Raw genomic sequence first — 144,179 nt, 5'->3', positions numbered from 1 at the left:
GCCCTCTACAGGAAAGGGCAGAGCAGGCTGTACCTGCTGCGGAGACTCAGGTCGTTTGGAGTGGAGGGCCCACTCCTGAAGACCTTCTATGACTCTGTGGTGGCTTCTGCTATCTTTTATGGTGTGGTCTGCTGGGGCGGCAGCATCTCTGCTGGGGACAGGAAGAGACTGAACAGGGTGATCCGAAGGGCCAGCTCTGTTCTAGGATGCCCTCTGGACCCAGTGGAGGTGGTGAGTGACAGGAGAATGGTGGCTAAGCTGTCATCCCTGTTGGACAACATCTCCCACCCCATGCAGCAGACTGTGACAGCACTGAGCAGCTCCTTCAGTGGGAGACTGCGGCACCCACGGTGTGGGACGGAGAGATTTCGCAGGTCTTTCCTCCCCACTGCTGTCAGACTCCATGATAAAGACTTTAACTGAACAAACACACACATCCACACATATGCAATAACACTAAGTGCAATAATCCTTTCTGTCATCGTTGTATTTTTACTCAGTTGTATATAGTATTTGTATTTGTATTCTATTTTTATCTTATTGTATATTTATTTTATTTTATTCTACTGTATATAGTATATTATTTTATTCTATTCTGTACAGTTGTGTACTGTATTTATTCTTATTGTATTCTAATTTTTGCCTCATAACTTTTGCACTGTCCACTTCCTGCTGTGACAAAACAAATTTCCCACGTGTGGGACTAATAAAGGTTATCTTATCTTATCTTATCTTATCTTATCTTATCTTATCTTATCTTATCTTATCACCCCGTAGTTCTTCAGCTAAAACACCTGAGTTAGAAAATTGTCATTGTCCTGTCACAACCACACCTCCCTGATTGGTTTACATACTCAGGTCTTTAGTGGGATCCTGGAAGAGCTTCTCCTGGGAAACTTTTTTTGGGTCACGCCTGGAGGAGGGACTTATTTATTTATTTATTTAGGACAGTGCATGTTAATGAACATAAATGTAAAAAAAAATTACATGAATGTAAACATGCCAGATTATAGCCAAAGGCTAATTTCCATCTGTTGTCCTTAAACATAAAAAATAGACATAATTCATAAAAATTCATCATTCATTCATAATAAAAACTCCATCACCAAACTTACACATACACACCATTCTGTTCCCAAATAAAACATTAAAACTATACAACTCATACATGATCTCACACTTGATTTGTCCATAACCAGTTTTTAACCTTTGCCTTAAACAAACTGAGTGTAGAGCATTCTCTAATGGGTTGAGGAAGACTGTTCCACAGATGGCCACCCTGGACAGAGAGGACGTTCTGCCCAAATGCTGTCCGTCTGTGGGGTATAAACAAGTCTCCTCGGATTGAAGCTCGAGTGGTCCTGTCTGAGCTTTCTTTATGCCTAATGAACTGCTTTAGTGGTGGTGGAGCAAAGGAGTGTAAGACTTTATATATTAAACACACTCTTTTAAGTTTCACTAAGTTATTGAAGTTCAGTAATTTATGTTTTTTTAACACATGACAGTGGTGGTGGGAGGTCGGTTTTTTGTCAAGTAGTTTTAAACTTCTTTTATAAATGTTTTCAATAGTTTTAAGTGTTGTTGGACAAGCAAGTGACCAGGACGTCAAACAATAGTCCATATGAGAGATGATCATTGAGTAAAAATAAGTTTTTGCAACATTCATATTTAAATTATTACGTATATGATTAAAATTTCGATTATTAAATTTAAGTACCTGGGACACTTTATTTATGTGACTCTTAAAGGATAATGTTGGGTCTAGAATGACCCCAAGATATTTAAATTCTGGAGCTAATTCAAGCTCTACTCCATCCAGGAATATGTTTGACTGCTTCAAGTTTCAGAGCGTTTTGAAAAATACATGCAGACAGTTTTTGAGGTGTTCAACATTAGGCATGAGTCCTCCAGCCAGCTATGCATTAATGCTAAAGCAGCTGTAAGATCTTTTGCCACCTGCTGGACACTATTTGCTTGCGTATATATAACTGCATCATCCGCATACATTTGAGCAAATATATTTGGACAGACTTCAGGTAAGTTATTGATAAAAAGAGAGAACAATAAGGGCCCAAGAACAGATCCTTGAGGAACCCCTGTATCACAGTCTAAATATGGAGATTTAACCCCATCCAACACCACACACTGTTTCCTGTGTGAGAGATATGAGGCAAACCCCTGAAGAGCCTGACTGGAGATATTAAACCGAGTCAATCTGGACAACAATATCTGATGGTTTACAGCAGGGGTGTCAAACTCAAATACACAGTGGGCCAAAATTCAAATCTGGAACAAAGTCGCGGGCTAACATTAATATTTATTTTAAAAAAAATCTTCCTCCAGATATGAGAATGAATCTTTTCTTATGGACTTGAACACGTTTTGCTGAAAAACTGAATATGGAACAAGCAAAGCTTAATACTAAACAATATATATATTAGCTGTATAATACCAGTAGGCCAGCTCTAATAGTCATTTGGTATGGCTTCGCGGGCCAAATGTAATTAGGCTGCGGGCCAAATTTGGCCCGCGGGCCAGAGTTTGACACCTATGGTTTACAGAGTCGAAAGCCTTCTTCAGACTGAACCTGATCTGAACCACAGAGGTGTTTTATGATTGGACTCCGACGTAGATCAGGGTCATCCAGAACACACACACTGTTCCAGCCTCACAAGTGCACTCGATACCACAGCACCACACGCCAATGAGTGACTTTGATCACGAATCGTGCCATCTGTAGCCTTACCTCCTGTACAGCTGGCTGTAAGGAGATCAGTCTCTGTTTCTGAGCAGAGCTCCTGCTCCTCCACAGGAGGCGATCAGGATCCTTCCTTTGGAGGATTGTTAACCGTGCCCAACCATGGGAGGAGACCCTACTTGTGGCCTGGGAGTGGCTCAGGACACCCCAGGAAAAACTGGAACACTACGCCACCACGACTGACTGCAGACCTGTGAAAGAGGATGGATGGACCTGTGAGTACACCCTCGAGACAATGCTGACATTAAACAAGAGCTCTGATCATAAAGGTCTCTCCAGCACTCTCATTAAAGGTCCCAGCAGCTTTTCTTCACTTTCCACAAAGAAGAGAAATGTTAGTGTTGGAAAGATGGCGTAAAAAGTCTTCATCGACAAGTTCAACCTGAAGGTGAGTCTTCATCTGATGACAGTAAGAAATGTGGATTCTCTGGAGTAATGTGAGTCCTGATAAGTCTGATCATGTGATATGAGTCTGTGAAAGTCAGCCAGCTCACCTGTGTGGATGCAGGCTGTTTAACACCACTGCAAAACCACTACAAAAACATTCATCTTGCAGAATATGCCTGTGTAATTATCAACAGATCACTTCCTGCCTACACTTAACCAGAAACACACCAAACAAACACGTGTGACCATCTGAGACGTTACCGAGTTTAGAAACACCAAAAACCCACAGTGAACCTTCCCCTGCCCCCAAAACAGATCGCACATTATTTTATATGCATGAGAGATGGTGCAGAACCTGAGCTGAGTGACTCACACTGACACAATGATCCTGTGGTACTTAAGCTTTAAAGTTCAGCATTTTAATAATGTATTAAAATGTAACAAGGACAGGCTGAAAGCCCAAAGTTGGATAGAAGCTCCAATTAAGGTGTAATTAGCATTAACGCAGTGCAACAGGAATACGAGAGATAAAATGAGGCGGGAAGGCAGCAGTGACGTTAATGCAGCCTGAGAGCGGGAGGGCAGGGACACATGAAGCTGTCTGCTGCCGGCACAGCTTCACATTCAAGGCTTTTGGCACCACAAACGATGTTATCCATCCACAGGAAACAGAAAAGCCTGTGCAGTCCCTTAACTCTGCTGAGGGCTCAACAACAGCCGTCCCTTTATGGGACATTTAGCCCAATGAGAAAAAATGACAATAATCAGTTCTGTGTGTAGTTGTACTCGGCCAGTACAGCTGTGCTGCGGGGCAAGCCGTGCACTAAGTGTGCACGTGGCCAACAACACGAGGCCATTCACTCACTGGTTTACTGCGTTAGCTGGGACACATACTTCTGCATAGCTGCACAGTGGGCTCACACGTTATTATTGCAATGAATTTTCAGAGATGCAGAGATCACAGCCTCTTACAAGGATTTAATCTACCCTGAGCGGCCACACCTATCTTACCTGACCAGAGGGCGGGGCTTTGGGGGTTCCTTTGAACACGTTTACGTTTCTTATTGTGTGGTTTCTTTTTCTGCTGTTCACATTACCAACCTGCACTGCCTCATCAGCACGTATATGTAAACTACACACGCGTCCTCCTTCCTCCTCTTACAAGATAAAAGCAAACCTGCCATCTACCCGAGGTTTCAGCTCTGGTTAGAAGATGAATCCAATTTATTTATGAAGATCAACGTCCTGTTAAGTGACACACTTCCTGTCCTGTTTGCTGGTTATTATTTTCGCCTGAAGATACATTTCATGCGACCCAGTTCTTACTGAACTCCATCAGTAAGACAAACTGACATCATCGTGTGACGAAAGCTCGACCGTGGGTAAATCTCTGAACAGATTTCTGGTATTGTGTCAGACTGAATAAAAGGTTTGTCAAACAGACACCCACTCGCGTGACATGATTGACAGCAGGAGGGTAAAGCAGACGGCACGCCGTCTCAGAGAGACAAACTTCACAAACACAAAGAGGAGCTCAGCGTGAGGGGCTCCAGCTGGCCCAGCTTTACGTGACCTGTGCGGATACAACTGCACACCGGGCGTCTGGTCGGGACTTTAAAAAAAAAAGAAGAACTGTTAGTAATAAAAACAGAAACAAGAAAAGGCATTTGTTTAAAGTCCTGTGTGTCTGAATGTGGCTGAAAGTGAAGAAAGTGTCCTCCTCGACAAACCTGAAGCATCGCCTCAGGCAACACCTGAAGACTCCTGCACTGCATCTGCAGAGACAGAAGGCTGGGTTTAAATTTCTCCATCCATCGCCTTCTTCAGAAGAGTGATCACCAATGAAAAGGACCACATCTGGCCCCTCCGCTGTGTGCTGTGACCCAGGAAGCCTTTGGCATCAAGTGTGTGTCGCACTCAGCTTCTCACATGTGGAAGCTTGATCGGGAACCCTTGGTGCCACTTTCTGTAAGAGGACGCTGTGAGCGCGTGTTTCCAAATCATCTGAAACTGGGGGAAGGTCACTTTTCCATCCTGTAGCTGGCAGACGCGAGACACCTGATTGGTGTGTCCCTACTGCAATCCAACAGACTGAAACAAACATCTGACCACAGCTTAGAGGTGAATGCTGGAAGAACTCCATCCAGTCTTCCTTTCAGCTTCAGCGTGGTTGCTGAATGCCAAACGTCTGTCCGCTGTAGTAACGTCACACAGTCAGTGTCCATGTTGCCGCCACCATCACAGGCTGGTTTCCTGACAGGACACAGGTGTGAGGCGGACAGCGTTCCTCCCGTCACACTCTCTCAGTGATGCTGGCCCGCGAGCCGCTGACCGCAGTTAGAATCGGACTAATAGTCCCAGAAAAAGCACGCGTGACTGAACCTAATGACCTTAATGACAGTTGTGCTGTGTCCAGGCCTCCTGTAAGCTGTGACCGTGTGACACCAACCAGCTGTGTAATATCTGCTGTGCACACACCCCAGCGCTGACCTGTGAGTAACAGCTCCAACCCTCGGTGCCCGAATCCACCCGAAGAAGGTTCACGCACATCGGCGCACAATATTTACACAATATTATTTCCACACTCTCAGATTTAATGTTTGCTTCTTTTTAAGGTCTCTTTTCTCTGCCTTTACTTTTGTATTATTCCTTGGTGTATGACACAGTTTGACCCTGATTTTACTGCTTTAATTTAATCTGATGAGCAGATTTTGTTTTAATTTAATTTTAATTATTATTGTTTTTTAATGTAACGTTTTTTTGTTTCGTTTTTGCTTTACTTCTTTCTCCCAAAACAAGACAAGCTCACAGATTTTTTATTTATCCCCAGCGTCTTGTCTTACAGCAGCTAACGTTTAAAGCTTAGTAACACAGCGTCAGAGGTTTCAGATCAACAGATCGTCTGCGTGATGACGCTCGGATTGTTTCTGTTTCCCTGCATCAGTTTAATCTTTTATTCTGAAGAGTACTTCCTCCCTTTGTGCTGTTCCTGCCCTGATTATCGTCTTGACTGAGTTCACCTGTGCCTCGCCATCCCTCCCTCTGATGTTTTCAGTCTTCATCAGCTTGTTTTATTCCCTATTTTGTCCTGCTTATGTTTCTCGAGTTTTTTTAATCCATAATAAAAATTATATCCATTTCTTAAATTGATGCACCTGTTTTATTTTTTAAGATTTCAGATGTTTCCTGTGACATCGCTGCACAGTTCTTTGTGTTTACGTTGGTGATGAATGTGCCCTTTCTCCTCAGTGTGACACTTTCTCATTAAAGGGATTTTTAAAGCATCGGGAACGATCGGATGTGATGTCTGATAAAAGCTCGCCTGCTGTTCCCACGACTTCATGTCTGCTTCGTCAGATTTAAAGTTATTATTTTCACCATCTGCCTGCCACTTCCACTTTGATGCGAGTGACTGAGTCAACCTGAAGAAGCTCAGTGTGACGACTTTTCTCCGTGACATGAATCAGAAACACTGATGTTTTCTCCTTTGATTTCCTCCACAGTGGCTCCCAAACGCACAGATCAGCGCAGCGCCAAGAAAGACTCCACTTCATTTTCTCGTCATCGCCCTGAAGCAGCACGAGAGGAGAGGCGGGGCTAAAGGGATCAAACTGTTTGAAAAGCACACACCTTTTGAAGGACGCTTCTCATCTCTCATCAGAAAGCAGGTGGAGAAGGTGGAGGTGAAGTGCGGCAGCTGAAACAGTAATCAGTACTGACAGATGGCTGAAAAAAGCACTCGCTACATCTAAAAGCATCCACCCTTCCATTAGCTGCACCCTGTCATCCTTCAGGGTCAGTCGTCAGGCTCAGGTACACCTACAGGTGTCCCTCACTCAACGCTGCCTCACAAAATCACCTCAGCCATCAATCAAAGACAGATCAAATCCTTTTATCTGCCCGTTGTGTGCAGCAGCATCAAGTCGAAGCAACAACAAAGCAAAAGCTTCTAATGCTTAAAAAACATCTGGTGAAACATCTGCCAGATAATGAGCTGAGCAAAGACGAGGTCATCCCTGAAATCCTTCAGTAGAGTGAGACCGTCACACCGATCAGATCACGTGGACAGGTAAAGATGACCAGGACAGACTGATCTCAGATCAGTTTATCACGTGGACAGGTAAAGATGGCTGGGACAGACTGATCTCAGATCAGTTTATCACGTGGATGGGTAAAGATGGCCGGGACAGACTGATCTGAGATCAGTTTATCACGTGGACAGGTAAAGATGGCCGGGACAGACTGATCTCAGATCAGTTTATCACGTGGACGGGTAAAGATGGCCGGGACAGACTGATCTGAGATCAGTTTATCACGTGGACAGGTAAAGATGGCCGGGACAGACTGATCTCAGATCAGTTTATCACGTGGACAGGTAAAGATGGCCGGGACAGACTGATCTCAGATCAGTTTATCACGTGGACAGGTAAAGATGACCGAGATAGACTGATCTCAGATCAGTTTATTTATTTATTATTAGTTTCACTTCATCTGACTCGTGCTTGCCTTTTTGTAAAACATTCATTTGGTGTTTCTGTCACAGTTGGAGGCGTTTTACTTTGGAACGACGTACGTCTGATGTTAGTGGCTTTAAGGTGAAGATGGAGAATTTCAGCTGTCTCTGCCTCCGTAAACACAGCTGCACACCATCGTCCATGAAAGGATGGCACTTCTCATGTTGAGGTCACCAGACGTGTGAGGTCACAGCGGCCCCGTGGATTCCTGTGTAACGCTTATTCGTTTCTCATTTCATCTTCCTGTCCTTCCTGTTTATCTGTCGTCTGTTTGCCGTTTTCGGATGAACGGATGAAACTGCTCTGACTGTGACACTGGCTTGATTTCTTCAAAGCAGCGCGAGCTGTCCAGCGTTTGACCTCCTGTGTTTACTTTCTGCCCAGTTTGACCCATTTAGCAGACGTCAGCCTGTTTAAGGCTCTGATATCTATTCTGTATGATTTACAGCAGTTATGACATGGTCTGATTTTCTCACCCAATAAAGGAATATTTCATATATCAGTCGACTCTTCATTCTATCAGACACAGTTATCACAGCTCGTACATTTGCTTTTACACATGTATGTAAGCATTGAGCCAAATTTAGTTATGCCAACATATTAAACAAACAATATTTGTCTCTTATAACACATCTATATATACACTGTCAAAGATGCTTGTCTGTGAGTGAAGATTTAAGGTGACAGGAAATATAAATAACTGCGACTTGAATCTTTGCTGAAGCTCAGTGTTTGGCACAGAGTTCAAACTCACTGCTGTAATAACTAATCATGATACATATAATAACTATAATATTGGCCATATTATATTTACATCACATGAGATGACTTTAGTCTCATGAACAACATCAGCTAATTCTTATTTACTAGCTAATCTTAAATGACTGTTCAGCAGAGACATGAAGCCCAACAATCATGTTTCACAGTCCCGTGGTCTCAGCCTCAGATACTCAACTGATCACACAGAGCTCGTGTAGAAACAAACAAACAAACAAACAAAACATTTGTCTCCTTCATCTCTGTCAAACAAAGCTGTATAAAACGTTTCCAGCTGTTAGTATCATGTTTGCTAGGCAACCTGGGCAGCGCAACAGCGGCTAGACCGTCCCATTTCACAAGCCTCGCACTTCCGGCCTTAGCGGTCTTTGAGTACGTGGCCCGTGTGGACCGTTAAGACTTCGTACTTTAAGGCTGCAGACCCTGAATTGGGAAACTGAGCTGCTTTCATTGTGTTTTTAGTTCTGTAATCAGGCATTTCAGAAGCTTTGGGATAAATAAAGAAGACCTTGAATTATGTCACAGAGCGAATGCTAACTCGAATATCAGAATGCAGCATCTGAACTTTTAAACGTCTTCCTTCCCCCTCCCCAACCGGTCGCAGCAGATGGCCCCGCCCCTCCCTGAGCCTGGTTCTGCTGGAGGTTTCTTCCTGTTAAAAGGGAGTTTTTCGTTCCCACTGTCACCAAAGTGGTCATAGGGGGTCATATGATTGCTGGGTCTATCTTACAAAATAAAGTGCCTTGACGTGCCTGATGTTGTGATTTGGCACTGTATAAATAAAGTTGAATAGAAAATAAAAAGAGCGTTGTACACCGTGGATGCTTGGGCCGTCTCCGGACACTGTTCACCTCAGACATTTTGTGAATGTTGTAAACAACTTTGGCATCGTAATGAAACACAATGAAGGAAAGATGAACAAAATGAACTTCATGTTCTTCACTAAGACCCGAAACAGCGGCCGAGATCAGAAACCAATCAGGAAAGCGTTTACTTAAATCACGTGAGCAGGAGGCTCAGAGACCAGTCAGACCTCTTTTACATCAGAAGAGTCGCCCCCTGCTGGACAGTAGAGAGCAGCAGGTGTAAGACGCTTAAGCTCCGCCTTTACTTGCCACACCCGAATGCTACGTCCATCCTTTATATACAGACTGATGCCATCCACGCTCCACCTAGCTGAGGCGGATGCCGCAGGTCTCTGAGATGGGACTGTTAACTCTTCCTGAATTACAGAAAAGGACACCATGGATGTATCACCGACAGCCAGCATCTGACAAAACATTAGGTCACTCTCTGAGGAGACAACATGTAGCCAAAGTCGAGATCAGAGATGATGTATGAGGGAGAGATAAACGCTGCAAGCACAGCACCTTTCAGAGACAATTACGTGAGCAGGACTCCCCACCTTTCATACATCGGCTCTCTATTTACCTCCCACAGGAACAACCTCCTCACAGGTAATAGTTCCAAACTGTGGAATAAATTCTCCTGAGCCACAGACGCAGCGACGTGTTGAGTTTTGTGAAATGAGATTGTTTCAGTCCTGGTATAAAGCTTGTTTTTATGTGGGGCCCGGGTGTGAAGTACAGACTTCAGCCTGACCTCCTGCTCCTCTTCCTCTGAGAAACTAAACGATCGTGTTCAACATCAGCACGTTCACTGTCACGAAACAGTCTGAAAGCAAGACTCACAAACCTTCTGTTTCACTCCAGCCTGCAGGTAGAAATGAAAAAGGAAATTTCACCTCTCAGTCTGAGACAATGCTGCAGGTCTGAGCTCCAGACTCTCGTTGAGCCGCATCCATCCATAACTTCGTGTGGGACAGCCTTGTACCCTCACCTCCATTATTTTAACACTCTAAGGTCGGGGTGGGCAAGTCCAGGGTTCAAGGGCCGGTGTCCTGCAGGGTGTAGCTGTCAGCACGCTACATCAAGAACCAAACCTCATCACTCGGAGGGTGGAGGGGGTGGATGTGGGACATCACATGTGATTTTTCACATGAGTAATAAGAGACACGTCTCTGCTGAGGTCATATATCAAACTTTCCACATCAACTAAAACTTTGCTTTCCTGGTTGCCATGGTGACACCTTCCTGTTTGCACTGCACTTCTGACACGAGATGTGTTTCTCACTGAAATTACAAATGTGTGCGTGTGTGCGTGTGTGTAACTGTTGCTGTGTGAACGTGAAACAAAAGGCTGATGTGCAGAGAGACCAGCTGCACACGAGACAGTGAATCACACAGCAGTCGACCTGGACTCACACACGCACACACACACGTACACAGACATACACACACGCGCGCACACACACGCACACACGCACACACAGCTTCCACCTTCATAATTAAATCTGTAGATCTGCTGTCTGTCATCCTCAGGATGTCAGACAGTCTGAGGCCGCCAGTGTCGCTGACTTATGCACACGCCGTACTTTGACTCTGGCGCCCTGCTGAACGCCGTGTCGCTGGATAAGATGCCAGCAGAGTGACATGTCTGTAACAGAGTCGTGATTTAAAGAAAGCGTCAGCCACAACTGTGTGTGGAGACCCAGGACACGGAGACCCCGGTGGGACAGACGTGCGCTGCCTCAAGCTCAGATTCACGTCAGGTTAGATCTGACAGCTGATCAAAAACAGGCAAACGTGAACGCTTCTGGCCTCACACGGGTCTGAATGTGAACGCAGCGAGGCTGAGAGAGGACCGGTGTTCAGCTCTTTGTTTTCAGCCTTGAAGAATCTGGAAATCTGTGAATGTGCTGAAACTTGAAGTGGATCGTTAATAAAAAGGATTGTTTGTTCTACCGCCTCTGAAAGAGAACACTTCATCTCAGCACACCGCCATCATTATTCTCCAGGTGTGACATAACCCACTCGGGCTTCCTGAGGTAAGCTCGCCTTCACGGTCACTCACAGCTCACGACTTCTTCAGCTAACAGCCAATCGAGCAGCACCGGTGGTTGGTTATCCCCGCCCCCCTCGTGCTGTTTCTGTAACCAGCCCGAAACAGCCGTGGCCTCTCCTTTGACATTTCGCTCAGAGCGCCGCAGCTCTGCAGAAACAATTAAATCGATCGTGACCAGGTCTGCTGCTTTGTATTGATCACGGGAGCACTTTGCAGGTTTTCCTGCCGCCTTAGAAATGTCACTGAAAGCCAGTGCGGTGCTGTTATAATCGTCTGTCACAGAGGCATCCAAGCTGTCATGAGGGGTGGGGGGATGACCCAAACGGTCACACGGCGACCCACAAACTGACAAAGAAACCGGCGGAGGAGGACAGTTAGGGCGGGACGCATGAACCTAAAGACAGGAACTGAAAACTTGGACGACACAGTGAAAAGCAGGACATGCATGAAGCTCAAACACGTAGACGAGACAGAGGATGAGGAGGAACATTTGAAAGGTTCGTGGCCTCCAACCAGCCACACTCACATGACTGGTTTCTACCTGTGGGCAGGTACATGGCGGTGAATTGTTCCTGGTCTGATATTAGACTGTTGCAAAGATGTAAAATGTCCTCTGACGTCTGTCTCGTCGAAAGAAGCAGAAGAAAATCCAAACGGCACTATTTCATTAAAACGATGCTTCGTGTTCCTCCTCCTCGCGTGAAACAGAATTTAAGGAATGCGCTGCTCGGATTTCTCCCCGATCAGGAAACCCTTCTGCCTTCAGTGCAACGTTCAGCAGGATGGCAGCTTATCGGGATCAGAGGGGGCTGGAGCCTTAGCCAGCTACCTACTCTGTGAGAGGCGTGGTCCACCTGGACAGGTCACCAATCAGCTACAACCACTCACACCTGAGGATCATTTATATTCAGCAGTTAAGCTAACCCCACCCGCTGCATGTGTTTGGACTGCTGCAGGAAGCCTGAGAGAATCCACGCAGACATGCAAACTCCACACAGAAGGGCCCCGGATTCAAACCTTGGACCTTCTTTCTGTGATGCAACAGTGCAAACCACTGCGCTGCTCCATGCTAATGATGCAAACATTGATATCTGACATGTTTCTGATGTCACATTCCTCGCCTGCTGCCAGCTCCTCTCTGACTCTAACAGGACCTCATTCATTCACACCCAGGAAACACTGTACTGAGATCAGCTGATGAGCAGGCAGTTTCTCTACAGGACAAGGACCTTTGCTATTATCTCCTTTAGCAGAGGAGACACCGGAGCATCCTTCAAGACTGTGGACCTCCTGTCCCATAAGTCAAAGGGATGTGATGCTCACGAAAGCAAACCACCCACATGGCTGACAGAGGCTCACTTTTTGGAGCTGTTCATAATAACACACACACAATATAAAATGTATACTTAATAAAACTCAACAGCACTCTGCTGATATTTAACCTGAAGTCCAGCGTGTTTGAGTGCACAGGCCTCCATCACGGAGGAAACACTGAAACTGTACTGATGCTGTTCAGCAAACCACCGACAGGACGATTCTTCAACAACCTGGACAGGTGAAGGACTCCAGAGACATCCACGAACATTTATCAAATCTAAATGAGAGCAGAAAAGCCCAGGCAGCAGCAGCAGCAGCCACTGAGAGCATGGACACAAGGGGAATAAAGGTTTCAACTCTGCAGCTACACCCACAGATGCAGACATCATTGAGTTTCCTACAAATCACAGTATAAACTGTTAAAACATAAACACACAGCCAACATTAACTACCTCACAGATAAGCACCACCTGGACTTTCATCACGGTGACCGTTCCACGCCACATTCCTCTTTCAGTATGAGCATTGACAGTCTTACTGGATTCATAACTTAGAGGCCACTGAGTATACTAGCTTAGGCTGGTTGGTTCTGAACTAAAGCAGCCTCGGTGTGTTGAAGGCTGCGTTCTCCCTGTTCGATGGCCGGGTGCTGAAACATGCTGGAGATGGACTGGTTCTTATTTAGGAACAACAAGTAGGCCTGCAGAGCGAGAGCGAAGTGCTCTAATAGGGTGATATGGTACTACAAGGTCATTAAGATAAGATGGGGCCTGATTATTTAAGACCTTGTGTGTGAGGAGCAGGATTTTGAATTCTGGATTTAACAGGAAGCCAAAACAGGAGAAATATGCTCTCTCCTTCTAGTCCCTGTCAGGACTCTTGCTGCACTTTGAATCACCTTGTTGTTGAATTGTGCTATACAAATAAACTTGCCTTGCCTTGCAGCATTTTGGATTAACTGAAGGCTTTTCAGTGAGTTTTTAGGACTTCCTGATTATAATGAAATAATAAAGAAGTTCATGAAGTCATTACTAGTTAACGTTAAAGGGATGGTTGGCTCAACAGAGCTCTGACTGTTTGTCAGCCTGGCTACAGAGCTGAAGAGAAACCTGGGGTTGTTCTTCTTTTCTTCAATCAGTGATGAATAGTAAGATGTTCTGGCTTTGCGGAGGGCTTTCTTATAAAGCAGCAAACTATTTCTCCAGGCTAAATGATGATCCTCTAAATTTGTGACACGCCATTCATTCAAAGTGAGAATGAAGAGGGTGTTCACGGTCGGCACTGAGAGATCGACCTTTCCTCAAAACAGAACGATGATACAGCTGATCCAGCGAAGTTTGCCACCAAAGCTGAGCACTGAACACGGGGAGGCTTCAAGTCAAGATCACATGATCACACGTTGTGGCCTTTCGGCGTCCTAATAAGAACCAAGCACCGAGTAGAAGGAAAAAAATATTGTTCGTTTGGAGAATAAAATCCTCAGCAGAAGCTCTCAGTGACTGACCCGGTCACGTGACTGCCAGTGACACGAGAGAGAGGGGGGGGCTGAAGCGAGAGAGAGAGAGAGAGTGATAGAGGGGGAGGAGAGATCGAGCGAGAGAGAGAGAGAGAGAGAGGGGGTCCGGAGTGCAGGCGTCTCCCTCAGAGAAGAGACCGGAGCGCGGAGCCGCTGAGCGCGCACACGGAGGCACGCTGCTGATCGCTGATCACTGATACTGACTGATCGATCAGTCCATCTGAAGCTCGTGCGCGAGGAGGCGCGTTCAGGTGGGCACATTTTTTTCCACTTTTCACGTTTTCATACTTTCTGCTGTCGCGTGAGCTCGGTGTTTCCCTCTGTGCGCGCCGCTGTGAGATTAGATCAAAGTTAGAAACAGGCTGACCTCACTGCTCATCGGTTATCTCTCTCTGTCTCTCGTGCAGGCTCCGTGATGCGCCGCTCGTAAATGAGCCGAAGGAGAAGTCAGCTGATCTGAGGAGGAGACTTTGATTTGACAGCTGAGCGCGCGGACAGGTGTGTGCTCCTCTGAGGTGCGAGCGAGCAGGTAGAGCTGCACCTGCTCCACCCCTGTGGAGCTGCTCCGCCCTCCACGCATCACGGTGTCTCGCGTTCTCTTGAAACATGGAGAACGTGTCGGTCCCGGGCGCGCCGCCTCCGCTCTGTAACGACTCTGTGCTGCCGTACTCGCCCACGGGAAACCGCTCTGACCTGAACTGCACCCCTCCCTTCTTCGCTGACCTTTATGTCATCCTGCCCGTCATCTACTCCGTGATCTGTGCTGTGGGGCTGACGGGAAACACCGCCGTCATCTACATGATCCTCAAAGCCCCCAAAATGAAAACGGTCACCAACATGTTCATCCTGAACTTGGCCATCGCGGACGACCTGTTCACTCTGGTGCTGCCCATTAGCATCGCCGAACATCTGCTCAACTACTGGCCCTTCGGGGAGGTCCTCTGTAAGGTGATCCTGAGCATCGACCACTACAACATCTTCTCCAGCATCTACTTCCTGACCGTGATGAGCATCGACCGCTACCTGGTCGTCCTGTCGACCGTGAGATCCAAGCGCATGCCTTACCGCACCTACCGAGCGGCCAAGATCATCTCGCTGTGCGTGTGGATCCTCGTCATCCTCATCGTCATGCCCTTCACGGTGTTTGCCGGCGTCTACGTGGACCCGGCTGATGGCAGGAAAACCTGCGTGCTCAGCTTCCCGAGCCCCGAGCCCCTGTGGTTCAAAACCAGCCGCATCTACACGCTCATCCTTGGCTTCGCCATCCCCGTCTCCACCTTCTGCATCCTATACACCATGATGCTGTACAGGCTGAGGAACATGCGGCTCAACAGCAATGCCAAGGCACTGGACAAGGCCAAGAAGAGGGTCACCGTCATGGTCTTTGTCGTCCTGGCCGTGTGCCTGTTCTGCTGGACGCCGTTCCACCTCAGCACCATCATAGCGCTGACCACGGACCTGAGGACCACGCCCCTGGTCATCATGATCTCCTACTTCATCACCAGCCTGAGCTACGCCAACTCTTGCCTCAACCCGTTCCTCTACGCCTTCCTGGACGACAACTTCCGGAAGGCCTTCAAGACGATGCTGGAGTGCAGCTCGGCCTGAGCACCTGCAGCGCAGAGCAGGACCACCTGTGTGGCGTTGTTTTTGTGCCACTATTCTGAGCGCACGTAAAAAACTTTTGCAGGTGCAAGTGTTGCATTTTGAGGAAAATTTATTTTGAGCAAGAAAAGCAAAATTTGAGTGAACAAAATTCATTGCTGCGTGCAAAAACTGTATTTCAGTGTTTGCTATTATCCACACACACACACACACACACACACACACACACACACACACACACACACACACACACACACACACACACAACAGCAGCCCCTCTCGCTCAGTTTTTGCACTTGTACTCGCTCGCAATGTGTTGCTCGCGCTCTCAACGTTTCATAGTTGTGGATGATTACTATACCTTTCTAATGTGACCTTGTTGTCCCTGGCTCTCTCTCTCTCCCTCCCGCTCTGTTCCTGTGCTGCTGAGTGTAACTACAGCCCCTCCCCCCTCTGCCCAGCGTAAAGCACAAGGCTCGTGTGTGGAGTGAAGCGGGAAAAAAGTGAGAGAGAAAAAAAAACCCACGGCTCGCGATAAGGAGCCGGCTCGCGTCGTTCACTTCAAAGACCCGGCTCTAAGAGCCATTTCGTTCGCGACCGACACATCACTACAAACGAGGCAGGGGCGGAGTTTGAAATATTACTCTTTCTGGGTCACAAAATAAACTTTGAAGATATTTTCATGCGAGGATGTTGCTGTGTAAACTTCAAATATCTGCTCGATTCATCAAGACATCACATATTTGCCACTCTGTGTTCCTCCGCCACTGCCTCATTTGAGTTTTAGACGAAATGCATTCTGGGATATTGCATTTCGTCATTTCGAGCTGATTGGAGACCAGAACAGCCAATCAGATATTTTTGCATCCAAGTCTGTGATTGGCTGGTTTTGTGGCACAAATATAACAGTGTAGAGAAAGAGCTGCTCGCGCACGGGCAGAAACGTTGAGAGCGCGAGCGACACAATGCGAGCGAGCGCAAATGCAAAAACTGAGCAAGGGGCTGCTGTTGTGTGTGTGTGTGTGTGTGTGTGTGTGTGTGTGAGTGTGTGTGGATAATAGCAAACACTGAAATACATTTTTTTGCACGCAGCAATGAATTTTGGTCACTCAAATTCAGCTTTTCTTCGCTCACAATAAATTTCTCCTCAAAATGCAACACTTGCACCTGCACATTTTTTTTACGTGCGCTCAGAATAGTGGCACAAAAATAACGCCATACACCTGGGGGCGGACCTCCGTGGTGGCAGTGTGCTCTGGTAGTGTCATCATGGGAACAATAAACCGCATGCTGAAAACTAATCTGTTTCCATGTAAACCCTAAATGAGCTCTGAGACTGAAGCTTTCTTTGACTTTTCACAGATTCTCTCTGGTCTGTGATGGATCAACAGAGGGGCGGGGTTCGATTTAAGCCCTCCCTTCTGAATCATCACTGATTGTTTAATGTAAATATGTAATCATATGTAGTGGACGATCACCCCACGCCCTGTTGTGGATGTGCTAAACTCCTGAGTGTGGAATTATTTGTTTGGATGTTGTTGTCATGGTTTGTGTGATTTTCTCACTCACAGCGAGTCTGTGGCTAACAGGATTAGCTCTGCAGCGTGGCTCACACCTTCCTGTGGAACCCACTCAGTTCTTACTGTGGACACTTCCACACCTCCACGGCTGAGACCATGCAAATTAAAAACACACAAAGAGTTTTATTATCAGCCGCGTCCAGGACGAAGCTCTCCGAGGGAGCAGCTGCTCCCATTATTACTGACACCAGCTGTGGGAGTGAGCTTCAAATACACCTGGATTTTTTTAAATATAGAAAGAAATCAGGCAGGTAACACACACACAGAGGGTGGGGACGGGGGGCTTCTCTGGGTGGAGGTTGAACAAACGTGTGCTCGTCTTCAGAAAAACATCTGACGTTTTTATGAAGGTGTAAAAAATCCAATTAGGAGGCAGCGAGCTGTGACCTCTGAGCACCGTGACCCTTCAGGGGCGTGGCTCGGCCCTCTGGGAGCACCAAACATCAATACACAGGCTATCAGTCAAATCCTGAGGAGGCGGGCTGTGACGTGTCCCCGTGTTACTCTAACCCTAAGCTGGTGTTGAAATGAGGTTTTCTGGTCACATGACCGACTGCAGGAGCGCTGCTACATCTGCTCTGATCTGTGAGTCTATGCTGCCCCCTGCTGACCGCAGGGCAGCAGCACAGCACCTTGTAACAGGTATATATGCGCACACACACAGGTACCTGCAGCTCATACAGGCTGCAAGCAGCAGATTGAGCAGCAGATGAAGGTCTGCAGAGAGACGGATCAGCAGCTCATTCAAATCTGGTGGCAGCTACAAACTCATTATTATAAATACATTTTTAAATGATGCTTGGAGCAGAGTTTCCTCTGTCGCTACTTTCTGCATATTTGATGTTATTTTAGGAGCAACATTCATCTTTAATGTAACGTTTAGTCTCGTGTCTTTGGAGATAAGTTGTGGGGTAACTCGTGAATACTCCAGAACTTCCACTGTGTGACTTCCTGCTCCCCGGAGGGAAACAGACGCTTGTGAAAAATCCAAAGCTGGAACTCGTCCGACCCCTTCTATCAAAACCACGCTGAAAAATGTGACCCTGTTGGAGTTTATGTGGTTGTTTTGCAGCTTGACAGCGCCCCCTATGGAACAGGAAGCACACGCAGCGGGAGCTCTGGAGTACATAAGATGTTCTCTGTGTAAATTTTGGGGGCAGTAAGCAGAACGCACTGGGCACATTTATTCACTCCACAGTTCAGAGTGTGGGGATGCTGGCGTGATTCCCTGGGTTTGGGACTTTTCTGTCATGTAACCTGTTTTTGTTCTATCACAGTGTGGCAGTAAAGTACTCGGTACAATGTGTCAACGCAGCGGTGTATCGTCACTTTCTTTAACTTCCTGCTTTATCAGATAAATGATGAGATCTTCATCTGCACGGTTCTGACAACAATATGCTGTAATAACCCGTCTCACTGTACAGATGAATGTAAAGTCATAACTATGTAAAATCTAATGTTCTCTCACACAGAAATCATCATTTCTCATGCAGCCTGTAAAAAACATGAACTCACATTTTATTTTGAAAATCGCTTTTCATGTATTTTTGATATGTTAGACTGAGCTGCTCGATGAATCCAATAAATGTGCAGATCATGAATCGTGAGAGGAATCTTGACTTCACACTTCACACATTCATCAAACATGAACTCGTCACAAAAAGACAATCCATCTGTTCATGATCTGCTTCGTGCCACAGTCCAGACATGTTTGTGACTTTCACGCTGTGACCCCTGACCCTGCAGAGGTCATACAGCTGCTTTAACACAACAGACTTTCAGCAACACACGATCAATGAGCACGCTGACTTTCAGGGTAATAAACAGAAATCTTTGGTTGATGAGACTGAACTGGCTGCAGGTTCCAGTGTGAATGTGAATGGCTGTTTCTCTCTGTGTCGATGACCTGTACAGGTGTACCCTGTAACAGCTGAGACAGGCTAAACCACCGAAGTAGCCCTGAACTGGATGGATGATCTTTCTGAGTTAACTTCAATAATTACTTCCTCCAAACTATCAACGTGTCTTTTAGACCCCATTCCTACAAAACTGCTCAAAGAAGTCCTGCCATTAATTAATGCTTCGATCTTAAATATGATCAGCCTATCTCTAATAATCAGCTATGTACCACAGGCCTTCAAGCTGGCTGTAGTTAAACCTTTACTCAAAAAGCATCTCTAGACCCAGCAGTCTTAGCTAATTATAGGCCAATCTCCAACCTTCCTTTCATATCAAACATCCTTGAAAGAGTAGTTGTCAAACAGCTAACAGATCATCTGCAGAGGTTTATTTGAAGAGTTTCAGTCAGGTTTCAGAGCTCATCACAGCACAGAAACAGCTTTAGTGAAGGTTACAAATGATCTTCTTATGGCCTCTGACAGTGGACTCATCTCTGTGCTTGTCCTGCTAGACCTCAGTGCAGCGTTCGATACTGTCGACCATAATATCCTATTAGAGCGATTAGAACATGCTGTAGGTATTACAGGTACTGCACTGCAGTGGTTTGTATCATATCTATCTAATAGACTCCAGTTTGTGCATGTAAATGGAGAGTCCTCTTCACACACTGAGGTTAATTATGGAGTTCCACAGGGTTCAGTGCTAGGACCAATTCTGTTTACATTATACATGCTTCCCTTAGGCAGCATCATTAGAAGACATAGCATACATTTACACTGCTATGCAGATGACACCCAGCTCTATCTGTCCATGAAGCCAGATAGCACACACCAATGAGTTAAACTGCAGGAATGTCTTAAAGACATAAAGACCTGGATGGCCGCTAACTTTCTGCTTCTTAATTCAGATCAAACTGAGGTTATTGTACTCGGCCCTGAAAAGCTTAGAAATATGGTATCTAACCAGATTCTTACTCTGGATGGCATTACCTTGGCCTCCAGTAACACTGTGAGGAACCTTGGAGTCATTTTTGACTAGGACATGTCCTTCAACTCACATATTAAACAAATATGTAAGACTGCTTTCTTCCATTTGTGCAACATCTCTAAAGTTAGAAATATCCTGTCTCAGTGTGATGCTGAAAAACTAGTTCATGCATTTATTACTTCCAGGCTGGACGACTGTAATTCATTATTATCAGGAAGTCCTAAAAACTCCCTGAAAAGCCTTCAGCTCATCCAAAATGCTGCAGCAAGAGTCCTGACAGGGACTAGAAAGAGAGAGCAGATTTCTCCTGTTTTGGCTTCCTGTTAAATCCAGGATTCAAAATCCTGCTCCTCACATACAAGGTCTTAAATAATCAGGCCCCATCTTATCTTAATGACCTCGTAGCACCATATCACCACAGTAATAATGCTCCTGTGGTTCCAGAGTCCACTGAGTTTTAGTGAGAAGGCAACAACAGTCACTTTAGTTTAAAAGTAAAGTTCATTTTCTAAAGACAGGAGACTGAAAGCTTCGACATGGATACACGTGACTCTGATCATTGTTTTCAAGATGTCTCATCTGTTCTGCAAACCTTTGGTTTATTAAATCTGAACGTTTTCATACAGTAACATATTTGTACTCATCATATTGGTGATTTATTTCAGGTGTGTGAATATGATAACTGGAGAACGAGGCGAGGTCGTTTCAGACTGATACCATAGGTGTGTGTACTGGGAGGCTGAGCAGAAACATTCGTATTCTTTGAAAAATGGTTCATCGAATCACTTTTAGCTCATTTTCTGACACACTGAATCTCAGAGAATGTTTGAACAAGAATATCGCTGAAATAGAGCAGACGCCCTCTTTACTATCAAAGATAAAAACCTTAAATTCTGACTGGTCTTTGTACCATCCAAAAGGATCTGTAGTTTGGGACAGATACATCAAAAAATATACAAGTACTGGCAAATATGAGAAAAGTGTCAGTTTAATGAAACACTTTTATTGCAAAAGATAATTATAGTTGTACAAAGTTGAATTTTACAACACCAAATGTTTTAAGATAAAATTCTGAAAATGAAGAAAATTGTATTATTCAGCTACTGTGTGCAATAAGTCAGTCACATGATCAGCTCTGTTAGCACATGTAGGCTACTCATGTTGGTATAATAGCATTCGCTAACTTTTCGGCTAATCCCAACTGGATTACGCAGACAGTTGATTGGTCAGCTAACCAACATGGTTAATGTTCGATCTGTCAAAGTCCAACACTGTCCCTGCTGTGTTTCAGTTTTCCTCAGGTGGACAGACCAAGCTGACCAATCAGCAGGCAGCACTGCTTTGTGCAGTATCCAGTGGGCGTTAACCGCCAGCTACTTCAGAGCGAAGCCTTTTCCCAAACAGTTTACACTACAACTGGGGACTGTATGCATCGTCTACATGACACCTTTATGATATAACAATGGGATAAATCACACCTCAGTACTGCATGAAGACTTGAATCTGTGATCTTTGCACTCAGGCCTGTGCAACGAATAAAGAAATGCAGTGACGGTACAGTCTCAGCACTTTGTTGGCTCTGCCCGTCGCCTCTGTTGGGTAAACAGAGCTGTTTCCACCTTAAACACTGTGTGTGTGTGTGTGTGTGTGTTGTGTGTGTGTGTGTGTGTGTGTGTGTGTGTGTGTGAGAGAGAGAGGGGAAAGCACCAGCGTGGTCAGGATTACAGTATGTGATAAAATATTTCTGTCACTAGGTGGCAGCATCACCCTGCGTGTGTGTGAAAATGTGAATTTTCTGCATGTTTTTAATAAAATTATATTTCATGGGTGTCGTGTAACTTACAGAAATGAGTCGAATACATTGTGTTTGTGTGTTTTGGTTAAAGCAGCTGCTTCAGTGGGTCAAAGGTCGTCCAGGCTCACCCTGTAAAGCACACGCAGGAACCCACCTGTAGGTGGCAGTGTAAGGCCACAGTTCATCTGTCATGTACGCTCCACCATAAGTTCACACACCTCCATCTCAGCAATGAAACCCTGGTTAGAGTTCAGGCCTGAGACACAGCACCACCCTCAGAGGTCAGACGAAGGGTGGCTGTGAGAGTCTCACTGAAAATCCACCCACATCAAATCTGACTTTTACACAGAAGCCTGTTTCCAGGCAACACCAAGTATGTGTTTAATAATGCAGCCATCCAACCGTCCTTATTGATCATCCGACCAAACACCGGATCATGTCCGACTGAACACGTTCCTAAAAAGACGAGGGAGCCGTCACATATCACCAGTGGTTCTGTGATGATTGACTGGGTTAATCAATGCCTTTCTTCCTCCAGTGTGTATTACATCACAGGGGCAGAAGATCTTAATGTTGCCTCAGATTCGCTTAAATAGCCAAAGATCCTGGTTGGATCCCAGAGGAGACGCTGGTGGCTCGAGACTGAGCCGGGAACAGTAAATACGAAGCTGTGGCGTCCCCTGTGACAAAGATGGCAGCACACAGGCACTTCTATCGCTGCCTGGACTGTTGTTACATAAATCATAAAGACAGAAAATCAGTTGTGTTCTCTTTGTTTTACTGGTACATCGCATCGTCTTCTACACATTGAGCTCATATTCTTCTTAAAATTGTGGCATTCTCAGTTTAAACATCTGGATTCTAACTCCTCTGCAGAAGCCCTGGCCCTCTGTGCGCCCCCAGTGCTTCTTCACAGGCTATTTGGCATTTCCTGCTGCAACAGCTGAGTTGCTCCTGGGACACACGACATGAAGGGTCCGCTGGTAATTCAACCACAGTCCTCCTCATCCTGCTCCACTACCCAGCAGGAAGCTAGGGCACTGAGAGGCAGGAGGAAGCAGCATGCCCTGACCCCTGCTGCTTCCAGCCTCCAGGACCTGCCCCACCTGATCTCACCTTTGGTTTTTGAGATGAGTTAAACCGTGACCAATAAGGCAGTGAGCATCGTAGCTTACAGCGGACAAGGCATCCAATGTGCAACGTCGGCCCCGTGAGCAGCACGCTGGATTCTCTCTGCAGAGAGACTCACTCGCCGGGCATCAGCCACAGAGAGGTGCCGTTGGGTAACAAGCCCAGAAAGATCACGGCCAGCTTAGAGTGTGAACCCGCACGACCACGGCCAGTAGGCCAGAAGGGAACCGGTCACAGTCACTGTGGAGGAACTGACAGGGCAGCCACACAGGTAAGGGGACTAATGCTGTCACCCAAACTCAACCACACACAAAGTCTCAACGCAAGAGTCTGTTAATACCTGACTGTAGCTTCATCACATGTTCCCTGACCCACACAGGCGGCGTTTGACTGTTTAGCCTCATCGCTTGACTGATCCTACTGGCACCAGCAGCTAAGCTAGGCCCACGGCGATGGGAACACAGGAGCAGGGTCATCTTCGGCTCCTCGCCCTGAAGTCTCCGCCTCCTCCTGCTGTGTCTGCACCTTGGTCCGGCACCTTCATGACAGTGATGTCACAGGTGTCACATGACACCCAGGACCTCAAATAGACCCAGAGATCCTTTTAAACTCAGAGACGAGACCAGAGAACAATGCATCAGACAGAAAGAGCAACAACAAGGGTCAACAGCCAGAGTTTTAGGGTCCAACAGCCCATTTTTAGCTTGTGTAATATCCTGAGTTATTCGTAATTAGAGCCATCTTCTTATATTTTGTAACTGGCTGTTGTTACAGTCTTGCAGCATCTGTGGCTCCATAATTTCCTCAGGGATGAATAAATATTGTGATTGAATCTTCACTTTCATCAACACTGATTGCACTCCACAGACTGCACAATGCTGAAAACGGTCTCAAACACGACAAATTATCTCCAAATATCCACTCTAGAGTCTAACTCTGAACTCCAATCAGCTTTTCTCACACTGAAAACTCAGTTTCAGCTCTGAACGCGTGCACCCTGAGCTAATAAGCAGAAAGACATCAGAGATTCACCATGGCAACAGCCTCCAATTCAGTCCAATGAAAGCGGACCGTGAAGGAGAAAAGAGGGTTTTTATTTATCGTCGTCCACTCAGGCATCGTTTAATGGACTTCTGCTTCACAGAGACCCAGCTGGAGTCCAGCAGATGTTACACACTGACCGACCCGACGGTTTACTGTCAGACTCAGACTGTTAATGATGTGTTTGAACACCTGAACATATTCAAACACATTCAGACTGTCTGCAAGAGCAAACAGCACCTTTAGACCATGGCTGGTCTCAGTGGCTCTGTGGTAAAGTGGTTAACACAGTCTCTGGCTTGAGCTCCAGAGCAGCCACGTCAGGATAAATCAGCGGTGGCGCCCCCTGGATTCTTAAAGCCCCGTCAGACTCATTTTCACTCAGGTATTCCCATCACTTCAAGCATGTGTTTGGTTTAAACAGGGATTCCTGCAGAGAACTTTTTTATGTCAGCGTAATAAAGTCAGAGTTTTAATGAGGATGTGATCACAGCAGGATCGGACATGTGGCTGCCCTTCGGCCCCACAGAACCAGAGTCTGACCCTCGCGGCCTTTAGTCCACGTGGCCTTGCTCCCTGCGGTGTCTCAGCACAGCTCGGCCCAGCATCAGCAGGAAAAACACGGTCGTCATGGCAGCATACGATCCCAGCACGGTCTGCACGGCGGCTGGAAAGTCGGGATGCGACAGAAGCGACTGGCTGCCAAAGTGGGGGTACACAAGGAGGTGGATCTCTGCCGCCCGGCGACCGTGCAGCCAGCAGTAATACACACCTGCAAGTGTAAAGACACCTCAATCAAACTGAGCAGCACAGAGGTCGGACCTCATCATCGTCACCGCTGAACTAAAATATGATTCAGAGCATCTAAATAACAAATCTGATGCGGGCCAAACACCGACTTCAGATGGAGCATCAGGTAAGAGCCTCTGCGTGCCCTTCCTCACCTATGACCCCCTACTGTGGGCAGTGACCACCCTGTGATTGCGTGACCCCACACTTCCTGCACCCTCCTGGTTGAGGCACTTCCTGTACAGGGAGGAGACCCCAGATATGCACAGATTTGGTGGCAGGTCTGGGATCCCCAATTTCTCCAGGGTTAGCTTCACAGCTTCACCTGCTGCCACCATAAAGTTCGGAAAAGGGTGGAGAAGACCCCGAGTGTAAAGAGTTATCTCAGAGTCAGCAGCCAAATATATTCACAAAGAGACATCTCGAGTAAAGGTCACCTGATGTGAGCTTCATGACTGGACAATGAGATGAGACCACCTGATGGGGGCGCTGTTCATACCTGAGTCCTGCGTTTGAGCCGGCTGGAACAGCAGGTGGTGCCCGGTGTCTATGAGCAGTCTGAGGTCTGCGCCTGAAGAGTGTTCAGACCTGTAGATGGGTTCGTTCCCTCGGTCCCAGGCGACCGCCATGTCAGGGCGCGCCCCGGGACAGCCCAGGGTGAGGACCTGCCCGTCGGGATGGGTCAGGTAGTACAGAGGTAGCCCGGTTGGCAATGAGGCAGAACTGTGACACAGAAAAACCCAGAGGTGAAACATCTGGATTCAACAGCAAAGAGCACCGCAGGAAATCTTCAGGACACAATCTCAGAGATGATTCACGGAGACATTCGGACACTGTGGTTCCAAGCAGGGCGACCACGTGTCCATGTGTCAGAGACGACAGGTGAGAGCGCACGAGGGTCACCACAAACAAAACTTTACTGGCACAAAACGCAAAAAGGAAAAAAACTACACGGGAACAAAGAGAAGACCAAAAACAAAGACTACATCTACACAGGGGGCTGACTCCAAGCCAGGACATGACAGGAAGTGACACGTACAGAAGAATAGCATGACCGACAGGAAACAGGTGAGAGTGAAGAGACTGTGTCATGAAGAACAAGTTTAGCATGAATAACTAAATAACATGTCAGACAGACGTCCACACACGGACGCGTCTCTGAGTTTTAGCTTCAATAACAAGAAAATAAAACCATGACTCTGGTTTGAAAGGAGCCCCCGTGAGGTCCAGCAGCAGACGGGTTCACCATCACAGTGGTCACAAGCCACTGGGAATCTAAAGGCCTTCTTATTAATTCGATCTTCAGAGAGGAGGATTATGTAAATGTTTCTATACTGACTGCTGACAATCAGACTGGATTGAGACAGGTTGTGCATCATCTTCAGTATCTCTCTGCAGGACCAGTGAGTGATTTTATTAAAGCCTTCGCCTCGACTGACCCGAGCCACTGTGAGAGGGGACTGAATCTGCACAGATGCTCTGTCGTGTCAGGGAGTGAAAGAGTTAGTGTAAAAAGGGAAGCAACTATTAGTGTAATGGGTCAGTGCAATATCAGGAAGGTCAGGGCATGTGCAACACTGGGGTTTGTGCAACAAAACTGATGTGTTTCTGTTACTGATCTCTATACTGTCCTCTGTGTCCACTCGTCATTGTTCTAGTATAATGTGATCACTGTTTTTGTCCTTGTCACATGACCTGTAAATAGTGTCTCTGTATGTTTTTGCTAACGTGTGTGTGTAACACCAGCCTGCCAGAGGGTCTGCAGAGGCTGTAATCTGGCATATTTACATTTGTTAAAGTATTCAATAATATGTAAAGCTCCTCTTTCTAAATAAAAACAATTATAATAACTAAAAGTTCATTACTGAAATACACTTTGACCCCTGAAGATCGGGGGACGTCCAAACCGAGAGACATCAAGCTTCTGATTTGACCTCTGACTTCCTGAGTAACAGGAAGTCTGTAATTGAGCACAGTGACCGGCTTGGTGCTGGACGGGTGTCACGCACACGCTCACCTGGACCCAAAAAGAGACATCAGACCGAGCAGCTTGGAGGGCGGGGCCTGGGACGGACACGTCATACGACAGCTTCTGACCTCCAGCTTTGCTGCGACTCTGCTTTGCTTTAAACCGAAGGCTCTTGGCACCGCCCCCGAGCCGCAAGAAACGACCGTCTGATTGGCCCGCCTGTAGCGCACGTTCAGGAAGCGGGAGCGTATGTAGCAGAGCCCGGCTCGGACCTGCTCGCCCGGCACGCCGCAGCGGTCGCACACAGACCACGGCTGGAAGCTGGTGAAGAGGCGGTACAGAGCGCTGAGGTCGGCGCTCTGGTCCCGTTTCCCGTCGCTAGCCTCTGAAGCGAGTCTGCAAACATCAGCTGATCGTTATTTCTTAAATATCGATTGATTATTAAGCTTAAACAAGCAGGTTCGTGGTTGTCATGAATTCAGTATGTGCTCAGCGCACCTGTTGGTGAAGCTGAGCGTGGGAGCCTCCTGGATGTCCAGGTCGTAACCATAGAAGAAGTCTTTGTGGGCGGAGCCACAGATATAGATGCCTGCATCATCGGGCCCAGCTCTGAAGATCAGCAGGCTGAAGAGTCGGATGGAGAAGCGACTCCGCAGGTCTCCGCTGTGAGGAACCTGGCTGGGATCGAGCAGGTGGTTGCCATGGTGATCAGTCAGCGCTTTGGTGTCCTCTGATCGTTCCAGATGTTTCCGGAAAAACCAGACAACCGACTGGACCTGAAACCGATATTTGAACCTTTTTCAGTCTGCACAGTTGGAAGAGGTTCTTAAATAGACGGAGGGGCTCCAGCTAGAGCCGCTACTCCTCCACCTCCTGGCGAGGTGTGTCGGACGCCACGGTCATCCTCGGATGGCCACCGGCGAGGGGGTCCTGATACAGTTAAAACCATGAAGTCGTAAATGAAATCTAGACGTTTGATTTGACTTTGTGCAGATGGAAAACCAACAGGAATAAAATAAAGAGGAAATGTTTTTCAGGTTGGTGACATTCGTTGTCGCAGTTTGCCTCACGAGGCTTCGATGTTTAAGGCATCGAACGTCTCAGAGTCAAAAACTTGTGTTTTCACTATAAAACCAAAAGCTCACCTCCAGCATACGCCCTCCATACAATCATATCAACAGACTAAAACTAAACTCTGCAAACTGAAACAGATTCAACACAAAATATGAACCAACACTAACTGGATATTATAAAAACTACAGTTTCTCTGCGCAGATACCTGACACCCCAGGTGTGCAGTAGAAAACAGATGGTTAGTTACTTGCGTACTCTACCTGCTCTGGTTTGCAGAGGCAGGGCAGCTCCACGGTGACTCCTGACAGGTAGGCAGCGTTGGTGAAGGTCAGGAAGGCGGGACACGCCGTTCTCGCAAAAACGTCCTGTTTGTCTTCAGGGGCCTCGTAGCTCCACGCCTTTGGAGTCAGGAAGAGGAGGAAGAGCGGGGACAAGGATGGCAAAGGCATCTCTGAGGAGGAAACAGTTTTTTTTAAACAGTCTGAAGAATGTTTACTTTCAAAGACAAACCGATGAGCTGAACTGTCCACTCCAATGACCTGCAGGAGTCTAAATATGACTGTGGGATCTTTGGGATCTCTGCTTACAGGAAAGACAAACCTGGAGTCAACAGTAATGCACATTTACTCGCTCATAATGAAACAAACTCACATATTTTCATAAGGTGGGAGATTCTCGAGCAGCGAGCACGACTGAACCTCAGCGTGTGGCCCCAGGTTTGAACAGGTGAGAGTAATGCAGCAGTGATGAGGCTCAGCAAACGTGTTTCTGAGGAAGGTGAGAACGAGTGCGCCTGCATGCGTGGCGGCTGAAAGCGCTGAGCAGCTCTATGAATAGGGATGGGTATCGAAACCCGGTTCTTGTTGAGAACCGGTTCCCACTGTTTCAGTTCCTTGGAATAGTTTGCCATTTTTGCAAACGATTCCCTTATCGATTCCAGTCGCCACGAATGACGTCACCACGTTGCGGAGCGTCATTTACCTGGCAGGAAACACGGCGCCTACGCACCACAAACGCTCAAAAGTTTGGTTACACTTTACAAGAACGGATGACGACAGGGCAACTTGCAATACTTGCAAAGTAAATATTTCATTTAAGGGAGGAAACACTACGAATATGCAAAAGCATTTGCTCACAAAACACGCGATGACCTTAAATGAATGTCGTGTTTTTAATTCGCTCCAGGTAAATAATCAACAACAGTGCATATTATGTTAGCGCGATCTGCCTTATTACAAACCTGCCATTACTGTGCATTTAGTGACCGTGATGAGACAGAGTCTGGCTCAGATGCTGGCAGTTCTCGCTGCAGTCTGCCGGTAGCGTCTCCTTTCAGGCAGGATAGACGAACGTCACCGAGCAGTGACTCAGTTTGTGGTCAAAGGCTTGCACCCGTTTGCCACAGCAGATGATTTTCAGTGAGTGAATGTGTGTAATTGTAGGCAGGGACATTACTGGATATTCTTGTGTAATTGCTACAGAATAATTTATGTTATACTTTGTTATTGCTACAGAAGAATATTTATTTTATTATTTTACATTTACAATGTTTTTCCTGGGGACCCTGTGACACCCCATTGAAGAGCTGCAGGCTGGATCTCTTAAGATCTCACTGCTGGGTTTGTAAGGCCATGTTACTCCTAAATTTCTATCTTGTTCAAAGAGAAGATATAAAACAAAGTTCTAAGCTAGTCGACCTTAGTGTCCTCCTTTTTAAAAAGAATCGATAAAGAATCGAATCGTTAAACAGAATCGAAAATGGAATCGGAATCGTGAAAATCTTATCAGTACCCATCCCTAGACATGAACGCGTCTCATTTATTCAGAGGCTGCTCGAGTGTTTGCTGATGTTAAAACGTGTCACTCTGCCACTCTGCTTCCATTAGCGTTTGACATTTATTTTATTTGCTGCTTCATTCTGTTCCCTGAAAAGACAAACGTGTTAAAAAAAAACATTTCCCTCACTTAATGCTGTCAGCGGGAAACAGGACGTTTTACTCCAGGAAGGTCTCCCATTCAAACCAGCTCTTATCCTCTGACCAGTTCATCCATCCTGTGTCAGGGTCGTGGAGGGACTGGAACATAGCCCTGCTACACCTGGACAGGTGGCCAACCCGACACATGGTTAACACAGAGAGACAGATGACCATCCACGTTCACATTTGGAATCACCAGCTTACCTAACCGCACTAACTGCGTGTTTGGACTGTGGGAGGAAGTCAGAGATACTGGAGAGAGCCCCAGGGAGAACATGCCAACTCTACTCAGTTGAACCCTGGACCTTCTTGTGACAGCCCCAACCACTACATCACCTGCTGCCACCTGCTTATGGCGATACCACTACGGCTCTCATCTGAGCTTTAGTTTTATTTATTGGTACCAAATGGCAACAGCAGTCACTTCAAGGCACTTCAATCAATCACATGACCAACGATGACTTTCACTGAGAACATGGAGGGAGGACAGCCACAAGTCTGAGTCTAACAAACATGTGCGTCTGTGTTTGTGGCTCATGCACCCACAAACACAGACGCATGAAGAAGTAGTGCCATTTCTGCTTTGTGCTGAAAATAATTCCTCGTGTTCAGAGAAAGACGAGGACGAGTGGGCTGAAGCAGACGTTTAATGGACCTTCAGAGCGAGCCAGGGCTTGTAATGGTTGAGAGACAAACACTGAAGGACCTGAGCTGCAGAATCAATGCTATTAGTTAGTCAATAACCGGGGAGCGGGGTCCGATACCTGAAGCTGCACCGATGTGCTGTTTGTCTTTAGTTTGTCACATTAAAGATGCATAGGATGTAATCACAGTGTCACTGCTCTGATGCAGAGGAAAGCAATGAGATGAAGAGTGATGGGAGTAACAATATTACACAATAAACTTTCTTTGACTGATGAAGGGCGTAGAAACATCACTGCCTTCCCCATGATCACATGGTAAAACCTGAAGCGTGCTGGCGCCTGCAGCTAACCTCGGCAGTGTGGAGGCTCTCTCGCTGCACCACCTGAGCCTCCAAATAGAAAGTGGACCAACTGCAGTCCTGCAGAGCGGCTCAAAGATGACCAGAGCGTTTCATAAAAGCAGACATGCTTTAATATCTGAAACCCACAGGACGGCACCCACACATCGCACTGAGCTCAGCTGCTCCCCTCAACGGTTTCAGCTGCTGTTTTCTCTACGATGGGCCCCGGCGGCCTTTTAGAATCAGAGTCAGCCACTCTGACTCCACTTTAAAAAATAAACCTTCTTTTATTTTAGAAATAGGCAGTACATACAAAGAAAAATAAACCAAAAGTGATGCCATGTGCACATGTTACACATGATATAACAGCAGGGGTTCATCAGAGCGACAGCCTCGGGGAACAAACTGTGCCGGCTCGTTTCAGTAAACAGCGCTCTGCAGCAAAGTCTCCCTTCATGCATGTGATTTCTCTATTGTGCTGAAATCAGCAGCCTCACCTGCAGCGAATCCTGTAGCAGCAGCTGACGATTCATTCATCTCACTGAGAAAACCTGATCCTCCTGCAACATAAACTACCTGCTGTTGATCCTGTTCTTCCTCCATCCATGCTTCCATTTCCCCCGGACTGCTGTCTCCTCAGACCTGAGTCCAGCTCGCTCGTCTTTTACTGAACCCACAGAGACGTCACTCCTCCCTGACTGGATCTGAGTCCATGTCCACACTAACATGTTTTCATTTGCAAACTTCCGTCCACACTGAGACGGCGTTTTTGGAACACAGAGCTTTTTAAAAGGCTCTCCAAAGCAGATACATTTGAAAACGCCGTTTTGGCGTGTGGACCGTGAAAGCTGAGGCAATTTTAAGTGCTACGATGGTCTGTCTCTCTTCCATTGTTTAATGCCTTTTTCTCACTGTGTCAAGGCTTCATCATTCACTGCTGCAGAACAGCGGTTTGTTAATCCATGTTGTGTTCCCTGAAAAAGCCTCTTTGAATAATCTGAAATGCACATCATTTTCAGTTTTGGGAAACCTTTTTTTAACGTCTGGCCGTTCACCACTTACCTTTGTACTATTTCAGCTGTTCACTGGACTTGAGCGACGTGAACTGCAATGAATAACTGGAAAAACTGGGGGTGACCAGTAGTGTAGACAAATACACACACGTACAGTCCCGCCCTCATGCATACATATACAAATACAAAGCACTCCTTAGAGTGCTCAGAGCTGTTTGCAACCTCAGAGGGGCAATCGGCCCCAGACCCAGGTCCAGGGGGGTCCTGGGTCCAGAGGTGAGGCTGAATCAACAGACCGTCCTCTGGCACATCCACCAAAACACAACCCTGGCGACACACCACCCGTGACCCAAGCCCCCCATGCCCAGCCAGAACCCCAGCCTGGAGCCAAAGCACCCTCAGAACGGGAGGATTGCCTTCCTTACTGTGTTGGTGGAATATTACTTTCTCCTACTCCCTTGACAAGTGCACACTACAACTATAACCCAGTGATCCATGCCACTTTGCGAATTTGGAAACAAATAATTAAGCACTTTAATCTGAAACCACTATCAGTGTGCATCCCTGTTACATCTACCTCCTGTCCTTCCATCATGTGCAGACGGAGCTTTCAACGTGTGGCATGAACTTGGTATTCGTAAATTAAAAGACTTGTATTCAAACGATACCTTCATGTCATTTCAACAATTGAAAGATAGATTTGGACTACCGTGCAGCAATTTTTTTTATATCCGTACACATCTGCTGCAGTTTGAAAGCATGCCGTCCGACACCTTGGATAGATGCCTTAGTGATAGCCGGGGGTCCGAACAGAGAGTCTCATTATTCTATAACTCACTACAGGAGATGAGTACACCTTCTACTCATCCAATTAAAGAGGAGTGGGAAAAGGAATTTGGGATCTCCCTATCGGAATGTTTTTGGCAGGTCTTACGCAACATAAATGTGCTTTTTATTAATTCCTGTCATTGTTTAATTCAGTATAAAATTGTACACAGGTTACATTACTCAAGGGAAAGACTTCACAAAATGTATCCAGACTCCCCTCTGTGGAAAACGTGTGACACATTATGGAAATCTGTTACATAGTTTTGCACTTTGTCCGAGGCTTCAGGGCTTTTGGTGACATCTTCACCCATCTGTCTAATATTCTTAACACCAAGATTCATCCAAATCCAACAGTAATTATCTTTGGGCTCTCCAAAGAAACACAAAGTTTACAACATGCTCAAAAAGGTCTTGTGTCATATGCACTGATCATCGCAAAGAAACTGCTCCTGCAGCTTTGGAAAGGCAAAGAGGTTCCTGTGTTGAAGATGTGGCTCGCAGAGCTTACAAATACACTTCACCGTGAAAAAATAAGATACACCATGAATGCCGATGTGAAAGATTTTGAACTAATTTGGCGTCCTGTGCTTGCATATCTTGGGAAAATGCAACTTTCTGGCAGTCAGGAACTGCCAGAAAGTTGAAATCTACTTTAATCATCCAAATCATCGATTGGTGGATTTTTTGTTCGTCTGCTTATTTATTTAGAGAAAAGGGGGCATAAGTCTTATTAACCTGTAACAACTGTGATACTTGCTTCTAATAAAAGGTATTTGAAACAAAGCACCCTCAGAACCACAACCCCGCCCTGGACCCACCCAGGAGCAGCATGGCTACCAAGCACAGACTCCCCCCAGCAGCAACCACCAGAAAAACACCGCCTAAGAGCCACCAAAGCCCCATCCAGGTCTACACCCCCCACACTGAAGTCCCCCAAGAATCCCACCCCTAGGGAACCCCCAGATGTACGGTGTATTTAATGATTTCTCTCATCTTTTTGTTGTTTATTTGTTGTTTCTTACATTAGTATGACTAGCTTCTACAGCTTACACCAGCCTCCAACTAACTGACCTCTGCGGTTTAGTGTTCAGTGCCACTATATTAAACTCGTTCATATTCCTTCTGCATCGATCTTAATGGCATCCATTCAAGTCCCGTTAACGGGTGTGGCTGATGGGGACCGGGCCTGTTAGCGGTATCTCAGGCCTTCTGGTTTCTTCTCAGATTAAGCAGGGTAGACACTGGGAGGTCGAGGCAGTTAGAACTGGGCATACTCCTCACCCATTGGCTCTGCACAGCCTGCTGGGTAAGACCCATGGGATCAGGGTGAGTGAAAGGAACGCTGGTCCCACCAGACTGACAGTGTTCTCCAAGGTAATAAAGATATAAGGTTACAATTCCTTGTTTTAACCTCACAACGTCCAATCACACTGCTCAGAAGGATTTTATCGGAGCACTCACACGTTTAAAATTCCAGATTCTGGCTTTGTTAAGACTCAAGCGAAAGCCTTCATAAATCAGCCCCTGGAACATTTTGGCTTCTCCAGCAGCTCCCCTCTCATCCTCTTCATTTTTCTCCACCCTTCACCCATCCGTGAAATCACAGCATCACTGAAGCCTCAAATACATTTAACGCTTTCACCTCCTCGCATTCCTCTCTCCTTATATCTGTCCTGCTCTGAATATCCTCCTCCTCACCCTCTGCAGTCTTCAGACTCTGTCCTCCAAACCCTCAGACTGATGCGCTGATATCGCTGACATTTACTCTGCTGTTAAAGTTTAATCTAATTAAACTCATATGCAGCCTTCACCTTTTTCACCTCCTTATTTCCTCTACTCCTCCTTCCTGTTGGATTTCCCAATTAAGTTAAATGTCAGGTCAGCCCAAACTGAAGGTCCTCATTTTATTCATATCATTGCATTACCCTCTGCAGTTCCTGCATTTCAGCCCATTAGCTGATTTCTGATCACTTGAACAATCCAACATGTTAAACAGCTGCACCGCTCAGATTCCCTGCAGTCTTTAAATGCATCATCAGAGCTGGACTGAATAGATTTGATTAATAAGAGCTTCTGTTATTTTTGTCAGACTAACAGTCCCATGACAGCTGCGCACAGACTTGTCTGGAAACTGAAGGGTTTTTGATTGGATGATAGTATCGATATCCATAAACCAGCTTGTTTTCCCCAGTGCCCTAATGACCTACCGGAGACTCCAGACTTTGTTTCTGGGAATAATTTGAGCCATCCATGAGGGTTATGTTTTATACCTGAACACTCAAAGACGAATCTGACAACTCTCAATGAACTTTAACCTTTAAGAACCATCATGTGACTTTGTCCCCATATTTTATTCACAGGAGCTCACACAGCTTCAGAAGGATGGAAGGACAGGCAAACGGACAGCCTGATGGATGGATGGACAGATGCAGGGCCGGCCCGTGGCATAGGCCGTATAGGCAAATGCTAAGGGCGCCGTCCATCAGGGGGCGCCACGCCAGTGCCACAAATGTTGAAAAAAAAAAAAAAGTTGGTACTATTATTTCTAAATACAAAAAATAATCCCACGTTAATTAAAATGCAAAGTAAAGCTTATTTAATAGAAATATTATTTGTTACAACGTTACACTACACTGCTGATGTAGGGGGGCGCCACCTAAAATCTTGCCTAGGGCGCCAGATTGGTTAGGGCCGTTTCTGGACAGATGGATGGGTACTTTATTGTACGTACTTGACTCAAGCCATGTTTTTATCATTTATTGTGAAATGCAAAGGAAATCCAGTCAAATAGTTTACTGACTGTGGTCGTCTTTCCTGATTGTTAGCGTGAGAATGTTCATGTTACACCGCTGAAATGATGGGCCAACTCATCTCCCGTGCAACATATTTATTTTTACAGAAACCTGTAAAGACAGAAAAGTGTGATTAATCGGTTCTTTCGGCGCGCAGGCCGTACGCTGCCTCTTCACCACTGACACTACTTCTTCTAGTGTAGCTGACATCACTTTATACAAGTAACTTATACAGCTTCATATTCACATGCACCACTCTTATAAACTGCTTAAATCACAAAAATACATTTTACTATACGCATGAATAACATAGTGAACTCTGATTACAGTTTTATCTTGTTTTTACTACTGTTTTAATCTATTTATGAACCTGTCTTATTAACACTATTTATTTAACTCTATCCCTTTCAAATAAACACTTTTCTTAACATATTTCTATAGCATTCACTCGTCATGAACTAAACATAAAGCAACTTACATTTCTCTTATTGTGCAAAACATATTAAGTGTGGCTTTAACCCAACAATATACCTGCAATGAACTCACAAACTTTAGGTACCGTCTAACACCTCGATCGGCACAGGCTAACAACTGGACCAACTTGGAAATTAGCTCTTTAGCTTAACATTCGCCACAAACAAAACATTTATCATTAATCGCCACTGCTGTCTGTCACTTTTAGAACCTCTGTTTTATATTACCAACCACCCAGCTTACCTGTAAAGACAGAAAAATGTCTGATTAATCAGTTCTTTCGGCACGCGGGCCGTAGGCTGCCTCTTCACCGCTGACACTACTTCTAGCGTCAGCTACCGATGCACAGGACTGAGTGCCCTCTGCTGGTGGAACTTATACAACAGTAAAACTGACATTACAGTGGCCTTACTAAAAGAAAATGTCTCTGAGCATCAAATAAAATGGGGGGCTACTATTTTCATGTCTCTGTCTTTAACATAGTGCCACATTCACAAAGGTCGATAATGTTTATACAGCACTGTGCAAAAGGCTTTTCACTTCTTTACATTTTGCTTCCAAGGAGCCAAACTTCGTCTGTGCTCTTTTTTTCTTTTTTCTTTTTTTTTTTGCCTGTCCCGTTTGGCTCTTTTGCATCAGAATTGTTGTCTAAAGGCAAAGAAAGATGCCCAACGGATTTACTTTACCAAACTGACCATCCCAGCCTTGCCGTAATGGTCCATTTGATTCACCTTTTATTGTTTATTTTATTTTCACTTACTGAATACGGGACAGACTTGACTGGGGGAAAGAAGGGGAGAAAGAAAGAGGGAAAGAGAAACAGCTGAGAAGAGGGACGGGGGAGAAGGGCAAAAGACAAAAACCAACAGAACGGGCAGAGAAAAAAAATGCATATATCAATCACCTGGGTCACCTGCTGAGAAAGAAAAAAGAAAGCAAGCAGAAGAGAACAAGAGTAATAGAATAAACAACATCACAATGATATATGGGAATATGACAGTAAATACTAAATGTTAAACATTATTGTGCAGCACATAAGATCAACAGAACACAGTGTGCTTTGAGGTAGGAGCCAAAAAGGGTGTAGTTTGTGGGTGTGATCACCCGTGTGTACACCTGTGAGCATGGACGCGTTTGTTTTTTGTTTTTTAAAAGGTTCCTTCATGTAATAATCTGCTAGGGAGTGTGGGGGGGCCACAGCCCCGTCCTCCAGGGCGTGAAGCAGGTGTGGAGGAGATCAAAACTCCAGACATCCAGAGGCCCCCAGAACACAAGAGACCAAGGAAGACCAACAGAGGGGCAGCTGCGCCACTGTCCCAGAAAGAGCTGAGGAGAGTCCCAGATGAGGGCTCACTCAGCAGCCGCGGAGCAGAAGCCAGGGGGGGTTGCAGTGACGCGCCCGTGAGCTCCGCCGGCAGCCAGCCGTGCCTGACTGACCGAGCCCCAGGCCGAGAGGCCGGGGGCACCCCACCTCCGAAGTGGCCCGAGCGAGCCCCAGGCTCCAGGCCCCGATAAGCGGCCGCCAAGGAGTGAGCCGGTGTGTACCTGGACGCCCATCCCCGGACACAAAGAACCACCAACGCACCGATGTCTGAGGGAGTCCGCCACTGGCAGGGGAAGTGGTGGTAGGGGGAGATAGGCCTCCAAACCTTGGAGGGCCTGAGATGTCCCCAGAGAGGTGGCGTCTGACACCCAGCCTGACATATAGACACAGACATACAGGCACTCACAGACACAAACATCCATTCCCACCCTCATGCTCTCATATGCACTTACTCCACACTCAACCAACATGGAGACAGACATAAAGAGACGCTGTACACACGATCACACTTCGTCTGTGCTCTTGAGCAACAGTTTTTAAAGTTCTTCTTTGGACATCGGCTGCTTTTGACTCATGTTCAGTCCCTGTACCTGAGCATTTTCACAGGAGTGTTTTTAACCCCTGAACTCTGACCTATGAAGCACTGAGCTCGGAGATGAACCAGTGTTGTGTCTACACATAACAGAAACCTTAGCATTGAACCAGTTTTACATGGTGTCTTTAGGCTCTTTGTTACCACAAACACACACAGTTTGGCATAAAATAGTATTTTTGTACCAACAAGCAGTGCCTTAAAGAGCTGTTAGCTGAAAGCTCTGCATGTCTGACAAACTGGACCAAAAAAGAAGTGTGAGGGCTAAAACCTGAGTAGAGCTCAGTTTCGGAAAGTCACGTCCTGTAGAAAGAGGCACAGCACAGCCAGAACATGGTCAGTGTGTGGGAGGAGGTCAGGAGGAGGTCCAGCAGTCTGCAGCCATCTGTGAGGACGCTACAGGTCAGTCACTGCTGTTGGAGAGCTTTGATCAACTGATGAGTCCGATCCACCGTGCAGCAACATCTGGAAACATCAGCTTCATGTTTCAGCATGACAATGATCCAAACACAGTGAAGGCACAGCTGGATAGAAACACATGGGGGAACAGAGCCAGACCTCAGCATGACTGAAGCAGCGTGGGATCATCCTGACAGGGAACAAAACATCCAAAGAAGTCCTTTGAATGTCCTTCACGGAGCCTGGAAAACTGTTCCTGAAGATCCTCACAGAGCTGACCGAGAGCTGAAGGATGAAACTGCTCGTACCAAATCTTAACTTACAGCTAAGAAATGAACAGACTCTGATTTTGTATTTCCATGTAGGACCACCGAACTCTGCACTGTCACACACACGCAAACATGTGTGTATTTATATCTGGGGACATCTCATTGGAATAATGCTTTCCCTAGCTGCTTACCCTAACCATCAAAAATGAACCCTAACCCTGACCCTAACCCTGACCCGAACCCTGACCATGAACTAACTGCAACCCTGACACTAAAACCACATTTTGAGTCTCAAAAACGCTTTCAAACTCATGGGGACCCACGAGGGCTGTTTGTCCCCACAAGTGTAGTAAATTACCAATTTTTGGTCCCCATGAAGATGTTAATACCCATCCAGACTCTCTCTCTCTCTCTCTCTCACACACACACACACACACACACACACACACACACAGAGACAAACAGACACACACACACACACACACACACACACACGCACTCACACACACGCACACAGTCTCACAAATAGATACACACTCACACACACACATGTGTCTCTGTGTGTGTCTCTGTGTGTCTCTGTGTGTCTCTGTGTGTGTCTCTGTGTCTCTGTGTGTGTCTCTGTGTGTGTCTCTGTGTGTCTCTGTGTGTCTCTGTGTGTGTCTCTGTGTCTCTGTGTGTGTCTCTGTGTGTGTCTCTGTGTGTCTCTGTGTGTCTCTGTGTGTGTCTCTGTGTGTCTCTGTGTGTGTGTGTCTCTGTGTGTGTGTCTCTGTGTGTCTCTGTGTGTGTCTCTGTGTGTCTCTATGTGTCTCTGTGTGTCTCTGTGTGTGTCTCTGTGTCTCTATGTGTCTCTCTGTGTGTGTCTCTGTGTGTCTCTGTGTGTGTCTCTGTGTCTCTGTGTGTGTCTCTGTGTCTCTGTGTCTCTGTGTCTCTGTGTGTCTCTGTGTCTCTGTGTGTGTCTCTGTGTGTCTCTGTGTGTCTCTGTGTGTCTCTGTGTGTCTGTGTGTGTCTCTGTGTCTCTGTGTGTCTCTGTGTCTCTGTGTGTGTCTCTGTGTGTCTCTGTGTGTCTCTGTGTGTCTCTGTGTCTCTGTGTGTGTCTCTGTGTCTCTGTGTGTGTCTCTGTGTGTGTCTCTGTGTGTCTCTGTGTCTCTGTGTGTGTCTCTGTGTGTCTCTGTGTGTGTCTCTGTGTGTGTCTCCGTGTCTCTGTGTGTCTCTGTGTCTCTGTTTGTGTCTCTGTGTGTCTCTGTGTCTCTGTGTGTGTCTCTGTGTGTGTCTCTGTGTGTGTCTCTGTGTGTCTCTGTGTCTCTGTGTGTGTCTCTGTGTGTCTCTGTGTGTGTCTCTGTGTGTGTCTCTGTGTCTCTGTGTGTGTCTCTGTCTCTGTGTGTGTCTCTGTGTCTCTGTGTGTCTCTGTGTCTCTGTGTGTCTGTGTGTGTCTCTGTGTCTCTGTGTGTGTCTCTGTGTGTCTCTGTGTCTCTGTGTGTCTCTGTGTCTCTGTGTGTGTCTCTGTGTGTCTCTGTGTCTGTGTGTGTCTCTGTGTCTCTGTGTGTGTCTCTGTGTGTCTCTGTGTGTGTCTCTGTGTGTGTCTCTGTGTCTCTGTGTGTGTCTCTGTGTCTCTGTGTGTGTCTCTGTCTCTGTGTGTGTCTCTGTGTCTCTGTGTGTCTCTGTGTCTCTGTGTGTCTGTGTGTGTCTCCGTGTCTCTGTGTGTGTCTCTGTGTGTCTCTGTGTCTCTGTGTGTCTCTGTGTCTCTGTGTGTGTCTCTGTCTGTGTTTATGTATTGTGACTTCTTGTGTCCTGTTTCTAGTCTGTCACGTCTCCTCTCTCTCTCTCTCGTCTGCCTTTCCTCCACTCTTGTCATGTTCAACCGTTTCCTGTTTTATTGTGAAAGTCTTGTGTTTCCATGTTCGGTGTGTCTAGTTTTGCTTCCCTGTTGCGTCATGTTAATTTGTGTCAGTGGTTTTAAGATAAGATAAGATAAGATAAGATAACCTTTATTAGTCCCACACGTGGGAAATTTGTTTTGTCACAGCAGGAAGTGGACAGTGCAAAAGTTATGAGGCAAAAATTAGAATACAATAAGAATAAATACAGTACACAACTGTACAGAATAGAATAAAATAAAATACTATATACAGTAGAATAAAATAAAAAAAATATACAATAAGATAAAAATAGAATACAAATACAAATACTATATACAACTGAGTAAAAATACAACGATGACAGAAAGGATTATTGCACTTAGTGTTATTGCATATGTGTGGATGTGTGTGTTTGTTCAGTTAAAGTCTTTATTGTGGAGTCTGACAGCAGTGGGGAGGAAAGACCTGCGAAATCTCTCCGTCCCACACCGTGGGTGCCGCAGTCTCCCACTGAAGGAGCTGCTCAGTGCTGTCACAGTCTGCTGCATGGGGTGGGAGACGTTGTCCATCAGGGATGACAGCTTAGCCGCCGTTCTCCTGTCACTCACCACCTCCACTGGGTCCAGAGGGCATCCTAGAACAGAGCTGGCCCTTCGGATCACCCTGTTCAGTCTCTTCCTGTCCCCAGCAGAGATGCTGCCGCCCCAGCAGACCACACCATAAAAGATAGCAGAAGCCACAACAGAGTCATAGAAGGTCTTCAGGAGTGGGCCCTCCACTCCAAACGACCTGAGTCTCCGCAGCAGGTACAGCCTGCTCTGCCCTTTCCTGTAGAGGGCGTCTGAGTTATGAGTCCAGTCCAGTCTATTGTTCAGATGAACACCAAGGTACCTGTAGCTGTCCACAGCCTCAATGTCCATACCTTGGATGTTCAGTGGTTGCAGTGGAGAATGCTTGTGCCTGCGGAAGTCTACCACCAGTTCCTTGGTTTTACTGGCGTTGATCTGGAGGTAGTTCAGCTGGCACCAGTCCACAAAGTCTTGGGTCAGACCTCTGTACTCCTTGTCGTCCCCATCAGTGATGAGGCCGACTATTGCAGAGTCATCAGAGAACTTCTGCAGGAAGCACTGGGTGGAATTGTGGGAGAAGTTTTGCTTCCCGTGTTGTGCTTCTGTGTCTGTGAGTCAGCATCTCCCTCATGGCTGTGTGTTTAGTAATTTCCCAGTTTAGTTTGTATTTCCTGTGTTCAGCAGTAAGGCTGTGTTAGGCCCCCGTGAGTCTGCGCTGGGGTCCAGACATTTATGACAGATTGACCCATTTTACTAAAAGATTTTCTCCACAAACATGAAGCTAGCAGACTAATGCTTCTTAAACCAGAGCCGCCTGTCACATTTGACTCCATCTGTCTTGTGGTCAGCTCACCCTGCAGCCTGAACACAGCTGCTGTGTTTACGGCCGTATTTCTCTGAAAAGAGCAGCCAGTCTGAGCGACTGATGCTCGAGAGGCTCTGTGACCGCAGCAGAGATTTCAGGTTCTAACAGGAGAAAATGAAATTCTGAAGCGGTAAAGCAGCGAGACAAAAAGGAGCATTAGAGCCATTTCATTTTTTTCATTTCAGGTTCAGTCACATTTAGCTTGAGGTGAATTCTGGTGAGTTTGTCCGAGGAGATGCTGCCCAAACAAAAACACGCTGCACTCCAAAGAAGACTGCCACAAAGGTCATCCAGCAAATGTGCTCGCACAGAGCTGAAATGTGCTGAAAGGGAGCTGAAGAAAACACGTTGCAGCTTCTCTCAGCGTGTTTGTCACAGAGAGAAACGTGTGAGCTCTTTGTCGGCCAGCAGCGTTGCTGTCTGTGTTCGACCTGCAACTCTTCGTCCGCCTTAAAGAACACCTCACCCTGTCCTGCAGAAAAGCTGCACATTTTTCATTCTTTGTAATAAAGCTCAGCCTTGGTGCACCAAGGCAAACATTAAACGCCCTACTGAGAGAGAGTTCAGCCTGCCTCAGCAGCTGTTGGTCCATTTATGCTCTGCAGTACTCTGGGCTCTTCTTCATCCCTGCACGGCTTGGATCGGCACCAAACAGGACAAGAACAGACTGCAGCGCACGGTGAGGTCTGGTGCAGCCAGCACCGCTGCAGCCTGGATGCAACTCCTGCCCTCCTGTACGTGCTCCAGAGCACTGCGGACGCCTGGATTTAAATATCCCTCATACATGATGTGTGCAAGTAAGCGGACTATATATAGTCCTAACCACTTATCCATATCCCTACAAATGGCTGTGTCCTGCTGCTTTGGTCAGTGTGGTCAGTGTGGTCTGCGTGCAGAGCTCGTCATAAAGCTGATTCTCAGCGCAGCCACAGAGCAGGCTCGGAGCTTTCTCTGGGTTAAATCTGATTGGCTGTCAGGAGCTTTACAAACTCTTCATGTGTGAAGCGTCGTTCTGCCTGTCATCCACTGTTTCTGTTGCACATAAGGAAGACCTGAGGACCTTGCAGTGTGAGTGCAGGCCGGCACATTACACCTCTTCTCTGGTCTGAGTGCAGTCATGCTGTTTATTCTCGCAGTATGCACGGGCCTCCCAGCTGCTCCTCCTGCTGTTTGCGACTCTGAGCTCTAAGTTTCTTCAGTGCAGATCCATATTTGTGTGTGAGAGCTATGTTGGCTTAAAGATTATCAATCTGCTGCTGTTTTCTTTACACAGAGTTTTCTTGTATTGTGTAGCGCTGTTTTTGGTTGTGTTGCTTTATCTGTTTAATACTTCATGTTTAGTATTGGGAGCTGCTCTGATGTTTCTCATTTATCACATATCAGTTAGATAACTAACAGACATGGACCAGGAACACCTGGATCAGCACTGCGGTATGGTCCATGCTACGCATCGAGTCCAGCAGGTTGCAGAGGTCTTTAAAAGGTAAACCTAAGCAAACCTGTTTGTTTGTGGGCCTTTCTGTCTGACTCCAACCAGTGAAACGCTCAGTTGGGCTAAGATCAGCTGACTGACTTGGCCCTTGAAGAATTTTCCACTCCTTTGCTTGAATAAACTCCTGGCTGTGTGTTTCGGGTCATCTGTATTATGAAAGACACTGACACACACACACAGACATATGTACACATGCAGATGTACACTCATCCCCCCTCCAAACGCCTTCGACGCTTATTCCCCTCCAATGCTGAGAGATTAAGAGTGTTTTCATGTGCAGAGGTGTTTTTTCTGTTCTCAAACTGATCTCCCTGTTGGAGCTCAGTCTGGGGGGAGTTATTTTTTTCTCCTTATCTTTCCTCATGTGGTGCATTTCCCATTGTTATACCTCTCTGACCTGTCTTCCCCATGTGATGTTTGTGTAATGTATGTGTGGTCGGAGGGTAAGATGGCGCCGCCATTGCGTGCAATAGGTCGGCAGCCTTATGAAATTTCCAAATTGTGGGACTAATAAAGGTATATCTCATCTTATCTTATCTTAACACCTCAGGAGTTCGTTCTGCTGCTTCGGTCACATCATCATAAACACTCATGTCTAGGGATGGGTATTGATAAGATTTTCACGATTCAGATTCCATTTTCGATTCTGTTTAACGATTCGATTCTTTATCGATTCTTTTTAAAAAGGAGGACACTAAGGTCGACTAGCTTAGAACTTTGTTTTATATCTTCTCTTTGAACAAGATAGAAATTTAGGAGTAACATGGCCTTACAAACCTAACAGTGACATCTTAAGAGATCCAGCCTGCGGCTCTTCAATGGGGTGTCACAGGGTCCCCAGGAAAAAAATTGTAAATGTAAAATAATAAAATAAATATTCTTCTGTAGCAATAACAAAGTATAACATAAATTATTCTGTAGCAATTACACAAGAATATCCAGTAATGTCCCTGCCTACAATTAAACACATTCACTTACTGAAAATCATCTGCTGTGGCAAACGGGTGCAAACCTTTGACCACAAACTGAGTCACTGCTCGGTGACGTTCGTCTATCCTGCCTGAAAGGAGACGCTACCGGCAGACTGCAGCGAGAGCTGCCAGCGTCTGAGCCAGACTCTGTCTCTCATCATGGTCACTAAATGCACAGTAATGGCAGGTTTGTAATAAGGCAGATCGCGCTAACATAATATGCACTGTTAGTTGATTATTTACCTGCCGCATTAACGGGAGAGGACGTGCAAACGTTACCGCTGCTGCTGGGTTGAGATTCACGAGTCCAGAATTAAAAACACGACATTCATTTAAGGTCATCGCGTGTTTTGTGAGCAAATGCTTTTGCATATTCGTAGTGTTTCCTCCCTTAAATGAAATATTTACTTTGCAAGTATTGCAAGTTGCCCTGTCGTCATCCGTTCTCGTAAAGTATAACCAAACTTTTGAGCGTTTGAGCCGCCGTGTTTCCTGCCAGGTAAATGACGCTCCACAACGTGGTGACGTCATTCGGGGCGACTGGAATCGATAAGGGAATCGTTTGCAAAAATGGCAAACTATTCCAAGGAACTGAAACAGTGGGAACCGGTTCTCAACAAGAACCGGGTTTCGATACCCATCCCTACTCGTATCCCAGTGCCACTGGCAGCCATGCACGTCCAAACCATCACACTACCTCCACCGTGTGTTACAGATGATGCTGTATGCTTTGGATCACGAGCTGTTCCACGCCTTCTCCATACTTTTCTCTTGATCTTGGCTTCATCTGTCCAAAGAATGTTTTCCCAGAGCTGTGCCGGCGTTTTTAGACGTTTGTAGCCGATCGAGCCTTTCTATTCTCGGGGCTTATGAATGGTTGCACCCTGCAGTGAACCCTCTGTGCTTTCTGTCATACAGTCTGCTCTTTATGCTGCACTTGGGTATCGACACGCCTTCCTCCTGGAGAGTGTTGTTCCCTTGGCTGACGTTGTGAAGAGGTTTCTCTGCACCGTGATTCTGCGAGCATCCACCACCGTTGTCTTCCATGGACGTCCAGGTCTTTTTGCCTTGCTGAGTTCATCAGTGCTCGCTTTCTTTCTCAGGATGATTTTGTCACTCCTAATATTGCAGCAATTTCTCAGACGGTTTGTCTTTGTTTGTTTCAGAGCTGCATTGACTGCATGATGTCTGTTCACAGCAAAATCTTCCAAATGCAAGAACCAAACCATCCATCCATCCATCCATCCATCTTCATCCGCTTATCCGAGGTCGGGTCGCGGGGGTAGCAGCCTAAGCAAAGAGGTCCAGACCTCCCTCTCCCCAGCCACCTCCTCCAGCTTGTCCGGGGGAATACCAAGGCGTTCCCAGGCCAGCCGAGAGATATAATCTCTCCAGCGTGTCCTGGGTCTGCCCCGGGGCCTCCTCCCGGTGGGACATGCCTGGAACACCTCGCCCAGGAGGCGCCCAGGGGGCATCCTTGCCAGATGCCCGAACCACCTCAGCTGGCTCCTTTCGATGTGGAGCAGCAGCTGCTCTACTCTAAGCCCCTCCCGGATGGCCGAACTTCTCACCCTATCTCTAAGGGAGAGGCCAGCCACCCTTCGGAGGAAGCTCATTTCCGCCGCTTGTATCCGCGATCTCGTTCTTTCGGTCACTACCCACAGCTCGTGGCCATAGGTGAGGGTAGGGACGTAGATCGACCGGTAAATTGAGAGCTTCGCTTTTACACTCAGCTCCCTCTTCACCACGACTGACCGGTGCAGCGTCCGCATTACTGCAGCCGCAGCCCCAATCCGTCTGTCGATCTCCAGCTCCCTTCTCCCATCACTCGCGAACAAGACCCCGAGATACTTGAACTCCTCCACTTGGGGCAGGAACTCATCCCCGACCCGGAGTGGGCACTCCACCCTTTTCCGGCTGAGAACCATGGCCTCAGATTTGGAGGTGCTGATCCTCATTCCCGCTGCGTTACACTCGGCTGCGAACCGCTCCAGTGCGAGCTGGAGGCCCTCACCCGATGAAGCCAACAGAACCACATCATCCGCAAAAATCAGAGATGAGATTCTGAGGCCACCAAAGCGAAAGCCCTCCGCCACTTGGCTGCGCCTAGAAATCCTGTCCATAAAAATTATGAACAGAACCGGAGACAAAGGGCAGCCCTGGCGGAGCCCATCACCCACCGGGAACGAGTCCGACTTATTGCCGGCAATGCGAACCAAGCTCTTGCAACGGTTGTATAGGGATCGAATGGCCCGTAGCAATGGGCCAGACACCCCATACTCGCGCAACACCTCCCACAGGACGCCCCGAGGGACACGGTCGAATGCCTTCTCCAGGTCCACAAAACACATGTAGACTGGTTGGGCAAACTCCCATGCACCCTCAAGTATCCTCGAGAGGACAAAGAGCTGGTCCAGTGTTCCGCGACCAGGACGAAAACCGCATTGTTCCTCCTGCATCCGAGGTTCGACTAGCGGACGAACCCTCCTCTCCAGCACCCTGGCATAGACTTTCCCGGGGAACCAAACATCAAGTCAAATCTTTAATCTTCTTCACTGATGATGACATGACGAAGGAATTGCCCACACCATCAAACAGCCTTTCAGTCGATTGTCCAATTACTTTTGCTCCCGTTAAATAGAGGGCGGCACATGTTAAAGAGCAGAAACTCTTAAATCCTTCAAGTTTCAAGTTGTATTGTCATGTACAGATAAACAGTGTAGCCACGTTTACCCATAATGAAATTCATTAGTGCTCCTCAGCTTTACATGAGCATATAGAATTTTGGTGATTTTAACATCCATGTAGATGCTAAAAATGACAGCCTCAACATGGCATTTAATCTGTTATTAGACTCAATTGGTTTCTCTCAAAATGTAAAAGAACCCACCCACCACTTTAATCACACTCTAGATCTTGTGTTAACATATGGCATAGAAACTGAACATTTAACAGTGTTTCCTGAAAACCCTCTGCTGTCTGATCATTTCCTGATAACATTTACATTTACAATAATTGATTACACAGCAGTGGAGAGTAGACTTTATCAAAGTAGATGTCTTTCTGAAAGCGCTGTAACTATGTTTAAGAATGTAATCCACCCACTGTTATCATCTTCAATGCCCTGTACCAACATAGAGCAGCTATCTGAACGCTGCTCCAACAAAGGTCGATTACCTTGTTAATAATTTCACCTCCTCACTACGTACGACTCTGGATACTGTAGCTCCTGTGAAAACTAAGGTCTCTAATCAGAAGTACCTGACTCCGTGGTATAATTCTCAAACACGTAGCCTAAAGCAGATGACTCGTAATCTGGAGAGGAAATGGCGTGTCACAAATTTAGAGGATCATCATTTAGCCTGGAGAAATAGTTTGCTGCTTTATAAGAAAGCCCTCCGCAAAGCCAGAACATCTTACTATTCATCACTGATTGAAGAAAATAAGAACAACCCCAGGTTTCTCTTCAGCTCTGTAGCCAGGCTGACAAACAGTCAGAGCTCTGTTGAGCCAACCATCCCTTTAACGTTAACTAGTAATGACTTCATGAACTTCTTCACAAATAAAATTTTTATCATTAGAGAAAAAATTACCAGTAATCATCCCACAGATGTAATATTATCTACAGCTACTCTTAGTACCATTGATGTTAAGTTAGACTCTTTTTCTCTAATTGATCTTTCTGAGTTAACTTCAATAATTACTTCCTCCAAACCATCAACGTGTCTTTTAGACCCCATTCCTACAAAACTGCTCAAAGAAGTCCTGCCATTAATTAATTCTTCGATCTTAAATATGATCAACCTATCTCTAATGATCGGCTATGTACCACAGGCCTTCAAGCTGGCTGTAGTTAAACCTTTACTCAAAAAGCATCTCTAGACCCAGCAGTCTTAGCTAATTATAGGCCAATCTCCAACCTTCCTTTCATATCAAACATCCTTGAAAGAGTAGTTGTCAAACAGCTAACAGATCATCTGCAGAGGTTTATTTGAAGAGTTTCAGTCAGGTTTCAGAGCTCATCACAGCACAGAAACAGCTTTAGTGAAGGTTACAAATGATCTTCTTATGGCCTCTGACAGTGGACTCATCTCTGTGCTTGTCCTGCTAGACCTCAGTGCAGCGTTCGATACTGTCGACCATAATATCCTATTAGAGCGATTAGAACATGCTGTAGGTATTACAGGTACTGTGCTGCAGTGGTTTGTATCATATCTATCTAATAGACTCCAGTTTGTGCATGTAAATGGAGAGTCCTCTTCACACACTGAGGTTAATTATGGAGTTCCACAGGGTTCAGTGCTAGGACCAATTCTGTTTACATTATACATGCTTCCCTTAGGCAGCATCATTAGAAGACATAGCATACATTTTCACTGCTATGCAGATGACACCCAGCTCTATCTGTCCATGAAGCCAGATAACACACACCAATGAGTTAAACTGCAGGAATGTCTTAAAGACATAAAGACCTGGATGGCCGCTAACTTTCTGCTTCTTAATTCAGATAAAACTGAGGTTATTGTACTCGGCCCTGAAAAGCTTAGAAATATGGTATCTAACCAGATTCTTACTCTGGATGGCATTACCTTGGCCTCCAGTAACACTGTGAGGAACCTTGGAGTCATTTTTGACCAGGACATGTCCTTCAACGCACATATTAAACAAATATGTAAGACTGCTTTCTTCCATTTGCGCAACATCTCTAAAATTAGAAATATCCTGTCTCAGAGTGACGCTGAAAAACTAGTTCATGCATTTATTACTTCCAGGCTGGACGACTGTAATTCATTATTATCAGGAAGTCCTAAAAACTCCCTGAAAAGCCTTCAGCTAATCCAAAATGCTGCAGCAAGAGTCCTGACAGGGACTAGAAAGAGAGAGCAGATTTCTCCTGTTTTGGCTTCCCTTCATTGGCTTCCTGTTAAATCCAGAATTGAATTCAAAATCCTGCTCCTCACATACAAGGTCTTAAATAATCAGGCCCCATCTTATCTTAATGACCTTGTAGTACCATATCACCCTATTAGAGCACTTCGCTCTCGCTCTGCAGGCCTACTTGTTGTTCCTAGAGTATTTAAAAGTAGAATGGGAGGCAGAGCCTTCAGTTTTCAGGCCCCTCTTCTGTGGAACCAGCTTCCAGTTTGGATTCAGGAGACAGACACTATCTCTACTTTCAAGATTAGGCTTCAAACTTTCCTTTTTGCTAAAGCATATAGTTAGGGCTGGACCAGGTGACCCTGAATCCTCCCTTAGTTATGCTGCAATAGACATAGGCTGCCGGGGGATTCCCATGATGCATTGAGTTTTTCCTTTCCAGTCACCTTTCTCACTCACTATGTATTAACAGACCTCTCTGCACTGAATCATATCTGTTATTAACCTCTGTCTCTCTTCCACAGCATGTCTTTTATCCGGTCTTCCTTCTCTCACCCCACCCCCAAGCAGATGGCCCCGCCCCTCCCTGAGCCTGGTTCTGCCGGAGGTTTCTTCCTGTTAAAAGGGAGTTTTTCCTTCCCACTTTTGCCAAAGTGCTTGCTCATAGGGGGTCATATGATTGTTGGGTTTTTCTCTGTATCTATGAAGCACCTTGAGGCGACTTATGTTGTGATTTGGCGCTATATAAATAAAATTGAATTGAATTGAATAGAAGTGTGCAGTTAAATTAGGAAGACAATAACAGAAAATTGCAGCAATAATAATGATAAAGAGAAAAAAGACAAAAAGTATTGAATATTTCGAGAATTTAAGACTAGTATTCATAGTTTGTGCAAGAGTATTTATTATTTTTCATCCAGTTTGAATGTAGATACCCTCGAATGACAGCTGAGAGTGTGCACATGTATATGGAGCTAACAGAGAGACAGGGGTGGAGAGGAGGAAACCTCAGCTGGTCTAACAACACTCACAGCAGAGGCTGCTCCTCCTACGATTCCTGAGCACATCTGGCACATCACCAAAGACCTCAATCATTTTTACGGAGCCTTGTGTGGAAGCTGCAATGTTCAGAATCCACCGGGGTCATCATGAGGGCCCGTGGCACACACCCACAGCACCACCTGTTCACACCCCTGTCCTCAGGCGAAAACTGTCTGAATCACAGACAAAAATGAGCCTCAAACAGCTTCACAGGCCATCAGACTCCCGAATCAGAGACTCCCGAATTCTCCTGAACATCAGGACCATTACGGCTGCTGTGCAAATACTAGGTCACTTCTCCCAGTGGGGACAAAACGGCCCACTGGAGACATAATCCTCAGACATCGGAAAGTCATTCTTTCATGAGCTTTGCACTGGGTGGCAGTGCTTACGGAAGATGCATCGTTTGAGTGTCATAATAAGTCAGTGAGACACCCTGATGTCCCTGCGGATGCCTCGGTCTCAGGTCCTGTTGGTTTACAGTAAATATTTGCAGACGTGTGCTGCAGAGGAATGAACAGACTGAAGGCCAGCAGATGATTGGGTCCATTATTGAAAGCCCACACACAGAAACACAATCAGCAGGTAGCAGAAATGTCATTTGGGTAAAGGTCAGCAGGCTTTTTCCTCGGCGGCAGCTCTTTGTTTGTCTCTTTTCATCTTGTTGTTCTGACTGCACACCAATGAAGACCCTCATTAAGATTCCCCGGGTAGCGATCAAACAGAGGAAACAGTGCTCACTCGGCAGCTCCACCCACACTGGGATGGATTCATTGTGAGAAACAGACATGAAGCTCTGCACGTATCTGCTGCTGGTTTCTCTCTGAATGCTGATGAAGGTAATGCTCAAGCCCGTTCCTCCTCATGCTGACCCTCCACTTGCCTGGAAATGATGTTGGTGTAATTGTTGTGCACTTATTATCTGGTGGTGTCAGGCTGCGGTTTCCATTATGGATGGTTTTTGATCTGTGCTGGCAAACACGCACACACGACAGACCGGCAGGACCCAGGGTTCAAAGACTTCCAAGACACAACAAGATTTTTAAAGAAGAGTTTAAAACACAAGGAAACCAGGAAGGTGAAGACAGGCGAGACAATCCTTCACAGGAAAGGAAAACAGAAATGTGTGCTTAGACACTGGGAATCATGACAATGTGTTCACCTTCCTCATCTGCCTTTGTCGTTGCAGCATATGTCATCGTCTAAAAGGATGTGTTTCCTGATTGGATGTATGACGGTGGTGGGCGGGGCGCATGGCGGCGTCCTCCCACAGATTTGTGCTCAGGATTCTTTGAGCGTCTCCTGCGTTCAGCCTGTGATTATATGAAAGACACAGATTGAACCTTTCCACAGTGTCTGCAGCAGCAGTGCTGCGACGTTCGACGCACACCGAGGACGCTGAAAGGTTCGTCACTGTCTCGTCATAAAGTCATGGCTGGCAGCGTTTCACACGATCCTCCATCGTGCTGTCACGGCGGGGATAAGAAAAGATTTCCTGCCCCAGAGTCGCTCCCCCGCTGCAGTGATTGAATGAGGCTGTTACCGAGTGGACGTCCGTGTCATAAATCAGTGGCGAGTACACAGTGCTGCTGGCTCACAAAGGCCCATCTCAGTCACTGATCCGTCCAAGGCTTATTTCTGGTTTGTAAACTGATTCATGGGACTAATTTTATTTTAAAGGTTCAAACTCGAGCACAGCGGCCACACAAAACTGCAGCTTCTTCAGCCCGTAGACACGAACCACGTCAGGGCTGGTGCTGTCCAACTCTTCATGCTGGAGACACTTTAATGTTTGCCTCAGTGATGCTGATCAGATCCTGTTGGTCTGGTCTTAGCTCCACTAGCCCCTGAGCATTGTTGTCCTCTGTTGCGTCTTTCCCCATATGCTCTTCCAGTATTCCTCCACCTGCGGTCTTGGTGGGGCTGTTCTCACGTTGTTCCCGTGTCACTAAGAGTACATGTTGGATGGTTCAGTGCAGAACATCCCGTTTATCTTTGTGCAGTGGCTCCCGGCTTGCTGTCCTGTCCCTGCTCTGGTTCCTGATGTGATCTCAGTTCAATAAATCACCTTTAGCTGTCGTCAGTCGTTGGAGTCTGCTCCGTGGACCCTGACGATGCTCTTCTTATTCCACTGTACTACAGTCTATTAATCAATTCATTTATTTTAAGATCAAAGAAAATTAACCAGCAAAATGTTTTGATAATCAATGAGCTATCTTCCAATTTAACAAATGCACGATGTTACGACCTTTCCAGGAGAACACAGGAAGGATCAGATCTGAAACTTGGGTTCAAAAACCGAATGAACAACTTTTCAGTGTGTGCAGGACGGATGATCGTCCTTTAACAGTCATTCAGCACACGGCAGTCACTCACTTATACACCCGTCAGCACAAACGTGCTCATCAGCCTTCAGCTCCGGAGCGAAACAGACTCCTGGGTGAGAAATGCTGAAGGCCAAGAAAGAGGCCAAGCGGATCATCATGGCCTTGCCATATTGGTCCATTTGATTGGCCTTTATTATAATTATGTATTTATTTTATTTTATTTTCAGTTGTTACAGACGGGACAGACATGACTGGGAGAAAGAATGTAAGAAAGAGACGGAGAGAAAGAACAACAGAGGGGAGAAGAGAGTGAGAAAGGGGGAAGAAAACAAACAAAAACAAACAAAAGTAGCAGAGACATATTTTAATAAAAAGCCACCTTCTCAGGGCTGGACTCGTCTTTGTGGTTCTGGTCATATCCACCCATCAGCAGGCAAATAGGTGAGGAGGTCAAAGGTCTTAGCTGACTTAGTCACAGAGTCAAAAACTGTCAGCCTCTTTGACCTCTCTGAAGGTCGGAGGTCAGCATGTCATGGAAGCAAATAAATATGATGGAACTTAAGCCTGGGTGGAGGGGCACAGGTGGTGTGAGCTGATAACGACCTTTAGTTCACACTTATCGGCACGACCTTCCCCCATCAGGTCCATCGGCTCTCAGCCACTCGCTTGGTAACGTTAGGCTGCTTTTCTCAGCTAATGTTAGCTTGTGTTGCTAACTCCTGATGCTGGGAGCCGAAGGAGGCACCGAGGTCCAAAGAGCTCAACCAGAGGAATCAGCCCATGGGTTGTTAGAGGGATGCTGGGATTGTCACTGTTTAACTGCAGAGAGTTTTTCACTGCAGCATCTTTGACCTTCCTCCACGTGAGCAGAGCACAGCGGAGCAGCCTGCACATACATGCTGGATATACGAACTCTTCTCACCTAAGAGGCATATGCACTATGCGTAACCTAAGCAGCGGGTCGATGAAAGCAGATGCAGGTCAGAGTGCAGATAGGATGAGGGTGAAAGACGAGCTGAGTGGTCTGAGGGCAGGAAGAAGAGGATGAAAGCAAGCCCACATGCACACACACAGACGTCACACTCTGCACAGGTGAAGTGACGTCTGAAACAGATTCTCTAACACGTGCCTGACGTTTCCTTTGCCGTTTATCTCTCCTCAGCGGCGAGCTGGAAATCAGAGATCAGTGAATTTATCAGCAGAGTGAAATCTCTTCGATTCCACGTCTTTCCTTTCTGTTTGGAAACCAGAGTGGGATCAATAATGCGATTTATTTTTCTGTGAGTGTTTCCAGCAGTGTGACACGAGCACGGATCAGCGACTGCTCCGACACGAAGGTGACGAACGCTCTGAGAGAGGCTGCCGCTCGTGCACACGGAGGCCGTCGTGCTCGGTGACCTGCTGCTGCTCGCTGCGCCTGCCACACTACAACAATGTGTGAAAGAGAAGAAGTCTTTTGTAGTTCATGTATATTCAGCTCCAGTGAAATCATTTAACACAGTGCAGTGGGCTGAATATAAACCCAGCACAGACATTCTGGAAGTTTGTATTTGGATGATTTCCTTGTTGTAACGATGCTTCTTGGCAATAAATCTCACAATGTTGGAAAGGCTGTTTATTCCCCCATAAAAGGCGGCACATTTGTAAGAAAAAATGGGCTGTGCATGACAAACTTGCCAAATCTTCTCTGCCAACAGCTTTTTCTGCTACTGCTAATCGAGTGCAGCATTATTTGGAGTGAGCCCCAGTTTCCTTTTCAGATAGAAGGCCAAGTTTCATATAACGATGTCAGAGACAGGCTGTGAAGTAGATGACAGCACAAGAAGACCGTTTCCTGGGCAGCCTTTAGTGCAAAGAAACTGTTACATCGAAGAAATCATTAAAACAAACTTCCTTTGCTCTTTGAGCCACGTTTATAATTTATGGTGATAAAGGAAGAAGGGAAAACTCTGCACGTCCATTTGCTGGGCAGACCTCTGATTATCCACGTGCTCGTTACTGATTGACTTTATTTCAGAGCTTCTGTCTGCAGAGCTGCTTTGAAAACATGTCCGATGTGTTTCTATTAACATTTCCCACTGATGGATTATGGAGGTGTTTGGGGGAAGGGCTTCTTACTGCTCCAGTGAGGTCCTCATCACCTGCCAGTGTGCAGCGATGAAGGCCGAGAGTTCACGCTCTAAGCATTTACTGACGAGCTGAATAAGAAAGGAGTGCACGCCGTAGGCTCGGAGCTCATCCAGCTAACTTCAGTTTCAACTTGCTGTTCTCACTGATATCAAAGTGTTGCACTTCTTAGCAGGCTATGTTGCCATGGTAACTGTTGCTTTGGAGCAGGTTATGCTCCTGATAGGAAATCAGCAGGGATGAAATCACTGCTGACTGACCAATTAGATCACTGGAAAACAGCAGACGCTCAGACAGTCACAGGGTCTGAAGGTTCGTCTTTATCTGGGGAGCCAGGAGTACCCTTCAGAGAGAGCTGGAGACTGCTGCAATCACAGCATTGTAAGAGGGTGTAACGTTATCCTTCTTCTATCCTGGATCGCCCCGAGTCTTCCCAGCTTTGACAAATATCCTGGGGTACCTGCATTTACTCAGAGCCTCTCTGATATGTAAATGTAGTGTTTGTAACGTGGGGAAACCTGAGAGACAAGATGTTTAACCCACCGAGAACACAATGTCCAGATGAATAGGACTTCCTTACCTGGATGAGCAACTTTTATCTTCCTTTAGAAAATGTTGTCACTATATGTCCATGTCTCTGATTGGTCAGCAGCTGCAAACTCTGTTATGTCAGTGTGCCATAGCTGGACTGATAAACCAAGTTGATAACAACCTTTATGTGACCTGTTAGCCTCACTGATGATGTCTGACAAGCCAGATAAACAGAAGATATCCTGGATAAATATATGGATATGTTGAAGTGGACTGAGATGAAAGGAACTGGCCCCAACGAGGCGTTCATTATTGAATGAAACTGAACCGAGATCAGCAGCTGCCTGTTTAAATCTGAACCTGCACTGTGACTGCTTCCTGAACGATGAGCTGACAGAATGATGAGCTCAGACCAACTTAATCATCATATCTTTATTCATTTAATAAGCACTGAAAATATACAGTTTAAAATTCAAGCTGAAGCAGAAGGTCTGTCTGCACTGACGACAAGCGAGCGAGCGTAAAGTTCGGTCTGTGAGTGCAGAACGCTAATATGGCTGCAGCCTGGGTCACATGACTCAAACCGCTCCAACGTATTTACGATATGACCAAATATGTGCGATTAAAGCACAGCATCGTCATCATCAGGACGTTTTTCCTGCAGCTGTGTCGTGTGAGCGGCGTGGGGCGGTGTGGGTCAGTCACTCGGGTGCTGAGCTAAGTGCAGTCCACAGTAAAACACAGAGTACATTTATAGATATCTATATATATATATATATAACAGACTCTGCCCACCCCACACATTAGAAAGAGTAACAACAGAAACAACAGAAACACCAATGAAACACTTTTTTCCTCTGTTCATAAAGATATAGAAGAACAACAGCAACACGTTAGTTTTCTCTTTGTCAGGTCAAACATTCATGTGGTCTGTAAATGTAAACTAACACGAACTGTTACAGCTGGTGACGAAGAACAACCAGAGAGGTCACATGATCGTGTTTTACATGTTCAAACAGAAAGCTGTACACGCTCCTCTCTACGTGCTACGAAAGAACGGCGAACAGGAGGAGAACGTCACGGACAAAGAGCTCGCGGCAGCGTTAAAGCTCCAGAAACGGAGCCCTCGATGCTCCTACACACAGTCTGCTAGGTTTGTACGAAAGGTGACCTGTGCTCAGAAACCACCTGAGAGCAGCACACGTCCACGGAGAATGCTTTCAACCACGCCTCAGACAGACGTTTACGCCGATGACTCTGGGTCCTGCTTTGGACCTCCAAACCAGCCTTCAGCTGGAAGGAGTCCTGGAGGTGCTACTGCATTACAGTCACACTGATGCAGCATGTTAAATACACTTCACATTCTGATTCATGCTGTGGACCTGACTTCATGATGGAGATGTTTGGAAAACAGCAAACAAACTCGCTTCAGTTTGAGCTGTGGGTGGAGGTCACAGACTACCTTCATCAGTCCAGAGTAGCAGGTATACAACCACCTGTGGCTGAAGGCACCGCTGCAACCGTTCTCTGAAGGCTGATCAGTGTTCTGCATCGGCACCGGGGCCACGAAGGCAGACATGAAGCCTCATTTCTTGTCATACCAGAAGACACTTTTATCCAGTTTACTGATGACCTGAATCGTGCTGCTTAAAACCAGACAGCTTTGTTGACATAAAGCAGTTCGACACATTGCTCCCTGAGCCCGGATGTGCGAGAAGTTTCTTCTTGTTAAAAGGGAGGTTTTCCTTCCCACGGTTACCAAGTGCCTGCTCAGAGGCAGTCGTCTGATTGTTGCTGCTGTTGTTGTGATTTTGAAATGAATATTTGTGAGTAAACCGGTGTACCGTGTGTGCATCACAAACATTATTGTAAGTTTCATTGCATATTATGTATTTGGATGATATGGGGCAGGAATTACTCTGTTTTTCCATCACGTCTGGTTTTATCATGTGATCTGAGACAGTGAATCCAGATGCACAGGGCTCAATAATGAATGTAAGACTACATATTGTGTAGAACTGGAAATTTTTCATAAATATTAAGTATTAGTACTAAATATGTGATTTAAATGTACTGAAAAAAATCTAAACTGGATTGAGATCCACATATTTTCAGTGTCTTACACTGGTTTCTGGATCGACCTGTTATACAAATAAGAAAAGATATTCGTCTCCCTTCAGATGAGAGATTGGCCATTTCTGAAGATGTCATATCTTCCGCGAGAACGAGTGCTGTCCACAGACGGTTTCAGAGTACAGGTCTGAACTAGTATAACTAAGAGCAAAGCACCATAAAACACATTGAATCCAGCCAGAGAGCGAGGTTTAGTGACAGACTTCACTTCGTATTTAAGGCAATGTAAGTTAATTGAAATGTTTCTCTCATAACGAAAGCAAAAGTAAACCAACAGAAGCAATTAAGGTGCTGCTAAGAGTGGCTGCACCTAACGAAACCAGGCAAAACCAAACTGTCATGCTCGTTCTGAAAAACCTGTCTATGAAAAGCGCTTAATAAATAAACTTTACTTTACTTTACTTAAACAGACCTGTTTTAGTCTTAACGAAACGAGCAAACCCAACTTCATAGAGAGACACAAATATAAAAGCAAAGAGGATACTGAGGCGGGAACAGAACACGCAAGTTCTCAAAGGCCGCACAGTTTACAGAACAACCAGCATCCAGCTAAACGTAGAACCCATCTCATACAGATGAGTCTCAACGTCTCTGATTCATCCTCGCACTTCTGTTAGATAAACTTCAGGAGACCAAGGACCCTTTAATCAGATTTAGTGACAGCGAATAGAAATGAAAGTTCGATTTAAAGCATCACAGTAACACTGATCAGAGTACAAACACCAACCGATGAGCGTTTCATAGGGTTTGTTCTGTTTTTGTCAGTGGTACCCGAACGTCACACCAACATGCTCTGTGCAGTCCAGTGCTGTCTGAAACTGTGCAGGATGGTAGGAATGCTCATGTGTTCCTGTTTCACAGCTAGTTTCCTCTTTAAGTGACCAAGAAGAAAGAGAGAGAGAGCCCCTTTGTCCCTTGGATTGGGGTCGGGGCACTGCAACCCTGTCCCCATGCTCCGCCCCTCTGGGGCTGGTAACACCCCCATTGTTTAAAGACCCACAGTTCAACTCTCCCGAACCCGACCTGCCTCTATATCCAAAAACCTGACAGCAGTTGCAGTTCAGTGTCCAGAGGTGGCATTTCCTGAACATCTGGGGTCATCTGACCCCTGTCAGGCCCACTCTGATTGCACCTGTGAGGTGTTTGAAGAGGACTGCTTTTGTGAGGGGGCGCTATTTTATGGCTTCAGTAAAACTACGTTTTCCCTGTTTCCACCTCGGTCCGTATGTACAAGGACGGCTGTAGCTCAAAGTCTGAAAAATGAAGCCAGCGCTGAAGTACCTCAAACCTGCATTGCCTTTAAAGTCCAGCAGGGGTTGACTGTTTGGTCTATAAAAGTCTATGAGAAAATGAACATCTTGTTCAGTTGATCTCTGAGCTCAGTGAACTCTTTAGTGATGAGTTTATGGTCTCAGTTGCTACTCAGGTCTGACTAGATAAAGCACAATGTTCGTTTTGGGAATAGCGGCCCCAGTAGAGTCACGAAGAACCGGGACATCGGGGTTGGGCTGCTACTCTGAGTGACCAGTGTACCTGGTGTTCAGAGTCAGATCCAACCCTCGCTCATGACTTCGTCTCAGAATGAAGAAAGATAATGAAAAGTCAAGATTGATCTTCACATCATCCATCTTTTATATTAAATCTGTGACCAGTGGCACAGGGTTAGATTTACTGAGCTGCAGAACTCAGGGGCACACACAAACGTTTACAGGGATCATTTTCAGTGTTTATGAAACAGAACCTTTACCTTTTAACTTTTGTCCTTGTGTTGTGAGGTATCATATGCCTAACCCTTAGAGATCGAAGTCGTTGTTGCCGATTACCCTCATTAACCCTACATTAGCAAAACATGTCATTAAAAAAATGTTCCTCTAAGTCTTGGCTGAAGACAAGAAAATAATTCAACTTTTTTTCAAGTTTTTTTCTTTTTTCTAAAACACAGGGTAAGTGTAAGAGTCGGGGTCATGGATGGAGTCGGGGGCAGGGTAGGAGTCGAGGGCAGGTTAGCAGTCGAGGTCAGGGTAGGAGTCGGGGGCAGGGTAGCAGTCGGGGGGAAGGGTAGGAGTCAGGGTAGGAGTCGAGGGCAGGTTAGCAGTCGGGGCAGGGTAGGAGTCGGGGGCAGGGTAGGAGTCAGGGGAAGGGTAGCAGTCGAGGTCAGGGTAGGAGTCAGGGGCAGGGTAGCAGTCGGGGGAAGGGTAGGAGTCGGGGCAGGCTAGGAGTCGAGGTCAGGGTAGGAGTTGGGGGCAGGTTAGCAGTTGGGGTCAGGGTAGCAGTCGGGGGAAGGGTAGCAGTCGGGGTCAGGGTAGGAGTTGGGGGCAGGTTAGCAGTCGGGGCAGGGTAGGAGTCAGGGTAGGATTTGGGGGCAGGGTAGCAGTTGGGGTCAGGGTAGGAGTCGGGGGCACGGTAGGAGTCAGGGGAAGGGTAGCAGTCGAGGTCAGGGTAGGAGTCGGGGGCAGGTTAGCAGTCGGGGCAGGGTAGGAGTCAGGGGAAGGGTAGCAGTCGAGGTCAGGGTAGGAGTCGGGGGCAGGGTAGCAGTCGGGGGAAGGGTAGGAGTCTGGGGCAGGGTAGGAGTCGAGGGCAGGGTAGCAGTCGGGGGCAGGGCAGGAGTCGGGGGGCAGGGTAGCAGTCGAGATAAGGGTAGGAGTCGGGGGGAGGGCAGGAGTAGGGGGCAGGGTAGGAGTCTGGGGCAGGGTAGGAGTCAGGGTAGGATTTGGGGGCAGGGTAGCAGTCGGGGTGAGGGTAGGAGTAGGGGCAGGGTAGGAGATGGTGTCAGGGCCAGAGTCGGGGGCAGGAGTTGGTGCCAGGGCAGGAGTCGGGGGAAGGGTAGGAGTTGGGGTTAGGATTGAGATTATTTAGACCTCACACTGTTGAAGTGTTGAAACAGCATTCACAGATGCTCAGGTAAGGCTGTTTATGTCCCACTTCAAGTGTGAGCTGCAGTTTTTAGTCTTTAACCTCAGATCAAACAGGTATGTATTTCACTTTGTATCTGCCAGTAAAAGTCCATCTGAAAGGCAGCGTTGTCTGAACGCTGAATCTCAGTTGTGATTTTTTTCCATCGGGAGCCAAACAAAGTCATTTTGTCAAAGCTGCTGGTGAGTCTGTTACACACATGTTGTCCTTTGGTTTCCAACTCCTGATTTTCATCACAAAGGCTCACGAGTCTGGTGGACACATTTTAATCTAAACCACAGTCAACAATCCTAAACCAAAATGATTTTTAGCGCCTAAACACTGAACAAAATGAACAGATGGCATCTCCGAACACAAAAGGTCATTAAACCTCGACGCGTTTCTCCACCACAGATCCCAAACAACACCTTATCTAACTGTGAGATGCATCTGGCAACACGGTGCAGTGTAAACCCCCAACCCCCCCGCACACAAGCACCATGTAGAAAGTCAAAGGAAACGTGTCCTTCCATGGGTGTCTTAGGTTTGTTGAGTCTCAGCTGAGAAATGTCACTCAAATAAGAAATGACATTCACCTGACCCCCATATTTAACAGAATCTCGTCTTGCTCTTTTACTTCTACAAGCTGCAGATTTCACATCAGTCCAGTCACACTTCTGGCCCAGTAAAATGCTGGCAGCAGCATATTACATTATGTGGCCTCCATTTACCAAAACCATCACAGCAAAAATGTCCTAGTTCTCCAGACTGAAAGCATTTCAAACTTTAGGAATGATCTGCTCCTTCTCTGCATGTCTTCGTGGTCCAGAGTTTCCGATGTTCTATTTATTTATTGTAAAAGCATCAGAGTTTCTGATTTGGCATCGGCAGCTCCTGTTTAACTCCTCCTGATTTTCATACATTCACTTCACCTCCTGCCTTCTCGTCACAGAGTCATCTCTCCAGGGACGCCACAGATCCAGTTTCTTTTCACAAGGCTGTTGTTTTGGAGCTCGAATGAATATTCATCAGCTCTCTTGAAGCTGGATGAGAGTTTTTCCAGAGGCATTTTAGTATTTTATGTGTCCGTCTTATCGCATAAAGTTTCAAAACACGAGTCTGGGCATCGGACATCTCTGCTACTCTTCACTCTAAACTTGTCCCCACATCCCCTCTTTCCATCCCTAAATCCTTTTCCTTTCAAACTCATCCTCCTTGTCGCCCTCCCCCCCGCCCCAGGCCAGTCTCCTCATTGGGGGGCGGGAGGGCTCGTGCCGCTAGAGAGCTGTAATCTGAGTCAATTCTGTGTTGGAGTTCCCAGTTCCATGGGTCTCTCCCCTCTGTGGGGGGTCCACCCCCACCAAGGGGAGCTCCACGCCTAGTCATGCTGGATTCGGCGTCCCTCCCCCTAGCCCCCCGCCGTCTCCGGCTTTGCAGCTGTAGGCAGCCGCCACCTCCCTGGCGATGCTCCTCATTCTGCCAGACTGCTGGGGGTCGAGGCGGAATGGAGACGGGTGGCAGAACTCTCGGAAGCAGCGCTTGAAGTTTTCATCGAGGAAGGCATATAGCACGGGATTCAAGCTGCTGTTGACGTAGCCTAGTGCGATGCAGAAGTGCATGAGGACCACTGTGAATAGGCTACTCAGGTTGAAGCCCAGAAACTGAGCCAGGACCATGATTTGGATCGGGGTCCAACACACCACAAATGCCGCCACCACGACCAGAACCATCCTGGTGATGCGCCGCAGGTTTCGGTCCTTTTCCTTGGAGCCAGACAGGATGCGGACGCTGCGCAGGCGTTTGACCATCAGGCTGTAGCAGATGCTGATGATGGCCACAGGAATGAGGAAGGAGAAGACGAAGACACAGGTACCAAAGACGGGATCCCAGTGGCTCTTTGGCTCGGGCAGAGCCACTATGCACTCCAAACCTATAAGTTCAAAAGAGAAATAAAGAAGAAGTATTAAATACGGGAGAAAAAGGGGGAGGGCAGGGGGAGATGTAGGTTGGTCGGTGTATGTGTTGTTGGCATGAATGTCAAGGACAGCGGCTGATGTTCTATTAAAGGTGGAATATGTTAGTGTGACGAGTTACACTTTCAAACAGAGAAGTACGCGGCAGGGTTTGTTTTGAATAACGTGATTTTATGAGTTCACAGTGAGAGATCTGCTCTTGCTCTTGACGAAGGCGGTCGCACTTTTCTCCTCCTCCTCCTCTCCCTTAGCTTCCCTGCTTAGCCTCTTATGTCCTTGTCTAGTCTCGTGTTTTTTGTATTACTTTCCCTGGAACACTCTCTCACAGTCTGTACTCTAAAACCTAAAAGAGAATTATGGAATGGATCAACTGGTCCCTAAATGCAATTGACACCCCTTTCTCAATGAGAAGTCTGGGCTTGAGTGAGCCTGAGTGCTGAAGATATCTACCTATTCGGAACCATGATAACAGGGTTCTGGCTGATCGGAGCTGGCTTGGCCCTGACTTATCGAAGAATTAAGGAAGCGGAACCGGCTGTTCAAACCCCCACAAGGCTGCCCGCTGGGATTGAAATGATGGGACGAGGCGTGAGTTTCTCAAAATGGGCTCATTGAGTGCAGCACGGAGAAGATCTTGGAGAACGCACGGCTGCCGTGAATACTCAGAACAAGACCTCTGAGTGAAAAACTGGATTACATCTGGGGCTAGCTCGAACAACAACTGTGAGCGCAAATTCGATCACATCTTGGGGGAGTGTACTGTGGTCGTGAGTTCTCAGAACCTGCTCTTAGAGCAAAAAGGACGACAACATCACGGAACGTAAGTTTGGATAACATCATAGAAAGCTCACGGCTCTCCAACGGCAGATTGAGCGACCAGTGTTGGACTGTAGAACTGCTTTGAAATTCATATGAGTTGTTCGCACTAAAGTACAGGGAGTGCAGAATTATTAGGCAAGTTGTATTTTTGAGGAATAATTTTATTATTGAATAACAACCATGTTCTCAATGAACCCAAAAAACTCATTAATATCAAAGCTGAATGTTTGTGGAAGTAGTTTTTAGTTTGTTTTTAGTTTTAGCTATTTTAGGGGGATATCTGTGTGTGAAGGTGACTATTACTGTGCATAATTATTAGGCAACTTAGGCAACAACAAAAAACAAATATATACCCATTTCAATGATTTATTTTTACCAGTGACACCAATATAACATCTCCACATTCACAAATATACATTTCTGACATTCAAAAACAAAACAAAAACAAATCAGCGACCAATATAGCCACCTTTCTTTGCAAGGACACTCAAAAGCCTGCCATCCATGGATTCTGTCAGTGTTTTGATCTGTTCACCATCAACATTGCGTGCAGCAGCAACCACAGCCTCCCAGACACTGTTCAGAGAGGTGTACTGTTTTCCCTCCTTGTAAATCTCACATTTGATGATGGACCACAGGTTCTCAATGGGGTTCAGATCAGGTGAACAAGGAGGCCATGTCATTAGTTTTTCTTCTTTTATACCCTTTCTTGCAGCCACGCTGTGGAGTACTTGGACGCGTGTGATGGAGCATTGTCCTGCATGAAAATCATGTTTTTCTTGAAGGATGCAGACTTCTTCCTGTACCACTGCTTGAAGAAGGTGTCTTCCAGAAACTGGCAGTAGGACTGGGAGTTGAGCTTGACTCCATCCTCAACCCGAAAAGGCCCCACAAGCTCATCTTTGATGATACCAGCCCAAACCAGTACTCCACCTCCACCTTGCTGGCGTCTGAGTGGGACTGGAGCTCTCTGCCCTTTACCAATCCAGCCACGGGCCCATCCATCTGGCCCATCAAGACTCACTCTCATTTCATCAGTCCATAAGACCTTAGAAAAACCAGTCTTGAGATATTTCTTGGCCCAGTCTTGACGTTTCAGCTTGTGTGTCTTGTTCAGTGGTGGTCGTCTTTCAGCCTTTCTTACCTTGGCCATGTCTCTGAGTATTGCACACCTTGTGCTTTTGGGCACTCCAGTGATGTTGCAGCTCTGAAATATGGCCAAACTGGTGGCAAGTGGCATCTTGGCAGCTGCACGCTTGACTTTTCTCAGTTCATGGGCAGTTATTTTGCGCCTTGGTTTTTCCACACGCTTCTTGCGACCCTGTTGACTATTTTGAATGAAACGCTTGATTGTTCGATGATCACGCTTCAGAAGCTTTGCAATTTTGAGACTGCTGCATCCCTCTGCAAGATATCTCACTATTTTTGACTTTTCTGAGCCTGTCAAGTCCTTCTTTTGACCCATTTTGCCAAAGGAAGGGACGTTGCCTAATAATTATGCACACCTGATATAGGGTGTTGATGTCATTAGACCACACCCCTTCTCATTACAGCGATGCACATCACCTAATATGCTTAATTGGTAGTAGGCTTTCGAGCCTATACAGCTTGGAGTAAGACAACATGCATGAAGAGGATGATGTGGACAAAATACTCATTTGCCTAATAATTCTGCACTCCCTGTAAAAACCACCATCACTTCATGCGGATACCCTCTCGGCGCCAGCTGTGGTCTCAAGGCTGGAGCCGAACAACAACACCCTGATAACGACTGTGTTTAGTCTGTCCCTTCCCATTCATGCAAGGCCACCTGGGTTGGCTGGAAGACTGTTTACTTAGCCTAGCAGGGTGAAGGAGACTGTCTCAGCTGAGCTCTGGACACACACACATACATACATATTCTGATATACACACACTCATCCCCCCTCCCTTTCCAAACGCCTTCGACGTTTATTCCCCTCCGATGCTGACGGTGGATCAAGGAGACCAGCGCACGCACGCCTGGATGTGCTGTCTAAATCGGCTGTCTCTCACCTTTACCCCCCTGCTGCTTGTCATGTGTTTCTTTGGTGTATTAAGAGTTTTTTCATGTGCAGAGGTGTTTTTTCTGTTCTCAAACTGATCTCCCTGTTGGAGCTCAGTCTGGGGGGAGTTATTTTTTTCTCCTTATCTTTCCTCATGTGGTGCATTTCCCATTGTTATACCTCTCTGACCTGTCTTCCCCATGTGATGTTTGTGTAATGTATGTATGGTCAGAAGGGTAAGTCGGCGCTGGCAAACGTCGGCAGCCTTAACCCAATTTCCTTCGGGGTCAACCTTCAGGATCAATAAAGTTTTATTGAATTGAATTGACGTCGAGTGTACGGCAGCGCTTTGTCCTCATGAGTTCCTGGTGGAGAATCGTGTGTGTTAGACTGCTTTTGATTGGATGTATGCTCCAGTTTTAGTTCAAGGATCCACAGTCCTGCACTCAGAGAGGAGTAAACCTCCAGCTACTCATTTGCAATGCAGCCGGCAGGATGGAAGAGAACCTACAGGGAACAACGTCCCTGATATCTGCATATTAATGTGCTTATTAAAAATGCTAATTAGTATGCTAATAACAGAAACAGGCACATAAAAGCGAAAAGAAAAATGGGAGGTGCAAAGGATAAAAGGTATGAATGTATGAATGAGCAGTGACAGGAGAGTCAGCTGGTTTAATCAGTTTAATCATAATACAGTCTGCAGCTGGAGAAGGCAGACAGGAAGATAAATGTGTCTGAGCCCATGGAGAGATAAGAAAGTAATGACTGCAGAGTTATGCCACAACCCAACGGAGGAGACAGCAGAAGGAAAAAGAACAAAAGTTCACCGCAAACACCTGGAAATCCAAAACCAACACACTTCCAAATCAAACACAGGCATGTCAGTGGGACATCACAGCGAGAAACAGCCACGGTTCACAACTGCACCTTAAAACAGCTCCGACCTTCTTCAGCAGGTCAGATACCTGATTGCAGCGCACCCTCATCAGTTCACCTTCATCACCTGCATTCACTAAATAACTGAAAACTGCACCTTAAAGACTCAACTTAGACCTGAGCTCACATACTAGTCTTTTAAGTCCAGCACTGAGAACGATGACCACAGCTCATCCTTCATTTGGAGGAAGAGCCCAAACTCACAAAGATCGGAAAAAATTCCTTCCAGAAACGCAACGTTTCATACCGGAATCGAGTCATGTGACCCCAGTTACCAATCAACCTCGATTAACTGACCTGTCCATTAAATAAAGGTCCACCTTCATCCTCCACCCTCCCTCCTCCACACATGTGCAAACCATCTCAGCCTCTCTGAGCTGTTCCTCTGATGGACTCGTCCTACTCGCACCCTGTGAAGGTCTTTACTGAGATTAAGATGCTCAGACCAACGGTCATGTTCATCTAGAACTTTGACAGGGTTTAGTGTTAAAGTGCTGGGAGGAGTCAGGGGCAGCGCCTGACTCTGTTCCTGCTCAGACGAGCTCCGAGCCTGCCATCGATTCGCCAAAGACGCCACAAACGGGCCTAAAAATGATTGATTACCTGTTGGCAGGTAAGTTTGCTGACATTAGCTGGATTTGATGTTTTATTAATATGCTTGAAGAATGCAGATTACAGGCAGATCTTTTTATTCCTGAGGCCTGAGTGCAGGAGCACGAGCCACGGCCGAGCTCTGCACCAATCAGACGGGTCCTGATCCAACAAGTGTGTTTGTAATGAATTAAGAGCATTTTACAGTCCGCGGAGACTTCACACTAATTACAGCCTACTTTTAACTACAGGGTCAGCACTTTGTTTCTAATTTCTAACCATTTTCACACTGCACAGTTAGCACAAACACTTCCTGTCACCATTAATTCAGCCTTCCCTGAGAAAATGTCCTATGAAAAAGTCACAGCAAACTCTGCAAAGCCATGACAGCGATTCAGCCAGCGAGAGCAATAACCACACACACTTCCAAATATGTCCCACTGCAGCCTCTGCTTAACCGTCTACATGATGTTAAAGCTGTTAACACAGAGTTTTCTCACCCTAAACAAAAACCAGACTGAACTGATTGTTTTTGGAAGCCACGCCCCTTTGGATGAGCTAACTCAGAACCTCGGTCCTCTCGCTTGTCATCATTCTCAGACTGTTAGAAACCTCAGAGTGTCTTTAGTCGGATCTTTAAATGAGAGAACCAAGCTGTGAAAAACAGTTTTCATCAGTTTGGTGAAATTGCCAAAGCGATGTCTCATCTTCCTCCTAAAGACCTGGACAAACGTATCGATCACCACTAGACTGGACTACTGCAGTTCTCTCTGTTTGGGTCTCCAACACTCGTCTCTCCGTCGCCTGCAGTTAGTCCAAAATGTTGCTGCACGTCTTTTAACAGGTGTTAGAAGACAAACTTACACCAGCTCCCTGTCCATTATCGTGTTGGTTTTAAGATTTTTAAAGTGTTAAATGGTGGCAACCTCCTCCACATATTTAACCTGAAAACAGCACTGAGATCATCCAACAGATGCTCTTAGTACAGCCGAGGTTAAAGCGTAGAGGAGATTGGGCCTGGACTCTGGAGTAACTTGATATTCGTACTTCAGAGTCTGTGTTTTACGTTTAGTTTGACTACTATCAGGTTTTTTATCAAAGTATCTGCTTCTTCATTTCTAAACCCGACGTGAATGTGTCTCAGTAAAAATGAAGCGCTGCAGTGAGCAGAGGAGAGCACTGATCACTTACACAGGTGTGTGAGTTCTGCACACAGGAAGAGGTTTAAACGACGGAGGGTCAAAGTTCATTCACACTGGAAGACCATAAATTAATGACCACGTCCTCACGCACGAGGACAGTGCAGCCTTAGAGACCCACGACTGGGGCACTACACAGGGATGATTTTCCATCATGCCCACATCTGTGAGTCTCCCAGATGTGTGTGTCAGTTACTAAGACAACGTGCCAACAGTAGTGCAGAACAAGCCGAGTGTGCTCAGAGGTCATGTGACGGTGGACAGATCTACTTTTCAGTCTGTGATTGGTGGAAATCAGAGACACCGCTGCAGTGTGTCGCAGTTCTGGAAAAGGTCAGCCTGCACTCACTCAGTAACGGCTCTTTGTTACTAAGTGACGGATCTTTGGACACGTCTCACATTTTTACAGTAAATGTGACGTAGTGGGTTGACCCCGCCCACCCCAGTTTGGACCTCAAGAGACGGAGACAGAAGATTGACTCTGAGGTGCTTTAGAGTAGAGAGGGTCTGCGTCTGCTCGAGCGTTCACCCATCAGTGCATCACACAACAGTCTCAGCACTTTATGTCGCTGACAAGACTATGGAGATTTTTAACCCTATATAATGCTGAGTTTAAACACACCACTCTAGCTCCGCCCACTAACCACCCTACAATCTCCTTCACGTGACCTCTTCTGTTTCTGTCTGCAGCGCCTCACGTCTGATCCTGATTCTTTCACTATTTCTGTCAATTTTAATTTCAGAGATATATTGATATCGTCGTGACAACCGCTGATTGTCTCTCGCTCAGAGTGAAAAAGCCTTCCTCATCGCTTTCTCCTTTCTTTGTTACACAGTACGGGACGTGTAGCTTTGCTGTGATTGGCTCTTGATGTGCTGCCACCTGAACACGCGAGGGCAGTTAAATTCCCACCTGTGCAGCTCGGTCCAAACCTCCGCGTGTTGATGTTTGACAGGTGGAAGCTTGATCACTGTTCAGTCTTTGGTCCAAACCTGCCACGTGTTAGGACTCAGATAATTCCACGTCATCCCAGTTTTTCTCCTTTAGTGCCGTAAAAAAGCAAAAGTCAGCTTAAACTATCAAAGTGGAAAGCTGTGATCTTCATAGAGAGCAGCATCAGTGTCAGGTCTGAAGATCCAGATGTTGCGATCTGTTTGTCTCTCTACTCTGTACCAGATACAGATCTGCAGGTAGCACGTCCTCAGTAAACCCTCTCCACTGGTCACGTTGGGTCTGCAACATCATCACACGGTCACTTCTATTTATGCTCGCTGTTAAGGTGCTGCAGTATTCTCCTGAACCACAGGTGTCGCCATTCAGTCACAACCGCAGCCAATACTTGCTCAAGTTTTCTCGTCTTTCATCGGGACCGCGGTCCTCCTCAGGAGACGAACAAATGTGCCGTGATGTTTCGTATCATCCATGTCATAGAAACTTGTTGGTTGGTTTCCGGAAAACAACACCACGCAGAAGCACCTCTGCCAAAATCCTATCTGATGGCCACCAGATGGCGATAAGTCTTCCTGTAGAAGTGTATGTGAAACAGAACCTCCGTAATCAGTGCTGATGACTTCACGCTCAGTCATCATGGATTGGCGGTATGAAACTGCATGCTGATTGGCTAACACCGTGTTGCTCTTTTCGTATCTGAACCAAGATGGTGGCAGCAGTAAAACATCACAAACCAGCGGGGCATGTCACTGAAGCTCCACCCACCTTTCTGTGCTTGTGGATGCTGCGATAACTCCACCCTCTGAAGAGTCTGCAGCACCTGTCACCGTGTTGTTTTGGACAGATCGGTCTGACAGCAGGGAGCTGCTGATTCTGGCCTCCATCCTGCCGCCCTGTCCTTGTGCAAGGCTTTTGACCCCAATTACTGTGAGCAGCGAGCTGTGACGGTGCCTGCAGCCGTCAGCTTTGAGGCTGCTCGACCCTTTGTTTGTTTGGAGGAGACAGAAGAGGAGCACAGCGAAGCTCCAAGAGCAGGTCAACGAGGTGGAATTACACAGGAAGAAGGAGAGCAGATGGAGAAGGAGGATGGGAACGAAGATGTGAGACAGGAGGAGTTTGAAATTAAATGCAGCAGGCGATAGACAAAGATCTAAACTGGAAGTAAAACTAAACAGATGAGAATAAAGAAGAATAAACTCACGAGAGATGAAAGAGAGACGGGAAGGAGAAATGTGTAGTGATTGAAGCCGACAGGTGAGGAAGAGGATGAAAAGAGGACGAAAACAAATCAGAGCAAAGCTGAACAGAGGAGGAGAAACAGGCAATGAAGAGGAGAAGGAGGCAGCAGAGGAGGCGGTGCACATGTAGCTTAGACTAATAAAAGCGATGATGGGATTAGGCCGTCGCTGCAGGCCGATCAATAAGGAGCTGCCGCACTCCGGATCTCTCTGCTGCAGCACATCGCTCCATTCAGCAGCTAATAAGTGTGCTGCGTGCGGCCACGTGTCCCAACGATTAGTTCAGCGCAGAAATAAATGTCAGAAAAGTTCCAGCATCGATTCGAATCAGCGAGTCACGGCGAACAAAGAGAGCGGCGTGCACAGAAACTGTTTTAAGGATGGATTTTATGAGGCTGAACGCCTTTCATCAGCTCACCCTGCAAACACGCCAAAACCAACTGCAGAAAAATCCATTTTTGGGGGGGAGGGGCAACCTCGCTCTCACCTGTAACCACGAGCTTTGGGCAGCGATCTGGGAGCAGAAATCCTGAATGGGGACAGCACCTCCTCAGACAGCACACTGTGTCTGAGGAGGATGTGCGGAGGTGCTTCAGGAAGGTGAACGCACGCAAAGCTACTGGTCCGGACGGGATTCCCGGCCGCGTCCTCAAGTCATGCGCGGCTCAGCTGGCTGGAGTGTTCACGCACATCTTCAACCTTTCCCTCTCTCTGTCTGTAGTCCCAGCCTGCTTCAAAATGGCCACCATCGTCCCTGTACCCAAATCCTCCACCATCTCCTCATTGAACGACTGGCGACCTGTAGCCCTGACCCCCATCGTGAGCAAATGCTTCGAGAAGCTGGTCAGGGACTTCATCTGCTCTGCACTACCCGACTCACTGGTCACCCCAGCCATAAACTGTTCAGACTACTTCCATCAGGAAGGAGGTTCTGCAGCATCCGGTCCCGTACCAGCAGACTGAGAGACAGCTTCTTCCACCAGGCCATCAGACTGCTGAACACGTCATAGACACCTCAGCTTCACTACTGGAACTTTAACATTATGCACTCCATACTGTACAGTAATGCCACTGTTTTGCACATGTCTCAACTCTGTATATTTTTATATATTTTATTTATTGTTTACTCTATTTAATCTGTAAAATAAGTGTACACACACACACACACACAGGTAGAAAAATATGTAGTATACACATCCAGAAATGCATATACTATTATATATTGTACATATATTTATTAGTTTCAGATGTAGCCATTCTTGTATTTTGCTTGTTTACGTTCTTGTATTTTGCACAACTCTGTTGCTTGTGAAGCTCGCACACAAGAATTTCACTCACATGTGCTGTACCAATGTACCTGCACATGTGATGTGACAATAAAAGTGATTTGATTTGATTTGATTTGATTTGATGTTATCGACATGGAACACAAACAGGAAGTGAAAGACACACAGGTGAGTACAGGTGAGCCGAAAGAGTCTGTGTGAGTCTGTGTGTCTGTGTGAGTCTCTGTTGGTCTGTGTGAGTCTGTGTTGGTCTCTGTGAGTCTGTGTGAGTCTGTGTTGGACTCTGTGAGTCTGTGTGAGTCTGTGTGAGTCTGTGTTGGTCTCTGTTGGTCTGTGTGAGTCTGTGTTGGTCTGTGTGAGTCTGTGTGTCTGTGTGAGTCTCTGTTGGTCTGTGTGAGCCTGTGTTGGTCTGTGTGAGTCTGTGTTGGACTCTGTGAGTCTGTGTGAGTCTGTGTTGGTCTCTGTGAGTCTGTGTGAGTCTGTGTTGGTCTCTGTTGGTCTCTGTGAGTCTGTGTGAGTCTGTGTTGGTCTCTGTTGGTCTGTGTGAGTCTGTGTTGGTCTGTGTGAGTCTCTGTTGGTCTGTGTGGGTCTCTGTTGGTCTGTGTGAGTCTCTGTTGGTCTGTGTGAGTATGTGTGAGTCTGTGTGAGTCTGTGTTGGTCTGTGTGAGTCTGTGTTGGACTCTGTGAGTCTGTGTGAGTCTGTGTTGGTCTCTGTTGGTCTCTGTTGGTCTGTGTTGGTCTGTGTGGGTCTCTGTTGGTCTGTGTGAGTATGTGTGAGTCTATGTGAGTCAGTGTTGGTCTCTGTTGGTCTGTGTGAGTCTGTGTGTCTGTGTGAGTCTGTGTTGGTCTCTGTGGTTCTGTGTGAGTCTGTGTTGGACTCTGTGAGTCTGTGTGAGTCTGTGTTGGTCTCTGTTGGTCTGTGTGAGTCTGTGTTGGTCTGTGTGAGTCTGTGTGTCTGTGTGAGTCTCTGTTGGTCTGTGTGAGCCTGTGTTGGTCTGTGTGAGTCTGTGTTGGACTCTGTGAGTCTGTGTGAGTCTGTGTTGGTCTCTGTGAGTCTGTGTGAGTCTGTGTTGGTCTCTGTTGGACTCTGTGAGTCTGTGTGAGTCTGTGTTGGTCTCTGTTGGTCTCTGTTGGTCTGTGTGAGTCTGTGTTGGTCTGTGTGAGTCTCTGTTGGTCTGTGTTGGTCTCTGTTGGTCTGTGTGAGTCTGTGTTGGTCTGTGTGAGTCTGTGTGGGTCTGTGTGAGTCTGTGTTGGTATGTGCTGGTCTGTGTGAGTCTGTGTTGGACTCTGTGAGTCTGTGTGAGTCTGTGTTGGTCTCTGTTGGTCTCTGTTGGTCTGTGTGAGTCTGTGTTGGTCTGTGTGAGTCTGTGTGTCTGTGTGAGTATGTGTGAGTCTATGTGAGTCAGTGTTGGTCTCTGTTGGTCTGTGTGAGTCTGTGTGTCTGTGTGAGTCGTGTTGGTCTGTGTTGGTCTGTGTTGGTCTGTGTGAGTCTGTGTGAGTCTGTGTTGGTCTGTGTGAGTCTGTGTTGGTCTGTGTGAGTCTGTGTTGGTCTGTGTGAGTCTGTGTGAGTCTGTGTTGGTCTGTGTGAGTCTGTGTTGGTCTGTGTGAGTCTGTGTGAGTCTGTGTTGGTCTGTGTGAGTCTGTGTGAGTCTGTGTGAGTCTGTGTTGGTCTCTGTTGGTCTGTGTGAGTATGTGTTGGTCTGTGTGAGTCTGTGTTGGTCTGTGTGAGTCTGTGTTGGTCTGTGTGAGTATGTGTTGGTCTGTGTGAGTCTGTGTTGGTCTGTGTGAGTCTGTGTTGGTCTGTGTGAGTCTGTGTGAGTCTGGGTTGGTCTGAGTGAGTCTGTGATGGTCTGTGTTGCTCTCTGTTGGTCTGTGTGAGTCTGTGTTGGTCTGTGTTGGTCTGTGTGAGTCTGTGTTGGTCTGTGTGAGTCTGTGTGGGTCTGTGTTGGTCTGTGTGGGTCTGTGTGAGTCTGTGTGTGTCTGTGTTTGTCTGTGTTGGTCTGTGTGAGTCTGTGTTGGTCTGTGTTGGTCTGTGTTGGTCTGTGTGAGTCTGTGTTGGTCTGTGTTGGTCTGTGTGAGTCTGTGTTGGTCTGTGTTGGTCTGTGTGAGTCTGTGTTGGTCTGTGTTGGTCTGTGTGAGTCTGTGTGAGTCTGTGTTGGTCTGTGTTGGTCTGTGTGAGTCTGTGTGAGTCTGTGTTGGTCTGTGTGAGTCTGTGTTGGTCTGTGTTGGTCTGTGTTGGTCTGTGTGAGTCTGTGTGAGTCTGTGTGGGTCTGTGTGAGTCTGTGTTGGTCTGTGCTGGTCTGTGTGAGTCTGTGTTGGACTCTGTGAGTCTGTGTGAGTCTGTGTTGGTCTCTGTTGGTCTCTGTTGGTCTGTGTGAGTCTGTGTTGGTCTGTGTGAGTCTGTGTGTCTGTGTGAGTCTCTGTTGGTCTGTGTGACCCTGTGTTGGTCTGTGTGAGTCTGTGTTGGATTCTGTGAGTCTGTGTGAGTCTGTGTGAGTCTGTGTTGGCCTCTGTTGGACTCTGTGAGTCTGTGTGAGTCTGTGTTGGTCTCTGTTGGTCTCTGTTGGTCTGTGTGAGTCTGTGTTGGTCTGTGTGAGTCTCTGTTGGTCTGTGTGGGTCTCTGTTGGTCTGTGTGAGTATGTGTGAGTCTGTGTGAGTCTGTGTTGGTCTGTGTGAGTCTGTGTTGGACTCTGTGAGTCTGTGTGAGTCTGTGTTGGTCTCTGTTGGTCTCTGTTGGTCTGTGTGAGTCTGTGTTGGTCTGTGTGAGTCTGTGTGTCTGTGTGAGTCTCTGTTGGTCTGTGTGAGCCTGTGTTGGTCTGTGTGAGTCTGTGTTGGATTCTGTGAGTCTGTGTGAGTCTGTGTGAGTCTGTGTTGGCCTCTGTTGGACTCTGTGAGTCTGTGTGAGTCTGTGTTGGTCTCTGTTGGTCTCTGTTGGTCTGTGTGAGTCTGTGTTGGTCTGTGTGAGTCTCTGTTGGTCTGTGTGGGTCTCTGTTGGTCTGTGTGAGTATGTGTGAGTCTATGTGAGTCTGTGTTGGTCTGTGTGAGTCTGTGTTGGACTCTGTGAGTCTGTGTGAGTCTGTGTTGGTCTCTGTTGGTCTCTGTTGGTCTGTGTGAGTATGTGTGAGTCTATGTGAGTCAGTGTTGGTCTCTGTTGGTCTGTGTGAGTCTGTGTGTCTGTGTGAGTCGTGTTGGTCTGTGTTGGTCTGTGTTGGTCTGTGTGAGTCTGTGTTGGTCTGTGTGAGTCTGTGTTGGTCTGTGTGAGTCTGTGTTGGTCTGTGTGAGTCTGTGTGAGTATGTGTTGGTCTGTGTGAGTCTGTGTTGGTCTGTGTGAGTCTGTGTGAGTCTGTGTTGGTCTGTGTGAGTCTGTGTGAGTCTGTGTGAGTCTGTGTGAGTCTGTGTTGGTCTCTGTTGGTCTGTGTGAGTATGTGTTGGTCTGTGTGAGTCTGTGTTGGTCTGTGTGAGTCTGTGTTGGTCTGTGTGAGTATGTGTTGGTCTGTGTGAGTCTGTGTTGGTCTGTGTGAGTCTGTGTTGGTCTGTGTGAGTCTCTGTGAGTCTGGGTTGGTCTGAGTGAGTCTGTGATGGTCTGTGTTGCTCTCTGTTGGTCTGTGTGAGTCTGTGTGAGTCTGTGTTGGTCTGTGTGAGTCTGTGTGTGTCTGTGTTTGTCTGTGTTGGTCTGTGTTGGTCTGTGTGAGTAGGGTTGATCTGTGTTGGTCTGTGTGAGTCTGTGTTGGTCTCTGTGAGTCTGTGTTTGTCTGTGTGAGTCTGTGTTGGTCTGTGTTGGTCTGTGTGAGTCTGTGTTGGTCTGTGTGAGTCTGTGTTGGTCTGTGTTGGTCTGTGTGAGTCTGTGTTGGTCTGTGTTGGTCTGTGTGAGTCTGTGTTGGTCTGTGTTGGTCTGTGTGAGTCTGTGTTGGTCTGTGTTGGTCTGTGTGAGTCTGTGTGAGTCTGTGTTGGTCTGTTTTGGTCTGTGTGAATCTGTGTGAGTCTGTGTTGGTCTGTGTGAGTCTGTGTTGGTCTGTGTTGGTCTGTGTTGGTCTGTGTGAGTCTGTGTGGGTCTGTGTGAGTCTGTGTTGGTATGTGCTGGTCTGTGTGAGTCTGTGTTGGTCTGTGTGAGTCTCTGTGAATCTGTGTGAGTCTGTGTTGGTCTGTTTTGGTCTGTGTGAATCTGTGTGAGTCTGTGTTGGTCTGTGTGAGTCTGTGTTGGTCTGTGTTGGTCTGTGTGAGTCTGTGTGAGTCTGTGTTGGTCTGTGTGAGTCTCTGTGAATCTGTGTGAGTCTGTGTTTGTCTGTGTTTTAGTCTGTGTGAATCTGTGTGAGTCTGTGTTGGTCTGTGTTGGTCTGTGCTGGTCTGTGTGAGTCTGTGTTGGTCTGTGTTGGTCTGTGTGAGTCTGTGTGAGTCTCTTTGAATCTGTGTGAGTCTGTGTTGGTCTGTTTTGGTCTGTGTGAATCTGTGTGAGTCTGTGTTGGTCTGTTTTTGTTTGTGTGAATCTGTGTGAGTCTGTGTTGGTCTGTTCTGGTCTGTGTGAATCTGTGCGAGTCTGTGTTGGTCAGTGTTGGTCTGTGTTGGTCTGTGTGAGTCTGTGTTGGTCTCTGTTGGTCTGTGTGAGTAGGGTTGGTCTGTGTTGGTCTGTGTGAGTCTGTGTTGGTCTGTGTAAGTCTGTGTTGGTCTGTGCTGGTCTGTGTGAGTCTGTGTGAGTCTGTGTTGGTCTGTGTGAGTCTCTGTGAATCTGTGTGAGTCTGTGTTGGTCTGTGTGAGTAGGGTTGGTCTGTGTTGGTCTGTGTGAGTCTGTGTTGGTCTGTGTGAGTAGGGTTGGTCTGTGTTGGTCTGTGTGAGTCTGTGTTGGTCTGTGTAAGTCTGTGTTGGTCTGTGCTGGTCTGTGTGAGTCTGTGTGAGTCTGTGTTGGTCTGTTTTGGTCTGTGTGAGTCTGTGTGAGTCTGTGTTGGTCTGTGTTGGTCTGTGTGAGTCTGTGTTGGTCTGTGTTGGTCTGTGTGAGTCTGTGTTGGTCTGTGTTGGTCTGTGTGAGTCTGTGTGAGTCTGTGTTGGTCTGTGTTGGTCTGTGTGAGTCTCTGTGAATCTGTGTGAGTCTGTGTTGGTCTGTGTTGGTCTGTGTTGGTCTGTGTTGGTCTGCGTTCAGGGTTGGTGTGTAGATGCCTTTAGATGGAAAAAAGCTTCTTTTTGTGCGTGCGACTGAACTGAGCAGCATTCTCTGGATATTTTGACCTTTTTAGGAGACAAACGTTTATGTTTGAGCTTCAGCTCCACTCTTCCCTCTCACACAGGCCTGCAGGGTTGTTCATTTATATGAGTTCATAAATATCAACGCGTGTGACTTACATCACCAGATATGAGTGCCTGAGTGGGCTCAGAGTGCAGAGAAGGAGCAGGTGGAGGCATTTAGCAGAAACCGCCGGGTCTATACGGAGAGGAATGAAGAGCAGCGTCTGAGAGCAGATGTGGCAAACACGTAAACTTTCCAACCATTTCATACCTTTGAACATCTGGAGCAGAAACAAGGCTTCATGTCCTGGTTTGTGATTCAAAGCCAGGACCTGCTGACAAGAACAGAAAGGATGACGACGATGTTTTAACTGTGCTACAGGCTGCTTCAGCGGCGGCCCGTTGGCGCTCTGCTGTAAATGGGTAAATGGAGTCTGTGCACCAATAAGAGCAGAGCTCTGTCCTCTAGCACGTGCTCAGTGGCTCTTGTTGCACTTTTTCAGCTTATTTGCAGAATCTGTTCACACCCCAGTCACCTTTCTCACTCACTATGTGTTAACAGACCTCTCTGCATTGAATCATATCTGTTATTAATCTCTGTCTCTCTTCCACAGCATGTCTTTATCCGGTCTTCATTCTCTCACCACAACTGGTCACAGCAGATGGCCCCGCCCTGAACCGGAGGTTTCTTCCTGTTAAAAGGGAGTTTTTCCTTCCCACTGTCGCCAAAGTGCTTGCTCATAGGGGGTCATATGACTGTTGGGTTTTTCTCTGTATCTATGAAGCACCTTGAGGTGACTGCTGTTGTGATTTGGTGCTATATAAATAAAATTGAATTGAATCGCTCACGCTCAGCCAGAGCCTCTGATCAGAATTCCTGCCATCAGACTGGGATTTCCTTTAAAGCTTTCCAACGAGCTGTTTTAGAGTTCACACAATAAACATAAATAAAGTAAATGCTCATTCAACGCTTTCTGCATTTGTTTGGATGTTTGCAAGACTCAGAGGTAACTCATCAGCCCAGTAACCAATCAACCTGCGGTTTGAATTCATGTCATTTTAATATAAACCGTCGCCTGTTTCTAAGACTGTCTCACAAGTTTTTATGATGAAACAAATCAACAGGAATCATTAGCCCGACACATCAACCCTCCAGAACTTCCAGAACTTCTCTTCTTGCACACATGAATGAGCTAATATGTCATGAACTGTGTGTGGAGCAGGCAGGATTGGACCCAAATGTCAGGCAGGACTTGACACAAACACACAACTTTATTGTTGGAACGTCAAAGAAAAACAAAATTAACCTAAACTAACCCAAATGGAGACAGAAACCTAAACAGCAGTGACGTTTGTGGGTTACTGAAGTTGGGCTAGCTGGTATATAATGATGTGCTACGTGGTAGCTAGCTACACAGCTATGTTAGCATAGCATATACACAGTGAAGCTGGAGTATGAACGCTAACTTTTTTCCACTTGATAAAAGTTAACGTGAAGGTTCCTGATGGTTAAACAAATGCAATCGCATAGCAGGATGCTGTAAACGGACCAAACTTCAGTCAGGAGAACAACTGAGATAATCCATCCACAATACAAGGTTAGTCATTAACAGTGTTGGGCAAGTTACTTTGAAAAAGTAATTAATTATAGTTACTATTTACTAGAGGGCCCGGTGGCGCCAGTGTCCGGCAGCCTCGCCTCTGTCAGTGCGCCCCAGGGTGGCTGTGGCTACAATGTAGCTGCCATCACCAGTGTGTGAATGTGTGGATGAGTGAATGTGTAAAGCGCTTTGGGGTCCTTAGGGACGAGTAAAGTGCTTTACAAATACAGGCCATTTATTCCCATTAGTGGTCATTAATATACTGCAACAACACGGGAACAGAGCAGCTGTGAGAGAATTCAACATTATTGAATCAATGTTACGGAAGTGGAGGAAGCGCAGTTTTTGGCTTTCCCCATATTCCAAAACGTGCTTCGTCTCTTCACTGTTACTGTCGCGCAACATAATTTGCAGATGATGTTGTTTAACCCTAACCCCTAATGTTTTTGACCAAGACAAACAAACCATCAATATGCGCTATCGTGGTAGAGCGGTACAGTCAAAATCTCTACTGTTGGCCAATTTCATACCATTTCTATTGCCCACCCCTACTTAGACATAAACCATAATACAAAATGACATCAAAACAGTGGGTCAACTGACCCAGGACATGACAAAATATGAGACTAGATTCAAAATAATTGTGTTCATGTCCAGAAAAACAAATAAATTCAGTTTCATGAACATTTTAAAACCTTTGCTGAAGGCTCCCTACAGAGAGCATGTCAGATGTCACCAAACGAGCCGTGTTAGTGATTAAAGTCCGTCTGAGCCTCACCAGTGCCCAACATTTGCAATTTGTTGCTTGTGTTTTTGGGAGGGGATCAGAGCTCTTCTGACAGATCCTGCCGATATGTTGGAGTGCTGTTGTGTGCTCCAGGTCTTTACGCCAGACGATAAATAATGATGAGAATTTCCATCGAAGCTTAAGCAGCCAGTCAAAACGCCAAACGCTGAAGGACAAAGTGAGGTAAACGCCGCTGAAACACATTATTAATGACGAGCAGCAGAGAGCAGGTTAAAGAGCACAGACATGCTCAGCATCAACAAAGAGGCTTCAGAGTACGTCCTGGGAACGAGCGCAGTGGGTTTCATAATTACGGATGTTTGTGCACAGACTTCAGAGAGAGACACAGCCAAGCAAAAACAGCTGAGAAAAGTGAAACAAAGTTTGTTTTACCAGCCCAGTCGGGCCTTCACACCAGGTCAGCACTCATCAACACTCCAGTCATGAGGAAACGGCAAGCCTGATAACATCCCGCTTTGCTCGGCCATTCGCTGTCTGAAGACTCACCTCAGCAGTCCTGAGACGTCTCACGCAGAGAGACGAATTTGAGTTGACTCTAACGCGCCTGCAGTTGATCTGCAGCCATGCCTCAGCTTTTAATAAAATGGCCTGCATTTGTATAGCGCTTTACACTACATCCAGTCATCCACCCATTCACACACTGGTGATGGCAGCTACATTGTAGCCACAGTCACCCTGGGGCGCACTGACAGAGGCGAGGCTGCCGGACACTGGTGCCACCGGGCCCTCTGACCACCACCTGTAGGCAAACGTGGGGTTACTTTCTTGCCCAAGGATATTTGGCATGCAGCCAGCAGGCAGCCTGGGATCGAACCACCAACCTTCTGATTGGTGGCTGACCGGCTCTGCCACCTGAGCTACAGCCAAAATGAAAAGCTTGTCAGGGCTGAGCTCAGCACAGTTGACGGGAACAGAACCTGATCCGGCCTGACTGAAGCAAAGCCGTGCACGTGGCTTCCCGCAGTGCTGCGACGAAGCAGGTTTATGGTCTCGCTCCCAGCCCGTCACAGGTGGATGCTCTATTGACGATGGCGAGCCGCGCTGACCCAGACAGACCTAAAGCAGCACGCGGCCACATGTTCCTGATGGAGTGAGTTCTAATGCTAAACACAGCGTTCAACTCCCTTCTTGGAAAGTTTAACACGTCTGCAGACAGGCTGCACTGATCTGCACACCTTATTGCTCAGAGTCTAACAAGTTCCTCCTCTGGGAGTGATCGCTGATTAGTCTGTGCTGATTGGTTGAGGGTAAACTCTTCAGAGATGCTGCTGAATCTTCTTGCAGCCCGGTGAGCATCAAAAACTTGCTCCTGCTCGATGTGTACATAGCAGGGCCGTGCACCAGCTTCCTTCTTCTTATCCAAAGCGAAGTTGTACTGGCAACAGGGTAGGCTGGGCTCCTCCCGTGCAGTATTTTCCACTATCCAGGTTTTTACAGCCAGACAAGACAGAGATGAGGTCTCTCCAGTGAGTTCTGGGTCTGCTTAGAAAACTTCTAAGAGGAGGCGTCCAAGAGGCCTTCCTGAGCACCCGCCTCCCTTTGAAGGGGCGCAGTAATGGCTCTGGCACCTGTATCCTCAGTCTGCTGGTGTCCTGCCAGAGCTCGCGGTGACGTTAGGACCACAGTCTGCCTGAAAAGCTACTCCTGTCTTCAATGTTACCTATTATACTATTACAGTGATCATCTGAGGATGAAATTATTATATAACCTGGTGAATTTTAAGAGTTTAGGCATAAAAACTTAGTGGAATCCCTGTGACTGTGAAAAGCAACCACAAAGCTCCGTGGGCCTCCCGGCTGACAAACCTGTGATTAATGAGTTTACCCCAAGATGCAGGGCTGTGGTGCAGAGCTGCTGCAGTGCATTCATGAATAAAACACGATGCAGCGTCTTTCGTGATCTGCACCGGTATGGCAACACTGACCTGCACGTGTGCAGGCTCCTTTTAAATGAAAGCCTCGTGTCACTTTAGTTTAGTTCTGCATTATTTGCTTTATTATTCAGTCAAAGTGGTGATAAAGACATGCTGACATTGGTTAACAGCATTAGTCAGACAGCGCGCAGTGACAGCAGTAAGGAGCAGATACTGATCACACCCTCTCTGCAGGCAGCAGTGTGTAAAGCTGCACGTTACTGTATTTAATTAGGGTTTCATCTTTATGGAAGTATCTGGAGGTGCAGTCTGTGCAGGGACGCTCTGTGTTGAAGGTTCAGATCAGTGCACGGCCACGTCTCGCTGCGAAGTACAGCCTTCTAATTCAGCCTCTGCCTCACTTCAGGTTCTTCTTTGTTCCACCCACTAACGTGTCCTCAGGAGAGATAAGAGACTGAGGATCTTTACGCTCCAAGGAGGCGGGACATGCTTAGGGTAATAGCTAACCCGATCGTGCCTCAAGAGTTGGCAGTTTGTCTTGTAATCAGAAGGTTGCCGGTTCGAGCCCCAGTCTCGGTCGTTGCGTCCTTGGGCAAGACACTTCACCCGTTGCCTACTGGTGGTGGTCAGAGGGCCCGGTGGCGCCAGTGTCCGGCAGCCTCGCCTCTGTCAGTGCGCCCCAGGGTGGCTGTGGCTACAAGGTAGCTGCCATCACCAGTGTGTGAATGGGTGGATGACTGGATGTGTAAAGCGCTTTGGGGTCCTTAGGGACGAGTAAAGCGCTATACAGATACATTATAACAGCAGTCTGCATGTTCTAGCGTTAAAGTCTGTCTATCTGCTGTAAGCAGGAAACAGACATCACAGAGTCAGAGCTTCTCACTGGAACAGAGAGGAGTGAGGGCGCTGTGCTACAGCGTTAACAGCCATGTTTCACTCGTAGTTGTCATTAGGATTAAATTCCCCTACAGCCCGAAGCTGTGATTAAATTCAATGCCCTACGGTGCAGGCAGATGAAGTGCTCATGGGAACAGGTCGCTGCAGCTGATGATGATAATGGTTTTATGTAGACGTGGAGCTGTGCAGGACGTACACGTCAGATCTGCAGCCTGTGGTCCTCGGTGACACTGAGATGTGTGTGCGTGCGCGTGTGCGTGCGCGCGTGTGTGTGTGTGCGCGTGGCGTACTGTTCTCGTGCTCTTCCACATTTCCCAGGAACGTCGCTGGAACTCCGAAGGCGGACGCCAGCACCCACACACAGATGTTCACCACCTGAACACATGAAGACATGAACAGTTTAATGTTTTTAAGACTTCCACATCATCATTTTTACACAAATTAAGAGTCATACACGGAAATTAAAATTTGAAAACAAATTTGTCAGATGGATCAATAAACTCTCCATTTCAAGAAAACTGGAATTTTATATTTCAGCCTTTAAGGGGTTTACAGCCAATCAGGGCTTTATATTTTAAGGTCCTGATACGTCTATAAAAAGAGTCAAAATAACGTAGAAAACCTCTGAAAAGTTCTTTAAACCTGCATTCTACACAATGACCAGCAGGAGGCAACTCCTCTGGCTGAAGACAGCTTATTGTCAGAAAGGTCAGGGAAGCTGCTCACTGGTTCATAACGTTTCACTAATTTAGACTAAACAAACACAAAGTTTCCCTCTGATAGGAGCGAGACGGTGATGTCACAGCGGCGGCTTTTTATGACAGCAGGATAAAACGTACCTTGGCCTTGTGAGGAGTCCTCATGTCCAGCGCTTTGACAGGGTGGCACACAGCCACGTACCTGTCCATGCTCATCACCGTCAGCGTGAAGGTGCTGGTGAACATGTTGTAGTAGTCGATGGACACCATCACTTTGCACAGAGTGTTCCCGAATGGCCAGAAGCCCAGATACAAATCAGTGCCCTGGAAACATCCAGAAAGCAGAGTCTGAGCGTGAATCACACAACTTATCCTGCTCAGGGTCACAGAGCCGGAGCTCCTAGAGGAACAGGTGGTTAACCTACAGAGTTTGCACGCGTGCAGATGATGTCGTACCTGGAAAGGTAGCGTAGCCAGAAAGAGCGAGTCGGCCAGTGCCAGGTTAAAGATGTAGATGTTGGTGGCTGTTTTCATCTTGGTGTACCTGAGCGAGAAGAATCAGTTCAGTCAGACACACAAACACACACCTCAGTGAAGCACCTGACAACAGCAGATAACCACCGGCCCCGCTGACCACTCTCAGTTCATCACTGTCACCAACCAATCAAAATCAAGAAGGGGAGGGACTTGTGGCAAATTTGTAAAAACATTTTTTTTAGTTTGTTTGATTTTTATTGTGGCAGATGAGGAGGAGCACTCGTTCCAGCTGTTCAGCAACCAGACTGCAGGAGGCACGCGTAGCCCTGTGACCTCCCACGGAGGCCGCGTGAATGCGAGCTTCAGTTTCAATGCGACATTTTCAAACTTGAACCGTCACGTGACGCACTTTAGTCACGTATGTGATTTTAGAGACAGCAGGAGGCGCTGTCAACACAGCCACGCCTAGAAGACAGGTTTGTAACCTAGCAACCCGCCTGAGCCTGTAAACAGCGCCCGCCGTAAGCCTGAGCCGAGCCTAAATCTAAAACCAGGTCTAAGGCGGCAGAAGAAGCAGTCGGGTGAGGAGCAAGCTCTGCTTTTTTAACCTTAATTTAGGAACCACGGGGAGGATGGCAGACATCTGGGGTGTAGAAGGAAACACGAACAGAAGCACGCAGCGGAGAGTCATGTGACCTGCGTCTTATCCTTTTTTTTTTTTTTTTTTTTTTTTTTTTTTTTGTCTGTCCCGTTTGGCTCTTTTGCATCAGAATTGTTGTCTAAAGGCAAAGAAAGATGCCCAACGGATTTACTTTACCAAACTGACCATCCCAGCCTTGCCGTAATGGTCCATTTGATTCACCTTTTATTGTTTATTTTATTTTCACTTACTGAATACGGGACAGACTTGACTGGGGGAAAGAAGGGGAGAAAGAAAGAGGGAAAGAGAAACAGCTGAGAAGAGGGACGGGGGAGAAGGGCAAAAAACATAAACCAACAGAACGGGCAGAGAAAAAAAATGCATATATCAATCACCTGGGTCACCTGCTGAGAAAGAAAAAAGAAAGCAAGCAGAAGAGAACAAGAGTAATAGAATAAACAACATCATGATGATATATGGGAATATGACAGTAAATACTAAATGTTAAACATTATTGTGCAGCACATAAGATCAACAGAACACAGTGTGCTTTGAGGTAGGAGCCAAAAAGGGTGTAGTTTGTGGGTGTGATCACCCGTGTGTACACCTGTGAGCATGGACGCGCTTGTTTTTTGTTTTTTAAAAGGTTCCTTCATGTAATAATCTGCTAGAGGGTGTGGGGGGGCCACAGCCCCGTCCTCCAGGGCGTGAAGCAGGTATGGAGGAGATCAAAACTCCAGACATCCAGAGGCCCCCAGAACACAAGAGACCAAGGAAGACCAACAGAGGGGCAGCCGTGCCACTGTCCGAGAAAGAGCTGAGGAGAGTCCCAGATGAGGGCTCACTCAGCAGCCGCGGAGCAGAAGCCAGGGGGGGTTGCAGTGACGCGCCCGTGAGCTCCGCCGGCAGCCAGCTGCGCCTGAGTGACCGAGCCCCAGGCCGAGAGGCCGGGGGCACCCCACCTCCGAAGTGGCCCGAGCGAGCCCCAGGCTCCAGGCCCCGATAAGCGGCCGCCAAGGAGTGAGCCGGTGTGTACCTGGACGCCCATCCCCGGACACAAAGAACCACCAACGCACCGATGTCTGAGGGAGTCCGCCACTGGCAGGGGAAGTGGTGGTAGGGGGAGATAGGCCTCCAAACCTTGGAGGGCCTGAGATGTCCCCAGAGAGGTGGCGCCTGACACCCAACCTGACATATAGACACAGACATACAGGCACACACAGACACAAACATCCATTCCCACCCTCATGCTCTCATATGCACTCACTCCACACTCAACCAACGTGGAGACAGACATAAAGAGACGCTGTACACACGATCACACTCCCCAAGCGTACTGTACAAACGGGGTCTAGGTACCCTTGCCCCTGGAGGGGGAACTGCACCCAGACCCAGGTGGTGTTTCCCTTTTCCCTGCGGTGGGGGAGGCAGACCGCCCCGACTCCGCAGCAGCAGGAAGGCTCCACACTCCAGACCGCAGTCGGACGGCCAACTCCTCCTCCTAGTCCCCCCGCTCCAGCAGGTCGCAGAGAACGGGGGTGAGAGAAGACTCCAAACCTCCAAACAAACCTCCCTCCACCTGCTCATTGTAATGTTGATGCATGTGTGTTCTAAGGTGCGTCTTATCCGAGCGCATCGGCTGCTGCAACTTTGAACCAAGTGTAGAAAACGCAGTGCAGTCAAACCTCCTCCCTGCCCCCAGCCGGTTTCACCCTCGCTCTCTCTCCTCAGCACATCCCCTTCTTTCTTCCACTCTTCCTCTCGTCTCCTCCTCTGCCTCCTTTCCTCTTCAGTCCTCTTATTGTTTCTCCAGCTTCGGTTTTATGTTCCTCGCTTCCTTTACATCCCAACATCTGTGTCTTTCACTCTTTTATGCTTTCGTGCCTCTCGTTGCCTCCCTCTGATGTATCCCTGCTGTACTCAGCCCTCTGACTCCGTCTCCACCTGCAGCTCACAGGAAGCCGCCTTTATTAAGTTAAAATCAGGTCTTAAAGGTCAAAACTGAGAGATGAAGATTCGGCTGAGAGAGGCAAAGGAGCGGCGACGTTCAGCCGTCACAATATTAATCCAGGGAAATCTTAATTTCTATTTATGTGCTTCTGGATTATTTCACCCTAAAAAAATGAATTTACTGCTCCACTTAAACACCGGCAGCCTCCGCAGCCAGAGAGGTGGAGGAAGCAGCTGCAGGTGCGTCAGGCAGGAGGTCAAACTTCCTGTTTTTGACTCTCACCATGGTCACGTTCGGTCTGCTATTATCATTATCATTTATTTTCTCCTCCACCTTTCCACTCTTGCTGCTCTTCACTGCTCCACCTCCCAGCTCCAATCAGCTGCTTTCATCTCTCGCCCGGTTCTTTCCTTCCTTCGGTCCTTCCTTTCTGTCTTTCCTTGCTGCCTCCTTCCCTGTGCATGCTGGAGTCTTGCCGGGAGCTCGGGAGTCTTCACACAGAATATTTTATGGTGTTCAGCTGAGCTCTCCGCCCATTTTCACATCGGGACCACATCTCCCCTCCTCTCCACCTCCACCTCCTCTCTCTTCTGTTGCTCTGTTGCTGTAGTTAAAAAACCCTGAAATGCTGATTATGAGTTCAGTGCTCGTGGGCACAAAGGAAGAGGAGAGTGACCGGTGAGGCCGGAGCTCAGAGAAGCGTCGGGCATTCGTGTCTTCTCACAAACACACACGAACCTTTTTACAGCGTTTGCACCGAGTTTCATCAGCTCTGCTGCTTTGATGATTTACCGCAGGATTGTGTGCTTCACTGCAAAAGCACGCCGACAGTAAGAAACACAAGCACTGAAGACAAACGAGTCCTTCGTGCAGCGGATGCTTAAAGAGCGTCCCAAGACAAGATCCTCAGGAAGAAACAGATCCATCCTCTGCGTGCTGCGCAGAAATGATTCTTCATGAAAACCCTTCAGAATCAGGATGAAGGACAAAGATCATCATTCAGTCAGTCTGCCTGTCAGCAACACAACAAACTGCATCTCTCCATCACAGCTGGAAACTGACCAGAATTCCTCCCGGTTTCTCTTCATTTCTTTTGGTGCGTACATCTGAAGGTACCGGACGTCTGTAAAGGGATCCAAGCCCGACCCCTGAGGACGTCTCCGATGTGTTTAACAGTAATCCTGCTAACATCATGGTCCCGCGTCTGCTGGCCGGCCCTGCAAGGCTACATGTGTTTTTGATTACGCTCTCCCCCTTTCTCTCGCCACTCCGCCTGGGTGGAGCTTACTGCTCCCGCCCTTGGCCCACACACCTGTTGGCCTGCATTTAAGGCTGGGACGCAGGCAGTCTCATCGCTGGATGATTGTGCGACTGAGTGAGCCTTCAGTGAAGTTTTCTTGTGTTAATCTGTGCTTCTGTGTAACCGATGTCTTTTGTGTATAGTTTTCCCGGACCTGTGACCTACCGCCGTGTGGACGTGTGTTAGTTGTAGTGTGAAGTTGAGAGTGAGTGTGAGAGAGCTTCCCCTACCTGGATTTCCACCACCGTATATATTCTGCACCTGGTGACTGTGTAAATAAACTGTGGAACTGAACCCTGCTCTGTGCTTGAGTCCCTGCCATCACTTGTGACAACACAGCGACACACAGTCAGGTCAAATAAAGACCTGAAGAGGGTGAACACGAACCCTGCGACCTCAGTCGCTATCATCCATGACTGCTAATCTCTCACATCTAATTCGTCTATATGATACCGAAAAACGGTGAAAAGCTGTGACATTTCCACGAACCTGTCTTCAGTCCAAAAGCGTGACCCTGCTTTACGTGAAGCCTGTGCAGCAGCAAATGTGCAGCAGCCTCCTCGCCATGACGGCGCCCTTCTCCTGCCTCTCTGAGGTCCAGCTGAAGCTTCTGTGTGATAAATGAAGCGCTCACACAGACACTGCTGCTGTGTGTATCCCTCATAATCCTGAAACGAACACTTGATCCTGTTAGCGTTCTCTGTGCGTCTGCACTTAAGGAATCTCCAAAACAAGCATGAAATATTTAAGCATCCATCACAGAGGCTTTACTGCCTCACGCCTCCTCTCAGCTAATTCCTCAGCTCTCACTCTAATTGTCTCCTCACCACTTCTGTGCTCCTCGGAGCCAAGCTAATCCAGCACGCCGCCTCTCACAACTCCGACCGCGGAGGTCGCTCAGGGCGGGTTGGATTCCTGCTGCACGCCCATCCACCACCCCAAACTCCACCTCCAGTCAGGAGGTGGAGTTTGGATGCAAACTAGAGAAATGCATTTAAATAAACGATCTGACACTTCTGTTAGGAAATTACCTCATTCGTGCTTTATCGATGATTACACATCTGTGTTGTTTAAACTTCTCCCCAACTCTTTAACTGGTCACGTCCTGTTTGTGCCACTTTTTTTTAATCGGCAGCTTTTCTTTGTCTCGACTACTGGGCAGAGGGAGGTCTTTGGTACTGACCTTCAACCGTTTAATACATTTTGAACATTTATAATGTGAGTTTGTGTATCTTCTGTGCTGGTGACCCACCTTCTTTCTCTACGACAGCTACGAGCACAGGCAGAGGCTCTCTCAGCTTTCTGCAGACGATATGTCTGCAATGGTTTATCCAGTGATCCAGATCAGCATTCAGCCGAGAGTGAAGCACCACAGATGAGAACTAACACCTCCAATCATGGTGACGGCTCCATCACAGTTCATGAAAAAGGGGTCAGGAGGAGTGGGCGAGTTCAGGTATCTCAGGTTAATGAGCGAGAGGAAAGAGAGGTGTCTGCTTAGACCACTGAGGCAGAAGATGGATGAGAAAGTGCCAACTCAGGGTGGGATCACACCTGAACGCTTCCTTATAAACATTCAAAGCTTCTCTTAGGCTACACTAATCCGAATACATTTGAAAACAGCGTTTTCATCTAAAAACGCTCCACACTATTGTTTTTAATCATTTCCAAACACTTGTTCATCCACAATGAAACGGTCGAAAACGTTGCAGTCCTGCGCATGCGTACAACGCAAGAAGATTCGGCCTGCCTCATTTCTGTCTGCCGCTTATTTACTTTCCGGCTCGTTGAAACGTCGCGGAAGAAAATTGAGGAAAAGCACCGAGTTTGTTAAATGGACTAACGATGAGGTGGAGTCGTTGCTGCGAGTAACACAAAAGTACAAAGTTGCAAAAGCGAGTGAGAATTAAAGAATTTGACAAAGAGCTGTCTGCAGCACGTACAGACTGCCCTATTAATCTTTAATAGGGCTGTCAAACAAAACAACTGCTGTGTAATGCCATCTTAGTTTAATTGGTCACATGACTGCATCACATGATAAAATGTGTTATCGTTTCCATTTCAAAAGTATCTGCTTTCCTTGACCGAAAACGCCGTCTCAGTGTGGACAGAAGACATGGCCTTATCCAGAGGGTGGGGGGTACACCTGGACAGGTCACCAGCAGCAGACACAGAAAACCATTCACCTCTATGTTTTTTAAATGTCACTGAATGAAACTGTGGCCTCGGTGCTGTGATTGATGACAGTCTTTCCTTTAAGTCACCAGCTATTAAACTGAGGCTGAAGTTCATCATGTTTCTCTTTCACTTCAACAAAAGACTCGTTGCTGCCACTTTTTGACCTTTCCTGGATCGCGGTGACATCATTTACACGAAAGCCTATTTCTGGTTGACTGCCCTCTGATTTATCAGAGTACATGTCACACAGTTTGGTGACAGAGTGCACTCTCAAGACATCATCACGTTCGTCGTTCCATCGGTTCGTGCAGAGCTCAGGAAGAAGGCGTTGTCCTTCTCTGCTCCGTCTTCATGGAAGACGTTACAGAAGCACCTGAAGCTCCTCGATTTCACAGACTTCCAACGACGTACAAATGTTTTTGTGAAAAACTTGTCTTTGATACGACTGTGTACATTTTATTGTTGTCTGTTTGTGTGGAACAAGTCTCTCTGGTACATGACACACTGAGTCTCAATGGGACTCAGTTAAGCTAACCCCATTAAGTGCATGTGTTTGGACAGTGGGAGGAGCCTGGTGTACCTGAAGAGAACATAAACTCCACCCAGAAAGCCAAGATGGAGGACGACCAACAGTACTAACCACCGCGGTTAAACCACGTGGTTAGTACGTGCTGTTGGCTGACTTGTGACTGGACGATAATCAGTGATCAGCTTTGGTTTTCAGGTGTTCTTTAGACTGCCCCAGTCTGTTCTTCATTGTGCTGAAGACCGCCAGGCGGAGGGACCCGCCTCCTCGCTCCTGTTGCTTTGGCTGCTCATTGTTGTACTAATAATAAAGGAGACTTCTTCTGCGGTGCCATCGGAGACAGAAAACATCACACAGCCATAAAGCTGATGGAAGTGTGACGAGCATCCTGCCTTCTGCTCTATTAATAATTCACGTCGAGTCAAATTAGAGCAGCTGGAATAATTCAAACCTCTGTGTTTTTGTTGGTTTCCTCTCTTTGATTGCTCGGTTCTCTCTCGCTGCTCACCTTCATATTTCCTCTTCACCTTTCTCCTTTATTTGCATGAGCCCATTATCTTATAATTAATAAATGCAATTAGACCTGTGAACCTTTCAGCAGACACACTCGCAGCAGATAATGAAATGTGCTGCTGCGCGGCGAATAAATGACGACGATGATCGGATCTGCACACAGAAGATGGAGCCCGACCTGTCGTGGTGCGAGACGCTCTTCCTGTAGATGTCCCTGCGGTGGTTCAGCTGGAGGACGAGGCTTTGCCCGAAGCTCCGATTCAAAGCCTCGGCCAGCTGAGGGTTGATGGTACTCAACCCCAGTCTGCTTCACCTCCACTCCCATCATGAGTCACGAGTGCACGCAGACACGAAGGGCTGCAGTGAGTCATCGAGCAATTCCAATAATTCAATTAGAAAACACAAATTCTTTGCTTCGTTTAACACGCGGCTCTGTAGCGATACTGTCACCGTGGAAACGTGAGCGTTTCACAGACTGACCTGCAGAGAAATGTTTTCAGGAGCAGTGCACGCATGAAACGATTACGCCCACGCACACCGGCGCGTTAGCATGGAGGCAAAGAGGCGGAGCATCCCCATGACGCTTTGCTCAAGTTCCTGTGACCAACATTAAACCTTCACTGCGGTAAAGCTAGCAGGAGTCAGCAAACTGTGCCGTGAAAAAAAGCAAACTCTGTGGCTCCGCCTCTAAGGTTGGCTGATAGTAAACACTTTCCAACCGACGACAGGCGATATATTCACACAGGTGACTTTTTGATGGGCGGGGCGATGTAATCATGCACGGACTGATTTGTGCGTTTAAAATTTATACATTTTGTTTGGAGGGAATTTTTGACCTTCTTTTCTTGTTTGTTTCCATAGTGATGTAGATACTTACTGGATTATTTATTTATTTATTTGAGATGTGAAAAACATAACTTTAAATCAGAGGGTTTTTTTATGTTCGCCCGAAGATACATTTTGATTTTTAACTGAATTTTTGTTGAATTGTGTATTTGTTCTTTGGTTGAGTGTGTAAGACAAACACAGTTAGAGTGGAAATAAGAAGCCAGTTTCTCTTTGCCTCCCTCCACATCACTGTGGGTTTTTATCCAAATCAAATGCAGCCCTAATTTCATCACGTAAAGGCACCGTCTAGACCTTAGACTCAACAACACTCTGACCCAGTGACAGTCAGCAACAACACTTGGACCTAATGATAGTCGGACCTTCATCATGTTTGCTTCCTGTTTCTGAAACTTGCTTCTGGGCAGGAGGACATTGATTTATTGATTTTATTGATTAACATTCAAATTCAAATCTCAGTGAAAACAGTGAAAAACAAAACAAAACAAACAAACAGTGAAAACAGAACAAAAATCTACCATAAAGAAAGAAAGCATGAGACAAGGCTAATCAAAAGGTATTGGCTGAAGCATTTGCTTATTACGCCAACCCTTTTCACAAAATATTCTTTTTGTATGCAGCTCCTGTACACAGGGCTTGAAGAAAATAATAAAACAAAGCAAAAACCAAACAAACAAACAAAAAAAAAAAAAACAAAGAAAAAAAAAACTTTCCACCTTAGATAAGTAACTACATCAAAGCAAAAGAATCAAGAGGTTGGTTTTTTTTTCTCCTTTTTGCTCTTTTCATTCTTGATTTATATATTTTTCTATTACTCTATTTTTAAACATGTTTTTAAACAAGGAAAATGAACTACACCTTTTTAAATCACTGTCATAACTATTCCACAGGTTAACTCCTCTAACAGAAACACATCTCTGCTTTATATTTGTCCTTATCTTGTTTTTTTTAAAGAAATCTGTTCCCCTTAAGTCATATTGACTCTCTCTGACTTTGAACAGCTTCTGAGTACTGCGGCAAAGCAAGTTATTTTGTGCTTTATACATTATCTGTGCCATTTTATATTCAACTAAATCATAAAATTTCAGGGTATTCAGATTAATAAACAAAATGTTAGTTGGTTCTATATAGTTTGATTGGTTTATAATTCTTATAGCTTTTTTTTGTAACTTGAAAATATGAAGAGTGTTCGTTTTATATGCATTACCCCATATCTCCAGACAGTAAGTCATATATGGAAGCAACAGAGAACAATAAAGTGTGTGTAATGATTTTTTGTTCAGGACATGCTTTGTTTTATAGAGAATATCGATGGTTTTTGACATTTTTGTTTTCACGTGGTTTATATGAGACTTCCAACTCAGCTTATCATCAATTATCACTCCAAGAAATTTATTTTCGTACACTCTTTCAATTTCAATTCCATTAACCCTGATTTTAGATACATTTTTCACTTGTCTAGTGCCAAAAATAATCAATTTTGTTTTCTTTATATTTAATGATAACTTATTTACATCAAACCAGTTTTTTAATATATTTAACTCCTTTTCCGCTGCAGTCAGAAGCTGTTCTAAGTTTTTACCTGAGCAGTACAGAGTCGTATCATCAGCAAACGATACACATTTTAACAGTTTGGAAACACTACATATGTCATTTATATATAATATAAATAATTTAGGGCCCAGCACAGAGCCCTGAGGAACACCACAAGTTACCTTCAACTGCTTAGATTTTACATTATTGAATTCGACATATTGATATCTTTCATCCAGGTAACTTTTCATCCACTTGTATGCTATCCCTCTTATGCCATATCTCTCTAGTTTATTCATTAATATAGAATGATCAATTGTATCAAACGCCTTTTTTAAGTCTATAAAAACACCAACAGTATATTCCTTAGTATCTATTGCATTAGATATCCCTTCAACAAGTTCCATCACTGCCATTGAAGTGGACCTTTTCACTCTAAAGCCATATTGGTTATCACTTAGGAGATTATGCTTCTCAATATATTTATCAAGTCTATTAACAAATAACTTTTCTAAAAATTTTGAGAACTGTGGGAGTAGTGATATTGGCCTATAATTGGTAAACTGACATCTCTCTCCGTTTTTATGGATTGGAATAACTTTTGCTATTTTCATTTGTGAGGGAAACACACCAGTTTGAAAGGACAGATTACAAATGTATGCGAAAGGTTGCACTATATATTCTATAATATATAGTGCGACTTCTACTGCCGTTTTGACGAGCCATCAGGCAGCCTTCACACCTCCAACGGCCCCAACAATAGAGGCACTTTGGACACTCATTCCCCCACCTCTCCCCCCTCCATAGAGCCATCACCACCTTCAAACTGTTCACCTACAACACCCCCCTCCTCACCCCACACAAAAGAGGATTTCACACCACCTCCTCCCACCACAACTCTTCATATTCATGAAGCAGATGTGAGGAAGCAGTTTAGGAGTCTGAATGCTCGGAAAGCTCCCGGCCCAGACGGTGTGTCTCCTGCCACCCTCAGACACTGTGCAAACGAGCTGGCCCCAGTGTTTTCTGGCATTTTCAACTCCTCACTGCAGGCATGTCATGTGCCTGCCTGCTTCAAGTCCTCCACCATAATCCCTGTCCCCAAGAAACCTAGGATCACTGGACTAAATGACTACAGACCCGTGGCTCTGACATCTGTGGTCATGAAGTCTTTTGAGCGCCTGGTTCTCTCCCATCTCAGGACCCTCACGGCCCCCCTCCTGGACCCCCTGCAGTTTGCATATAGAGCCAACAGGTCTGTAGACGACGCCATCAACATGGCCCTACACTTCATCCTGCAGCATCTGGACTCCCCAGGAACCTACGCCAGGATCCTGTTTGTGGACTTCAGCTCTGCCTTCAACACCATCCTTCCAGACCATCTCCGAGGCAAGCTTTCCCAGATGAATGTGCCTGATCCCATCTGCCGGTGGATCACTGACTTCCTGACGGACAGGAAGCAGCACGTGAGGCTGGGGAAGAATGTCTCGGACTCCCGGACCATCAGCACCGGCTCCCCTCAGGGCTGTGTTCTTTCTCCTCTGCTCTTCTCCCTGTACACCAACTGCTGCACCTCCACCCACCAGTCTGTCAAGCTAATCAAGTTTGCAGATGACACCACCGTTATTGGACTCATCTCGGACGGGGACGAGTCTGCCTACAGGAGGGAGGTTGAACGTCTGGTGTCCTGGTGCAGCCACAACAACCTGGTGCTGAATGCCCAGAAGACAGTGGAGATTATTGTGGACTTCAGGAAGCACACAGCCCCACTCCCCCCCATCATCCTGACTGATACCCCCATCACCTCTGTGGACTCATTCCGCTTCCTGGGTACCACCATCACCCAGGACCTGAAGTGGGAGCCCACCATCACCTCCGTCATCAAGAAAGCCCAGCAGAGGATGTACTTCCTGAGGCAGCTGAAGAAATTCAACCTGCCAACACGGACGATGATGCAGTTCTACACCGCAATCATCGAGTCCATCCTCACCTCCTCCATCACCGTGTGGTACGCTGGAGCCACTATCAGGGACAAACAGAGACTGCAGCGTGTTGTGCGCTCTGCTGAGAAGGTGATTGGCTGCAGACTCCCATCTCTGCAGGACCTGTACACCTCCAGGACACTGCGGCGTGCAGCTCGGATCTCAGCTGACCCTTCTCACCCTGGACACAGTCTGTTTGACCTGCTCCCCTCAGGCAGGAGGCTCCGGTCCATTCGCACCAGAACCTCTCGCCATAAGAACAGTTTCTTCCCCTCTGCTGTTGGACTCATGAACAATAACCATATGACTGTCCCCGCCACTAACACATGACCCTACGCTGTGTTCACTGCATCATTCCATGTTTGGCACTGATCACCACCTGCACTCATGTATATATCTTTCTACGTAGCACTCTTAATTCTTATTCTCATGTATATATCTCATGTATATCTCATGCACATATCTTCCCACGTAGCACTTTTAATTCTTATTCCTACTTTTATTTTTTCATGTCTATTTAAGTGCTATTTATGACACTATGTTTGCACTGAAGCACCGCAGCAATTTCCTAATGTTGTAAACCTGCTCAACATTTGGCAATAAACCCCATTCTGATTCTGATTCTGATAATACTTTTAACTAATATCATGTCAATACCAAAACAGTCAGTGGACTTTTTATTTTTAAATGTCTTCACAATGTTAATTATTTCTCTATGAGTTGCAGCACCAATAAACATGGAGGACACATTCTGAGTAATATGTTTATTTAGGTCGTTATTATTTCTTGACTCTGGAATTTCTTTTGCTAAATTAAAGCCAACATTTACAAAGAAATCATTAAATTAATTTGCAATGTCTTTAGTTTTATCAAGCACAATATCTTTATCTTTTTTGAAATAATCTGGATAATTCTTATTTTTTGAGCCCTTTTTGATTAGACTGTTTAATATCCTCCATGTTTCTTGTGTGTTACTTCTACTTTGCTCCAATAATTTGTGGTAATATTCTTTCTTACTTGTTCTTATAATATTTACTAATCTATTTTTATATAACTTGTACTTTATTTCAGCATCTTTTGTCCTCTGTTTTATGAATCTCTTATATAGATTATTTTTCTTTTTACATGCATCTTCTATCCCCTTTGTGATCCATGGCTTATTTGATCTGTGATGCTTTCTAGTGATTTTCATTAAAGGACAGTGTTTTTCATATAGTGAAATTACAGTTGATAAGAATGCATCATACGCACTATTTGAATCTTCATTTGCAAAAACCTCATTCCAATTGTGTTCCTTTAAGTCCACCTGGAGGGCAGCAATGGCTCTTGTTGTTCTATGTCGTATCATATCAAATATTTGATTCTTTTGTTTAGTTTTAATCCCAAAATAATTTTGAAAAATTGCAAAAACAGGAAGATGATCGCTTATATCAGTTATAAGAAGTCCACCTACTATTTCATGGTCAATTTTATTTGTGAATATATTATCTATCAATGTAGCTGTATCAATTGTTATTCTACTTGGTTTTATAATTACAGGGAAAAGGGAGTTACTATACATTGTATTGATGAAATCTGTTGTTTTCTGATGTCCATTTGGGTTCAGCAAATCTATATTAAAATCACCACAAATTATTTGCACTTTTTTATCATTTAGGTTGCTAAACATAGCAGCAAGTTTTTCATTGAATATCTCAAGGCATGAACCTGGTGTCCTATAGATGCAACTTATAATTATATTGTTAGCTTTTTCAACATGGATTTCAATAGTGACACATTCCAATACGTTATCTATGGTGCTTGACATACATTCAATCAGACTACATTTCAAAACTTTATCTACATATAAAGCAACACCGCCTCCTTTTTTATTCACCCTGTTCATTGTAAATAATTCGTATCCTTCCAGTCCCATTTCACTAACTTTCTCATTATCGAGCCATGTTTCTGATATTGCAATTATGTTAAACTTTTTTAACTTACTTAAACATTCTGTAATTTTAGAAAATTTTTTATACAGGCTTCTACTATTGAAATGTATGACCGACAATGCATTTGCCATTTTAATATTCACATTGAATTGGTCATCTGTATAGTACTCACAAGTATTATTGGTGTTATTGTAGAAGTGGGTATCTGGGTCAATGTTACTTTCAGGGTCATGCATGTTGTGCTCTGCATAGTTAAACGTTTTGAAGTTCGTTTTCTCAGTGTGTGTGGCAAAATAACCACCTTGACAGTCCTTTTCATAATCAAAGTCTTCCTCTTCAATATCTCCGAATGGAAACCTATAATCTGTGTCCAAACTTGTCATTTATGTGTTTTTGTTGTTGTTGTTTCCATTGTTTTTGAGCCATAAGGCCAGAAACACTTTCCATACCCATTGTTCATTATCCAATCGTCACTTTTCCAATAGATTCCATAGCAGATTCCTGATTATTTATATTGCTCTAAGTCTTTGAGTTCTCTTATCATCACAACTTTCGCTTCTTTGGGATTGCCATTTAGTCTTATCATTACGTTGCAGTTCATCGTCCATGTCGCTTGTATCTTATTTTGTTTTCTCAGGCTGCGTGCCTGTCTTGCAATTTCAGCAGTCTTTTTCGTTAAATGTTCATTTAAATACACACCAGTCCCTTTTAGCTTCTTACCCTGTTTCAGTAACTCAATCTTTGTTTTGCGACTCACAAACCGAAGAATGATTGCTGGCTTTGTTTTACTGTCTTTTCTGGGGAGCGTGTGGCATGCTGCAATATGATGGCTCTGAATACTTACATTCTTCGTTTGAAGGAATTTTATCACTTGCTGTTCAAGCGTTTGCAGCTCCTCTGCCGGGGCATCTTCACCGTCTTTACCTCCGCCAGCTGTTACTCTGGCGTAGGTTCGGTGTTGCGTCTCCAGACCACTTATGACTAAATCATCCATTCTTGTGTATTGTTCAAGGTCCTCGATTCGCCGTTCCAAGTCGTCTATTTTCTTGTCCTTGTCCTTTATGAGGTTTTTTAGTTGTTTTATTTCATCCATTAGGTCATGTAGCATACCTTGTTGTTTAGCCACTTTGCTCAGTTCATCAGACATGAAATTAAGCGATTTCCTAATCTCCTCCAACTCCTCTTCAACTCCTGGGTTAGCTTTTTTAGGTGGCATTTTGAAAATGGTGAGATTAGTATTTCCTTGTGATGGCCCGTTGAAGTCACTGTTGATTTACTTGTTGGTGCCTTGCTAGAGGAGCGTGGGCCCAGTGGCTGCTGGAGGATCCTGGGCCTGGTGGAGCAGGAGGATCCTGGGCCTGGTGGAGCAGGAGGATCCTGGGCCTAGTGACTGCTGGAAGAGCCTGGGCCTGGTGGCTGCTGGAGGATCCTGGGCCTGGTGGCTGCTGGGAGAGCCTGGGCCTGGTGGCTGCTGGAGGATCCTGGACCTGGTGGCTGCTGGAAGAGCCTGGGCCTGGTGGCTGCTGCAGGATCCTGGGCCTGGTGGCTGCTGGAGGATCCTGGGCCTGGTGGCTGCTGGAAGAGCCTGGGCCTGGTGGCTGCTGCAGGATCCTGGGCCTGGTGGCTGCTGGAAGAGCCTGGGCCTGGTGGCTGCTGCAGGATCCTGGGCCTGGTGGCTGCTGGAAGAGCCTGGGCCTGGTGGCTGCTGCAGGATCCTGGGCCTGGTGGCTGCTGGAGGATCCTGGGCCTGGTGGCTGCTGGAAGAGCCTGGGCCTGGTGGCTGCTGCAGGATCCTGGGCCTGGTGGCTGCTGGAGGAGCCTGGGCCTGGTGGCTGCTGCAGGATCCTGGGCCTGGTGGCTGCTGGAAGAGCCTGGGCCTGGTGGCTGCTGCAGGATCCTGGGCCTGGTGGCTGCTGGAAGAGCCTGGGCCTGGTGGCTGCTGGAGGATCCTGGGCCTGGTGGCTGCTGCAGGATCCTGGGCCTGGTGGCTGCTGGAAGAGCCTGGGCCTGGTGGCTGCTGGAGGATCCTGGGCCTGGTGGCTGCTGGAGGATCCTGGGCCTGGTGGCTGCTGGAAGAGCCTGGGCCTGGTGGCTGCTGCAGGATCCTGGGCCTGGTGGCTGCTGGAAGAGCCTGGGCCTGGTGGCTGCTGCAGGATCCTGGGCCTGGTGGCTGCTGCAGGATCCTGGGCCTGGTGGCTGCTGCAGGATCCTGGGCCTGGTGGCTGCTGGAGGATCCTGGGCCTGGTGGCTGCTGGAAGAGCCTGGGCCTGGTGGCTGCTGCAGGATCCTGGGCCTGGTGGCTGCTGGAAGAGCCTGGGCCTGGTGGCTGCTGGAAGAGCCTGGGCCTGGTGGCTGCTGCAGGATCCTGGGCCTGGTGGCTGCTGGAAGAGCCTGGGCCTGGTGGCTGCTGGAAGAGCCTGGGCCTGGTGGCTGCTGGAAGAGCCTGGGCCTGGTGGCTGCTGGAATGCTAGTCTTTGGTTAAAGTCCACCATCAAAGCTTTCTGACTGAAGGCTGAGCAGCTGATGGCCCGAGCTCTGCTGATGGTGAGTGGCCAGTGAAGCAGCAGCTCTTAATGTATGACAGGACAATTCAAAGTGATTTGATGTTTGAACAAGTAAAGGTAAACGGAAACAATGAACGGTTTGATGGTGCTTGTTCTTCGAAGGCTGTCCTCGTCTCTGTGGTTCTCTCAGACTTCATTTCTCTCTCTGCTTCCTCTGATGATTCTTTAATCCACTGAGCCGTTTGGCTTCAAATATTAATAATCACTGAATTATTCACACTACCACTGTGTGTGTGTGTGTGTGAGGAAACCACAGAGACTGAAACGCTCTTGAAGAAACTTTGATTCTAAATGTTTTGTGAGTTTTTCTCTCTGTTCTCAGCTGCTCAGACTCCACCAGCAGGTGTTCCAGTTATCAGTCATGGATGTGATTACATATGATCACAAATCATTCTTCCAATACTCACATGGCTTGCTCCACTTCTGTTTCCTTTGGATAAAAGTAAGGAAAGAAAGCAGCACTCTTACATTTATCTTCTATTGACAAACTCAGGGTTACGGACTGGAGGAGGGTATAGTTAACATCCACCTGCTTCTAAAGAAAGGAGACCTGTCAACAGTACAGCCTCCCCGTCACCCCAAGTGCTGGCCTGGTGGTGTCACCCACCGGTGGTGTCACCTGGTTCTGACTTGGTGATGTCACTCGGTGGTGTCACGCGGTGGTGTTACCCACCCGGTGGTGTCACCTGGTGCTGACTTGGTGGTGTCACTCGGTGGTGTCACGTGGTGGTGTTACCCACCCGGTGGTGTCACCTGGTGCTGACTTGGTGGTGTCACTCGGTGGTGTCACGCGGTCGTGTTACCCACCCGGTGGTGTCACCTGGTGCTGACTTGGTGGTGTCACGCGGTGGTGTCACCCACCTGGTTGTGTTACTTTGACACGTTGTGACTCACCCGGTGGTATCACCCGATGGTCTCACTCCGTGGTGTCACCCAGTGGTGTCACGCGGTGGTGTTACCCACCCGGTGGTGTCACCTGGTGCTGACTTGGTGGTGTCACCCGGTGGTGTCACTCGGTGGTGTTACCCACCCGGTGGTGTCACCTGGTTCTGACTTGGTGGTGTCACCCACCCGGTGGTGTCACCCGGTTACAGCACATTCTGTTGCATTTGTGCCGATGGCTCTGTGCCGACGAGCCGCTCTCACACATTGTGCCGTGTGCTGAAGCAAGCCTGAGGCTGATCCACGCTCACAGGAACAAAGTGCTCACGTTCAGAGGAGTTTACAGGAGGTAACGCTGCCTCCGAGAAGCTGCTGCATAAACAGCACTGTGCAGTCTCTGCTTTAATAGCACAGCTCATAAAGACACATTTATCTGCGCCCTGACTCACTCGAAGCTTTTTTATATGCCTGTGTATCTTCAGAGGAAAGAGCTGTTGAAGGAAAGCCTCTCTCAGCGACAATCACAGCCTAATTCACAGCTGGCAGCTGCTGCAGAGGTTCGCAGTATTATCATCCCTCTTCTCGGGTCACAGCATCACCAGCCATGTTCTCAAAGAAAGCCATGCAAAGCATCTACAATTATCTCCACCCTGCTGGATGGAGAGAGAGGGATTACTGAAGCATGTCCCACAGCAGAGGAAGGCTTTTCCTTGTACTCTGAGGATTACACTGCTCCTTTTGAGACTTTAGGACCTCTCCCACTCATTTCTACACAGCTGCTCTCTGTGCAAAACACTAATAGTATTAGACCAAGCAGCCAGCGTGCATCACAGTGACATAAAACAGATGCCTTTAATGCCTCTCAACACTCTCTGCTTGTAGCAGCACAAACATTTTATCCATCCTCACAATGTTCCCGATGGATTCGGCGATCCCAGGTCGTACACGGCCTCTCCACAGACCTCTGGATCTGCTCCTGTTGGCCTGTCCAGAAGAACACACGTGTCCTCTCAGGGTGGAGGAGCTCCTGCCTGAGCCAGGACACCCGTCAGAGGAAGCTCCTTCCTGTCACTCTCATTCCTTCTGCCCTGCCCACAGCTGTGCTCACAGCACAGGGGTGAATGAAGACGGCTCAGTAACTCCACAGCTGAAGGCCACAACCTGCTGAGGCCAGCAGCTGTATCGCGTGCAGGAAATGAGGAGGAGACGGGCTCCTCGCAAATCCTGCAATATTACAGATTTTAATATGGAAACTTCTTCACACGAGTTTACCTGTGAAACCTGCGTCTGAGCTCAGAAGCGAGGTGAGTAGTGATGTCTTGGTCGCGAACGAAACGGCTCTTAGAGCCGGGTCTTTGAAGTGAACGACGCGAGCCGGCTCCTTATTGGGAGCCATGGTTTGTTTTCTTTCTCTCGCCCTCTCTCTCGCACTTTTTCCCCTTTTATTATTGTTAATAATAAATTAATTAAAGCAACAAAACAACCTGAAGAGCTGGTTGGGTCTTTTTAGTGAGCTGAGCCGAAAGAGCCAGTTCTCTAAAAAGAGCCGGAAATCCCATCACTAGAGGTGAGTGTGGCGTGACTCCAGAGGTCCTGCCATTTTTAAAAATGTCCACTCACCCGTGAACTCCACAGTGGTGATGGGAATTCTGGCTCTTTTTAGAGAACCGGCTCTTTCGGCTCCCAACCGGCTCTTCAGGTTGTTTTGTTGCTTTAATTAATTTATTGTCAACAACAATATAAAATTATGCACAAAAGGAATTACTAATGTAAAAAAAAAAATTGGTTTTATTTATATATGTTTATATATAAATATATGCGGTGGCCGCTAGAGACAAAGCACGTGCAAACTAAAACACATTGCTAGCGTTAAGTGAACTTCAAAACAGCAGCATGTGCAGCATGCTGAAGCAGTGTGTCTTCTGTCTGCCATCAGGCGTCAAACTGCAGCTCTTAGTGCACATTTATACCGTGGACACATCTCTACAAGCCGACAGTCCACTGTTATAACAGTTCATGTGACCACAGTTAGTCTCACTGAGTATTTATCACAGTTGTGTCTTTGTATAATGTGGTGAAAATTGTACTTTTTAACAATAATATGGAGACTTCACATTCAGCACGTTCTGGTAAAAGTGGGACGTTCTTCCAGCGCCGACGCCTGAGCAACAAAGTTGGACGAACCCTGAATCACTGTTCATTACCATCGTCTTTTTTCAAATGAAATTCATCTCTCTCACTGCCACAAAATGTGCAAGCTGCAATGGGCACCATGTTCAGAAGAAAGCTAGGGTGTTTTGTTAACCACGCCCCCACAAATGCGGCATCACCAGAAAGGCCAAACAGATGCTCGACGTACAGGTCTCAGACTGGTGGATAAGAGAGAACGTAACGCTTTACTAACCGAACAAGAGGAGGTGAAAGGAAAATGATCCCGAGCTGAACCTGCAAGGCGCAGACCAGAGGAAATGCCAGCAGACTCTCAGACACACACACGTCCCAGCTGAGTGTGGGAAGAGGTCCTTATCTCTGATCGTGATGATGTCGTCACTAAGCTAACGTTGTTAACTCACAGGGAATATGACGTGTTTACTTACACAGAGAAAAAAGAGTAATCAGACTTCTTCAGACGGTCTGACTTCTGTTTCTGTTGCAGATGAGCAAACCTGCTAAATATTCCTGATGCACACAGTATCGCAAACACTGGCTGCTCTCAGGTGTTGTGTAGATTTTCTGCCTGCAGAGGTGCAAACGGTGATTTTGGTTCATTTCCATTCAGACTTGGTTGTTTCCCATGAGCGCGATGAGCTCAGACTCCATCTGTCAAACGTCTGTTCTGTCTGATCAGGGCTGGTTTTTTTCACGTTCAGCCGTAAGTTCCACCGCTCGAGGGCCGGATATTTGACCTCATCAGTTTAATGCCCGTCTGGTAGACACAGGCTGTCCTCTCTAGGGTTTAAAACAACGATGTTCACATCAGGGTTGGAGATGTGTACTTTTGCTTTGCATCACCATTGGCAGCAGCAGCCCTGAAAGCTGCACCACCAAAGCTCATTCTGCTTTGACAAGATGAGAACAGGCTGTCTCTGCTCATTATCAGTACCACAGTGGAGGACGACAGAGCGACTCGAGCAGGCTGAAGGACGGGAAAATGCACAAAGTGTTTCTGTGCAAAATAAAACGCTCTTCGTAAAGAGAATTTCTCCTTGAAGAAGCATTTACCCTTTGCACACACACAAAGTCTAAAAGACCTGAAAGCATCTGTGTCGGAGGCAGGCATCAAACACATCACGACATCAGTCCACAGAAGGTGGAAAAGCTTCGGTGATGAGATTCTCACAGACCACAATCCAACACACACGGCTCGGACAGAAAATCAGTGGGTTAATGATCCATCAGGGTTAAACCATCTGCTCCCTTCACACTTCTCCTCAGAAAAACATAAAGGAACGAACTGAAAACTGCAGAATTTATTTTAAAATCGAGTTCACGCGACGATATCAGCATTACAGCAGCAGCACGAACAGCTCAACATGCTGTCAACATCTTTCGCCTGCAGGTTCTAAATTCATCCGTCAGCAGACCTGAATCTGCTCACCCTGTTTAACATGTCAAAGGCAGGCACGGAGCACACGTGCTTCCCTCTGCAGAGGCTGCAGAAGGTAATTCAGCTGCAAATTAGCCACAAATCACAGGCTGAGAGGATGTGCTTTAACCTTTTAATGTGTCCTCGAGTCAGCGTGTTACGCAACAACAAATTTAAGAAGTCATTTACCTGTTTCATTGCTGCTTTTATCCAGAGAGCATGCAGACTTAATGGCAGTCTTTTAAGAGCCACTCAGGAAATTAAAACTACGACGATGACAACCCGAGGACTCACCTGCCACTAAAGGAGACGCAGGTGAAGTCGGCTACACGGCGAGCGCTTCAGCATAACTGCCAACCATGAAACAGCAACAGTGGAGCGAAGGCTCCGAATGATTTACATCATCTCACTGAACACATGGAAGGTCGACCAAACCGTACGCGAGTTTGTGACGGTTTCAGACCTCACCGTGTTTGTAGCATCATACGATTATAAACTTGACAGAAACCGACTGCACGCCGCCCTCTGACCAATCGGGCCTGCGTCCTTCACCACATCTGTGATGTCATCACGAAGGTAGCCATTTCCAGGAAAGCACGCAAGCTGGGACTCGAAGCCATGTGACTGTTAGTGACACTGGTCCTGCGCAACGCAACCTCTTTAGTTTACTGCCAGAAACCTCTGGCAGAAGGCGGGACAAAGACACAGCGTGTCTGCAAAAACAACAACAAAAAAAGATCTGCGCTGTGTCACATGAAGCCAGAACAGGGCAGAGCCTGTGGAGTCGGAGGCAGCTGTGGACTTCAACATGCGTCCTTCCTCCCGTTTCCTCACAGCTCAAAGGCTTCCTGTGCTTAGTCCTGACCCGAGCATGCACTCACAGTTGCATCTGCAGGAGTCGTCAACAGACCTGTATGAAGACCTGCAGACACGTGCAGAGCGCAGAGATGTGACGACGTGCGTTTGTCAGAGCCTCACAGCAGCGCTCACTCTGTACCTGCACCCTGAATAATGGATGCTTAAATGTGGAAAAGGAAGTGCTGTGCGTGCTCAGACAGCCGAAAGCTCTGCCATCACGCCGCCGGCCTCAGCATGGCCGACTGATGACAGACGCCGTCATAAAACCAGCTGACAGAGCTCATTCATCCTCTTTGGAGCTGCAGATGAGGAGCAGCTTCACTCGTGTTCCTTCATTCAGGTCCAGCTGAGCACTCAGATTAGCTTCATCCTTTTCTTCAGATTTCACTCCTCTGTCCTTTCTTCAGAGAGTCCTAGAAGTGATTTAGGAGCTGGGAAAAACTTAGCATAGATTTGCTTTTATCCATGATGTTTCCAGGAGACTACAAACTGCAGCGGTTCAATTACAGAGTCAGAGGGTGGAAGGAAATCCCACAATTGGCTCAGTTCGTGTATTTATTAGGTCTGAATAAACAGAAGTGAGAGGCGACCGGCACAGCAGCAGCACTCGGGCATCGAGTTTACTCATGCTTTGTGTTTGGAGGAAAGTTCAGCTTGGCTGTCGGTCCTGTTAGCATGTATGTGGTAAACAGCACCTGTCTAACAGTTTGAAGGATCACAACATTAATTACAAGTGTTTAATAAAGAGAAGCCAGCTGCCCCCCCAGAGCCGCCCGCAGCTTCTTCTTTAACCCGATCGTACGCTCGTCCATCACGGATGTAATCCTACCGCCTGCTGCCCGCTGCACTTGTATGATTCCCAAAGCAGGAAGACAAACAGAAAGCAGGTGAGTGTGTTTGCCTCACAGACTGCCTTTGTGCGAGCTGGCCGTGCGTCTAAACCAAACGTTGCCATCTCCTCTCCAAGATCATTGTCAAGAGGGCGCGGCCGTCATCATGTGTGAAATTAGTTTGGATGGGATTCGATGGGGCTCTGTGGGCACATTCAAAGCTGCTCTAATTAGCATGTGGAGCAGCAGAGGAGATAACCGAGGCTGAGCAGGAAACCGTCGGATGCACATTTACTGCACGTCCTGCAGACTCGGGGACTGATCTGTGCTGTTGGGATTTACGAAAGCCAGTCACAGGCGAGGGCACGTCTGACTGCGAATGTGGGAGCTTCTGTTATTTCAGTGAATCCCAAAAACGCCTGTTCACCACCCTGTTACCCTCAGCCGTCTCTCTGGGGGACTGCAGCGGTGGGTGTAGTAACACGTTCTGGCGTAGCTCAGGCCCAGACTTCCGAGTGGATTTACGGATGTAAAATCGAGGCTACTTTAATCTGGAGAGCACAGTCGGAGACTCTTCATTCCCTCCATCAGATCCTGTGATGAAACATCTCACACCTCCCTCCTCTTATTGTAGTTCTTTGCTCCTCTTCATCATTCCTTCACCATCCTCCAGTCTCAGCCCTGCTTTCTGGTTCCTGCTTTAGTCCTTCTTCATCATCAACGCGTTTCTTCATCAAACCAATCAAATTTATTGATCGGTGCACACAGGCAAGAATCGATCGAGGTCTCCTCGATTTAAAGGGCCAGCACTCCAACTGTGGAGGCCGGAGTCCTACAGTAAACCCACCACTCTGCTGCCTTAGTTTTAGGTAAGCAGCAGCACCGTCCTCGGTTACCAGGTGAGCGGCCTCGGCGCCGAGCTGTAGCTTTCGTTGTTGGGGCTGAAACAGGGCAGTGTTTTCTTCTGCATGTGCTGCGAGCTGTGCCGTGACAGAAATCACGTACTCGACAAATAGATCCCATTTTCAGGTTTGTCCACGATGCCGGAGGATCTGCCCAACACTCTTCCTCTTTTTAAATACAAATTGATTTCATAATAGCTTTCTTGATAAACATCACAGTGCTCTTCTTCTTCCTCTCGTCTTCCTCTTCACATCACCCTCCACCTGTCCCTTAACTTTTCTGTTTCTGTTTTTTTCTTCAGTAAGTGCTGTAAATGCAGGTTTTAGAGGCACATCACTCATTTTTACCTCTAAATGGCCTAGAGCTCTTCATGCTCCTCTTCTTCCCCCCTCCCTCCCGCCTCCACCCACTCTCCTCCTTAATTAACAATTCAATTCCCAGCATGCTTCATGGGCACATTCCTGCTTTCTCAGCCCATCTTTTCATTTTCCTCTCTGACTGTTATCTACATATGAATCCACATTTGCTCTGCTGTTCATGGGGCTCACACACACATACGAGAGGATAACCTGCTGGCCAAAAACCTCGTCTGCGCTTTATTAACAACAGCTCAGCTGTGAACATGACCTGTGCTGCTCTTTGTTAACACTGCACATGATTTATTTTAGGGATCTATGTGATTCTTTGATGGCTGCAATCAATACAACAATAAGTCCCAGAAAAGCCATGTGTGATGACACCAAGTTAAATACAGCTTATTAAAAAAGAGGAATATTTATGACCTGCAGCTTGTGATGGAACAGACACAGAGCTCAATAACAGTCAGATTACTGCGCTCGTTTAGAAGCTGCTGCGATGCGTTCACTGTACGCTCACACATAATGGGTTTGCTTTCTGCAGTCTTCTCTGCCTCTCACACCAACTGCTTTTAAGCACACACTCACACACACACCATTAATTATTAATTAATCAGCTCGTTTTCATTCAGCAACAGAGCCGGCGCGCACACGTAGGTGAGGAGGAGAAAGATAGAACAGACTAAACGTTTCAGAAGTGCACACTACCTTTATTTATACTGAACAAAGGGAAAACAAATGCAAACTGCATCCAGGGCAAAAACATCTGCATTACACTGCTAACATCTGCAAGACAGCATGCTAACGCTAAGCTAGTCAAGAATGTTAAAGCTGAGTGTGCAGACTCCAGCCCAGCAGCCAGAGCCTGAACTCCAACAGGTAACAAACTGAAGAGCAATCGGGCTGTTTCTACCTGTTCATGTTTCTATAGCAGCATCACCTTGACGACCGTAAATACTGCGAGAACATTCATGTGTGTCATCATTAGGGACAGCGATTTGTGTTGGTGTGTGTGTGAAAGTAGCCTCAGGTTTATATGTTAATTGTAATTATGTAACAGTGTTTCAGGTCATTTTACACAGTGATGCCACAAATTACTCCCTTTGGCAAGTAATTAAGTAACATATTTTTAACAAAAGTAATGTGTAATAGATTACTTATTTTGAGTAATGACACCACCACACTTTCACAGCCTCTCTCTCTTCAGGATTAATTTCTCTTTCTCACCGTTCTCGTCAAACACGCTACTGCAGGTCTGACCCAAAAGCCGCACAATTAACTCAGCTTATCCTCCTCTGCCTCCTCCTCCTCCGCCTTGCTCTGTCGTCTTTGCTTCCTTCAGGATTACACTGCATGGCAGTGACAGACACACAAACACAGTGATGGGACTTTAATGGATTGTGGTGTTTTAAAATTGCTCTCAGTACCGCAGTTCTGCAGAGAAACTTGAAATGAGGTGGACCTGTGAGGGTGTTTCAGACTCAAACGTGTGACGAAGGCTTTATTTGAACAATATTCGGACCAAATCGAGGCTCTTTGGGTTTTATAAGGTCGTGCCATATCAGTTCGGCTGTGACGCTTAGAGCCTGCGATGGCGCCACTCAGCATGATGCGTTCACAGAAGTTGAAAAAAAAAAAATCACAGCTGTCCATTCACACTCCATCTGTCCGCACATTGCTTCCTACTGTAATGCAAATGAAGCACTCCCCGGTCAGAAATCATGCCGGCCCTGCATTGTTAGGAATCAGGAGCAGGTCCTGCAGATGTGGGGCCATGTTTGGGCAGAGCCGAGCACAAATTGGCCGTGCTGATGGTAAATGGCCTGGCTCTGCTTCACCATCTGAGGTCCTCATTAAGGGAAATGCCTCGCAGAGGTCCAGAGTGGGGATGATTGCACACGTCATTAACCAGCCAACACCATGCAGTCTGTGTGTGTGTGCGCGCCTGTGAGTGTGTGTTTTTGAGTCTGTGTGCGTGCAGAGACAATCTCGTGGCGTAGAGAGGAAATGATATGACTGAGCCAAGCTGCATGTTCAACACCAGACGAGCCACCTGCGTTTGGCTAGACGCTGCCACCTTCTCACTTCAGCCTCCATGTCTGCTGAAACTATGAACTCGTTTCTCCACAGATGAAAGAAAACAGCGCCCTTTAGAACAGCACGCAGCAACACTACATATGAGCGGGCGTAGGGAGGTTTGGGGTCTTCACTCACCCCCGTTCTGTTAGCCGTCAGGGCGGGGGGGCTGGGAGGAGGTGCTGGCCGTCGGATTGGGGTCTGGGATGCGGGGCTCCCTGCTACTGCAGATAAGGAGGTGGTCTGGTTTCCTCCACCCCAGAGAGAAGGGTTACATCTCCTGGGTCCGGGTACGGTTTCCCCCTCTGGGGGCGGGGTTACCTGGACCTGGGGTATAGAGTATGTTTGGGGAGTGTGATTGTGTAACAGTGTCTATTTGTGTCTGTCTCCAAGTCGGGTGAGTGCCGAGTGTTTGTTTGTGTATATGGGGGTGGGAATGCACGTTTGTGTCTGCGTGCGCCTGTTCATCGGTGTCTATATGTCAGGTTGGGTCTTAGACTCCACCTCTCTGGGAACATCTCAAGCTCTCCAAAGGCCTATCTCCCCTCACCACACTCCCTGCCAGTGGCCGATGCCCTCAGACGTTGGTGTGTTGGTGATTCTTGGTGTCTGGGGCTGGGCGCTCATGTATGTACCGACTCACTCCTGGTGGCCGATTGGCGGGGCCTGGCGCCTGTGGGCCGGCTGGGACCCTTCCTGGGGGTGGGGTGCCGGCCCGGTCCTCTCTGGCACAGCTGGCAGAGCCGCGGGCATGTCACTGCAGCCCCCTCTGGCCTCTGCTCCGTGGCTGCTGGGTGACCTCTCGTTTGGGGCTCTCCTCAGCTCTTCCCAGGAGGGTGGCACGGTTCCCCCCCTTTGGTGGTCCTCCTTGGGTCCTTGTATTCTGGGGCCTCTGGATGTCTGGAGCCTGGATCTCCTCCATACCTGCTTCATGCCCTGGGGGGCGGGGCTATGGCTCCCCACACCCTCTAGCAGATCATTACATGAAGGAACCTTTTAAATACAAGCATGCTGATCCACACAGGTGTGCCCACAGGTGTACACAGACACAAACTACAGCTTTCTTGGCTGCTGCCTCAAAGCACATTGTGCGCTGTCGATCTTGCGTGCTGCACAATATCGTTTATTATTTAGTATCTACTGATATCTACTGCTAGCTAGTTTATTGTGATGGTGCTGTTTTTTTTTATTATGTTGCTCTTTGTTGTTTGCTTTCTCTTCTGTTTTTTTCTCCATACAGGTGATCCAGGTGTTTTGTTTGTTTTTCTTTCTTTCTTCCCCCCCTTTCTCACCATCTCTTCTCCCCTCTATTTTTCTTTCTCTCACTCTCTTTCATTCTTTCTCCCTGTCCTATCCCCCAGTCATGTTAATGGCTGGTTGAGCCAATCTTAGCAGCAACAAGTGCAATCAAGCATTTGTGATAACTGGCAATGAGCCTGTTTCAGCACCATGGAGGAAGTTCGGCCCACTCTTCTTTGCAGAATTGTTGTGTGTGTTTTGGATCATTGTCCTGCTGCAGAACCCAACCGTGCTTCAACTCGAACAGATGGCCGGATGTTTTGGTAGACGGCAAAATTCATGGTTCCATTTACCACAGCAAGTCTTCCAAATCATGAGGCAGCAAAACAGCTCCAGACCATCACTCTACTACCAACACACTTTACTGCTGGTATGATGTTGCTTTTCAGAAAGTCTGTGTCCTATTACATGTGGCTGGGACACACACCATTACAAGTTCAACGTTTGTCTCGTCAGTCCACAGAGTACTTTCCCTAAAGTCTTGGAGCTCATCGAGACCATTCCAGGCAGACTCTTTGTTCCTTCTGCTCAGCAGTGGTTTTCTCCTTGAACCACGGACCCCATTGTTGCCCAGTCTCTTTCTTGTGGTGGAGTCATGAACACCAACCTTGACTGAGGCAAGTGAGGCCTGCGGTCCTTTGGATGTTGTTCTGGGGTCTTTTGTGACCTCTTGGGATTATTTTGGTCAGCCGGGCATTCTTAACCCTATTTCACTCACATGTGCTGCACCAGTGTACCAGTAATGTCATGTGACGATAAAAGTGATTAGATTTGATTATTTTGTTTGTCATTTGTTTATCTCAGTTTTTCCTCCTTAATAATAAACACCTTCATCTAAAAACTATATTTTGTTTTTAATTGTGTTATCTTTGTCTAATGTTTAAGTTTGTTTGATGATCTGAAACATTTAAATGTGACAAACATAGAAAAAAATAGAAAATCAAGAAGGGTACAAACACTTTTTCACACACCTGTATCATCAGGTGACCCTGAATCCTCCCTTAGTTATGCTGCAATAGACGTAGGCTGTTTTCCTTTCCAGTCACCTTCTTCACTCACTATGTATTAACAGACCTCTCTGCATTGAATCATATCTGTTATTAACCTCTGTCTCTCTTCCACAGCATGTCTTTATCCTGTCTTCCTTCTCTCATCCCAACCAATCACAGCAGATCCAACAGAAAACAAACCTGAGAAGGACTGCACTTTGCATCTTTCAAAATAAACCACAAAGTATCGAACGGTCACAGGAGGCACCCAAAGACAGACGGATTCGTCCCCGAATCTCAGATAACGACCGTCGTTTGTTCTTCAGAGCTCTCTGTTCGGATCCAGCTCATTAAATGAATATGAAGAAAAAACGGGAGCAGACAGATGATGAAGATAATCAGAGATGAAAGCATAAAAACAGATAATGAGGGACACAAGCAGAAGAAAGGACCGAGGGCTTCTCCTGCCTCTCCTCGTCCTTTTCTTCTCACTTCTTCAGCTGCTCCGTGATTGAAATGTTCGGCTGATTGGCTGTTCAAAGCCACTCTTCTTCTTCTTTGACAGTGAGAGATGAGCACAAAGTGCACAGATACCAGACATGAAGCAAAGGGAAGAAGAACCAGAGGAAATTAATATTTAACATAAACACAAACATAAAACTAACCTGATGGTACTTCAATTAAAAGCCAGTGTAAAAAAGTGACACCGTATAGAGTGTTGGAGACCCAAACTGCAGTAGTCCAGTCTAGTGGTGATCGATACGTTTGTCCAGGTCTTTAGGAGGAAGATGAGACATCGCTTTGGCAATTTCACCGAACTGATGAAAACTGTTTTTCACAGCTTGGTTCTCTCATTTAAAGATCCGACTAAAGACACTCTGAGGTTTCTAACAGTCTGAGAATGATGACAAGCGAGAGGACCGAGGCTCTGAGTTAGCTCATCCAAAGGGGCGTGGCATCCAAAAACAATCAGTTCAGCCTGGTTTTTGTTTAGGGTGAGAAAACTCTGTGTTAACAGCTTTAACATCATGTAGACGGTTAAGCAGAGGCTGCAGTGGGACAGAGACGTCCAGTTTCAAGGGGAAGTACATTTGGATGTCATCAGCATAACAGTGTTTTCTGAAAATAGATCCCAAAGACAGCATGTATAAGGAGAAGAGACTTGGACTGAAAACAGACCCCTGTGTCACACCACAACTAACAGCGGCAGAGGAAGAGGAGTGTTTCCCAGAAACATACCTCTGTGACGGCTATGAGTTAAACCATGATAAAACTGAGCCTCTGAGACCAACAACGTGTTCAAGTCTGGATGAAAAATGTTCTGATCAAAGGTGGCAGTCAAATCTAAAAGGACTAAAACAGCAGAACAACCCGAGTCGACAGTTAAAAGAAGAAGATTAAAAAGCGTCGTCTCAGCACTGTGACGAGATTCAAAACCAGACCGGAACACTTCACGAACGCTTTGAGGGTCTAAAAATCTCTGAAGGTGCTTAAACACAACTATTTGGACATATAACAGAGTTTAGAGGCCGGCCTGTAGTTAGAATTTGGATCTTTGTTTTTAATAATGGGCTGCACAACTGCATGTTTGAAAGCAGCTGGTACACAACCTGATGACAAGGAAGCATTTAATAAAAATGAAACACTAGGCCCAATAACATGAAGAGCGTTCTTTCGGCTCCCAACCGGCTCTTCAGGTTGTTTTGTTGCTTTAATTAATTTATTATCAACAACAATATAAAATTATGCACAAAAGAAATTACTAATGTAAAAAAAAATGGGGTTTTAATTATATATGTTTATATATAAAAATATGCGGTGGCCCCTAGAGACAAAGCACGTACAAACTCCAAAACACATTTCTAGCATTAACTGAACTTCAAAACAGAGCTACTAGATCACTTAAATTACACAATTGAAAGCATATGTGTATGGTTTGTGTATTTATACACAAGCACTCATATATATTTAAATAATTTTAAAAAATGTTCATTTACCTGTTACTGCCACACAACAAATCTGGTCGTTGGTACTTCCTGGCTTGTGTAGCCACTCAGTAACAAAAGCTCAACACTGCCCCCTAGCATCCTGGAGCACTTCTGTTGTGTTTTGTACGTGTTTTGGAGTTTGTACGTGTTTTTTCTCTAGGGCCACCGTAAATATACTTTTATTTACTCACTCCACATAAAATGTATTAAATAAATCATATGATACAAAAAACAAAAGCTTTAAAAGCTTTTCACAAAGTGCAGAGGAAGCCTCCATAGAAACGGTGGCAAAGGGGTTAATCACACAATGAGAAATATTCAAAAAAAACTCGGGGTTTGTGACTGATGACGCTGGACAGAAAAGCAAATTTTGCAGCTCTAACAGTGGTCTATAGTAGGACGCCCAAAGACACCTGGAGTTTGTCCTTTTTCCACTTTGTCTCTGCACGTCGACATTTGCATCTGAGAGCACGAGTGGTTTCATGCAGCCAAGGGTGACGTGAAGATTTAGCGTTTAGTCCTGACATCAGCGACAGAGTACCAGAGCATGTAGAGTTAAAAAGGTCAGCCGGACCTTTAACAGGCAGTTCCACGCTGAGGTCGGCATCGTAGAGGACAGAGTTTGGAAAAGTGGAGGCAAAGTGAATTTCTCATAAATGAAAAAACACTGAAGTGTCAAAGTTTAAAGATGGGCACATGCTAGGTCTCTCTAAAAACACAGTATCAATACACACTGTGCTAAGTCATTAGTGTGTTTCTGTCAAACATGCTGACACAGTGCTCATTACATGAGTGTCATTTATAGGTTAAAAGTTTTGCTAACACTGTTGCTTCACAGCACTCGAGTCCAACCTCACAACTTTCAATGTGCACAATGTAACAAAAGCCCTGACATAAATATAGCCCAGTACAGCCACTGCACTTCTTTCACTCAACCTGAGCTCAGTCTCCACCTCTTTGCTGTCCCTGTGTGTAAACAGACTCCGCCTCCACTGCTTGGAGGCGTGGGCTTGATGTGGTCAGACTTTTGATTCGCATGTACTGCAGGTATGTGTTCAGTCGAAACGCTCGTGTTTACATCGTTTGAAACATCGGCGTGTATTAAACGAAGCATCGATGCACAAAGAATCTGAGTAGACAAATCTAATCTAATCTAATAGTTCGAGTTACTTGATGAACGGTTGCGGCCCTGGTTCAGTCTTTTCCCTCTCAGCAGGGGAGCTCCAGCCGCTCGCCTGGCTCTCCTCCTCTGTTAGACATGCACAGGTGATACCTTCAGGTGATTTCTCTTCAGTGTTTCCTCTCACTGCAGCCTCACATTTGCATTATTGTATAGTTTCGTGTTCCCAAGCGCACTGCGGGCTCCTGTAGCTGGTTAGGTTTAGACTTCAGCGTGTTGGAACAAGCGTGCAAAGCCTGGTTGATGGGAACAGATCCAGGACGGTAAAACATTTTGTTTGATTTAGGAGACTTCTGGCCAAAAGAACGCTGGCAATAAAAAAGCTGAGCCAGAGTGAGCGCAGCGTGGATGACTGATGAGCTTTGGTTGAAGTGCAGACGTGGAGCATCAGTCATTGGTCCTATGGCTCAGTTTAACCTCATCACTGCTCTCCTATAAAAGAAATACCTCCAGAGCGCCCAGGCCGGCCTGCAGACGTCAGACTCTGAGGGGAAAACAGCGAGCGTGAAGCCAAACAGCTTCTGTCCCTCTGAGAGTCAGTCGGTCAGAACCAAGCCTCCTCCACAAAAACAGACAGCACTGATGGTCTGGACGCCTCATGGGTGGCGTTTAGCCGTCACCATCTTGTTTTCCTGGCACCACTAGTAACTATATGTTATCAGCTGATGCTAACTACCTATGTTATCAGACTGTATGGGAGCATCGCACAGACTCAGACACCTGGAAATCAGTATCATCCAATCAAAACAATAGAATTTTACTCATTAAACCTGGAGCTCCACTTTCTTGGATGCTCTGTTAATACAGTGACCTCACAGCAGCCATGTTATTGGTCACATGATCCAGCTCAGCCTAGCAGACAGCTAGCAGCTTCATCTGCCTGTGTCACCATCCACCTGTCAGTCAAAGAGGCAGCACCCCTATTATTGCAAACAGGTGAGATCTAAAACCATCATCCCTCCACACATGTGCTATGAAGGGCCAGAATACTAACGGGGACCAGACAGTTTATTTCTGCAGGTGTAAAGATGAACGACCCACCTCTTCCTCCCACAGTACAAGAATAATAATTCACACTGTCCTGTCACCTGGACATTTGACACAGAGACCATCAATAACAGGTTCATGCAAAGCTCCAGTTGATAACACAGACAGGTTATACACATCAGGCTTTGCTGGGAGCCCAGTAAAACTGAGGGTGAAGAAAGGACGGCCGTCTGAGTTTAAAAACATGTAATGTTTATTATAAACTGACACACACAGACACAGACGTCTCCTTCCTCTTCAGCTGTCTTTCTGTCATTCACTCTGGAAACCTGTGAGCCGGTGTTAGACGGGCAGACAGGAACACTGACAGCGTTTTCAGTGCTGTGTGTTTCGTCTGCAGTCAGTACTGTGTTACTGCTGCTGAGAACCACGAACACTCAGTTTACAGTGTTTCTGTTCATGCAAGTGAGAACAGGGGCAGGGACCTGTTTCTGTTTAATAATCAGCTGTGCACAGCAGCTGAAGAAGAGTCTGGCCTGCTCCTCGCACAGTAGGATACCGATCATGACCGTACGGACACAGTCAAGGACACTGTCACGGACACTGTCACGGACACTGTCACGGACACGGTCACTGACACGGTCATGGACACAGTCACGGACACAGTCACTGACACGGTTATGGACATGGTCACGGTCACTGACACGGTCACTGACACGGTCATGGACACAGTCACTGACACGGACACAGTCACTGACACGGTCACTGACACGGTTATGGACACGGTCACGGTCACTGACACGATCACGGACACAGTCACGGACACAGTCACTGACATGGTCATTGACACGGTCACTGACACGGACACAGCCACTGACACGGTCACTGACACGGTTATGGACACGGTCACGGTCACTGACACGATCACGGACACAGTCACGGACACAGTCACTGACACGGTCACTGACACGGTCACGGACACAGTCACTGACACGGACACAGTCACGGACACGGACACAGTCACTGACACGGTCACTGACACGGTTATGGACACGGTCACGGTCACTGACACGATCACGGACACGGTCACTGACACAGTCACTGACACGGTCACTGACATGGACACAGTCACTGACACGGTCACTGACACGGTCACGGACACAGTCACTGACACGGACACAGTCACGGACACAGTCACTGACACGGTCACTGACACGGTCACGGACACAGTCACGGACACGGACACAGTCACGGACACAGTCACGGACACGGTCACTGACACGGTCACGGACACAGTCACTGACACGGACACAGTCACTGACACGGTCACTGACACGGTCACTGACACGGTCACGGACACAGTCACTGACACGGACACAGTCACTGACACGGTCACTGACACGGTCATGGACACAGTCACGGACACAGTCACTGACACGGTTATGGACATGGTCACGGTCACTGACACGGTCACTGACACGGTCATGGACACAGTCACTGACACGGACACAGTCACTGACACGGTCACTGACACGGTTATGGACACGGTCACGGTCACTGACACGATCACGGACACAGTCACGGACACAGTCACTGACATGGTCATTGACACGGTCACTGACACGGACACAGCCACTGACACGGTCACTGACACGGTCACTGACACGGACACAGTCACTGACACGTCACTGACACGGTCACGGACACAGTCACTGACACGGACACAGTCACGGACACAGTCACGGACACGGACACAGTCACTGACACGGTCACTGACACGGTTATGGACACGGTCACGGTCACTGACACGATCACGGACACAGTCACTGACACGGTCACTGACATGGACACAGTCACTGACACGGTCACTGACACGGTCACGGACACAGTCACTGACACGGTCACTGACATGGACACAGTCACTGACACGGTCACTGACACGGTCACGGACACAGTCACTGACACGGACACAGTCACGGACACAGTCACGGACACGGTCACTGACACGGTCACGGACACAGTCACTGACACGGTTATGGACATGGTCACGGTCACTGACACGGTCACTGACACGGTCATGGACACAGTCACTGACACGGACACAGTCACTGACACGGTCACTGACACGGTTATGGACACGGTCACGGTCACTGACACGATCACGGACACAGTCACGGACACAGTCACTGACATGGTCATTGACACGGTCACTGACACGGACACAGCCACTGACACGGTCACTGACACGGTTATGGACACGGTCACGGTCACTGACACGATCACGGACACAGTCACGGACACAGTCACTGACGCGGTCACTGACACGGTCACTGACACGGACACAGTCACTGACACGGTCACTGACACGGTCACGGACACAGTCACTGACACGGACACAGTCACGGACATGGACACAGTCACTGACACGGTCACTGACACGGTTATGGACACGGTCACGGTCACTGACACGATCACGGACACGGTCACTGACACAGTCACTGACACGGTCACTGACATGGACACAGTCACTGACACGGTCACTGACACGGTCACGGACACAGTCACTGACACGGACACAGTCACGGACACAGTCACTGACACGGTCACGGACACAGTCACGGACACGGACACAGTCACGGACACAGTCACGGACACGGTCACTGACACGGTCACGGACACAGTCACTGACACGGACACAGTCACTGACACGGTCACTGACACGGTCACTGACACGGTCACGGACACAGTCACTGACACAGTCACTGACACGGTCACTGACACGGTCATGGACACAGTCACGGACACAGTCACTGACACGGTTATGGACATGGTCACGGTCACTGACACGGTCACTGACACGGTCATGGACACAGTCACTGACACGGACACAGTCACTGACACGGTCACTGACACGGTTATGGACACGGTCACGGTCACTGACACGATCACGGACACAGTCACGGACACAGTCACTGACATGGTCATTGACACGGTCACTGACACGGACACAGCCACTGACACGGTCACTGACACGGTCACTGACACGGACACAGTCACTGACACGTCACTGACACGGTCACGGACACAGTCACTGACACGGACACAGTCACGGACACAGTCACGGACACGGACACAGTCACTGACACGGTCACTGACACGGTTATGGACACGGTCACGGTCACTGACACGATCACGGACACAGTCACGGACACAGTCACTGACACGGTCACTGACATGGACACAGTCACTGACACGGTCACTGACACGGTCACGGACACAGTCACTGACACGGTCACTGACATGGACACAGTCACTGACACGGTCACTGACACGGTCACGGACACAGTCACTGACACGGACACAGTCACGGACACAGTCACGGACACGGTCACTGACACGGTCACGGACACAGTCACTGACACGGACACAGTCACTGACACGGTCACTGACACGGTCACGGACACAGTCACTGACACGGACACAGTCACGGACACAGTCACTGACACGGTTATGGACACGGTCACGGACACGGTCACGGTCACTGACACGGTCACTGACACGGTTATGGACACGGTCATGGACACAGTCACTGACACGGACACAGTCACTGACACGGTTATGGACACGGTCACTGACACGGTCATGGACACAGTCACCGACACAGTCATGGACAGTCACTGACACAGTCACCGACAGTCACTGGCACAGTCATGGACAGTCACCGGCACAGTCACCGACAGTCACTGACACAGTCATGGACAGTCATGTCAGTGAGCAAGCAGGCAGCAGTACCTGCTGCACACCTGACGTCTGAACCGTAGCACCGACTTTATCGAACATTCAAACACAACAGAGCGATTTCTTATTCAAGGTGAATTAATTCATGTGCACTGATTATTCTCTAAGAGGAAAACATCACAGCCACCAAAAACCACACTGCTTATCTTAGCTTAGAAAGTTCATTACTTTTAGCAATTAATCAGCATAGAAATTGCAAATCTTTACATTTCTAATAGAAGCAGTGCGGTGAGTCCAGGTTAGAGCGCATCACACTGGCACTTTGAAACTGGTCGGTCGAGGTTTTGTAAGTGCCGGAACTCCTCCCAGCGTCTCTGCTTTATCTGTCACACCTGAACAGAGACACGCAAGTTTCTCTGCAGCAGCCATCAAAGGCGTCACTGTGATGTCACTTCACACAGCAGCAAGTTAGTAATTCAAATCAAACTTCTGAGAAAGCAAACCACTGGCCTGTCTTTTCTAGCCTGAATCCCCCCTCCCCCCGCCCCCCCACCAACAGGAAGGGGGCTGGTTTATGAGCCGAGTGCAGCCAGACACCTGGGGGTAATACACCAGAATCCGATACACCAGGGCGCAATGTCCGGTCATCCGTGTTTTCTACACTCACTGCTGGAGCCTCATGTGGACATTAGAGGAACTGCAGCTTATGGTGCTTCAGTGTTTTTCAGTGAATCCAAATAAAAAAGTGGAATGAATAAACAGATTTCATGAACAAAGGTAGATTACAGAGCCTACGTGTCCTTCATTGTGTGGAGGAGAGCAAGCCATCCTTTAATGCAGCATTACAGATTTCCTAAACTTTCCTCTTTGTGCTTTTTCCTGTTTCAGTCTATTTTCTGTAAAAACTTCAAAAAAACAGCCGTGAGCTTGACCTCCACCTCCACACACCACCATCCCACTGCTGCACAGACTTTCCCTCAGATGATTGAAAACACAGACAAAGTGTTGGTTTTGGCCTTTGTGATGATAACGGTGAATGTAATCTGACAGAATGAAGCGCCGACTAATGGAGGTCAGACTCGACACAATGCGTGTGAATGCGTTTTCGTTTTTCTACGACTCTCAACGCAGAAAATCACACTTGGACCATCTGTGTGTAATTATCTATTCAGTCGGCTCCAAGCCTCCGAGCCAAAGCATGAACGTTTGATGTCTCTCTCCCTGCACGGACACTTTTGGATGTTATCCACAAACCACCAACCGACAGATACCTGCAGCCTGAAACCTTTCCAATCGTGGCTCACGATGAGTCTTTCTTCATTCGAATCACCTTTTCTTGGCTCACATTGTTTAATGGGTTTCCGTGAAGATGCTTAAACAGTTGTTAACACTGTTACAGATTGCATCGTCTGATCATTGCAGATGTACGAACCTCTGCTGGGCGTCAGGTCAGCTGAGAGAGCAACAATTATTCTCCATACCTGAGGCGACACATGCTGTGTAGGTGGTTACAACTAGCCCGCTAACTTACTCTGTGTTGGCTGGTACTGCAGAAAGTGAGCTCCTCATCTTTGCTCTGTGCCAGTGGAGGATTTACTGATGGATGGTTTCGCAGGAAGTTTGTATGGACTGTTGATACACAGACATTTTCAGAGCTTCAGGATTAACTGGACAAGAAGCAGATAACAGAAACGGTGTTGAACTGTTCAGCTTGTATTTGGCTGCCCATGACCACACTCAGCATGGAAACCAGAAGACCGTCCGAACAACACACACACACACACACACACACACACACACACACACACACACACACACACACACACATAGCAAGAGGTCCAAAGAGATGTAAGTAATGGCGGCCATCATTAGGCTGAAAACAAAAATAAGCCAATCAGAGCGGAGAAAGTTTAAAAGTGTCCAGATCATTGTTAAAAAGACGGGCCGCACTGAGCCGACCACAGAAGATATGATGTGCTTCTAAGTGAAGTCAGCTCTCACTCATACAGCAGCTGGACCTGTAGCTAGCAACACACTGTGCACACACTCAGACTGTGTGTTTGCTGGAGTTTGCTGAGCTAACAGAGAAATCCTTGCTCACTAAGACTGGCTGTAGGGACATGGAACATCACTTCTCTGTTGGGAAAGGAGCCAAAGCTACTGCAGACCACAGAAGACGGCCATGAAAACAAACTTCACAGCAGCTAACTAGGTCAGAGACAGCCAGATCACTGTAAACATCTACGATCCAGAGTCGCCCTCATAGATGGAGATACAGAGCGTTTACAACCAAGTGCAAACCTCTGGTTACACTCCAGGATGGAACGCCTTGCAGAGGCTCGAGGAACCGAGGGGATGAATGACCCGACACGACCGTCTCACATACAGATGTGTTCAACAAGCGCAAAAGGATACAAGGTTCCAGTTATGATCTGGGAATCACTTCGAAGCCTGACTGCGTGTTCATCTGGGCGGTCTGGATCCATCAGCGCAGCTCAAACTACAGACTGGGACTAATCAGAGTCTGTGGTACCAAAGGCTCAGTCCACCACAGCAGACGAGCTGACAGACTGACCGCATGCTTTGTAAAGCTGGCTGGTAAATTCTTTCCACTTACACAAACGAAGGAGATCCACGATCCATTAGAATAGAATAGGATAGAATAAAATAGAATAGCCCTTTATTGTCATTGTACATATTACAGCATAATTATGGGTGCTCCACACCAACTGTGCAGGAATAAATAACTAACAGTAGAAATACATACGAAACAACAAAGAACAAAGGACCTGGTCTGAGTAGCCCTCACTCACATATGGACCCTACTCAGACCGTGCCTCAGGTTGGTGGACGTGGGTGTGGGGGGTAGTGTTTGGGGGAAGAAGCCCTAACCCCTGTGAGACAGGAGGATGTGGCGATGGCCTCCAGGGGTATCCTGGGTGGTGTTAATGACCTCTGTGCAGTACCAAACACCATAGCATGCTCTCCTCCACCCTGTGAGGATTCTCTCCTGTAAGTTTTCTGGAAATAAAACTGCAGTCTTGTAAAGTCTGACTGCAGACTGAGTAATGCCAGCGTTGTGTGTGGGCTCAAAGGAAAAGCAGCAGCAGGCTGACTCTTTGCACATAGTTAGGCTGGTGAGCCTCAATCATCCATTACTGCAGGATCACTGTTAACGTTGCTGTAATTTGATGTATAAATAAAATTGAACTGAACTGTCTTTAAACCTGAAACAATACTGAAATACTTTGATTACATGAAATGTGTTCTGTCATCACACCCACTACAGTAAAGCTCCCACAGACACTGAAAACATCTCATTATGTTCCTTTGAACACATCGTCCTGCGTTCAGGGTGCTGTCAGAGTGAAAACATGTCACAGCACTCCCCCGGAGCAGCTCCGTCACCATGAAGGCAGCACACACACATGCGCTGGAAATGACTCTACATGAAGTTATTGGAATAAATGTTTGAGAACGAGGAGCGAGGTTCTGTTCATGGTTATCAGACCAGCCTGAGCGATTCTCTGCCTGTGGCGCTCAGTCACTGCTGTCATGGCATTTAGCGATTTTCTACACTTTTTCTTACGTCTCGTCTCATGTTCAGCCGTAACGCACAGCAGCACGTTTGAAGGAAACCAGATGGCTCATACCACCTGTCAGCACGCGGATGACGTGAGGGGACCACCGACTCCTCTGTGTACCAAAGTGAAAGAAAAGACTCTGCTGCAACGGTCAGAGCGCAGAGCTGAGCCAACAAAAGGACCGTCCAGCTGGAGCTACAGGACTGCAGAAGCACTGCTTCTAAATGATGGTTTCACTTTTCATGAATAAACAGTGACATAGTGCTTCTTTTACCTGATTATAAGAATAGGCATCGTTTTAAGTGACAAATTTCGGTGTGGCGTCCTTCATCGTCTTTGTTAGTTTTGTGTCTGATGGTCAGCTTTCGTCTGAAAGCACGCCGCAATCTGGAGCTCTGATAGGAGGTTTGGTGCTTCTGGGTCACCTGACACCTGCGAAGCCCGTACCTTCCTTCAGACTGACAGTCCTCTCATCGTTTGAGGTTTCCTCCGAGGAGCATCGCCACGCTTACGTCTCTGAAGTGATGCAGCGGGCCGACAATGTCCTCGCTGTACAACACAGATCGGCCTGTTGTTATGGAAACAGGCTTCTTTTTTCCTACTAAAATCCCTTCGGGTAACACACAAGTAAAGAATAAAAGTGTTTGGTGTGAACACAGCTCCAGCCTGTCATCGCCAGGCTCCCTCTGCTCTCTGTCTGCAGGCAGGACGCCTTCCCTGCGGTCCTCTGCCTTTTCAGGCTGTGCAGCCAGCAGATGCTCGCAGGAATCTCTGCTCGTGGCCAAAAACACGTCTGACGCTGGAGTTAAAGCTCTGTTTCCACCTTTGTCTGACAGCACAGAGGGCTCAAAACAAAAAGCACCGTTTCCCGACAGACACAAAAGCTCATTTAATGCTGCTCGACGGCTCTTCCTCTGTGCCTTTTATCCTTTTATGTTTTTGTTTACAAGGAAGAGCTAAATTAGATGCCGCTGGCTGCTTCCATCTGTCATTAACCCCACCATTTAAATGATCAAATGTTAGCTTTTTCTTCCACCTCCTTGCCATTAAAAAGGTTGCTGTTGGAGCAAACCTCCACCTCTCTGTTACATCTGCATATCACATATTCCTCACACAGTTTTAGGTTTTCTCTGACTCTGATCAGAGACAGATCCTTAAGTAGAGCAACCTTGGTTTATTTGCTACTGCCAAAGGACAAGGATCAGCACCAGACCTGATGACAGACAAATAAATATTCAGCAGATGAGTTTGGATGTCCTTGACTTGGTAAAAGGCAGCACAGGGCTGCTGCTCTTATTTCTGTAGTGTTCATGTGCACAAAACCCAGAAGACCTCAAATTCAGTATATTCAGCATTCAGACAGGAAGCCTTAACTGTTCTGATTTTTTAAATATTTCTAAAATGAACAGGGAGCCAATAACGAGAGGTTATAAAGACTTTAACTGATCAAGCACACACATCCATACATATGCAATAATACTAAGTGCAATAATCCTTTCTGTCATCGTTGTATTTTTACTCAGTTGTATATAGTATTTGTATTTGTATTCTATTTTTATCTTATTGTATATTTATTTTATTTTATTCTATTCTGTACAGTTGTGTACTGTATTTATTCTTATTGTATTCTAATTTTTGCCTCATAACTTTTGCACTGTCCACTTCCTGCTGACTGTTTAAGTACACTTTTTTCATATTGCTTGGTCTTGTAATTTTCCCATAAAAACAGTTCATGTTCAATGACAATAAAGTTTCTGATTCTGATTCTGTGACAAAACAAATTTCCCACGTGTGGGACTAATAAAGGTTATCTTATCTTATCTTATTTACAGGAATGATGTCATTCGAGCATCGAGCCTTATCAGCAGACTCTGTTTTCACTGATATCCAATCAGCTTGAGCCTGGTTTCCTGAGACACACTGTGTCCTTTATACAAACAAACGGACATCTGAGGCCATTAACGCTCGGACAGGAGGCAATATCAATGGCTGCCATGTGAGTTTTATAAAAAGATTCCATGTTGGTCCTCCTTTCTTCTCGAGGTGTTCCAGCAAAAACACTCCTCATTGATCTCGCTGCTCACTGACGTTTCATGTTCACAAAGTATTTATATTTCTCTAACAAAGTCCTTTCTGCTCGTCTCTGACCCACGGGGTGAGGCTGGTAACCTCCTGGAGTTCATGCACACATGACTAACTTTGTTACCTCAAGGTCAAAGTGAAGACTGGCTTTTAATTTCAAAATAAATCTTCACTTTTAATGCATATTGTGGAAGGTCCAAAACTAATCATGCAGATATTGGATTTATAGAGGCGTGCATATTTTATGAATATGCCAACATAGCATCCATTTTCTAAAGCTCTCTGGGTCAGGGCAGCAGTCAAAGCACAGACCTCCCTCTCTCCGGGTACCTACTCCACCTCTTCCCAAGTCATCTGATATAATAGTGTGCTCAGGGTATGCCCTGGGGCTCCTCACAGTAAATATCCCTGAAACACTTCCTGGTCAGATGCCTGAACCACCTCTGCTGGCTCCTGTCAATGTGGAGGAGTAGTGGCTCCACTTTGAGCTTGAGCTCCTCACCCCATCTCTGACCTAGACTACCAGCAGAGGAACCTCACGCCTGCAGTTTCTACCATCAGCTAATTCTTCAGACACTACCCACAGGAAAGGGTGGGAATGCAGGTCAACTGGAAAAGCAATCTTTCACACCCGGCTTTCACACACAGCTCTTTGGAGAAGAGTGCCTGGTTAAAGAACACAGGGTTGTTGCTGTAGACCAGGGGTGTCAAACCCCAGCCCTCGAGGGCCGTTGTTCTGGACCTTTTACATGTGTCCCTGCTGCAACACACCTGGTTACAATTAGTAGGTCATTAGCAAGACCTGACTGCATACTGAGGTGCCAAACCCTACCCATACATGAGTAAACTTGGAAAAATGTAACTAAATGTAAGTGTTCTGAAAAAAAGAGTACTTTTATTGGACCATGCTGATTGTGAGCTGCTGTAACATGAATCAAATGGCAGCCACCTCGGCATGCAGTCAGGTCTTGCTGAAGCAGCAGGGACACATAGAAAAGTTTCAGGACACCGGCCCTCGAGGACACTCCTGCTGTAGAAGATCAGTGCTCTGCAGGTCAGGCAGCAGTCAACCCTCGCTTAGTAGAACTGGCTTTAGGGATGTGCATGAGGTCCCCAGTAGATATAATTGGAACCAGTCTTCTGGAGAGGACATGGACTATCCAGAAGACTGGTTCCACTCTGGAGTTACCCTCGGAGAGTATCCCTATGGCTCTGTGTCAGTATGTCGGGGTTTTCCCACAGTGGACGAGAGGATGGCCTTTGTTCAGAGTGCCCAGACTTCTTGGAGTCCCTGAGTGGGTCCTGGAAAAAGCCCCATAAGGCAATGGCACCAGGACACTCAGGTGAAGATAGGAGCAGAGCTGATCACCACCTGGTGGTGACACTTGGTACACCCATAAATCAAAGGCATCACCTCCAACCAGCTGCAGGCTGGTTGTGCTGGACATTTCTTCCTGCTAAGAGGGAGTTTTTCCCTCCTCACTGTCACCGAGTGTTTACTCACAGGGGCTCATATAATTGTTATTTTTTCTGTACTACTGTAGGGTCTGTAAACAAAAATAAGCTGTGATAAGCTCTTGATATATAAATAAAACTGAAGTGGATGTGATTGTTTGTCATTGTTGTCCATTGTTGGTTTTTCACTGCTGCATTTTGTATTTGTTGTGTTTAAATCTGTTGCAGGCAGAGAGGGTACAAATCCACAGTTTGGAGGTGTCTCTAGTAAACCACCTCTTTGTGTTTTCAGTACTGATGTCGGTTCTGCCTTTGGAGCTTCGATTTCCTTTATCTGTAGCGGTGGGGTTGCTCCAGCTGATGGAATCCATCTGTCTCTCTCTGTTTGGGAATAAATAACAAAGGGAGCAACACACAGTACAAATCCCCCTGACCCCCCACCCACACCCCCACAGCCGCCCTGTTTCAAAAACCTACCGTTCAGCAGCGGGGAGACTGTGGACCATTGGCTGGTCAAACTGCTCAGTTAGGTTATAGAGTAGGTTTGAGAGTAATGGTCTTTTAGCTTAATACAGAACAGTAACCCTCATCAGTCTTGTTTGGGAGTGATGAACTCTACTCACCGATGCCATAAACCGGGCACGGACGCCAAACGACATCTCGAGCATAAACGAGCAATGCGACTGATGCCCCAGGCAGAAAACGAGCCAGAGGATCGGAACGTCTCTGCACATGCCTTAAACAATGTCAAAGGTATGAACTGCCACCACCTCAAGGGAGACAACAGAAACTAAGGCTACGTCCACACGTACATGGGTTTTCCGTTTTCGTTTTAAAAATTAATCCCGTCCACACGTAAACGCAGAAAAGAAGGAAAACGCTGCTAGGAACATGCCAAAGCAACAGGTGGCAATATATTCCTAACCGTGTAGAAATGTTGGCCAATCAGAAGTCTAGAAGCCTTGGTGGGAAAAAGTAAACAAAGCTGGGGCATAGAAGCAGAACCGAGTCGTATGTGTGGAGGGACAGTAACTGTGTGTATATGTAAGCATTTAAACACTGCAGAGAGAACAATTAACAGTAACAGTATTGTAGAAATTCATTTCACCGAAACAACGTGGCGCACAGTGTGACCTCAAAAAAGGCGCACATATTTGACGCTGCGTTTTCTCGTCCACACGTAAATGCAAAAACTGAGTTTTCAAAAATATCCACCCTGGCCGGAGTTTTTAAAAATCTCCGTTTTCAGTGACCGAAAACGCCGTTTACGTGTGGACGGGAGGTGCAAACGCATAGAAAAATCTGCGTTTTCAAAAATACCCGGGTACGTGTGGAAGTAGCCCAAGTTTTGCTGTTTTTATCTTCACTGCAGATCCAATGAGCCCCCTGAAATGTTGTCCATTTCCTGGATCAGGTGCTGCTTTGCGTCCTCCAGTGAAACCAGTGTAAGGAAAAGCATGTGGGAGCACAACACCAGAGGACTGGGATCCACGTCTGTTTACACCAGCAACCTAAAAGATTACTGATCCACAAAGAACTCCTCCAATGCTAACCCGTCCTCAGTATCAGAGCACCACCTTCAGGGGAAGCAGGGACAACAGGTCCAAACCTGGACCAGAACGGGACTGCACGTGGATCATCTCCAGGCAGGAGTGGAAGAAACTACCTGCAGTGGTGCTTTACAGCATTTACAGCCTGCTCATCATTAATGTTTTGTAATTCATCTTATTTTCAATTACATGAAATTATTTTTCAAATGTTTTGTTTTTCCTCATGTTTGAAACGTGAAACGCATGACAGGAAACTCTGTGGTAAATAACCCGGATTATTTTCTCTCATCAATTACACAACTTCATACATGAGTGCTGCTTTGCTGCAGGGTAAACTTGCACACACACATCAGAAACACAAACAAACAGCAGCTGCCCGGTGGGCAGATACGCCAACCGTCAGAACGTCTGTGAGTCCACCTACGCCACATTCAGTCAAATCACACACACACACACACAGTGCATGCTGATAGTGCAGATTAGGGCTAGGAGCGATATGGCCTAAAATCCATATCGCGGTATAATTTCAAGCACGTGCGGTAACAATATACATCACGATATATTCCTTTCTTCTGTCTACTGTAAGGCACACTTAAAATCCTTTAATTTTCTCAAAAATCGAGAGTGAGCCTTATGTATGAATTCTGGTTGTGCTTACTGACCTCGAACCGATTTGGGCAGAAATCTGTTAAAAATGTTTTGGTACAACTTTGGTAAGCCACACTGCTTGATGGATTGTCAGAGCATTACGGCTGCCGTAGGGAGGAGCTTCGCGGAGTAATCTGGGTCCGAAAATCCGTCCTCTTCAGGTCCCAAAGTCAAACGAACACAGAGTTAAAAACGGTCTAAATTCTTTCATCTTTAATAAAATCATCAGCGTTGCTGCTTTATCGGGTGTAACAATTAAGTTTAACATCCATGAAAACAGAATTTATTAAATTTAACGGAGTTAGAAGTTAACAGGAAGTTAGCGCGCTAGCTTCCACCTAAACATTTCATACCATGTTCTGACTGGCTGTAGCTCAGGTGGCAGAGCAGGTCAGCCACTAATCAGAAGGTCGGTGGTTCGATCCCAGGCTGCCTCCTGGCTGCATGCCAAATATCCTTGGGCAAGATACTAACCCTGTGTTTGCCTACTGGTGGTGGTCAGAGGGCCTGGTGGCACCAGTGTCCGGCAGCCTCGCCTCTGTCAGTGCGCCCCAGGGTGGCTGTGGCTACAATGTAGCTGCCATCGCCAGTGTGTGAATGTGTGTGTGAATGGGTGAATGACTGAATGTAGTGTAAAGCGCTTTGGGGTCCTATGGACTAGAAAAGCGCTATACAAATGCAGGCCATTTACCATTTACCATTTCTGAAACAAATTAAAACGTACAGCTCTGTTATCACTTCCAACATAAATGAAGACAGAAAACTAAACAGCAGTGGCGTTTGCAGGGTTACTGAAGTTGGGCTAGCTGGTATATAATGTTGTGCTACGTGATTGCTAGCGACACAGCTATGTTAGCATAACATTAGCACAGTGAAGCTGGAGGATGAACGCTAACTTTTTTTTCCACTTGATAAAAGTTAACGTGAGGGATTCTGGTGGTTAAGGACAAATGCAATCGCATAGCAGGATGCTGTACACGGGCCAAACTTCAGTCAGGAGAACAACTGAGATTATTCATCCACAATACGAGGTTAGTTATTAATATACTGCAACAACATGGGAATAGAGCAGCTGCGAGAGAATTCAACATTAATGAATCAATGTTACCTAAGTGGAGGAAGCGCAGTTTTTGGCTTTCCCCATATTTCAAAAGTGCTTCAAGTCTTTGCTGTGACTGTCGCCTGCCATAATTTGCAGATGATAATGGTTGTAGCCGCTGAGATGCTTTCGATCAAAACAGGCGCAGCTTGATGACATCATCAACATGCGGTAGAGCGGTAGAGTCAAAATCTCTATCGTTGGCCAAATTTATATAGTTTCTATCGTATATCGTTTATATCGCCCACCCCTAGTGCAGATCTCCTGCAGCAGTTCAGTGTGATGCTTCTAAATGACTGTAATCTCTGGTTACCCAGTTATGCTCAGTCACTCACAGAAAACAAGGCCTGATTGGAGCTTTAGAGGTACAGCAGCCTCAGAGGATCTACGGTTGTGCCTCTGACAGGAACTACTCACGTCACAGAGGCCGGTCTGAACCTTGGCTTTACTGCTTTAATACAAAACTGGAGAAAAAGTGCAAAATGAAGTAGAGTCTGATGCTGGTGTAGGACGTCATTAAACACAGCATGGTGTTACGGAGCGCTCAGAGCTTTTATCTATGTCGTGTTTGCTCCTTGGGCTAACTCAGAGACTGATACTGAGACTGGATCCAGATCAGTTAGTGACTCTTTATTGGAGACGTCGAGATGAGCCTTTTATAATTTCATGATACGGTGGTGTTTTTATTTGTCACACTGAAATGTTTCAGCTCATCCAACAAATTCAAATATTCGACAAAGATAACACAAGGGAACACAAAATGCAGTTTCTAAATAAAGATATTTATTATTGAAGGAAAACACATCCAAACCTACACAGCCCTGTGTGAAAACGTACATAGTCCTACACCTAATGAGTGGTTGAGACGCCCTTATCAGCAATCACAGCTGGATGTGTCATGTAAACCTGTCCAGATCACCAACAAAGCGAGCCAATCATCTCCACGGCAGTGAAGCCAAAGGAAAAGACAGCTCTTACTTTATAAACCTGCCTTTTAAATCTCTCATCATGTAAAAGTATTCTCTAATAAAACCTGTTTTAGCTTATCTGCGCAGCTTTGTAGTACTCGGGTCCAAAAGTTTCTCAAAAGTACGAAGGACTCCAGCTCAGAAAGGATGAAAGAGATTTTATTAAATGAGTGTTAAAACTGAAAATGAATAAAACATCTCCCAGCCAGCACACTGATGAATAACCCTCGAGGACAACCTTTTCTTTGTTGAAGCTGAATTATTTCTGTCAAAGCATCAGATCATAGAAGAAGTATCTGACTGCACTGCTATAGAGTCATATCCACCACAGCTTCAGTGTGAGGAGATGTGTATCTTACCTTATGATGACATACATGACGAGGAAGTTTCCCACCAGACCAATGATGCACACGATCATGTAGACGACCACGATGGTGACCTTCACCCCCATTGGCAGGTAGTCGGTGTCATTTTGAGGGTAACTGAAGTTGTTCAGAAAGAATGATAAATTGTACGGCGGCAGCGCGAAGTCTTCAGGGTAGTCCATGTTTAGCTGAGATCGAAGAAATTTTTACGCTCACTGTAAAGGAAAAAAGAAATGTGGTTAAACACTGTAACATACAAAAATGTGATGGAGCATTTTTACGAGCTCTCACTTTTTAAGTTTACTCAAAAACGCCAAAACAATCATTAAAAAATGTGTTTGCCGGTCCTGTACAAAGGTTTGTAGTTACTGATTTATAAAATCAATAGATCAATCGCCCCATTTTAATTTGATTTCGAAGTGGGGTGACACGTGTGGTTGGAAAAAGACATTGATTGGCCATTTCAACCAGTCGTGTACACTAAAAAGTGTATTGTTCCTCTGCCCACTCTATCGAGGATGCAGCAGGTGGTGCCAAGGATCCCAGAGAAAATGGCCTGTATTTGTATAGCGCTTTACTAGTCCTTACAGACCCCAAAGCGCTTTACACAACCAGTCATCCACACATTCACACACTGATGATGGCAGCCACATTGCAGGCACAGCCACCCTGGGGCGCACTGACAGAGGCGAGAACAGGTGTTTGCGTCACAAAATAAATGCAGGTTTTTACGCAGGAATCTAGTGGATCTATCAACATACTGCCTTCCTGCAAAAGAGCATCATTGCTGGCCTAGATTCTGGTCTCAGTGAAGATTAAAGATAAGAAATACTTTCCAATGTTTACTTTAAGTCAGTGTTTTGTTTGTTATGGAGCAAATTGGCTGAGATTTCAAACTGAGCTTCATTATTTTATTTCACTTTAATGTTTTGCTCTATCCGTTGATAGACGTGAAAATAAACGTTTATTACAATCATGACCCCCTATGAGCAAGCACGTTGGCGACAGTGGGAAGGAAAAACTCCCTTTTAACAAGAAGAAACCTCCAGCAGAAACAGGCTCAGGGAGGGGCGGGACCATCTGCTGCGAGCCGGGTGAGAGAACATGAAGGCACTGAAATGTGAGAAAGGGCGTGGCAGTAAGGCAAAGATGGATGAACCAGAGGGCGAAGACATCGATCTTTCTGGATCAGTGCAGTGGCAAGAGAAAGCAGAGGTTTCTACTGCAGTTCTACAGGAGAACGGGTTTCTGCATTTACGGGAAAAGTCGATGTTGTTCTGTAGTGTTTAAAAACCCATGCACCCACGCAGACATCCTGTCTTCTCCACAACGCCCCCCCTGTTGAAACAGCTCACCTCGGAGGGTCCAGCAGGGAAGCGGTCTTACTCAGCCGGCTCCTTTTGAAGTCTGCCACTTAAGGCACAAACAAAGATGATCCTCAGCAGAGAGTTTCTGGGCTAATTAGCACAATTCGTCTCAACTTTTATCCTCATCAGATGATGATGATGATGACGTATGGTCCTTGATCCCACTTCTAACTGATCTAACAGCAGGTATGTGGTAAGCAGCGATTACTTAGAGCGCCACCAGACTGACTTTACCTCGCCTCTGTCAGTGCACCCCATGGCAGCTGTGGCTACAATGTAGCTTGCTATCACCAGTGTGTGAATGTGTGTGTGAATGGGTGAATGACTGAATGTAGTGTAAAGCGCTTTGGGGTCCTATGGACTAGAAAAGCGCTATACAAATGCAGGCCATTTACCATTTACTTTGAGCTGTTGAGCTGAGCACAGGGCATTCGCTGCTTCATCAAACTGAGACTGCAGCGACGCAGCTGCAGGCCTAAAGGTCTGAGGCTGCAACCCGGAGAGCCGCTCCGCCTGGTCTGGGAGAAAAATCGCTGATGGCGGCCTTTGGTGCTGAGCAGTGAGTCGCTACATGTAACGGAAATATACCTGCATGCACACGGACAGCTGAAACACCCACTTGGGCTTCAAACCTCGCGGCGCTGTGGAGCGCAGCGATAGGGGACCTCTGTTAACTGCCTTCATACTAACTTTCTAATATGATCCGAATATGACAACAATTACCTCCAAATGTATGTTTGAATCTTCAGCGACAGGCTGTTCAACCCACAGCTGAACATCACACTGCTGCAATACAATCTGTTACTTATCAAGAATGTAGGTTTATATGCAAATCAATCTCTATAAGAAAAAACTATCAAATGATCAAAGTGAGTTTAAGGCTCTCCATAATTCAGTTTGCATTTGTCCTGCTGTGTTGTGTTGCAGCCTTTATGGTGATCATGAATGACATCTATGAGCCAGTCCACAGGAAGCCTGAATGACAGAGGACTCATCTCTGCAGCAACGAGACCAAAGATCAGTGAAAGTGAGTGTTTTATAAAGTATGAGCCAGCTCTTTGTCCACATGTGAGTTTGCTTTAACATTTGTGATGAGGTCAAGTAACACAGGATGATACTGTTTTAGTCCACCATCACATTATGACTGTTAGGATGGGTGCAGAGGAGGGCACAAATCTGCATGTGTGCAACAATGAAAACAGGAAATACGACACAATCATGTAACAAGGTTGGAGGGGAAAAAGACCAAGTATACACAAGAACATGTCTCAACTCTGTATATTTTTATATATTTTTATTTATTGCTTACTCTATTTAATTTGTAAAATATGTGTACACACACACACACACACGTAGAAAAATATTTAGTATACACATCCAGGAATGCATATACCATTATATATTGGACATATATTTATTAGTTTCAGATGTAGCCATTCTTGTATTTTGCTTGTTTACATTATTGTATTTTGCACAACTCTGTTGCTTGTGAAGCTCGCACACAAGAATTTCACTCACATGTGCTGTACCAATGTACCTGCACATGTGATGTGACAATAAAAGTGATTTGATTTGATTTGAATGTGTATGAAACACTAAAAACCTAAAAACCTTAGAAATAGGAACCATCTTATCTTAATGACCTTGTAGTACCATATCACCCTATTAGAGCACTTCGCTCTCGCTCTGCAGGCCTACTTGTTGTTCCTAGAGTATTTAAAAGTAGAATGGGAGGCAGAGCCTTCAGTTTTCAGGCCCCTCTTCTGTGGAACCAGCTTCCAGTTTGGATTCAGGAGACAGACACTATCTCTACTTTCAAGATTAGGCTTCAAACTTTCCTTTTTGCTAAAGCATATAGTTAGGGCTGGACCTGGTGACCCACCTGGTCCAGCCCTAACTATATGCTCCCTTAGTTATGCTGCAATAGACAGAGGCTGCCGGGGGTTTCCCATGATGCATTGTGTTTTTCCTTTCCAGTCACCTTTCTCACTCTCTAAGGTTACGTTCACTCTGCAGGTCTTGATGCTCAATTCCAATTTTTTAATCAAATCAGATTTTTTTGTCTGCTCGTTCACACTACAAATAAAATGCGACAGCAAACGCGCTCTAGTGTGAACGCTCAAAGCGGCCGCATGCGCAAAAGAAGATGTCACACACAACGCGCTCTGTTTAGACCCAGAGCAACAGTATTGTTTGACTGATGGCCCTTAATATAAAGACTTAGGACTTTACATTTCCCAATTTTTGCTTTAAGTTATTTTGTTATTTACATAATAATGTAAATAACCTAAAAATGATCCTTACTGCTGTTTTAGAGGAGCGCTGCTTCAAAGGATAGCTGCAGATTTCTGTCAGAATCTGCAGATTATACAGCACAAAGAAAATGTTCATGTTGTCTTCCCAACAGTTTCACTGACATCTACACTGGATGGCCAGGAAGCGTTCACGATGTCTTCTCCGGCGCTGATAATTGGCGTCTGTCTTGTGTCAGTGACGTAAAAGACAGATTTAATGCGACGTGACCATCAAACAGCAGTCGCTTTCTAAAACATCAGATATGTATCGGATTCAGGACCACATACAAAAGTGACCCAGGTCGGATTTGGAAATATTGGATTTGTGCCGTTCACACTGTCAGACCGTGATCGGATATGGGTCGCAGAGGGTCAAAAAAGTCGGATTTGATGCACTTTCGCCTGCAGTGTGAACGTAGCCTATGTGTTAACAGACCTCTCTGCATTGAATCATATCTGTTATTAATCTTTGTCTCTCTTCCACAGCATGTCTTTATCCTGTCTTCCTTCTCTCATCCCAACCAATCACAGCAGATGGCCCCGCCCCTCCCTGAGCCTGGTTCTGCTGGAGGTTTCTTCCTGTTAAAAGGGAGTTTTTCCTTCCCACTGTCGCCAAAGTGCTTGCTCATAGGGGGTCATATGATTGTTGGGTTTGTCTCTGTATCTATTATTGTACGATCTACTGTACAACATAAAGCGCCTTGAGGTCACTGTTGTTGTGATTTGATGCTGTATAAATAAGGCTACGTCCACACGTACACGGGTATTTTTGAAAACGGAGATTTTCCGTTTTCATTTTTTTAAATCCCGTCCACATGTAAACGCTAAAAATGAAATGTTGGCCAATCAGAAGTCTAGAAGCCTGGCAGGGAAAGACTAAACAGGGTTTTGTACCCTCACAAAACATGAAGTACTTCTGAAAGTTTGTGTTTTTCTGGAAAGGCAGATAATTTTGTGTTACTTCTCAGGTGCCTTCATCATTTCCAACGTTAATAACTTAAGACAGTATTTTGGACTCACAACTTAGGAAAGAACAAAGTGCATACAGCATGCATAAATCTAAACTTTAAATTAAAAAGTTAATCTATTCAAATATTTGGGTTGTGTTTGTTGAATGAAAGCTCACTCTGACGCCTCTGTCTGTGTAAATGGAGGGACAGTAAGTGTGTAAGAGCTGCAGACAGTCAGATTAACAGCAACAGTATTTTGTCTCTATCCACCATTGTAGAAATCTCATGTAAACAATAACGTGGCGCACAGCGTGACGTCAAAAACGGCGCACACCTTTGAGGTTGCGTGAATAAATCTGTTTTCCTCGTCCACACGTAAACGCAAAAACTGAGTTTTCAAAAATCTCAGTTTTCAGTGATGGAAAAAGGTGCAAACACATAGAAAAATCTGTGTTTTCAAAAATACCGTGTACATGTGAGCGTAGCCTAAAGCTGAAATGAAATGAAAACGCACACAGAGGACACAAGATTCTGTATACATGTAAGATGCAGGAAGGAGGAGCTGAAGCAGATAATCACAAGAAAAGAAAAACAAAAACAGAAATGACAGAAACCAACAAACCAAAAGCACACAGGTCCTGAAAATCCAACAGAGCTGTGTCCTGTGGAGGTAACAGGAAGGACCGGAGGACGCCACCAGACACATCCTGGACTCAGAAGGCCTCATCGTCTGCTCTGACACAGGCTGCAATCCAACACATACATATAGAGAGAGCTGGGATGTGTGTGTGGGGCGTAAACACAGTGTCCACCATAATAAAGCAACACGTGTGTTACACGTCCACCGTGGCGTTACTGTACAGGCTGCTTCACCGCAACACGCCGGCATGCAGTTGCAGCAGCAATACATCACACTGCCGCCATAAAGCGGCGCCTGTCTCTGCATACTCATGAATATTCATCGAATCCCCGCAGCAGCAACTCGCCGCGGCTCCCCGAGGGTCCTGCCAGCCTTCATATACGGGCCTCCGTCTGCAGAGCGTGTGTGCCATAGCTGTGATTAATAAGCAGTTAAAGTTGAAGTCCGCAGTGTGTCCATGTAAGGCTGCGATGCCACACTGGGTGGGCCACTCTGTGCCACAAACAGCACAAGTGAGCACATCGAGGAGCTGTAATGAAAGGAACGAGGCACTGAACACATCTATGTATGTGGTACTTATTTAAAACAGGAGCTAACTGGTGGAGATGTGGATGGTGGTCCGGTTCCATCAGCAAACCGAGCTCCACGGGAATGAGAATCGAGAAGGAGTGGCGGTTCAGTCTTAGGCTGCTCCAGACTGCATGCCAGATATCTTTGGGCAGGACACTAAGCCTGAGTTGATTTCAGATGCTAGATCAAATGTTAGATAAAAAAGCACTTGTACAAAGTGCTTTGACTGCTTAGGTAAAGCAGAAATATACGTCCATGTACCATTAGCTAACATTGGCACACGGCTTGGTCCAGTTTTAGAAAGCTTCAGTTTAGAGCGAATAATGAGAAGGTCACTGCACCTTTAAATCTTGATTCCTTTCAGTCTACTTTTAGTGCATAAGAGCCCAGTGTTTTTTTCATGCCTCTGTGTGTTTATTTGGAGAAAGTGAGGCCCGAGACTAAATATGACGGGAAAGCTCGAAGAAGGACGGGTGGATTGTGAAAATGTAAACAGACAGAAGAAGGCAGCTTCCTCTAAATCTCAGAGGAAACAGGTAACACAAACAGCTGTTAATACGTCCAAACAGGTGAGGCGAACTGTGGAGGAAGAGGAGACGCACCCCTGCAGAACACACAAAGAGCTGCGGTCCTTCAGCAATGAGCCCGCACGTGTGCGCCACACAGGCTGATATCCAGCTGCAGATCTGCTGCTTTCCTTTAAAGGTCTGCAGGCGGGGAGCGTGCTCGCGCAGACGTACAGCTGCACGCAGAGACGGCAGGTCTACGGCTGCTGAGCAGGTCCGACTGCAAACACGCCGTTCGGTTACTGTTTGGATCCGAGCGATGATTCATTACTCCACACATCTCTGCACCGCCGTGTGCTAAACATGCTTCATCTTTATCAGCATTAAAGCCTCAGCTCATCCCATCCAGCAAAGAGGCACAGATGACACTGAACAACAGCTTCTCTGAATTCAGAGGAGTGATCCAAACGCTCCGAGGAGCTTAAAAGTTTGGCCTGTCTCCAGTTCAGGAATATCTCGTTGTGCACCTCTGGACAGTTTCCGATTTTTTCAGACCTCTCAGAGGATTTACTGTAGTCCGTGTGCTCGTCCTTTCTGTGGTGTGCTGGGATCAGTTTTCATGTTCAGAAAGTGGACGAAAAGGTTTCCTGCACACACTTCGTGCTGTTACAGGAAAACACCCGATGGGATTTGTGGCGCGCTGCCTTCAGGTTCCAGAGGGGATCCTTCACCTAACATTTAGTTTAAGATGTAAAATCTCAGCGTTCAGACTGACATGGAGAGCTCTGCCATCTCATGTAACCATGGTGACTGAGCTTGGTCTGTGTTCAGTCACTGAACACGCTGCATTAATTCTAAGTTTGTGGTTAATCTCAGACGTGGCTGCTTTAACTGCACAGGACCAGGACCCCTGACCTGAGTTTATGTCCATGTGAGGATTTTCATTCTAAAAAGCTTTAAAAGAAAACCAGCAGGACTGCTTTGAGTTTCTTAATCCAGGCTTTAAGTTATGACGTATGAATCCTGCTTCCGGGTCCAAACTATCCATCCATCCATCCATTTCCTTTCGCTTATCCGGGGCCGGGTCACAGGGGCAGCAGCCCAAGCAGAGAAGCCCAGACCTCCCTCTCCCCAGCCACCTCCTCCAGCTTATCCGAGGGAATGCCAAGGCGTTCCTTGGTCTACCGTTCCAGGGTTACCGGGGCCCCGCCCTGGAGCCAAGCCCGGGGAGGGTGCCCGAGGGCGAGGTCTGGTGGCTGGGCCTTAGTCCATGGGGCCCGGCCGGGCACAGCCCGAAAAAGGGACATGGACCCATCTTCCTGCAGGCCCACCACCCGCAGGAGGCACCGTAGGGGTTGGGCGCAATGTGAGTCGGGCGGCGGCCAGGAGTGGGTCCAACCTGCTCTGCGTTTATTAAGGCTGTTGTGTTTTTTAACATGTTTTAATGTTTTGTAAGTTGTTCTATTTAATCTCCACAAGCCCCTAAAAACAGTCAATGATTACTGTCGGCCTCTCTCAGTTTTTATTACCACTGTTTATTTTAAAGCTCAGTTTTTAAGACCCTCCACTGTAACTACACATCATTATATAGCAGCTAGCCCAACTTCAGTAACCCTACAAACTTCACTGCTGTTTAGTTTTGTGTCTTCATTTATGTTGGAAGTGATAGCAGAGCTGTACGTTTGAATTTTTCAGAAATCTCTCAGTCAGAACATGCTATATCATGTTTAGGTGAAAGCTAGCGAGCTAACTCCCTGCTAACTTCTAACTCTGTTAAATATAATAAATCCTGTTTTCATGGATGCCTGGATGTTAAACTTCATTGTTACACCTGGTAAAGCAGCAACGCTGATCATTTTATTAAAGAATGATGCCGCAATGTTCGTTTGACTTTGGGACCTGAAGCGGAATTTGGACCCAGACGTGGTTAATGACGTCAGACTTAAAGACCGGATACGTTTCATCCCAGAGAGTCTCAGATTTAAGCCCTGTTGGGACTCCTCTCTTTGGGACGTGGATCAAGCTGCGCCTCATCACATGAGCCATGGTGTGAAAACAGGTGTTGATCACTATCAGCAGAGGTTTCAGGTGAACCCATTGTGATGGCTTGCCTCACCCTATCATGTGACCTAATGAGGTCAGCTGACACAAGATGTGAGGGGGTTTGAGGCACCTGGGAAGGATTACATATGGCTGGTGTCGTAAGCCCCGCCCTCTGTCCAGTCACTGGAGTACCATGACCTGAATGATCGGGAACCTAAACGTCGTTGATTCAAAGCATTTATTTATTGAACTACCTTTCACTGAACGCCAAACTTTAGTCCAAACAGACGTCAAAGTTCAGCTTTATGAAACTGATGTGAGAGCAGACTGACTGCTTTAAGATGAAAATAGGACTTTTACTTTGAAAATCAATGTTTACAGAGCTCGTTTCCTTCAGGATTTCTCTCTTAAACAGCTGCAACAGTTCGTGCATGCCTTCCTCAGGTCTGAACACGATGCTAGCTAACATTACTGCCGTCATCGTTTTATTTCTCTTATTTCATCAAACGCAGCCGCTCTCTGCGCAGGATCGACTGACACGATTAAACTGAAGTCACTTCCTGTTTTTAACCTTGACTTATTACTGCAGGTACTTTCAGTTTTTTGACTGGTTTTGTTTTTAAATTTTCTAGAAATGGGGTCTTAAAGTCAGGCGGTGACCCCCTAATGGGCCCTGGAGGTACTGCAGGAGGGCACTGTGATGACCACGTGACCATGTGTGTTCTCTGTGATAGGCTGGACTGAACATGAGCACATGAAGAGCAGAAGGGCGGAAGTTAGGAAGAACCGGTCCAAAGTTCGGGACTGCAGCTGTGCAGGAACCCGCCCTGCTTCAGCGCACGCACGTGGACGAGCCGAGCACCCAAATGCAGCACCGGGACAGGCCCGTCACGGGTCCGAGTGTACCTTAACGCGCGACACACCGGGCGCGCGTGCACGCACTCACGCGTACACCTTAGAACCACTGCGTCGCGCACGCGCGGTGTTCGCTGACATGCACACGAAACAAAGACGGACACGCGCATCACGCACATGTCGGCGAGTACACGGATGACTGCAGCAGGCTGCGCGCACTCACCTCCAAGTTGTTGTTCGTCTCCGCGTCGATGCGCGCTCACGGCTCCGGTCCTCCGAGCTGAGTCCGAGCTCCGGCAGCGCGAACACTCCGAACCGAACCTCCAGAACCTCCAGGATCCACGCGGATCCACGCGAACTGCAGCGGGACAAAGAGCCGAGACAGAAGCTTCACCTCCAGCATCCGCGGCACCAACAAGAGGAGGAGGAGGAGAGGAGGAGGGGTCTGAGAGATGAAGATACTGCCTCTCTCTCTGTGATCGATCAGGGTGTGATACCCCCCCCCCCCCCCAACACAGACACACAAACAGGCACATACACACGGACTTCTTTTGCACATTTGAAACACCAGTAAAATCTGTGTGTGAGTGTATGCGTGTGTCTGTCTGTGTGTGTGTGTGTGTGTGTGTGCGCGTGTGTCTGTCTGTCTGTGCACGTGTGTCTGTCTGTGTGTGTGTGAGTGTGTGTGTGTGTCTGTCTGTATGTGTGTGTGTGTGTGTGTGTGTGCGCGTGTGTCTGTCTGTCTGTGCACGTGTGTCTGTCTGTGTGAGTGTGTGTGTGTGTCTGTCTGTCTGTGTGTGTGTGTGTGTGTGTGTGTGTCTGGTGTGTGTGTGTGTGTGAGTGTGTGTGTGTGTCTGTCTGTGTGTGTGTGTGTGTGTGTGTGTGAGTGTGTGTGTGTGTCTGTCTGTATGTGTGTGTGTGTCTGTGTGAGTGTGTGTGTGTGTCTGTCTGTATGTGTGTGTGTGTGTGTGTGCGTGTGTCTGTCTGTCTGTGCACGTGTGTCTGTCTGTGTGTGTGTGAGTGTGTGTGTGTGTCTGTCTGTATGTGTGTGTGAGTGTGTGTGTCTGTCTGTATGTGTGTGTGTCTGTCTGTATGTGTGTGTAAGTCTCTGTCTGAGTGTGTGTGTGAGTGTGTGTGTGAGTGTGCACGTCTGTCTGTGTGTGTGTGAGTGTCTGTATGTGTGTGAGTGTGCACGTCTGTCTGTGAGTGTGTGTGTCTGTATGTGTGTGAGTGTCTGTCTGTATGTGTGTGAGTGTGCACGTCTGTCTGTGAGTGTGTGTGAGTGTGCACGTCTGTCTGTGAGTGTGTGTGTCTGTCTGTGTGTGTGAGAGTGTGTGTGTGTCTGTATGTGTGTGTAAGTCTCTGTCTGAGTGTGTGTGTGTGAGTGTGCACGTCTGTCTGTGAGTGTGTGTGTGTGTCTGTCTGTATGTGTGTGAGTGTCTGTCTGTGTGTGTGAGAGTGTGTGTGTGTGTGTATGTGTGTGTAAGTCTCTGTCTGAGTGTGTGTGTGTGAGTGTGCACGTCTGTCTGTGAGTGTGTGTGAGTGTCTGTCTGTATGTGTGTGAGTGTGTGTGTGTGTGTGAGTGTGTCTGTGTGAGTGTGTCTGTCTGTGTGTGTTTGTCTGTCTGTGAGTGTGTGTGTGTGTGTCTGTCTGTATGTGTGTGTGTGTGTGTGTGTGTGTGTCTGTATGTGTGTGAGTGTCTGTCTGTATGTGTGTGTGTGAGTGTGTCTGTGAGTGTGTGTCTGTCTGTATGTGTGTGAGTGTGTGTGTGTCCTGAGCTCGTGGTTTTCCTGCTGTTCCTAAACTCCTGTCTGACTGTATTCCTGCTTCTATGTCACAATGTTTGGGAAAATTCAACTGTGGAAGTCTGAAGGTCCACAGTCGTCCACATGATGATGAGATCACATGATCAGAGCAGCTCCTCAGTGCTGCTGCTGCTTGTAACGGTTTTGTTGTTGCTCAGCGGTGACCCGGACACGTCAGGCTGATCGTTTGATTGTAGAACGGTTCAGATGTCGTGTTAAAGCACAAACACACAGCATCCCTGTGACAGCCGTGCTGCGGCGCATTAAAAGCACGTTATTTTCAGAAATTAACGAATCTTTATTAAAGCCCAGAATGGCAATGTTAATCATACGAAATCATGCTGCAGATTCTGAGAGGCAGCTTTTCCACGGAGGTGTCACAGGAAGCTTGCACTTTCCTGTGACCTGTGGGGGGGTGCAAGGCTGGGGTGGGGGCCTGATGTTCCTGTTCCAAGGCCCAGATAAGTTGCCACAGTGGCGTATGACAGCTACCTGGTTACCGCCCTGCAAACGCTGCCCCTAAACGCTGACCTGCTCTGCCACCTGAGCTACAGCCACCCCTGGGTTAATGTGACAGGAAGAAGATGCTGAAAATGGAGCAAACTTCAGCCCGCAGCCCGAGGGCGGCGATTAATCTGCTCTTGCTGGTGCGATTACTCCTGATCTTCAGCTCCACACTGGGAGGGATTCTTCTCTGAAGCCCTCACATGGCTGCAGTTTTAAAATCTAAACGTTCACAGGAAGCCAGTTATCGAATTGCTAAATTAACCCAGCGTTTAATCTGCATGAAGGGGCGGGGCTGGCAGCCTCTGAACACGGGGCCTTTCACAGATTATGTGATTTTTCTTCCACAGGAAATGAGCCCTGAGTGTCACCCACTCCAAAGGCACAGGGTGATTAAAATCTATAGAGGTAGAAGATAAAAGACAAAATGCATCATTGTTGTAAAAAGCATGAGAAACTACATGGTGATTTTAGCACAGAGCCGTAAAACAGACACAGTTTGTGTCTGAGCGTGCTCAGTGCTGCTGTTTGTTTCTAAGGCGACGCACATTTCATTTATTTATTTATTCCACACATGGTTCAACAGTGTTTCATTTCCTTCATATAAATCCTCCTTCCCACATCAGAGGCTTTAAACTGGATCCATGAAGCCTGATGAAGGAGGCGTGGGAATCAGAGCAGAGGGAATGAATGTGATTGGCTGAACAGGTATCCAGGTGTATCCTGTGTTTGAAGCAGTGTGACAGACTCCGCAGCAGAGCTGAGGAGAACAACGTTAAGACAGGAGAGGCTCATTAATACATGGATATTACCGTGAGCGTGCGACACAGCCCCCGCCTCATTCAGCTGCACGTCTGAAACATTCCCCCCAGCAGAGAATCTCCTGAAAACAGGTTGCAATAAAGGAATCAGTGAACTCCAGACCAGTGAAACTTCTCTCAGCTGCAAACTCGCTGCTGTTTAAGAGACTGGCAGCAAACATTAAACACAAAAACACAATTCAAAGTGTATATGAGGCAGTGTAGGTGTGTCACGGTCCTGAGTGTGATGACTCAGTGTTTTTGTGTTAGTTAACGTGTTTCTGTTTTCTGCTGAGATTTCTAGTTCTTAGTTTTTGGTTCCCATGTTCTCGCCGTTTCAAAGGCAGTCATGTCTCAGGGTGAAGTCTGAGTCTGTGTCTTTGCATGTGTGTCGTGTTTCCTGTTTTACTTTGAAGGTTCATGTCTTATGTCAGTGTATTCTGTTTTGCTTCCTCCCTGTCTCATCATGTTCAGTTAGGTTCAGTTGTGTCTCCCCCCACGTGCCATTTCCTCATTTCCCTCTGTGTATATTTACTGTGATGTCCTTTGCCCTTCGTCATGCCCCGTGTCACCCCTCCTCTCGGTCTCCTCACGCTTCCAGGTTTTCAGGTCTCTAGTTCCAGGTTCGTGTTCAGTTTTAGGTTCTGTTCGCTCCACGCCAGTCATTTCCTGTTTTGCTCGTATGTCACAACTGTAAATAAAAGCTCAGTCTCAGCAAAGTCTGTGCCTGCACTTGGGTCCTTTCTCTCATCTGTTCACCAGTATAGGGACTAACGCGTTATTAAGTAATGCATTACAGTAACTACGTTATTGTGGTAACGAGCACGGTAACTAATTATTATGCCAAAATCAGAATAAAATGTGAACAGGCAGGACTGAGGCCTCAGTGTGTAGCTGTCCATACCTCAACGTTACAAAAGCACAACCACTGTCGACACCTCACAGTAAATGATCATTTCCATTTTAAGCATTTCCAAATGATCATTTTCCATACTGCCAGTATAAATATACACAGTATACGGCATCACTACAATATAGATGTTTTACACACTCCTTTTGTTGTTGACATTTACTGGCTGTGTGCAAAAGGCCACACTTTTCAAATTCATGCCAACTAATATTTTTACGTCCAGTAGGTGTCCTACTAGAGCAAATGAAGCTTCAAGACGCTTTGCGCTGGGGTGAACCAATTGGATGAAAAGCTTCAGTGCTTCATGAAGCTTCATCTGCCCATCACTATGTAAAGGTGAAGAGATAAGGGGACTGGCCATCCTACCTGTGTCAGATAAGAGCCGAAGTTAGAGCTGCTTACATTTAATCATTATCGGTAACCTAAACATATGTTATGTTCTGGACATTTTCCAGTCTGGTTTCCGCAAATTGCACTCCACTGAAACCGCTTTGCTTAAAGTGTCTAGTGACATTCTGATGGCAGCAGACTCTGGAGAGTACACTGTTCTGGTTATGTTGGATCTCAGCTCTGCTTTTG

The 144,179-nt window shown here is 46.7% G+C and overlaps 3 protein-coding genes and 1 long non-coding RNA gene across 6 annotated transcripts in view; 1 reads left to right on the top strand and 3 right to left on the bottom strand.

The window, feature by feature from the left end:
• The first annotated feature begins 14,255 nt into the window (after positions 1-14,255).
• Positions 14,256-15,862, top strand: npbwr2b (neuropeptides B/W receptor 2b). Its single transcript, XM_026154997.1, has 2 exons — positions 14,256-14,424; positions 14,581-15,862. The coding sequence occupies exon 2, from the start codon at positions 14,780-14,782 to the stop codon at positions 15,779-15,781; it is 1,002 nt and encodes a 333-aa protein (XP_026010782.1). The 5' UTR covers positions 14,256-14,424; positions 14,581-14,779; the 3' UTR covers positions 15,782-15,862.
• Positions 15,863-24,549: 8,687 nt separating this feature from the next.
• LOC113013806 (Ig-like V-type domain-containing protein FAM187A) lies at positions 24,550-28,535 on the bottom strand. 2 transcript variants are annotated; one of them, XM_026154979.1, is made up of 5 exons: positions 28,304-28,535; positions 27,468-27,745; positions 27,018-27,365; positions 25,500-25,723; positions 24,699-24,983 (listed from the first exon to the last, which is right to left on the bottom strand). In XM_026154979.1, exons 1-5 carry the CDS (start codon positions 28,490-28,492, stop codon positions 24,766-24,768), a joined length of 1,257 nt encoding a protein of 418 aa, XP_026010764.1. In that variant the 5' UTR covers positions 28,493-28,535; the 3' UTR covers positions 24,699-24,765. The 2 variants fall into 2 exon arrangements, with proteins under 2 accessions (XP_026010765.1, XP_026010764.1); XM_026154980.1 differs by lacking the exon at positions 25,500-25,723 and having other exon boundaries at positions 24,550-24,983.
• A 31,624-nt stretch (positions 28,536-60,159) lies between these two features.
• On the bottom strand, positions 60,160-140,026 carry oprl1 (opiate receptor-like 1). Its single transcript, XM_026154987.1, has 6 exons — positions 139,805-140,026; positions 130,351-130,571; positions 82,949-83,036; positions 82,634-82,816; positions 82,085-82,169; positions 60,160-62,310 (listed from the first exon to the last, which is right to left on the bottom strand). Exons 2-6 carry the CDS (start codon positions 130,536-130,538, stop codon positions 61,763-61,765), a joined length of 1,092 nt encoding a protein of 363 aa, XP_026010772.1. The 5' UTR covers positions 130,539-130,571; positions 139,805-140,026; the 3' UTR covers positions 60,160-61,762.
• A 1,672-nt stretch (positions 140,027-141,698) lies between these two features.
• LOC113013399 (uncharacterized) overlaps positions 141,699-144,179 on the bottom strand; it is a 7,940-nt gene continuing 5,459 nt past the window's right edge. The window contains exons 2-4 of one of the 2 annotated variants that reach the window (XR_003270823.1): positions 143,226-143,381; positions 142,703-142,773; positions 141,699-142,290 (exon numbers count right to left, since the gene is read on the bottom strand). This is a non-coding gene — a long non-coding RNA (uncharacterized LOC113013399). Of the gene's footprint in view, positions 142,651-142,702; positions 142,774-143,225; positions 143,382-144,179 lie in introns of both variants that reach the window. The other variant, XR_003270824.1, reaches the window with a different exon arrangement.

The sequence above is a fragment of the Astatotilapia calliptera genome, chromosome 20 (assembly GCF_900246225.1).
Source record: "Astatotilapia calliptera chromosome 20, fAstCal1.2, whole genome shotgun sequence".
Taxonomy (NCBI): Eukaryota; Metazoa; Chordata; class Actinopteri; order Cichliformes; family Cichlidae; genus Astatotilapia; species Astatotilapia calliptera.
This window is presented reverse-complemented; position numbering and strand designations above follow the sequence as displayed.

Excerpts from the sequence above, each read along its gene's own strand:
- npbwr2b (XM_026154997.1), top strand. The coding sequence starts at position 14,780 with ATGGAGAACGTGTCGGTCCCGGGCGCGCCGCCTCCGCTCTGTAACGAC.
- LOC113013806 (XM_026154979.1), bottom strand. The coding sequence starts at position 28,492 with ATGCCTTTGCCATCCTTGTCCCCGCTCTTCCTCCTCTTCCTGACTCCA. Across the intron at positions 27,746-28,303 it reads GCCTCTGCAAACCAGAGCAG|GTCCAGTCGGTTGTCTGGTT; the intron begins GTAGAGTACGCA and ends TATCGGTTTCAG. Across the intron at positions 25,724-27,017 it reads ATGTCTCTTTTTGGGTCCAG|TTCTGCCTCATTGCCAACCG; the intron begins GTGAGCGTGTGC and ends TCTGTGTCACAG.
- oprl1 (XM_026154987.1), bottom strand. The coding sequence starts at position 130,538 with ATGGACTACCCTGAAGACTTCGCGCTGCCGCCGTACAATTTATCATTC. Across the intron at positions 83,037-130,350 it reads GTCATGTATGTCATCATAAG|GTACACCAAGATGAAAACAG; the intron begins GTAAGATACACA and ends CTTCTCGCTCAG. Across the intron at positions 82,170-82,633 it reads GGACTCCTCACAAGGCCAAG|GTGGTGAACATCTGTGTGTG; the intron begins GTACGTTTTATC and ends TCATGTGTTCAG.